Source organism: Narcine bancroftii, chromosome 5, assembly GCF_036971445.1.
Source record: "Narcine bancroftii isolate sNarBan1 chromosome 5, sNarBan1.hap1, whole genome shotgun sequence".
In the NCBI taxonomy this organism is placed as follows: Eukaryota; Metazoa; Chordata; class Chondrichthyes; order Torpediniformes; family Narcinidae; genus Narcine; species Narcine bancroftii.
The window spans coordinates 193,103,102-193,219,467 of record NC_091473.1 but is presented as its reverse complement, the minus strand read 5'-3'; the positions used below and the strand labels follow the sequence as shown (position 1 = coordinate 193,219,467).

At 44.8% G+C, this 116,366-nt stretch overlaps 2 protein-coding genes across 38 annotated transcripts in view; one reads left to right on the top strand and one right to left on the bottom strand.

The window, feature by feature from the left end:
• Window positions 1-722: 722 nt before the first annotated feature.
• On the bottom strand, window positions 723-72,397 carry LOC138764490 (CUGBP Elav-like family member 3). Of its 37 annotated transcripts, none has more exons than XM_069940510.1 (11): window positions 72,253-72,397; window positions 55,872-55,954; window positions 17,254-17,317; window positions 12,016-12,177; window positions 10,030-10,109; window positions 7,537-7,680; window positions 6,819-6,945; window positions 5,980-6,129; window positions 5,123-5,191; window positions 3,777-3,857; window positions 723-850 (listed from the first exon to the last, which is right to left on the bottom strand). In XM_069940510.1, exons 1-11 carry the CDS (start codon window positions 72,395-72,397, stop codon window positions 723-725), a joined length of 1,233 nt encoding a protein of 410 aa, XP_069796611.1. The 37 variants fall into 37 exon arrangements, with proteins under 37 accessions (XP_069796611.1, XP_069796612.1, XP_069796615.1 ...); XM_069940511.1 differs by having other exon boundaries at window positions 3,777-3,854; XM_069940514.1 differs by having other exon boundaries at window positions 5,129-5,191.
• Window positions 72,398-109,384: 36,987 nt separating this feature from the next.
• The window catches only part of LOC138762883 (RIIa domain-containing protein 1-like), a 12,445-nt gene continuing 5,463 nt past the window's right edge, over window positions 109,385-116,366 (top strand). The window contains exons 1-2 of the mRNA XM_069936402.1: window positions 109,385-109,562; window positions 111,059-111,135. Coding sequence (XP_069792503.1) covers window positions 109,458-109,562; window positions 111,059-111,135 — 182 coding nt within the window. The 5' untranslated portion in view covers window positions 109,385-109,457. The remainder of the gene's footprint in view (window positions 109,563-111,058; window positions 111,136-116,366) is intronic.

The following is a 116,366-nucleotide window of genomic DNA, read 5'->3' as shown; positions in this document are numbered from 1 at the left end:
TCAAACCAATCCACTTCTCAATTTGCGAACGTTCCCAGATGTTAGATGATAGAATTTTTTTAAAAACAGAGGAACCAGGCTTGTATGGTAAATAAATTAAGCACAGAGGACAATGAGTTCCATTAGGATCACAACAAGCAATGTTGGACATTGGGTGGTGGGGGGGTGGGATTGGAGTTTGTGCGGTGACAGAGAAAGGGGAGACCTTGTTCCTTGATCGTTTGCCCAAGTTACTTATTTCAACGCAGAACTAAAGATTTCTGATCTATTCATTTCTGGGAAGGAGGGGCCCCTCGGTGCTGTGTGTAAACCAACAAGGATGGATGTGCTTTACCCACCTGTTTGTACACCTCTCACTCCCTTCACCCCACCCTAAACCCACCCCGCCTCCCCACACCCTTTCATCCCCGTCCAAACCCATGCTCCCTGCACACTTTAATCTCCCATTGACCCACGGGTAGTGGCGGGAATGGGTGAGGTTTCAAGACAACAGCCACTGACCCACACCACCCCCCCCCACCCCCGGTTATTGGGAGCTGAGTCTCGCATAACTCGGGGGCTAGGTCTTGCGTACTTGGGGGGGGAACACGCATCTCGCATTTCAGGGGTGACAGCAGGGTCTCACATGTGGAGGGGGTGGGGTGCAGGTTCGTGTCCCTGAAAAGGGGGGCGGGTTTCGCATACCTGGGGTGGGGGGGGCCGGGTCTCGCGTACCTGTATACCTAGTACGGTCGATTGGCATCCTTCGGTCTCTTCAGTTGCACCTTTAACCTCTTCGTGCCGATTTGGAACCCATTCATAGCCTGGATGGAGGTCTGGGCACTGGCCGGGTGGTCAAAGCTGACAAAACCTGGCAGGGGTGCAAGGGTGAAGTGTTTAACCCTCCCACAGCCCCTCCCTTCTCACCACCCTCCTTTCTCACTGCCCTCACTTCTCGGTCCTCCCTCCTCATTTCCTCCTCCCTCCTCACCACCCCTCCTTCCTCAATGACCCTCCCTCGTTATCGCCACTTCTCACCCACCCTCCCTCCCTCAATGCTCAATCCTCATCGCCCCTCTCTCCCCCCTCACTGTCCCTCCTCATCATCCCTCCCTCCTTGCCGCCTCCTCACTGCTCAAACACACCCCACTGCCCCTCCCTCCTCACTGTTCCCCCACTCCCCCGGCGCTCCCTCCTTGCCACCCCTCCTCACCGCCCCTCCCTTCTCACTGCCTGTCTCTCTCCTCACCGACCTTCCCTCCACAGATTCCCCAACCTCTGGGAAAAGCAGTTCCTTCTCATCGCTGTCCTAAATCTACTCCCCTGAATCCTGAGGCTATGTCCCCTCGTTCTGGTCTCCCACACCAATGGGAACAACTTACCTCCCTCCATCTTATCTCTCCCTTTCATAATTTTTTATGTTACTATAAGATCCTGTCAATCTTCTAAATTCCAGTGAGTGTGGTGCCAATCCCCTCATCTCTGGAATTAGCCTGGTGAACCTCCTCCAAAGCCAGTCCATCCTTTCTCCAGTAAAAAGACCAGAACTGCACACAGTTCTCCAGATGTGGCCTCACCAGGACCTTGTACAGTTGCAGCTCCTAAATTCAATCCCTCCAGCAATGAAGGGCAATGTTCCATTTGCCGCCTTGATAGCCTGCTACACCCGCAAACCGACCTTTTGCGATTCATGCACAAACCCTCCCAAGTCGTATGCACGCCAGTGCACTGCAATCACCTGCCATTTTTCCTTCCAAACTGATCACCTTACATTGACCAACATTGTCCTCTGGTCCCTTGCCCACTTGCTTAACCTATCGATATCTCTCTGCACACTCTCCATATCCTCTGCACAATTTGCTTTTCCACTCAATTTAATGTCATCAGCAAACTGAGATACACTACTCTCTGCCCCTCTTCCAGATCGTTAATGTACATCCTGAACACCACTGATCCTGCTCACAACCCCCTGTACCCCAACTCTGCTTTCCATTGGTTAACCAATCCTCTACCCGTGCTGATACTTCACCCCTCCCCGACTGCATGCATCATTCTCTTCTGTAAAGTCTTTTCTGTGGCATCTTATCGCACTCCTTCTGGAAATCAGGTAAACAATGTCCACCTGCTCCCCTCCACCTACCGCACTCACTATATCCTCAAAGAACTCCAGTAAATTGATCGAACAGGACCTGCGAACCCTGGTCCCGGCCTCTGATTAGCTTATTTTTACGCCACTCACCGAAACATTTACTCTGATTGGTTGCCCTATCGACAAACACCTTGGCGGAAATGACGTTGCCGAACGGCAGGAACATTTGCAGCAGCTCAAAGTCGGTGAATTCCTGGGGCAGGTGGTAGATGAAGATGTTGCATCCTTCGGGGCCTTGCAGCAGACCAAACGAGGGAGGGGGCGCAGATCAGGGCAACGGACTGGGCACTCCCCTTGTTCCAGTCCCATCCACCCACCCAACACCCCTGTCCCCACACATTCCACCTCACCCCTCCTCATCTCTGTCCCCACCCCTCCTACCCATTGGCCCTCCTCACTCTAGTCCCACCCATTGCCCCTCCCCTCACCCCAGCTCCTCCCACCACCCCTCCTCATCCCCATCCCCACCTACCCACTCCTCATCCCAGTCCCCACCCACCACCCCTCCTCATCTCTGTCCCCACCCCTCCTACCCATTGGCCCTCCTTACCCGACCCCCTCATTCCTCATCCCAGTCCCTACTCCTCCTCATCCGTCCCACCCACTGCCCCTCCCCTTACCCCAGCTCCTCCCACCACCCCTTCTCACCCATCCTTGCCCACCATTCCTCCTCACCCTGTCCCACTCATTTCCCCTCCCCTCACCCAGCTCCTCCCACCACCCATCCTCACTCCAGTCCCACCCCTCTTCATCCCAGTCCTTGCCCACCACTCCTCCTCACCCTGTCCCACCACTCCTCCTCACCCTGTCCCACCTCTCACCCCAGTACCTCCCACCATCCCTCCTCATCCCGTCCCCACCTATCCACCTCCTCTCCCCAATCCCCACCCACTGCCTCTCCTCATCCCTGTCCTATCGATTACCCCTCCTCCTCACCCCAGTCCCCACCCCTCCACCTCACCCTGTCCCACCCACTGTCCCACCTCTCACCCCAGCTCCTTCCACCACCCCTCCTCATCACCATGTTCTACCTACTGCCCCACCCCTCACCCCAGCTCCTCCCACCACCCCTCCTCCTCACCCCAGTCCCCATCCCTCCTCATCAACCTGTCCCACCTCTCACCCCAGCTCCTCCCACCACCCCTCCTCCTCACCTCAGTCCCCAACCCTCCTCATCCCAGTCCTTGCCCACCACTCCTCCTCACCCTGTCCCACCCACTGCCCCTCCCCTCACCCAGCTTCTTCCATCACCCCTACTCACTCCAGTCCCCACCCCTCCTCACCTCTGTCCCACCCATTGCCCCTCCCCTCATCCACCTTCTCCCACCACCCTTCCTCACTCCAGTCCCCATCCCTTCTCATCCTGTCCCACCCACCACCCCACCTCACCTCTGTCCCACTCACTGCCGCACCCCTCACCCAGCAACTCCCACCACCCCTCCTCATCTCAGTTCCCATCCACTGCCCCTCCCCACATCCCCGTCTCCTCACCTCTCCTCCCCATGCATCCACCCCTCTTATGTCTGCGTGTGTGGAGACGCCATTGTTCATGTTAATGCCACAGGGCCAGCAGTGCATGCTCTGCATCCTCCAAGCTGGTCCAGATGGACTAGGCAGAGCCACACACCATTCAGACGTGGTCACTCACCTTCCCGCTGCTGCTGAGACATAAGAGCCGGCTGTGGTGGAAACGATTGGCTGACGACCCCATAGGTGGCTGGATAGGCTGCTGTTAACAGGGGCAGACATCTAGTTAAACACACACTCCTGGGGTCAGACACAGAGTGAAGCTCCCTCTTCACCGTCCCATCACACACTCCTGGGGTCAGACACAGAGTGAAGCTCCCTCTGCACCGTCCCATCACACACTCCCGGGGTCAGACACAGAGTGAAGCTCCCTCCGCACCCTCCCATCACACACTCCTGGGGTCAGACACAGAGTGAAGCTCCCTCTGCACCGTCCCATCACACACTCCTGGGGTCAGACACAGAGTGAAGCTCCCTCTGCACCATCCCATCACACACTCCAGGGGTCAGATCTAACTTTAACCCTTTACTTTCTATGGGTGCTTCGTTTCTGCACAGAGACAGTCCCACGATCAGTGCCTGTACCAGCTGGTGTTCTCACTGACCCTTTCTTCAATGAAAGACAAAAGCTTACGGATGCTGTGATTTTAGTAAAAACACTAAAGTTAATGGAGAACTCAGCAGGATGCTCAGTTTCCACAGGAGGAAAAGATATGTTACCAACGTGCAGAACGAGAGAAAAGGGAGATGGAGGGGAGGAGCTAATGGTAAGCCAGGAAATCGACATTAATGCCATCTGGTTGGGATGGGAGTTTACCCAATGGGGAGGCGGACCAGTGAGGGGCTCTCGAGGCTGAAGAACACATAGGTGGCGGGAGGTTGGTGACTCGAGGCCAGGCTGCGGGTGACTGGAGTCAAGGGACTTGCACCAGGCTTGCAGACTGCTGGGGAATGGCCAGTGGGGCTACCAGGTATCGGGACCGGGAAGCGAGAGGGTGCCAGTGTCTCCTGATCGTGTCAGAGGTGTGCGTTAGGAATTTGGACGCCCGACGGTCCGGATCAATGTCTGTGTGGCTGCGGAGGCAGCGGGAGCACCGGAGGAGAAGCCATGGATCTTCAGTGACTCTGAGGGAGGGGAGGAATGACTCTCTTTTGCTTTTCTTTCTCTGACCATAAGGCGCACCGGGAAACTTTTCCTGATAGCAAATCGTTGTCGGCCTTACAGTAAGCCAAAGGAGATTTTGTGTAATATCACCTATTCTGCTTTGTTACATGACAATAAAATAATCCTGTAGTTAATGCTGGAGGGTGCCCAGATGGAATATTTCCCCAGTGCAATCTCTCAGAGAAGGCCAGACATGGGTTAGGCTGTGCATACTCTCGCCTGTCACCCCCAACATGGCTCTGGTTAAACAAGAGCTCCCTCCACCCCTTCCCTGGTTGTGTCTGGGCTGCAGTTGGAAGTACCATTACCTGTGTAATGCTGCATGCCTGTGTAAGCTTGCTGTAGCGGGTCCAAGGCACTGGGACCAGTTGCTGGGCTTTGTGCTGTGGAGGGAAGAGCAACAGGTCAATCCTGCAGGGAGCGTCAGCCCCTGTTACAGCCTCCCTGCCCCTGCCAGGGGCTGGAGAGGCGACCCTGGTGATGTGGGTTGGCAGACAGTCTGCGTGGACAGCAAGGACCACGACGGGAGTCATTGATGAACAGCTGCACCTTTCTCTCGGGTAACTGAATCCTGCTGCCTTCCCCGTCATTCCCACAGAGAGGAGATTCCTCATTGCCCCTCCCACAGTGGGGAGATTCCTCACTGCCACCCCCATGGTGGGGAGATTCCTCACTGCCCCTCCCACAGTGGGGAATTTTCTCACCGCCACTATCACAGTGGGAAGATTCCTCACCGCCCCTCCCCGGTGGGGAGATTCCTCACCACCACTCCCACAGTGGGGAGCTCCCTCACCACCACTCTCACGGTGGGGAGATTCCTCACTGCCACTCCCAAGGTGGGGAGATTCCTTACCGCCACTCCCACAGTGGGGAGCTTCCTCACCGCCCCTCCTCCAGTGGGGTGCTCCCTCACCGCCCTTCCCACAGTGTGGAACTCCCTCACTGTTTCTCCCACAGCACGGAGCTCCCTCACCACCCCTTCCACAGCACGGAGCTCCCTCACCCCCTCCCATGGAGTAGGGCTGAAGATAATGTTTCTGCTGCGGTGCAGAGTGGGGATTTGAACACTGCCTTGTGGGACATGAAGCGACCTCCGCAGTGTTCTCCGGTCAAGGACAGTACCCACCCCAGTGCAGTGATGCCCGAACGTGGAGGTTACCTGGGTAGGAGTGAACCCCATTGGTGTAGATTGCCTCTGAGCCTGCCTGTCCGCCTGTCTGAGTGGTGATCTGGCTGTAACCATTGATGGGCAGCGGTGCAGCGATAGCTGAGATCTGGGCGGTGGGTATTCCGGGGGGAGTACTGTTTCCTGGCCGACGGATGGGACAAATGTTAGTGTGGCTCCTTCTCTGCTACAACACAGGCCCATCGAAGCATCTTGGGGACTGCATCCACGGGTGGGGGTGGGGGGTGGTGGGAGAAAGATGGGAGGGGTGAGGGGTTGGGAGATGAAGGAAGGAGGGAGGGAAGGGAGAGAAGGATGAGGGGAGAGGGGAGGGGAGAGGATAGAGGAGGGAGGAATGAGGGGGAAGAGGATAGAGGAGGGAGGGAGGCAGGGCAGAGAGGAGGGTGAGGTGGGAGTGGGAGGGAAGGGTATAGAGGCGGAGAGAGGGAGGTGGTACAGAGGGGAGGGGAAGAGGGAGGTGGGAGGGGAGAGATACGTGAGGAGGAAGGGACAAGGGAGAGAGGGAGACGGGGAGAGGGGAGGAGGGAGGGGAAGAGGGGAGGAGGGAGGGGAAGAGGATGGGGAGGAGGTGGAAGGGACGAGGGAAGGATGGGGAGGGGGAGGAAGGGGGAGAGGGAGAGGATAGGGAGGTGGGAGGGGAGGGGAGAGGATAGTTGAGGAGGGAGGGACGAGGGAGGGAGAGAGAATAGGGGAGGGGAGAGGATGGGGAGGAGGGATAAGGGGAGGGAGGAGGGGAGTGAGTCGGGGAGAGGGGAGGAAAGGGCGGGAGGAGCGTGCGGAGCTGCATCAGTGGGTGACCTTTGCGTCCTTACCCGATGTCGAGGTGAGGGATCCGGCGATCAGACTGCTGGCGTTGATGGCTGCCATTTGCTGTATCTGCATGGGGCTGAGGTAGGTGGTGTGTGCAGCGGCCATCAGCGCTGCCTGTTGTTGCATCAACTGGAGAGGGAGGAGGGAGTTAGACAGGCAGAGCAGGAGGGGGTGCCGACATGGCCCCCCTCCCCATTGACGGACCACCCACTGCTCAGCAAATCACCCCCATCCTCCATTCCCCTTGGAAGGGGATGTCACACACTGACCTTTAACCTCAGTCCAGGATAGCGGGAGGGGGCAGAGCAGAGGGGAGGAGGCGGTGAGCATCGGAGGGACAGGGGCTGTGCTGACCTTTGAAATGACCATGCTGGTGGGTTGGGGGTTACAGTCTGGGGAGAACCGGGGTTGGGGCTGGGGGAGAGAGATCCGGGGCCCAGTGGTCATGGGTCTGGGAGATTCCGGGATTGGTGCTGAGTGGTTCTGGGTTTAGAGGTCTTGGGCAGGGTCTGGGGGAGCCCTGAGGCCACAGTTGAGGATTCTCAGCTGGGATTGGGGGGCCCTAGGACCAGAATTGGGGGAGATTCCTGGGGCTGGAGGTCCCAGGATTGGGTTGGGAGGTTCCCTGTGGTTTACTGAGCCAGGATTGGGGGGGGTCCCAGGGTTAGTGGGCTGTGCTGGGCTTGGTCACCGAGCAGCCTTGTCTTCTCACACACTCACCGCCTGCGTGTATGCACTGTAGGCACCGAACTGGATGGCCATGGGACTGAAGACCCCCAGCTGCCCCGCCACCTGCTGCATCCGCCGCAAGCTCCGCTCCTTGTCCGTGTCCGCAAACTTCACCACCAGGCTCGATGTGGCTCCCTGTCATACCAAGGAAGGGCTCAGGTGGGCGGGCAGCTGGAACCTTGCCCTTCCCACTCCCCATCGTTCACCATCCCCCATCATTCACTATCCCCTTCCCACCCCCATTGTTCACCTCCCCTTCCCACTCTCCATTATTCACCTCCCCTTCCCACTCTCCATCATTCACTACCCCCTTCCCACCCCCCAATGTTCACCTCCCCTTCCCACTCATCGTTCACCACCTCCTTCCCACCCCTCATTGTTCACCTCCCCTCTCAACCCCCCATCGTTCACCTCCCCTTCCCACACCCTATCGTTCACCTCCCCCTCCCAACCCCCCACCGTTCACCTCCCCCTCCCAACCCCCCATCGTTCACCTCCCCCGCACATCCCATCATTCTCCTCCCCCTCCCAACCCCCCATCGTTCACCATCCTCTTCCCACCCACATCGTTCACCTCCCCTTCTCACTCCCCATCGTTTGCCTTCCCCTTCCCAACCTCCATCATTCACCTCCCCTTCCCACTCCTCATCGTTCACCACCTCCTTCCCACCCATCATTGTTCACCTCCCCCTCCCAACCCCCCATCATTCACCATCCTCTTCCCACCCACATCGTTCACCTCCCCTTCTCACTCCCCATCGTTTGCCTTCCCCTTCCCAGCCTCCATCATTCACCTCCCCTTCCCAACCCCCATCGTTCACCTCTCCCTCCCAACCCCCCATCATTCACCATCCCCTTTCCCACTCCCCATTGTTCACCACACCCTTCCCACTCCCCATCGTTCACCATTCTTTCCCACACCCCATTGTTCACCATCCCATGGATCCACCCCTTCCCACCTCCAATTGTTCTCCATTCCCTGGATCCACCCCTTCCCACACCCCCATTGTTCTCCATCCCCTAGATCCACTCCTTCCCACTCCCCATCGTTCACTTCATCCTTTCCTCTCCCCATCGTTTACCTTCCTTTCCCACCCCCCCATCATTTACCATCCCCTGGATCCATCCCCCTTCCCATCCCTCATCGTTCACCTCCCACTTCCCACCCCCCATTGTTCACCGCCCCCAGGAAACAACCATTCCTTTCACTGTATTTTCCCCCAGGGTAGGGGAATCTACAAGTAGTAGGAATAGATTGAAGACAAAGGCGGTAAGGTTTGAAAGGGACCTCCATTCTTCCCATGGAGGGTGCTGGTTCTGTGGAAGGAGCCATCAGAAGTCATGGGAGAGGTGGGGACAATTGTAACATTCAAATGACAGGGACATGGAAAGGATTAGAGGGATATGGGCCAAATGCATGTCAATGGGACCATAGACAATTTGGTTGGCAGGGTGAAGTTTGGCTGAAGTGCCTGTTTCCAAGGTGTAATAATTGAGAAGGCGATCCAAGCACCTCAAAGATAACAGTCAGCGCTGTGCTTTGATTGCACTGGTTAGAAGGTGGGAGGTTTAAGAGCCTTGGCCCCTTGCTGCAGCCAAGGTGGGTGTGCTGTGTCACAGGCATTGACTCTCTGCCCCAATCTGCTCTCAAGAGGTGCTGAAGATGCTGTGTATTGATGTCCTGAGCCCAACATTAACCCTGCACCTATCATCACATTGGTCGCACACTACTTGTGTGGGATCCTGCTGTGCATGCTAGTGAACATAATAGGAGCAGGCCATCCAGCCCGTTGAACCTGCTCCACCATTCAACGTTATCATGGCTGATCTGATGATGGGCTCATCTCCATCTACCTGCCTTCTCCTCATATCCCTTAATTCCCCGACTATGTAAAAATCTACCCGACCTTGTCTAAAATATATTTACTGAGGTCGCCTCAACTGCAGTGAATTCTACAGATTCCCCACCCTCTGGGGAAAGCAGTTCCTCCTCATCTCTGTCCTAAATCTACTCCCCTGAATCTTGAGGCTATGTCCCCTTGTTCTGGTCTCCCCTACCAATGGGAACAACTTATCTCCCTCTATCTTAACGATGACTTTCATAATTTTATATGTTTCCATTAGATCCCCTCTTATTCTTCTAAATCCCAGTGAGTACAGTCCCAGTCGACTCAATCTCTCCTCAGAGGCCAACCCCCTCATCTCTGGAACCAACCTGGTGAACCCCCTCTGCATGCCTCCAAAGCTAGTCCATCCTTCCTCAGGTAAGGAGATACCAGAACTGCACTCAGATCTCCAGATGCGGCCTCACCAGCACCTTGTACAGTTGCAGCATAACCTGCCTGATCCTAAATTCAATTCCACATTTCCTGTGAAATCCTATTGGCTGTGCAGCATGACATTATTTCCATCTCAGTCTTCTATTGTGGTCTCCGTTCACTGTTTGGTCAGTGTCTGGAACAGATACAACAGTGCGGATCTCACCTGCAGCATTCGGCTCCCGTGCAGTGCAATGATTGCGGCCTGCGCTTCTGCATGTGTCTGGAACTTCACAAAGGCGCAACCTGTGCAAGAGAGAAGGTTTAATTATCACTCTGAGATCAGATTGGTGGCAATGGAAACTTCTCAAAGTAAGGCACATCAACACTGTGACCAGACCCAAACTCTTTCCTGTTCAGTGACCCATCACATACTCCCGGGGTCAGACACAGAGTGAAGCTCCCTCTGCACCGTCCCATCACACACTCCCGGGGTCAGACACAGAGTCAAGCTCCCTCTGCACCGTCCCATCACACACTCCCGGGGTCAGACACAGAGTGAAGCTCCATCCTCACTGTCCCATCACACACTCCCAGGGTCAGACACAGAGTGAAGCTCCCTCCGCACCGTCCCATCACACACTCCCGGGGTCAGACTCAGAGTGAAGCTCCCTCCGCACCGTCCCATCACACACTCCCGGGGTCAGACTCAGAGTGAAGCTCCCTCCGCACCGTCCCATCACACACTCCCGGGGTCAGACTCAGAGTGAAGCTCACTCCACATGGTCCCATGAGAAGAATTCAGGGAGATGCGAAGCATTGATCATGTGGACAGCCAGAGGCTTATTCCCAGGGCTGAATTGGCGAACAGAAAGTGATATCGTTTTTAGGTGCTTGGGAGCAAGTACAGGGCAAGATATGAGAGGAACATTTTAGCTCGGAGAATGGTGTGTACGTGGAATACACTGGTGGAAACGATGTGGATGCAGATACAATAGGATCTTTTAAGAAACTCTTAGGTAAGTAGAGTTCCATCTGTTAGCTGGAATTCAAGCAACCAACTGCCTCAAGCAAACAGCAGAAAAATAAATAGGTTAAAAAAAAAATTTAAATTAAAATTGGTATCCTCCACTGGTTAGTTCGCCAATCCACCAAACACGGAGTCTCACGTAACCGGTAAATTTACTTATCCAGCATCTACCAATCCCTATAGGTACTGAATGGGGTGGGGTGGGTAGGAGTGGATCCAGGGGTTGGAGAACAATTGGGGATGGGAAGGGGTGGATCCAGGGGATGGTGAATGATGGGGAGTGGGAAGGGGGTGGTGAACAATGGGGAGTGGGAAGGGGATTGGGATTGGTAGATACCGGATAAGTGTACTTTCCAGTTGCTTGAGACTCACTCTTACGATGCCTAAGGAATACACCTGCATTAAGTTTAAAAGACAAAAATACTACACTGTACCTTGCACTGAACAAACTTCACTCGCATGAATATATAAACATTAAAGTGTTTTACTCTATTTTCAGTCACATTCTTTGAAAACATTTAACCGTCGCTGCATCTGCAGGTTCCTCCCCCCCCACAGAGCCGCCCAAAAGACAAACAATAACATCATAGATAATTAACCCCCCCCCCCCAAAGTTTACAGATAAAGCCTCTGACAGGGGTGATTCTTAATAAACAGGGATAAGGAGACCCTTTAAGAGAGTCACCCCAATGGCGAGCGGCATCGACCAGCTCTTCATCCTGGATGACTTTATTCAAACAGCTGCTATGAGCAAAACCTGACCAGGGCCTTTTACTGGCTGGATATTTGCTCCCAAAAGTTTATGAGTTATTTCAAAGAACATTTAATTTTACAATTTTAAACTTGGATATTTTTTACCTATTATTTTATTCTTTATTCTCAAATTTTTTGCCAGTGGTTTGAATTCCAATACTGTCCAAGGAATTGAGGTAAATGGAGGGTTATGCGGGAGGGAAATTCTAGGCAGTATTTAGAGTAGGCTACAAAGTCAGCACAACATGTGCTGTTGTAGATTTCTACGATTGAAAAACGAAAAAGGAACTCGCATCTCTCACGCACGGAACAGTGTGCGGTGGTGCTCGGTGATAGTTTGGTATTATGGGTTAATCTTGAGGCAGTGTGGTCAGAGAGCTGTCCTAAAGGACAGTGTCCCAGCTGCCCATCTCCCCAGCATCCCTTTACCTTTACTGATACCGTCTGGTCCCCGGAGGATCGTGCATTCCTCAATCGTCCCAAAAGTCTCGAACATTTTCCGGACATCCTCGTCAGTCTGTTGTTTCCCCAGCATTCCCACAAAGAGCTTCCGGTCCTCTGGAAAACGTGGAAGAGAGGCTGACCTCCGTGCTGCCGATCTGGGAGAAGGGGTTTGGGGGGGAGAGTGGGACAACACTACAGTGCAGGAGTGTCAAAGTTCGCAAAACAAAAATCTTGTCTGCTCACTTCGTGCCTTCGGTCTGAAGTTAGAGATGCTTTTCTTCCTTTCCCCTTCGTATTACCATCACACACTCCTGGGGACAGACACAGAGTGATGTTCACTCCGAACTGTCCCATCACACACTATCGGTCAGACACAGAGTGAAGCTCATTGCGCACCGTCCCATCGCACAGACAGAGTGAAGCTCTCTCCGCACCGTCCAATCACACACACCCGGTGTCAGACACAGAGTGAAGCTCCCTCCACACCGTCCCATCACACAATCCTGGGGTCAGACACAGAGTGAAGCTCCCTCTGCACTGTCCCATCACACAGTCCCAGGGTCAGACACAGAGTGAAGCTCATTGCGCACCGTCCCATCGCACAGACAGAGTGAAGTCCTCTCCGCACCGTCCAATCACACACACCCGGTGTCAGACACAGAGTGAAGCTCCCTCCACACCGTCCCATCACACAATCCTGGGGTCAGACACAGAGTGAAGCTCCCTCTGCACTGTCCCATCACACAGTCCCAGGGTCAGACACAGAGTGAAGCTCCCTCCACACCGTTCCATCACACACTCCCGGGGTCAGTCACAGAGTGAAGCTCCCTCCACACTGTCCCAACACACTCTCAGGGGTCAGACACAGAGTGAAGCTTCCTCCACACCGTTCCATCACACACTCCCGGGGTCAGTCACAGAGTGAAGCTCCCTCCACACCGTTCCATCACACACTCCCGGGGTCAGTCACAGAGTGAAGCTCCCTCCACACTGTCCCAACACACTCTCAGGGGTCAGACACAGAGTGAAGCTTCCTCCACACCGTTCCATCACACACTCCTGGGGTCAGACACAGAGTGAAGCTCCCTCCACACCGTTCCATCACACACTCCCGGGGTCAGTCACAGAGTGAAGCTCCCTCCGCACCGTCCCATCACACTCCCAGGGGTCAGACACAGAGTGAAGCTCCCTCAGCACTGTCCCATCACACACTCCCGGTGTCAGACACAGAGTGAAGCTCCCTCTGCAACATCCCATCACACACTCCCGGGGTCAGACACAGAGTGAAGCTCCCTCCACACCGTTCCATCACACACTCCCGGGGTCAGTCACAGAGTGAAGCTCCCTCCACACTGTCCCAACACACTCTCAGGGGTCAGACACAGAGTGAAGCTCCCTCCACACCGTTCCATCACACACTCCCGGGGTCAGTCACAGAGTGAAGCTCCCTCCACACCGTTCCATCACACACTCCCGGGGTCAGTCACAGAGTGAAGCTCCCTCCACACTGTCCCAACACACTCTCAGGGGTCAGACACAGAGTGAAGCTTCCTCCACACCGTTCCATCACACACTCCTGGGGTCAGACACAGAGTGAAGCTCCCTCCACACCGTTCCATCACACACTCCCGGGGTCAGTCACAGAGTGAAGCTCCCTCCGCACTGTCCCATCAAACTCCCAGGGGTCAGACACAGAGTGAAGCTCCCTCAGCACTGTCCCATCACACACTCCCGGTGTCAGACACAGAGTGAAGCTCACTCTGCAACATCCCATCACACACTCCCGGGGTCAGACACAGAGTGAAGCTCCCTCCACATCGTCCCATCACACACTCCCGGGGTCAGACACAGAGTGAAGCACCCTCTGCACCATCCCATCACACATTCCCGGTGTCAGACACAGAGTGAAGCTCCCTCCACACCGTCCCATCACACAATCCTGGGGTCAGACATAGAGTGAAGCTCCCTCCGCACCGTCCCATCACACAATCCTGGAGTCAGACACAGAGTGAAGCTTGCTCCGCACTGCCCCATCACACAGTTCCAGGGTCAGACACAGAGTCAAGCACCCTCCGCACTGTCCAATCACACACTCCCGGGATCAGACGCAGAGTGAAGCTCCCTCCGCACCGTCCCATCATACACTCCCAGGCAGACACAGAGCGAAACTCCTTCTGCACCGTCCCATCACACACTCCCGGGGTCAGACACAGTGAATCTCCCTCCACACCGTCCCAACACACACTCCCGGGGTCAGATACAGAGTAAACTCCCTCCTCACCGTCCCTTCACACACTCCCAGGGTCAGAGACAGAGAGAAGCTTCCTCCACACCGTCCCATCACACACTCCTGGGGTCAGACACAGAGTGAAGCTCCCTCCGCACCATCCCATCAAACACTCCCAGGGTCAGACACAGAGTGAAGCTCCCTCTGCACCGTCCCATCACACACTCCTGGGGTTAATGATCTGTTACACTGCAGATTCTGGAAATGTAAAACAGTAACAGAACATTCTGGAAATCCTCATCTGCCAGGTCACATGCCTCCATTCCCTAGGGTGAGGACAGAACTGAGCTGACTCATGATTGGAGGCAGGACTGATGCAGACTGAAGCTGGAGAGAGTGGTCGCACAGAGACCTGGTGGAGGGGCGTCAGATGGGACGCACAGAGTCCTAGGGGTGGGAGTGGACGCATGGAGCCCTGCTGGAGTGGCAAGAGATGGGACAGAGACCTGCTGGAGCGGCGGGAGTGGACGCACAGAGCCCTGCTGGAGGGGCGGGAGTGGACGCACAGAGCCCTGCTGGAGGGGCGGGAGTGGACGCACAGAGCCCTGCTGGAGGGGCTGGAGTGGACGCACAGAGCCCTGCTGGAGGGGCGGGAGTGGACGCACAGAGCCCTGCTGAAGGGGCGGGAGTGGACGGACAGACCCCTGCTGGAGGGGCGGGAGTGGACGCACAGAGCCCTGCTGGAGGGGCGGGAGTGGACGTACAGAGCCCTGCTGGAGGGGCGAGAGTCAATGCACAGAGCCCTGCTGGAGGGGCGAGAGTGGTCACACAGAGACCTGCTGGAGGGGTGAGAGTGGTCGCACAGAGACCTGCTGGAGGGGTGAGAGTGGTCGCACAGAGCTCTGCTGGAGGGGCGGGATTGGACGTACAGAGCCCTGCTGGAGGGGCGAGAGTGGTCGCACAGAGACCTGCTGGAGGGGTGAGAGTGGATGCACAGAGCCCTGCTGGAGGGGCGGGAGTGGACGCGCAGAGCCCTGCTGGAGGGGTGGGAGTGGACGTACAGAGCCCTGCTGGAGGGGCGGGAGTGGATGCACAGAGCCCTGCTGGAGGGGCGGGAGTGGACGCACAGAGCCCTGCTAGAGGGGCGGGAGTGGACGTACAGAGCCCTGCGGGAGGGGCGAGAGTCAATGCACAGAGCCCTGCTGGAGGGGCGAGAGTGGTCGCACAGAGACCTGCTGGAGAGGTGAGAGTGGTCGCACAGAGACCTGCTGGAGGGGTGAGAGTAGTCGCACAGAGCTCTGCTGGAGGGGTGATAGTGAACGCACATAGACCTGCTGGAGGGCGAGAGTGGACTACACAGAGCCCTGCTGGTGGGACACGAGAGTATATTCTTGGGAAAGAAGCATGTCCCTTGTATTGTGAGAAGGAGCAGAGGCAACCACCTCACAAGGATGGTGTTCCCCCTCTGCAGGAAGGCAAAGACTAGGCCTTCCCATGGGGTAAAGAAACTGTGTTCATCCTTAGCAGTTCACGTCAGTTTGCGTGAAGACCCCTGCCCTTAGCTGGAGATCCAACAGAAAGAATGTACGCATCACTTCACGAGTCCTTCGCCTCTCTCCGACCTGACCTGAATAAAAAGTTTGAAACCCACTTTTTAATCGTCCCTCATTGCACCGTTTCATAACTCCAGAGGAAATGGAGTCAGACACAAAGTGGTCAATTTTTGACCACTTTTGAGTGGTCAATGACAGTTTTTCTCAAGCATAATATTTCAGTGACAATTGGGACCAGAGCAGTGATTCCCAACCTTCCCTTTCCTCCCACATACCACCTTAAGCAATCCCTTACTAATCACAGAGCACTGATGACATCGGGATTACTTAAAGTGGTATGTGAGTGGAAAGAGAAAGGTTGAGAACCACTGGTCTACAAGGTCACTCTTCAGCTTTCCAGGGAGAATAAACCCAGCCGATCCAATCTCTCATACCTACAGCCTTCCATTCTGGGCAACATCCTGGTGAATCTCTTCCGCCCTCCTATTGCTACCACATCTGCCCCTGTTATCGATGGACTCAAATTGTATACATTAGTAAGTGTGGTCTAGCCAATGTTATGAGAGGCATAGAGTTAAGAAGGCTTGTGGTACGCTTGGAGCATTGAGTTCAAGAGTTGCAAAGTAACGTTGGAGCTCCATAATACTCTGGTTGGACCACACTTGGAATATTGTGTTCAGTTTCAGTCACCTCATTACAGGAAGGATATGGAAGCTGTGGAGCAGGTGCAGAGGAGACTTACCATTGGATTGGAAAATATGTCTTATGAAGCCAGGTTAGCAGAGCTGGGACTTTTCTCTTTGGAGCAAAGAAGGATGAGTAGATGAAAGAGGTTTGCAAGATTATGAAAGGCATAGATACGGTGGACAGCCAGTGCCTGTTTCCAAGGGCAGGAATAGCAAACACCAGAGGACGACTAAGGTGAGGGGTGGAAAGTTTAGAGGAGGCCTCAGGGGTAGGAATTTTGAACACAGAGAGCAATGGGTGCCTAGATACATTGCCAGGGGTGGTGGTGATGGAGGCTGGAACAATAGGGAGCAGGTCAGTGGGATTAGGGAGATGATGGTTGGCACAGACTAGAGGGGCCAAGTGGCCTGTTTACAGTGCTGTCGTATTTTACTGTTCTTCAGCACATGGATGAAGGAAAAATAGTGGGTTATGAGTGTGAGGTAGGGAATGGTTAGATTGTTTAGTAGATTTAGATAAGTTGGCATGATGTTGTGGGCCGAAAGGCCTGTACTGTGCTGGACTATTCTATGTTACAACATGGTGACCTCCTCATTCTCCAGTGGTGACCTAGTTTGGTGGCTCTGGCAGTGCGGCGGCTGATCCTTGCTCACACTGGGCGGTTGGGTTGCGGTTGGAAATGGTACTGATCTAAAGAGCCCTCAGCCAGAGGAGGGAGAGTTCCTCGCTGCCCAGTGCTCAGAGGAGAGGGGAAACCACAAGAGCTCTTACCTCCGCGACCTTCGCTGTCCGCTGGCTTCACCTGGATTGGCCGATTCATCTGGAAGAGGCCAGAGAGAGTTTGGAGATCAGCGCCCAACTGTAACAAGGCAGGTGCACACCTGGGGACTACCTTTTGACTGAGAGGGAATCGTCTCCCACACCAGGATGCGGGTCCAGTGGGGGAAAGTTGCTCTGGTGGATGGCATGTATGGACAGGGCTAAGGGAGGCTTCAATCAGAGCCAAGCTCACTGGTGGCTTTCGGAAGCACAGGACAACACTTTTGACCACTTTTGGGTGTTTTTATGGACTTTGGGTTGCTGATCATGAAAATTATCTTAAAAGTTTCCCATCATGTACCGTTTTTTAGATACAACTTATTCTTGTGATTTCCTGCCACATCTGAAGTTGACTTCAAGCAGACAAAACCATGAAGTTCAACATGTCATTGAAAATCCATCAACACTGCCCGACTATTGTTGGGCACTGACAGGAGAGGCATCAGATGCTGAGTACAAACGAAAATCGCGGCAAAACATTTTTAGGTCGGTTGAACTAAACCAATGTGTCAGTATCATGATGTGATTAAACATGCTAAATTCAATAAAATTTACCGTATTTATGTGGGTAAGAGTCGAATTTAGTGGATCAATTTTTAGGGTAAAACTTAAGGGGGGTGGTCGACAATTACACTCATACTACTTTTGACTGCAGTAAGTACCTGCGTTGTTCATAGGAGCACAGAAAACAGGTGATTTGGCCCTTCTAGTCTGTTCCTCAGCTAGTCCCAATAACCTGCTCCCGTTCTATAACCCTCCAGACCTCTCCCATCTACGTATCTATTGTTACGATCCCAAAGGACCCCAAAACCCAGCAGCAATAGATATTCATCGACAAATTGTTACTTTAAAAAAAGTTGATTTTAATGATCTTTAAACATGAAGACAGAATCAAATTTAACTTACTTTACCTAACTTAACCCCCTTATAATTCTAAGCACACATGTGTGTAATGTGTGTGTAAGTTCTTTGGTTCACAGTCCAATCTCACTTCTCATTCCTCCAAGTTCACTGGTTGCAGGTAATTCTTATACTGTGCACAGAATTTAACATGTATAAAGTTCACCAGGCTTTGGTGCTCGAAAGGTAAATGGTGACCGCTCAGTTTTCAGAGAGAGATTTGTTGTTCCAGGACATCCACAACTGATGTACTTCCATCAGCCACTCCACTGCCTTGCTGATTAAACTTGCCCCATCAGGGTTCTCCAGATGATCACCTCTTTCTTTCAGGGTTCCTTTATGTTTCACTTATAGTGAAACATTAGACAGCCAGTCCTCTCCTCTTGCATGAACCACAGGACTGTGACTAGGCCATCTTCCACACTGGAGCTTCTGTTTCAGTTCCAGCTGCTCCCCTGGTCAAAACACACACACACACACACACACACACACACACACACACACACACACACACACACACACACACACACACACACACACTCAAGGAGGCTGGTCCAGCCTGTTTGACCCTCTCTGCTTGCAAAACTACATGACTGTCTCCAGCAAACACTAGGAGCCAAACTTCTCATTCATCTGTTGCTTTTAGGTAAACAGGAACCCATCAATGTCCTCCTGCAAAAAGGTGTGAGAAGCCACGTGTCTCTTCTGTTTAAAAGATAATGCTCCATTTATTCCAACATCAGCCCAATTAACACCTACTTGTGAAATCTCCATAGGCCTTTCTTCAAAGTAAAAGTCACTGTGGACACGAAGTCTCCAGTATTTCAAATAAGATCTGTTTTAAAGTATTTGTATGCAACCTACTCTAAACTTTCCCAGTCTATCTCCCAAAAATATTTCTATTTTTTATTTATTCTTAAAACTCAAGATTGAGTCCACACCCACCACGTATAATGAGAGGTCATTTGGCCACTAGTAGCCCACTCTCCGTTCTCCCTCCCCTTTCTCTTTAGCAGCTTTCAGGTGCTCGGGTGCAGATAATGCGCCAGCAGGCACAGCTGGGGGAGTGCAGCTGGGACGTTCAGGTGGCCGCGGAGAAGACGCCTTTCTGTCGCCTGAACATGTCGGATGAAGGAGAGCTGCTTCCGAGTGAACGCCAGGGTCCTGTAGACCATCTGTGTCCTGTGAGCATATTTAGGAAACTCGCTTCTGTACCTAGAGAGAACCACTTCACTGATCTCAATCCTTGACACGCACCCAACAGGGAGACCACTTTAAGAAAGCATACACTAATACATTTGCAGAAAGCAAAGGACGGTGGAAGAAAATTATTTAAAAAAAAAAGAAAATACAAACTTTGTTTGAAGTGCTGGCTGGCGCCGCGGGTGGGAAAATTGTGACGACTGCTAAGGAATTGCACGCCTCTGTATTGCATATATCAGAGTACTTCTGTTCGTGTGGTAATGAATGGATGGCCATCACTAGCGCAAGTAAATCAAATTACATTGTAGAGTAGAGTTAATAATTTCTTGACTGTTTTCCTAATTGCGTTGAAATGCCTTGTACATATGTGCACCATTCGTAGACCCCAGGTTTCTGTAGTCACTGCTGTGTTCAGGTGTTCAGGGGGATGGTCCGAGCCGGAGATATGTAAGTGCTCCTTGGGGCTGGGTTCTCCACTTTCAGGTGGCCACCCGACAGCCACATTGGGGTAAAATAGGCGGCTTTACAGTTGGGTATTCTGGCCACCTGAAAGTGGCTTTTGTCTCCTTTCCTCTAGCTCTCCACCCCCTTCCCTCTCCATTAACAGAGCCATTCCCAACCCCCCCCCCCCCACCCACTTGCTGCTTTGCCCTCCCTCTCTTATCCACCTATGACCTCCTGCCTGTGGGACCCTGCTCCCCCGTCCTCACCATTTTGTTCAGGCCTGACATTTTTCCAAACCTTCAAGCCCAAAACGTTGGTTATGTATCTTTACCTTTGCTATATAGTTAGCTGTTTGATCTTCAACCACGGCATCTGCAGACTTCTGTGTTCTACTTTTAATTTGACCACGAGGATCCTGGTATTGCTTTTTAATTGATGAGCAAACCCAGAGCTCCCATTCTCCCTGTTATCTCTCCAAACCCTTGCATTTATTCTCCCACCAAGTGTCCCATTGATTTTTATTGACATTTTTAAACCAAAAATAGACTTTATTCATGATAAATTATACTCAAAGGAAACCCCGTTCAGAGTCTGTTCCCATTGTTATTCATTTCTATTTACACCATGACCACCACTGTGGCACCTTCCCCCAGCTCTCTGTTGTTTGAGGGACATCTCCCCCCCCCCCCCCGCCGGTCTCAACCCCTTAGTGCCCACTAAGGGGAGGATTCTAGACTGTGGTCCTTCTCCACCACGCCCTCACGTTGTCTGCACCAAGCCTCAGCGTGCCCCTCATCATGTATTTCTGCAGCCTGGAATGTGGCCGTCAGCAGCGTTTCCTCACTGACATCTCCGCGCGCTGGAAGACCAACTGGTTTCGGGCAGGCCAGAGTGTGGCTTTCATCGAGTTGATGGTCTTCCAGCAGTTCTGGACGTCAGACTCTATGAGCGTCCCTGGGAGCAGTCCGTAGATCAGAGAGTCCTCCGTCATGCTGTCACCTTTTATGTTTGACCCTGCTGGCTCGTGACTCCTCTCCTTTCTCCCCCATAAAGACCGTCATGCCCCCAGTTCGAGTCCGGGTCAATGAGAGCCAACAAGACAAGGCATGTTGTCTATCTCCAGCTAATAAAAGCCTTTGGTTCCAGTAACTTTAGTCTTTGTGTAATTGATCGTGCATCAATTTTATTAGTAAGACCTTGTTTCTTCAGAACATGGACAACTATTTGAAGCTGGAGATCGACCCCAAGAGAACCCAAAGCAGCCAACAAATTTGTGTTCTGGTGCCGCTGTTTTGAAAGGTTCCTCGCAGCCTCCGCAGCTGTGATCCAGGACGACGAAGACGGGCTCCATCTGCTATTTTCGTACATCAGGCACTGAGTCTACTGGATGGTCCGGGACTCCCAGACCATGGACACCCTGACCATTATAAAGTCCAGGTGAATGAAGTCTATGTGTGGCATGTACTCCACTCCCGCAGGCAGCGACCCGGGGAAACATTCAATGACTTTGTCAGGGCCCTGCAGGAGCTTGCGAGGGTCTGCACCTGCCAGGCTGTGAGTGCAGAGCAGCGCACCCCGCTGCTGATCAGAAAGGCCTGTAGTGCAGGTGCCCGCTCTGATTACGTGAGGCAGAGGCTACTTGAGCAGAAAAGAGTGAAACCATCGACTGGCAAACACACTGCAAGTAGCCATCCACAACGCGGGATCGTTCTCCAGTGAACACGCGGCCACCATCTTGGGAGACAGGATCGCAAACATCCTCCCGACTTGAGCTGACCTCCGCAGCTGTTAGCGACCATCCGAACGCTTCACGAAATGCTGTCAGTCTGAGCAAGACCCCAAGCCTTGCGCGAACTGGGGCCACCATCTTTAATACAGTCACTTCCGTTGCCACTTCCAGGGACCTGGAACGCCCGTGCATGCATGCCACGGAGGTCAGTGACCGTGATGACACCACTTCTGTCTACCTCCTCTTCCCTTCTGGCAAATGATGACCGGGCCACGTGCTTGGCATGGGGGCTACCATCTTATTGGATCATCAGCAACCAATGGAATTCCTCAGATGACAAGCTGACATCAGTATCCCTGGATCAACGCACACCGCACTAACTTTCCAGAACCATGATGGACGTCCAGGTAAACAGCCGCCCCACTGCCTGCCTATTCAACAGTGGGAGCTGTGTGCTTCATTCACCCGAACACTGTTCAGCACTACTCCCTCGGGGAGCAGCCCGAGAGGGAAAGTGTCTACCTGGCCTCCTAATCCAAATCGTGGCAGTTGTACTGTGAGACTGACTATCCGAGACAAGGTCTACCGTGACATCAAGCTCCTAGTACTGCCACAGCTCTGCGCTCCTGCCTTACTTGGGTTAGACTTCCAGTACAACTTAAAGAATGACATGGAGTATGACAGGGCCCAACCTGGCCCACCCTCCTCTTGCGGTCTGTTAACGAGCAGTTACACCTCCCTCACCATGTGGCCGACCAACAGGCCCAAACCCAATCACCACAGCTGATACGTGGCCTCTCCACACTTTGGATCACCCCCCCCTCCCCACCTATTCGTTCACCTCACCCCAGACTGTAAGCCCGTCGCTATTAAAAGTCGGCGATATAGTCCTGGAGACGGGGGATTTATTAAGTCCAAGGTGAGATGCCTTCTAGATAGAGCAGAGTACGAGCCCCTGGAGAGCCCAAGACGGGAAAAGAGGGGAGAATCACCGGATGTTCATAGACTATCCCCAGACCATCAACAGGTTCATCCGGCTCGATGCATACCCCCTACCCTGCATTTCCGACATGGTGAATCAGATCACCCAATATTGGGTGTTCTCGACCATAGGCCTTACGACTGCCTATCACCAGCTCCCCATTCGCCCCGAGGACTGACAGTACACTGCTTCTGAGGCAGATGGATGACTGTACCACTTTCTTAGAGTCCGTTTTGGAGTCACGAATGGGTGTCTGTCTTCCATAAGGAGATAGATCGGATAGTGCACTAACACGGGTTGCGAGCCACTTTCCCATACCTCGATAATATCACCATCTGCAACCATGACCTGCAGGACCATGATGAGAATCTCCAAAAGTTCCTCCGCCTCAATCTGACGTACAACACAGGGAAGTGTGTCTTCAGCACACGTTGCCTGGCTATACTAGGCTGCATGGTGGAGACTGGAGTCATCAGCCCTGACCTTGACTGCATGCGCCTTTGTTAGAACTTCCAACCACCCCTCACTGGTTCAAGGCCCTGAAAAGGTGTCTGGGGTTTTTCTCTTATTACACTCAGTGGATTCCCAGCTACACGAAAAAGACCCTTTCCCTTATCAGGGCCACCATTGTCCCCCTGTTGGCAGAAGCCCATGAAACATTCAACTGTCTCAAAGTCGACATTGCAAAGGCCACGATGCATGCAGTGGACGAATCTGCCCCATTCCAGGTGGGGAGTGGTGCATTGGAATTTGCCTTGGCCACCACACTTAACAAGGCATAACATTTTATTCATGCACCCTCCAGGGCCCTGAGATTTGGACTCCTCCATTGAGAAAGAGGCCCAGGCTATTGATGAAGTGGTACGGCACTGGAGGCATTATCTCACTAGAAAGCATTTTACCCTGCTGACTGTCTAAAGGGCAGTCACCTTCATGTTCAACAACCAGCAGAAGTTAAATCAAAAACAATAAAATACTGAGGTGGAAAATCAAGCTCTTCATCTACAATTACGACATAGTGTACCGGCCTGGAAAGCTGAATGAGCCTCCTGACGCCCTGTCTCAAGGGACGTGTGCCTGTGCGCAGATGGATTGGTTGCAGGCACTGCATGATGGCTTCTGCTACCCTGAAACCACCCAATTTTTTTCACTTCATCAAGGCCTGTAATCTCCCCTACTCCATTGAGGACATCAGGATGCTGACCTAAAATTGCCGAATCTATGCAGAGTGCAAACCGCGCTTCTACCAGCCCGATCAGTCACACCTGATCAAGGCCACTCGCCCCTTTGAATGTCTGAGTATGGACTTCAAAGGACCCCTGCCCTCCACGAACCACAATGTGTACTTCATCAACATCATCGATGAGTATTCAAGGTTCCTCTTCGCCATCCACTGCCCGAACATGACCTCAGCTACTATCATAAAGGCTCTCAACAACCTGTTCACCATTTTCAGATACCCCTGCTACATCCACAGCGAAAGGAGTTCGTCTTTCAAGAGCAACAAGCTGCACCAATATTTGCTGTCCAAGGGCATTGCCTCCAGCTGGACCACCAGCTATAACCCTAAAGGGAAATGCTAGGTGGAGCAGGAGAATGGCACGGTCTGGAAGGCAATACTACTGGCCTTAAAGTCCAATGGCCTCCCTGTCCCCCACTGGAAAGAAGTCCTCCCAGAGGCCCTCCACGCTACCTGGTCCTTCCTGTGTACGGTCACCAGTGAGACACCTCACGAGAGACTCTTTACATTCCCCAGGAGGTCGGCGTCAGGAACGACTGTACCCACCTGGCTGATATTCTCCGGGCCCATCCTACTTCACAAGCACGTGATGACCCATGTCCGACCCTCTGGTCAAGAGGGTCCAACTGCTCCATGCTAACCCACAGTATGTGGCATCCCCGGACGGACGCGAGGGCACAGCATCCATCTGGGACCTGGCTCATGCGGGTGCATGTGGACAGCCCCCCCCTCAACCAGCTGACAGGTATGCCACCCCCAGCTCTCCAGGGCCTCAGATCCCTCACCCCCCACCACCTTGGCCAATTTGCCAGCCGACACACATGTGCCCATTTACCACCCCCCCCCCCCACCCCCACTGGCTCAACCAAGCCTCCCGCCAGGCCATCCGAGGTGGAACAGCCACAGCCGACGGAGACCACCACAGACCCCTGGACAGGGGCATGCTGGTCACAACGCCAAAAGAGGCTACCGGATAGAGTGAACTTATGAGGGCACCTGACTGCACCACACACCCCTCCAGGACTTCTTTTAAAAGAGGGGGTGAATATGGTGAGACCACTATTGTGTAGGTAGATGATATGACCTTTTATGTTTGAGACCTTGCTCTCACTGGTCGGCTCGTGACTCCTTCCCTTTATCCCCCATAAACGATATCATGCCACAACCCTGCCCCCAGTTCAAGTCCAGGTCAGTGTGAGCCAGCAACTTGAGGGATGCTGTCCATCTCTTGCTAATAAAAGCCTTCAGTTGCAGTCTTTGCGTAATCGACCGTGACAAGGAACCTTCTCCACACTGTGCGAATCTGCATTCAGCAGAGGTGGGCGACTGCTTCCAATCACCCGCAGTTATCACAGGGACAACCGATACCGAGTGGCCTGTTAACCCTCGGGGACGGAGGAACACACCGGGGAGCAAACCCTGGTGGTCTGAGGGACACAGCGCAAACTCCAAGGCTGGGCAGCGCTGACAGGAATATGCAGGATGAAAGGGCTGACCCTCTCACAGCCGATTAGCATGGATTTAGTGTCGGGCTAACACACCCTCTAAGCTGCTCTGAATTTAAGAAGTTCATGAGGGCTCAATCAAAGCCTTAAGCTGAAGGAAGAGCGGACTAGCTCTTGTATTCTGTAAAGTACATTTTCAACCCAGCCACTGCCACAACACTGGAACGTAGCTGCCTCTTACCACACAGCAAACTCCCACAAACTGTACAATGGTAACGACGGAGAAAAGCATAATCTTGAATCAGACTTTCTGTTGTTGTTAGTAATATCATTAACACCATAAAAAGACATGCGGGGCCCTCTCTGATGTTTTGGACAAGGATTCTTTTTTTCCTTTATTTGCCCATGTACTCCACAGTTTTAAGTGTGTTTAATTGGTTCATTGGTGAGTTAGGCTTTCTCAAAGTGTTTGGAGTCTGTGGTTGCCGTCTTTCTACACGAAGACCAGAGTTGTGCCAATTAAAGTAAAAAAAGGTGTTCTCACAAACACCTGTGAAGCCAAATGTCCCAAACGATATTGTGTTCTCAAATGATGGGACTATGGATAAAAAGGGCTGTAATTTCTCCATGGTTAAACCAAAATGTGTACAAATAACTTAGAATAAATCTGAAATGTGCACTTTAATCACATGTGAATGGACTGATTACAAATTGGAAACTGTGGAACACAGGGGCAAATAAAGGGAAAAAAGTGTCTTTGTACCAGACACTGTAGGAGCAGAAATAGGCCATTCAGCCCATCAGGTCTGCTCTGCCATTCAATCACGAGCTGATCCATCTTCCCCACTCAGCCCCACTGCCCGATCTTCTCCCCGTAACCTTTGATGCCCTGGCTCATCAAGAACCTAACAATCTCTGCCTTAAGTACACCCACTGACCTCCACGCCCATCTGTGGCAACAAATTCCACAGATTCGCCACCCTCTGGCTGAAAAAAATTCCTCCTCGTCTCTGTTCTAAGCGGACATCCTTCAATCCTGAAATTGTCCCCTCTTGCCCTAGACTCCCTCACCGTGGGAAACAACCTTTCTCCATCTACTCTGTCCACGTCTTTCAACATTCGAAATGTTTCAATGAGATTCCCCCTTCATTCTCCTAAATTCCAGTGAGCACAGGCCAAGAGCCGTCAAACCTTCCTCATATGATAACCCTCTAATTCCCAGATTCATCCTTGTGATATTGAATCCAGGGCAACAAGGAAACTGTTTCCCCTCCACCACCCACCTCAACTTGCTATCTGCTCTGCAAGGAAATGGCAGCCATCCAGACTATTATGTTTGATCTTCTGACAATATAGGCCATTCAGCCCATTGAGTGTATACTGCTCACAGAGCACTCTCATCAATCCTGTCCATCTGCATTTCCCTGTAACCCATTCTCTTTCACATGCTGATTGATAACCTGCTGCCCTCAACTCTCCTCCTTCACCATGGGTGATTTATTGCAGCTAATTAAGATGCATGTTCTTTTTTTTTAAATTTTTTATTTTTCACACCATAAACCACATTAACCATGATACACACTTTTTCCTTTTCAAATATATACAGTGCCTTTTTCTCCCCCCCCCCCTCCCATCCCACCCTCCCTACCTCCCACCCCCCGTCCATTTAAAGTACAAAATCTAGGATACATTAAACCAGTCAAACAATGTTGTCATTCAATAAAAATAAACAAGAAATTCCTCTGAGTCAATTCTTTTCATTTCCTTCTCCTTTCGTTAATTTAGGTAGTGAATGTCCCCGGTAGGTTTTCTCTATTGTGATTCATGTAAGGCTCCCATATTTGTTCAAATATTTCAATATTATTTCTTAAACTATATGTTATTTTTTCTAATGAAATACATTTATTCATTTCTATATACCATTGTTGTATTTTCAAATTATCTTCCAATTTCCAGGTTGACATAATACATTTTTTTGCTACGGCTAGAGCTATCTTAACAAATCTTTTTTGTGCACCATCCAAATCAATTCCAAATTCTTTGTTTTTTATGTTACTTAGGAGGAAGATCTCTGGATTCTTTGGTATATTGTTTTCTGTAATTTTATTTAATATTTGGTTTAGATCTTCCCAAAATTTTTCTACTTTCTCACATGTCCAGATTGCATGAATTGTTGTTCCCATTTCTTTTTTACATCGAAAACATCTGTCAGATACTGTTGGGTCCCATTTATTTAACTTTTGAGGTGTAATGTATAGCCTGTGTATCCAGTTATATTGTATCATACGTAACCTCGTATTTATTGTATTTCTCATCGTTCCAGAACATAACTTCTCCGATGTTTCCTTTTTTATCTTTATATTTAAATCTTGTTCCCATTTTTGTTTAGTTTTACCACTTGTTTCCTCATTCTCCTTTTCTTGCAGTTTAATATACATATTTGTTATAAATCTTTTGATTGTCATTGTATCTGTAATCACATATTCAAAGTTACTTCCCTCTGGTAAACTCAGACTGCTTCCTAATTTGTCCTTCAAGTAGGATCTCAATTGGTTATATGCCAGCACTGTATCTTGAGTTATATTGTTTTTATCTTTCATTTGTTCAAAGGATAATAATCTATTTCCTGAAAAACAATTTTCTATTCTTTTGATCCCTTTTTTCTCCCATTCTCTAAAGGAAAGTTTATCTATTGTAAAAGGGAGTAACTTATTTTGCGTCAATATTAGTTTTGGTAATTGATAATTTGTTTTATTCCTTTCTACATGAAACTTTTTCCAAATATTGAGTAGATGATGTAATACTGGAGAACTTCTATGTTGTACCAATTTTTCACCCCATTTATATAATATGTGTTCAGGTATCTTTTCCCCTATTTTATCTAATTCTAATCTAGTCCAATCTGGCTTTTCCCTTCTTTGATAAAAATCTGATAGGTATCTTAATTGTGCAGCTCTATAATAATTTTTAAAGTTTGGCAGTTGTAAGCCTCCTTGTTTATACCATTCTGTTAATTTATCTAGTGCTATCCTTGGTTTCCCCCCTTTCCATAAAAATTTCCTTATTATTTTCTTTAACTCCTTTTTTTAAAATTTTTTTTTATTTTTCACACCTTTTCTTTGGCTTGGCTTCGCGGACGAAGATTTATGGAGGGGGTAAAAAGTCCACGTCAGCTGCAGGCTCGTTTGTGGCTGACAAGTCCGATGCGGGACAGGCAGACACGATTGCAGCGGTTGCAAGGGAAAATTGGTTGGTTGGGGTTGGGTGTTGGGTTTTTCCTCCTTTGCCTTTTGTTCGTGAGGTGGGCTCTGCGGTCTTCTTCAAAGGAGGTTGCTGCCCGCCAAACTGTGAGGCGCCAAGATGCACGGTTTGAGGCGATATCAGCCCACTGGAGGTGGTCAATGTGGCAGGCACCAAGAGATTTCTTTAGGCAGTCCTTGTACCTTTTCTTTGGTGCACCTCTGTCACGGTGGCCAGTGGAGAGCTCGCCATATAACAGGATCTTGGGAAGGCGATGGTCTTCCATTCTGGAGACGTGACCCATCCAGCGCAGCTGGATCTTCAGCAGCGTGGACTCGATGCTGTCGACCTCTGCCATCTCGAGTACTTCGACGTTAGGGGTGTAAGCGCTCCAATGGATGTTGAGGATGGAGCGGAGACAACGCTGGTGGAAGCGTTCTAGGAGCCGTAGGTGGTGCCGGTAGATGACCCATGATTCGGAGCCGAACAGGAGTGTGGGTATGACAACGGCTCTGTATACGCTTATCTTTGTGAGGTTTTTCAGTTGGTTGTTTTTCCAGACTCTTTTGTGTAGTCTTCCAAAGGCGCTATTTGCGATATTTTTCACACCATAAATCGCATTAACCATGATACACACTTTTTCCTTTTCACACATATACAGTGCCATTTTCTCCCCCCCACCTCCCTCCTCCCATCCCACCCTCCCTACCTCCCCCCTCCCGTCCATTTAAGGTATAAAATCTAGGATACATTAAACCAGTCAGACAATGTTGTCATTCAATAAAAATACACCAGAAATTCCACTGAGTCCATTCTTTTCATTTCCTTTTCCTTCCGTTAACTTAGGTAGTGATTGTCCCCGGTAGGTTTTCGCTATTGTGTTTAATGTAAGGCTCCCATATTTGTTCGAATATTTCAATATTATTTCTTAAACTATATGTTATTTTTTCTAATGGAATACATTTATTCATTTCTATATACCATTGTTGTATTTTCAAATTATCTTCCAATTTCCAGGTTGACATAATACATTTTTTTGCTACGGCTAGAGCTGTCTCAACAAATCTTTTTTGTGCATCCTCCAAATCAATTCCAAATTCTTTGTTTTTTATGTTACTTAGGAGGAAGATCTCTGGATTCTTTGGTATATTGTTTTCTGTTATTTTATTTAATATCTGATTGAGATCATCCCAAAATTTTTCTACTCTCTCACATGTCCAGATTGCATGAATTGTTGTTCCCATTTCTTTTTTTACATCGAAAACATCTGTCAGATACTGTTGGGTCTCATTTATTTAACTTTTGAGGTGTAATGTATAGCCTGTGTATCCAGTTATATTGTATCATACGTAACCTTGTATTTATTGTATTTCTCATCGTTCCAGAGCATAACTTCTCCCATGTTTCCTTTTTTATCTTTATATTTAAATCTTGTTCCCATTTTTGTTTAGTTTTACCATTTGTTTCCTCATTCTCCTTTTCTTGCAGTTTAATATACATATTTGTTATAAATCTTTTGATTATCATTGTATCTGTAATCACATATTCAAAGTTACTTCCCTCTGGCAAACTCAAACTGCTTCCTAATTTATCCTTCAAGTTGGATCTCAACTGGTAATATGCCAGCGCTGTATCTTGAGTTATATTGTATTTATCTTTCATTTGTTCAAAGGATAAGAATCTATTTCCTGAAAAACAATTTTCTATTCTTTTGATCCCTTTTTTCTCCCATTCTCTAAAGGAAAGGTTATCTATTGTAAAAGGGAGTAACTTGTTTTGCGTCAATATTAGTTTTGGCAATTGATAATTTGTTTTATTTCTTTCTTCATGAATCTTCTTCCAAATATTGAGTAGATGATGTAATACTGGAGAACTTCTATGTTGTACCAATTTTTCATCCCATTTATATAATATGTGTTCAGGTATCTTTTCCCCTATCTTATCTAATTCTAATCTAGTCCAATCTGGCTTTTCCCTTGTTTGATAAAAATCTGATAGGTATCTTAATTGTGCAGCTCTGTAATAATTTTTAAAGTTTGGCAGGTGTAAACCTCCTTGTTTATACCATTCTGTTAATTTATCTAGTGCTATACTCGGTTTTCCCCCTTTCCATAAAAATTTCCTTATTATTTTCTTTAACTCCTTGAAGAATTTCTCTGTGGCAATGCCTGAAATAGGTATAATATCCTTGGAAAAATGTTCGTTTTAATACAGTTTATCCTTCCTATCAGTGTTAGTGGTAAATCTTTCCAATGCTCTAAATTGTCCTGTAATTTTTTCATTAGTGGATTATAATTGAGTTTATATAATTGGCCTAGATTTTTGTTTATTTGTACACCTAGGTATCTTATTGCTTGCATTTGCCATCTAAATGGTGATTCCTTCTTAAATTTTGAGAAATCCGCATTATTCATAGGCATTGCATCACTTTTATTTACGTTGATCTTGTAACCCGACACTTCTCCATATTCCTTCAATTTCTTATATAATTCTTTTATTCATAGTTCTGGTTCTGTTAAGTATACTATAACATCATTCGCAAATAAACTGATTTTATATTCCTTGTCTTTTATTTTTATCCCTTTTATTTTATTTTCTGTTCTTATCAATTTTGCTAGTGGTTCTATAGCTAACGCGAACAATAAGGGTGATAGTGGGCATCCCTGCCGTGTTGATCTGCTTAAGTTAAATTGCTTTGATATATATCCATTTACTGTCACTTTCGCCAATGGTCCCTTATATAATGCTTTAATCCAATTAATATACTTCTCTGGTAAACTGAATTTTTGCAATACTTTGAATAAATAATTCCATTCTACTCTGTCAAAGGCCTTCTCTGCGTCTAAAGCAACTGCTACTGTTGGCGCTTTACTCCCTTCTACTGCATGAATTAAGTTAATAAATTTACAAATATTGTCTGTTGTGCATCTTTTTTTAATAAATCCAGTTTGGTCTAGATTTACCATTTACGGTACATACTCTGCTAATCTGTTTGCTAATAGTTTAGCTATTATCTTATAATCTGTGTTAAGTAATGATATTGGTCTATATGACGCTGGTGTTAGTGGATCTTTCCCTTACTTTAGTATTATTGTAATTATTGCTGTTTTACATGAATCTGGTAAGCTTTGTGTTTTATCAATCTGGTTGATTACTTCCAGGAGGGGAGGAATTAATAAATCTTTAAATGTTTTATAGAATTCTATTGGGAATCCATCCTCTCCTGGTGTTTTATTATTTGGTAATTTTTTTATTATCTCTTGTATTTCTACTATTTCAAATGGTTCTGTTAATTTATTTTGTTCCTCTATTTGTAATTTCGGTAGTTCAATTTTAGTTAAAAATTCATCCATTTTGTCTTCTTTCCCTTCGTTTTCAGTTTGGTATAATTGTTCATAGAATTCTCTAAAGTTTTCCTTGATCTCCTTTGGATTATATGTGATTTGTTTGTCTTTTTTCCTTGATGCCAATACCATTTTCTTAGCTTGTTCTGTCTTAAGCTGCCATGCTAGAATTTTGTGCGTTTTTCCCCCTAGTTCATAATATTTCTGTTTTGTCTTCATTATGTTCTTCTCCACCTTATATGTTTGTAGTGTTTCATATTTTATTTTTTTATCTGCGAATTCTCTTCTTTTAGTTGTGTCTTCCTTCATTGCTAATTCTTTTTCTATATTTACTATTTCCCTTTCCAACTGCTCTGTTTCCTGATTATAGTCCTTCTTCATCTTGGTTACATAACTTATTATTTGCCCTCTAATGAACGCTTTCATTGCATCCCATAGTATATACTTATCTTTCACTGATTCCGTATTTATTTCAAAATACATTTTAATTTGTCTTTCAATTAATTCTCTAAAATCCTGCCTTTTGAGTAAAATGGAGTTTAATCTCCATCTATACATTCTTGGAGGGATGTCCTCTAACTTTATTGTCAATATCAGGGGTGAATGGTCCGATAATATTCTAGCTTTATATTCTGTTTTTCTTACTCTATCTTGCATACGAGCTGTAACAAAAATAGGTCTATTCTTGAGTATGTTTTATGTCTAGCCGAGTAATATGAATATTCCTTTTCATTTGGGTGTTGTTTCCTCCATATATCCAAAAGTTGCATTTCTTCCATCGATTTAATTATAAATTTGGTTACTTTGTTCTTTCTGTTAATTTTTTCCCCAGTTTTGTCCATATTTGAATCCAAATTCAGGTTGAAATCCCCTCCTATTAATATGTTCCCTTGCGTATCTGCTATCTTCAAAAAAATATCTTGCATAAACTTTTGATCTTCTTCGTTAGGTGAATATACATTGAGTAGATTCCAAAACTCCGAATATATCTGAATTTTATCATTACATATCTCCCTGCTGGATCTATTATTTCCTCTTCTATTTTAATTGGCACATTTTTACTAATTAATATAGCTACTCCTCTTGCTTTTGAATTATATGACGCTGCTGTTACGTGTCCTACCCAATCTCTCTTTAATTTCTTGTGCTCCAATTCAGTTAAATGTGTTTCTTGCACAAATGCTATATCAATTTTTTCTTTTTTTCAGTAAATTTAGCAGTTTCTTCCTTTTAATTTGGTTATGTATTCCATTAATATTTAAAGTCATATAGTTCAGCGTAGCCATTTTATACTTTGTTTATCTTCCCTTTCCGTTTCTCCATCATCACCTTTCCTTCTTATCCATTTCTGCTTTCTTGTTTTGAACACTTTATAAGACAACATTTCTAAAACATCAAATATTTTCCTTATTCTCCGATTTAAAACTTCTTTAACCCCATTCTCCCCTCCCCCTCCTGAGTTGTCCTTTATCCCTTGTCGGACAACCACATCTCCCCTCTCCATTTGGATCTGCGAATTCACTCGCAAACGTCAGCTGATTTTGCAGTGACCGTAACTCCTCCCCTCCCAGCCCCCCCCAGAAAAGATTTCAATTTTCATATGTAACAAAGGTCACTCTTTTAATTCCCTCCTTATTCCCTCTATTCCATTTCCCTCCCTTATTAATTCTTGTCTATACTCTATATATTTTCCTCTAAATACGGATACATTCATGTATGCACACTATATATCTTCTTCTTTGGCTTGGCTTCGCGGACGAAGATTTATGGAGGGGGTAAAAAAGTCCACGTCAGCTGCAGGCTCGTTTGTGGCTGACCAGTCCGATGCGGGACAGGCAGACACGATTGCAGCGGTTGCAAGGGAAAATTGGTTGGTTGGGGTTGGGTGTTGGGTTTTTCCTCCTTTGCCTTTTGTCAGTGAGGTGGGCTCTGCGGTCTTCTTCAAAGGAGGCTGCTGCCCGCCAAACTGTGAGGCGCCAAGATGCACGGTTTGAGGCGTTATCAGCCCACTGGCGGTGGTCAATGTGGCAGGTACCAAGAGATTTCTTTAGGCAGTCCTTGTACCTTTTCTTTGGTGCACCTCTGTCACGGTGGCCATTGGAGAGCTCGCCATATAATACGATCTTGGGAAGGCGATGGTCCTCCATTCTGGAGACGTGACCCATCCAGCGCAGCTGGATCTTCAGCAGCGTGGACTCGATGCTGTCGACCTCTGCCATCTCGAGTACCTCGACGTTAGGGGTGTGAGCGCTCCAATGGATGTTGAGGATGGAGCGGAGACAACGCTGGTGGAAGCGTTCTAGGAGCCGTAGGTGGTGCCGGTAGAGGACCCATGATTCGGAGCCGAACAGGAGTGTGGGTATGACAACGGCTCTGTATACGCTTATCTTTGTGAGGTTTTTCAGTTGGTTGTTTTTCCAGACTCTTTTGTGTAGTCTTCCAAAGGCGCTATTTGCCTTGGCGAGTCTGTTGTCTATCTCATTGTCGATCCTTGCATCTGATGAAATGGTGCAGCCAAGATAGGTAAACTGGTTGACCGTTTTGAGTTTTGTGTGCCCGATGGAGATGTGGGGGGGCTGGTAGTCATGGTGGACACATATACCCCTTTACACACATACATATAGATCGTGGTCATTTTTACTCTTATTACATGTCTTGATCTCTCTGCTTGTTTTTTAGTTGTTCTGCAAATTTCCTTGCTTCCTCTGGATCCGAGAATAGTCTGTTTTGTTGCCCTGGAATAATTATTTTAAGTACCGCTGGGTACCTTAACATAAACTTATATCCTTTTTTCCATAAGATCGTTTTATCCAGACTTATGTCTGGATAGAAAAAAAATTTTTGACCTTTATATTCCAGTGGCTTTTTGTCCTCTCTTACTTTCTTCATTGCTTTCTCCAATATATTTTCTCTTGTTGTATATCTTAAGAATTTTACTAAAATGGATCTTGGTTTTTGCTGCGGTTGTGGTTTCGGGGCTAAAGTTCTATGTGCCCTCTCTATTTCCATTTCTTCCTGTAATTCTGGTCTTCCCAGGACCCTGGGGATCCAATCTTTTATAAATTCTCTCATATTCTTGCCTTCTTCATCTTCCTTAAGGCCCACTATCTTTATATTATTTCTTCTATTATAGTTTTCCATTATATCTATCTTCTGACCTAACAGCTCCTGTGCCTCTTTAGCTTTTTTATTAGATTCTTCTAATTTCTCTTTTAAGTCTTCTACTTCCATATCTACAAATGTTTCTCGTTTTTCCATTATTTCCACTCTTTTTTCCAACTCTGATATGGCCATTTCCATTTTATTCATTTTTTCTTTTGCATTCTTAATTCTTCTTTTTATCTCATCAAATTCTTGTAATTGCCATTCTTTCACTGATTCCATATATTCTTTAAAAAAGATACATCCATTGTCTTGCCTTTCTCTTCTTCCTCCACTTCTTTCTGTTCTTCTTCTTCTTCCTCTGGGTTGACCATCTGTTGTTTCCTTGTTTTCTTTTTACCCTCTTCTTTCTTGTTGTCGTTATTGTCTGTGTTCTGCACCTGCTGCTGTGTTGCAGGTGTCTCTCTCAGCTGTGGAGATCGACTCCGCAGCTGTTCCCCCCTCCCATCAGTGTGTTTTTTTTCATGCGTGGTTGCGCACTTTTACTCGGCTCTGCGAGCCATTTTTGTAGTCCCGAGCCCGGGACTTCCACTGACCTGAGGGAGCGGGCCTCTCTCTCCGCGACGGGCCTCCTCGGACAGGTAAGGCCTTCACCTTCTTCTTCCAACGTCTTTCCTTCTTCTTTTCTTCCCGTTGTTTTTGGTTTTTCTTTCTTCGCTGCCATTTTCTCCACACTTTTACTTTCACTTTGTTTTGGTTTTTAAGTTTGTGCCTTTGCTTTTTCTCTATCTTTTTTTAACTTTTCTGGAGAGGGCTGGAGTTCCCCTACCGGCCACTACTCCATCACGTGACTCCCCAGATGCATGTTCTTTTAAGGCAGGGGCCGGCAAAGTGGTCCATATTGACCCCTGGGGGTCGATGGTCAAGGGGTCGATAAATGTCTCGGCTGTAGAGAAATGTATCACTGGTAAAATTTATTTATTTATTTTACCCTCTTGGGGGTTGATGAGAGATCAAGGATTCCATGAAGAGGTCGATGATTTAAAAAGTTTGCCGACCCCCAATCCAAGGGATGTGGCAGGATACTGCAGCACCGGGGGAACTTCACAGGGAGAACAGTTCTGCAAGGATCGGTTCTGGGAACCCCTGCTCTTTTTGATTTTTATAGATGACCAATATGAAGAAGAGGAAGGATGGGTCAGTAAGTCTGCAGATGATGTGGAGTTTGGAGGAGTTGTGTGGATAGTTCTGAAGGCTGTCGTGCTTTTTAAACACCATATTCCTTCACCTGGTGGACAATTCTTAAAAATATGTTCTGTATTTATCAGATAAATGGAAGATTAATTTTGTTAAAACATTATGCATTGTAGACTATCTAAACCAGTGGTTCTTATCCTTTTTCTTTCCACTCACAGACCACTTTAAGTAATTCCTCTGCCATCGAGGCTCTGATGCCAATCCTAAGGGATTGCTTAAGGTGGGATGTGGGTGGGAAGGGAAGGTTGAGAATCACTGCTCTGGACCCAAGTGTTACTGAAACATTTTGCTGGAGAAAAATTGTCATTGGCCGATTTCCTTTGGAGTTCTGAAACCGTGCACATAACGAGTCAATGAGGGGCGATTAAAACAATGCTTCTCAAATTTTTCTTTCCACCCACATTCCAATTAAGCAATCCCTTACTTATCACAGAGCACCGATGGCCTAGGGATTACTTAAAGTGGGATGTGAGTGGTTTAGGGGAAACATCAGGGACAATTTATTTTTCATTGAGAATTGTGAGTGCCTGGAATGCCTTGCTGGAGATGGTGATGGAGCATGGAATATTAGGGGCATTTAAGAGACTCTTAGACAGGCACCTAGGTAAATGATTGACTTTAACACCGTTATATAATAATCAACTTATTCCTTTTTCAATGCATAATCAATGTTTATTACATTGGAAATCTAAAGGTATAAAAAAACTTGGGGGACTGTTTTAAAGAAGGTAAATTTTTATCCTTGAATCAAATGAGGGAAGATTTTGGTATTAATGAGAATTCTTTATTCGTTTATTATCAACTTCGATCCTTAGTAAAACAAATATTTGGTAGAGATATGACCTTACCTAAATTGACTAAGTTTTAATTTTTTCTTGTGACTGTACCAAAGAAGGGATATATTTTATTGATGTACCAAATACTACAAGAGAGTATGGAAAAAAAGGGATGGGATAGATCTAAGATTAAGTGGGAAAAGGATATTAATTTTATTTTTTCTGAGGATGACTGGTTAGATATTTGTCATGTTAGTGTTACTAGATTGATAAATGTCCGTTATGCAATGGTTAATTACAATTTTTTTTACATCAATTGTATTTAACACCTGAAAAGTTTTAAAAAAATGGTTTTAGTGAATCAGACTCTTGTTTTAGATGGGGTAATTCAGTTGGAACTTTTTTTCATGCTGTTTGGTTATGTGTAAATATACAATCTTTTTGGAAAGCAATTCAATTGTTTTTGGAACATTTGTATAAGATTAAAATACTTTTAGACCCAGCAATATTTTTGTTGGGTGAGTTGAATCCTTTGAAAGATTTGGGATTAGATAAATTTCAGATTGCTTTTGTATATTTAGCTTTATCTGTAGCAAAAAAACGTATAGCAAGAACATGGAAAAATGCTAATGTGATTGATATTAATAGATGCATAATGAGATGAAAACTTGTTTGGTAATGGAAAAAAACACGTATGTTTTACATGATAATTATTCTTTTTTCTTAATGTGGTTTTTTTTTCCAGAATATTTACATTTAAATTTACTTTGATTAGATTTTAGTAAATATATTTTAGTTTTTTTTCTCTTTGGCTCTCCTAAAGAGAGCTGGCTGAGAGGGGGGGGGGGGGGGGGTGGGGGGTGGGTTCTTTTTTTTTCTCTTTTCTTTTTTATATAATTTTTTTTTATTGTTCACTATATGTACTTTTTTTTATTGTATGTAATAACGAATAAATAAAGTTGTGAAAAAAAAGACAGGCACATGGATGAAAGGAAAATAGAGGGTTATGAGGTAGGGAGGGTTTTGTTTTTTTTAAGTTAGGAATATGTTGGTTGGCACAACATTGAGGACCGAAGGTCCCGTAATGTGTTGTACATTCTATTTTCTAATGTGCAACACACACACACACACACACCGACCCTAAGCTACTGGTGCGGAGGCAGAGCAATTGTCTGGTGCTGTGTTGGAGACGTTGCGCTCAGTGCAGTGCTTGGGGTGAATGCCGCCACTCTCCTGCAGGGTGGAACCGGGCCTTGGCAGGGACAGCTTTGCATAGTCACACAGGCACCAAATCTGCGGATCAAGGAGTGACACAGCTCAAGCCAGCTGCTTGCTTTCTGAGTCGCTAATCCTCTTCCAGCTTCACTTCTCATTAAGATACTAAGCTGCTAGAGTACGAAGCCCAATGCACTTTGCTCCAAGTTCATCTGCGCTAAACCCTCCTGCCTTTGTGTGGCAAAACAATTAACGAATTAAAAAGGGAGGCCAAGATCAAGATGCATTTCCCACTGAAGGGAGCGGCCCTCTTGGCAGCACCCAAGCAGTAGAGCATGAAGGGCCAGATCAGAACCAGAATTTATTGTCATGTACGTGTTGTTTTGCGGCAACGTCATATTGGTCTCAATTACATTTCAAAAGAAATAAACATAACCATTTACTGCACATAAACAGGCCTGTTTGGCCCTTCTAGTCTGTGCCAAACATCTTCTCCCACCCAGTCCAAATGGCCCACATTCAGCCCATAACCCTCCACACCTCTTCCCCCCCATATACCTATCCAACCTTTCCTTGAATATTAACATGGATCTTGTTTCTACCACCTCTGCTGGAAGTTCATTCCACTCACCCACCACCCTCTGCGTGAAGAAATTCTCCCCCATGTTTCCCCTAAACTTTTCCCCTTTTACTCTCAATCCATGACCTCTTGTTTGAATCTCCCCCATTCTCAATTGAAAAAGCCTATCCACATTGACTCTATCCGTCCCCCTTATAACTTTGAATACCTCTATCGAATCACCCCTCAGTCTTCTACGCTCCAGAGAATAAAGTCTCGGCCTGCTCAACCTTTCCCTGTAACTCAAACCCAGGCAACATTCTTGTAAATCTGCTCTGCACTCTCTCTCTATTCTGTTTATATCTTTCCTGTAATTCGGCAACCAAAACTGCACACAATATTTCAAATTTGGCCTCACCAATGCCTTATACAACTTCTTATTTTTTAATTTTTTATTTTTCACACCATAAATCACATTAGCCATGATATACACTTTTTCTTTTTCACACATATACAGTGACTTTTTCACCCCCCCCCTCCTCCCAAGCCACCCCCCACCCCCCCCCCTCATCCATTTTAGGTATGCATTCTAGGTTGCATTAAACCAGTCAGTCAATGTTGTCATTCAACAAAAATACACCAGAAATTCTACTGAGTCCATTCTTTTCTTTCCTTCTCCTTCCATCAACTTAGGTAATGTTTGTCCCCGGTAGGTTTTCGCTATTGTATTTAATGTAAGGCTCCCATACTTGTTCGAATATTTCAATATTATTTCTTAAACTATATGTTATTTTTTCTAATGGAATACATTTATTCATTTCTATATACCATTGTTGTATTTTCAAATTATCTTCCAATTTCCAGGTTGACATAATACATTTTTTTGCTACGGCTAGGGCTATCTTAACAAATCTTTTTTGTGCATCTTCCAAGTCAATTCCAAATTCTTTATTTTTTATGTTACTTAGGAGAAAGATCTCTGGATTCTTTGGTATATTGTTTTCTGTTATTTTATTTAATATCTGATTGAGATCATCCCAAAATTTTTCTACTCTCTCTCATGTCCAGATTGCATGAATTGTTGTTCCCCTTTCTTTTTTACATCGAAAACATCTATCAGATACTGTTGGGTCCCATTTATTTAACTTTTGCGGTGTAATGTATAGTCTGTGTAACCAATTATATTGTATCATACGCAGCCTCGTATTTATTGTATTTCTCATTGTTCCAGAACATAATTTCTCCCATGTTTCCTTTTTTATCTTTATATTTAAATCTTGTTCCCATTTTTGTTTAGTTTTACCATTTGTTTCCTCATTCTCCTTTTCTTGCAGTTTAATATACATATTTGTTATAAATCTTTTGATTAACATTGTATCTGTAATCACATATTCAAGGTTACTTCCCTCTGGTAAACTCAAATTGCTTCCTAATTTATCTTTCAAGTAGGATCTCAGTTGGTAATATGCCAGCGCTGTATCTCCAGTTATATTGTACTTATCTCTCATTTGTTCAAAGGATAAGAATCTATTTCCTGAAAAACAATTTTCTATTCTTTTAATCCCTTTTTTTTCCAATTTTCTAAAGGAAAGGTTGTCTATTGTAAAAGGGAGTAGCTTATTTTGCGTCAATATTAGTTTTGGTAATTGATAATTTGTTTTATTTCTTTCTACATGAATCTTCTTCCATATATTGAGGAGATGGTGTAATACTGGAGAAGTTCTATGTTGTACCAATTTTTTGTCCCATTTATATAATATGTGTTCAGGTATCTTTTCCCCTATTTTATCTAATTCTAATCTCGTCCAGTCTGGTTTTTCCCTTGTTTGATAAAAATCTGATAGGTACCTTAATTGTGCGGCTCTATAATAATTTTTGAAGTTTGGCAATTGTAAGCCTCCTTGTTTATACCATTCTGTTAATTTATCTAGTGCTATCCTCGGTTTCCCCCCTCTCCATAAAAATTTCCTTATTATTTTCTTTAACTCTTTGAAGAATTTTTCTGTCAGTTGTATTGGCAATGCCTGAAATAAGTATAGTATCCTTGGAAAAATGTTCATTTTAATACAGTTTATCCTTCCTATCAGTGTTTCCAATGCTCTAAATCGTCCTGTAATTTTTTCATTAGTGGATTGTAATTGAGTTTATATAATTGGCCTAGATTTTTGTTTATTTGTACACCTAGGTATCTTATTGCCTGCATTTGCCATCTGAATGGGGATTCCTTCTTAAATTTTGAGAAATCCGCGTTATTCATAGGCATTGCTTCACTTTTATTTACGTTTATCTCGTATCCCGACACTTCTCCATATTCCTTCAATTTCTTATATAGTTCTTTTATTGATAGTTCTGGTTCTGTTAAGTACACTATAACATCATCCGCAAATAGACTGATTTTATATTCCTTGTCTTTTATTTTTATTTTTATTCCTTTTATATTATTATCTATTCTTATCGATTCTGCTAGTGGTTCTATAGCTAGCGCAAACAATAATGGTGATAGTGGGCATCCCTGCCGCGTTGACCTGCTTAAGTTAAATTGCTTTGATACATGTCCATTTACTGTCACTTTCGCTAACGGTCCCTTATATAATGCTTTAATCCAATTAATATACTTCTCCGGTAAACTGAATTTTTGCAATACTTTGAACAAATAATTCCATTCTACTCTGTCGAAGGCCTTCTCTGCGTCTAAAGCAACTGCTACTGCAGGTGCTTTATTTCCTTCTACTGCATGAATTAAGTTAATAAATTTACAAATATTGTCTGTTGTGCGTCTTTTTTTGATAAATCCAGTTTGGTCTAAATTTACCATTTTCGGTACCTGTTCTGCTAATCTGTTTGCTAATAATTTAGCTATTATCTTATAATCTGTGTTTAGCAGCGATATTGGTCTATATGACGCTGGTGAGAGTGGATCTTTCCCTTGTTTTAGTATTACTGTAATTATTGCTGTTTTACATGAATCTGGTAAGTTTTGTGTCTCATCAATCTGGTTGATTACATCCAGGAGGGGCGGTATTAATAGGTCTTTAAATGTTTTGTAGAATTCTATTGGGAGTCCATCCTCTCCTGGTGTCTTATTATTTGGTAATTTTTTTATTATCTCTTGTATTTCTACTGTTCCAAATGGTTCTGTTAATTTATTTTGTTCCTCTATTTGTAGTTTTGGTAGTTCAATTTTAGTCAAAAATTCATCTATTTTCCCTTCTTTCCCTTCGTTTTCAGTTTGGTATAATTGTTCATAGAATTCTCTAAAGTTTTCCTTAATTTCTTTTGGATTATATGTAATTTGTTTGTCTTTTTTCCTTGATGCCAATACCATTTTCTTAGCTTGTTCTGTCTTAAGCTGCCATGCTAGGATTTTGTGCGTTTTTTCACCTAGTTCATGATATTTCTGTTTTGTCTTCATTATATTCTTCTGTACCTTATATGTTTGTAATGTTTCATATTTTATTTTTTTATCCGCTAATTCTCTTCTTTTAGTTGTATCTTCCTTCATTGCTAATTTTTTTTCTATGTTTACTATTTCCCTTTCCAATTGCTCTGTTTCCTGATTATAGTCCTTCTTCATCTTGGTTACATAACTTATTATTTGCCCTCTAATGAATGCTTTCATTGCGTCCCATAGTATAAACTTATCTTCCACTGATTCCGTATTTACTTCAAAATACATTTTTAATTGTTTTTCAATAAATTCTCTAAAATCCTGTCTTTTAAGTAGCATGGGGTTTAATCTCCATCTATACATTCTTGGAGGGATGTCCTCTAGCTTTACTGTCAATATTAAGGGTTAATGGTCCCATAGTATTCTAGCTTTATATTCTGTTTTTCTTACTCTATCCTGCATACTAGCTGATAACAAAAATAGGTCTATTCTTGAGTATGTTTTATGTCTAGCCGAGTAGTATGAGTATTCCTTTTCTTTTGGGTTTTGTTTCCTCCATATATCCAAAAGTTTCATTTCTTGCATTGATTTAATTATAAATTTGGTTACTTTGTTCTTTCTGTTAATTTTTTTCCCCGTTTTATCCATATTTGGATCCAAATTCAGGTTGAAATCCCCTCCTATTAGTATGTTCCCTTGCGTATTAGCTACCTTCAAAAAGATATCTTGCATAAACTTTTGATCTTCTTCGTTAGGTGAATATACATTAAGTAGATTCCAAAACTCCGAATATATCTGACATTTTATCATAACATATCTCCCTGCTGGATCTATTATTTCCTCTTCTATTTTAAATGGCACATTTTTACTAATTAATATAGCCACTCCTCTTGCTTTTGAATTATACGATGCTGCTGTTACATGTCCTACCCAATCTCTCTTTAATTTCTTGTGCTCCAATTCAGTTAAGTGTGTTTCTTGGACAAATGCTATATCCATTTTTTCCTTTTTCAGTAAATTTAGCAGTTTCTTCCTTTTAATTTGGTTATGTATTCCATTAATATTTAAAGTCATATAGTTCAGCGTAGCCATTTTATACTTTGTTTATCTTCTCCTTCCGTTTTTCCATCATTACCTTTCCTCCTTTTCCATTTTTGTTTTCTTATTTTCAACTCTTTATAAGACAACATTCCTACAACATCCAACATTTTCCTTATTCTCCTGTTTATATCTTCTTTATCCCCAATCTCCCCTTCCCCTCCTGAGTTGTCCTTTATCCCTTGTCGGACAACCACATCTCCACTCTCCATTTGGGTTTGCGAATCCACTCGCAAGCGTCAACTGATTTTGCAGTGACCGCTATTTCCCCCCACCCAGCCCCTCCAGAAAATATTTCACTTTTCATATGTAACAAAGGTCACTCTTTTAATTCCCTCCTTATTCTCTCTATTCCATTACCTTCCCTTATTCATTCTTGTCTATACTATCTATATTTTCCTCTAAGTACAGATACATTCACGTATGCTCATTGTATCTATTCACTCTTCTACCTCTTTACCCACATACATATCAATCGTGATCATTTTTACTCTCATTACCCGTCTTCATCCCTCAGTCTATTTTTGTAATTGTTCTGCAAATTTTCGTGCTTCTTCTGGGTCCGACAATAGTCTGTTTTGTTGTCCTGGAATAAATATTTTCAATACCGCTGGATGCTTTAGTATAAATTTATATCCTTTCTTCCATAAAATCGCCTTTGCTGTATTGAACTCCTTTCTCTTCTTTAGGAGTTCAAAGCTTATATCTGGATAAATGAAGATTTTTTGCCCTTTATACTCCAGTGGTTTGTTGCCCTCTCTTACTTTTTCCATTGTCTTCTCCAGTACCTTTTCTCTTGTAGTATATCTTAGGAATTTTACTACAATAGATCTTGGTTTTTGTTGTGGTTGTGGTTTAGAGGCCAATACTCTATGTGCCCTTTCTATTTCCATTTCTTGCTGTAGTTCTGGACATCCTAGGGTCTTAGGGATCCACTCTTTTATAAACTCCCTCATATTCTTGCCTTCTTCATCTTCCTTAAGGCCCACTATCTTTATGTTATTTCTTCTGTTATAATTTTACATTGTATCTATTTTTTGAGCTAGTAGTTCTTGTGTCTCTTTAGTTTTTTTATTAGATTCCTCCAATTTCTTTTTTAAGTCTTCTACCTCCATTTCTGCTGCTACTGCCCGCTCTTCCATCTTGTCCATTTTCTTTCCCATTTCTGTTAAGGTCATCTCTATTTTATTCATTTTCTCTTCTGTATTGTTTATTCTTCTTCTTTAATCATTAAATACTTGCGCTTGCCATTCTTTAAATGACTCCATGTATTCTTTAATAAGAGAAAGTATAGCCTTTATCTTGCCTTTCTTTTCTTCTTCCATTTCCCTGTACTCTTTCTCTTCCTCTTCTTCTTCCTCTGGGTTGGCCATCTGTTGTTTCTTTGTTGCCCTTTTCTTCTCTTCTTTCTTGTTTCCATTGTCTTCTGTGTTCTCTTCTTGCTGCAGGTGTTCTTTTAAGACACTGCTTTTTTAAGACACCGCCTCTTGTAGATGTCCTTGCTGGAGTGAAGCTTGATGGCCGTGATGTGGCAGGCCGAGTTAACAACCCTCTGGAGTTTTTATTCTTGTCCTGAGCATAGGCGCCTCCGTGCCAGATGGTGACACCACCCGTCAGAATGCTGTCCACTGCAGAAATTTCAGAGGGTCTTTGGTTTCTCCTCAAATTTTCTCATGAAGTAGGTGAGCCTCCTTCATGATTGCATCTTTAAAACGTTTGAGAGAAAGTGGCTAAAGACTGAGAGGTCATGATGAACTGAGAGGAAATGGGTTTGAGAGATGAAGAAAGAATGAAAGAACAAAGGAAAATAGAGAGAGTGAGAAAAGCGCGCAGACAAAAGAGACAGAAAAGTGACCGTGTTGCGAAAAAAAAAGCCTGGTTCGTGACCTGAAAGCTCCTGAAATACTTTAAATTTATACACTGTGGCAATACAGGAAATGAAAGAGGGAATGTGCAAGGACGAGAGCATCAAATAAAGGGCAAGAAGATCATGAGAAAATGTCAAAAGCACCAGGATGCTGACAAAATAAGGACAGGCGTTGGGGGAGCACGAGTAAAATGCAAACACAGCTGGAGGACTTACCAGAATCAAAATTTACCATCATGAACCTGTCACAAAATGTGTTGTTTTGGGGCAGCGTCAAACTGCAAACATCAATTACAAAGAGTGCAAGGAAACAGGAGGAAGTGAGGACAGGTCTGGGGGTCATTGTCCATTCAGGGATCTGATGGCGGAGGGGGAGAAGCTGTCCTTGTACCACTGGGTGCTCGTCTTCAGGTTCCTAGATCTCCTTCCCGATGGTAGCAGAGTGGTGGGGGCCCTTGAGGGTAGAGGCAGCTTTCTTAACACACTCACTTCTTGTAGACGTCCTCGAAGGAGTGAAGACTGGTGCCCGCGATGTCGCAGGCCGAGTTCACAACTCTGGAGTTTGTTTTTCCTGTCCTGTGCATTGGCATCTCCGTTCTAGACAGTGATCCAACCCGTCAGAATGCTCTCCACAGTCCACCTGAAAGTTTTTGAGATATATCAAATCTCCTCAAACTCCTAATGAAGTATAGTTGCTGGCGAGCACAGGAAAAGACTACAGGGATTTGTGAACTCAGTCAATGGATCTTCACCCCAGCGAGGACATCTACAAGGGGCGGTGTCAAGAAAGCAGCCTCTTTCCTCAAGGACCCACCACCACCCAGGCCATGGCCTCTTCATTCTGCTACCATCAGGAAGGAGGTCCAGGAGCCTAAAGATGAACACCCAGCGGCACAAGGACAGCTTCTTTCCCTCTGCCATCAGATTTCTGAACGATTATCGAACCAGAGACATGGCTTCATTTTCTTTTGTCACACTATTTATTTATTTCTGACTGGTTGTATCACCAGCCAATGCACAGGACAGGTAAAAACTACACGGAGTTGTAAACTCAGCCAGTGCCGTCACGGGCATCAGTCTTCACTCCATTGAGGTGTTTTGAGAAAGCAGCGTTTCTCCTCAAGGACCCTCACCACGCCTGGCCAGGCCCTCGTCACTCTGCTACCATTGGGAAGGAGGAGGTCCAGGAGCCTGAAGACCAACACCCAGCAAGGACAGTTTCTTCCCCTCCGCCATCAGATTCCCGAACAGATAATGAACCACAGACACGGCCTCACTCTCTCTTACATTCATTTTTAAAAAAAAATGTAATTTACACCAATGTTTGCACCTGTGATGTGGCTGCTAAAGAATTAATTTTGTGATGTGTTCATGAATATAAAATCTGATTCTGAGGAACAGAGATAGGGAGTGAAACCTGGAGCCTATCTGGTCCATAGGGCACGGTACGAACACTGTACCATCTGAATCTCTGACATGGTACGTAAACAATCCTGTGATTCAACAAAATGGGTCTGATGACTTTGGACTTTGATCCCCTTTAACATTTAAATCAAAGCTGGTCCCTTTTTCTCTCCTGTGATTTGCAACAATTCCTACTTCCAAAGGTGCCTGATAACCTTTTCCGTGGCTCCCACACAATTTGTTTGTTTGCTCTCCAGACTCAGCCATCTGTCTCCAAGCGACAGAGAGAGAGAGAGAGAGAGAGAGAGAGAGAGCGAGAGAGCGAGAGGCCAGTTACCATGCAGACTGGAGTTACTTAGAAACCAGAGCCAACATCATCTGCTATCACCTTCCTAATGGAAACGGGCAAATGATGGTTACCGGGGAGGTGGGTGGAGGAAATCAGGAGGGCAGGAGCAGGGGGGAAGAGGGAGTGGAGTCACAGTCGTATACCGCAGAGCAGGCCCTTTGGGTCAACTAGCCCATGCCAACCATGCTGCATTCCTGAGCTAATCCCATCTATGGGTTCATATCTCTCTGAACTGAGTGCGTTGTTATAGCGCCCGCTTCTACACTGGATTGATTTGGACCATCCTCAGGGTCTCTCTCCACTCTCACCTTAAGTAAAAACACAACGCTGGAGAAACTCAGCTGGTCAAAGCGCATACTTTATATACCATAGGTAAAGATGCATGACCAACATTTTGGGCTTAAGCCCCTTCATGAAGCTGTGGAAAAATGTTGGCAGGAGCCCAAACAAAATGGAGGTGCATAGACCCACAGGCAGGAAGAAATAGGTGGAAAGGGAGGGAGGGCACACCAACAACCGGGGTTGGGGAGGTGGCTCTGTGAATGGAGAAGAAAGGGGGTGGGGAGCTGAAGACAAAGGGAAAGGGAGAGCAGAAAGCAGAGAAGTTGATGTTAATACCATCTGGTTGGAGACGGAAAAATCAAGTGTTGTTCCTCCGACTTACGCGTGGTCTTGGTGGGATAGTATGAGGCTACGGACAGACACGCAAGCATGGGGGTGGGGTGCGGAATTGAAGTGGGTGGCCACTGGGAGATCCCTGCCCCTGGTACGGATGGAACAAAGCTGCTCAGCGAAGCCGTCTCCCAGTCGGCACCCAGTCTCTCCAATGCAGAGAAGGCCACAAAGGGAGCACCAGATGCAGGACTTTATTTGAAAGGACTGCTTGGGGCCCTGAATGGTGGTGTGGGCACTTCCTGCGGCTACAGGGGAAGGTGCAGGGGAGATGGATTGGGAGGGAGGAGTGGACGAGGGAGTCGCGGAGGGAGTGGACCCTGCAGAGAGGGGGAGAAGACGTGTCTAGTTTTAGTGGTAGGTGGGGGGAAATTACGGAGGATAATATGCTGGAAGCAGAGACGAGAGGGCTGGTAGTCAAGGACAAGAGGAATCCTGCGTACAAACCCACCAACTCCCAAAACTACCTTGGCTACACTTCTTCACACCCATTCCCCTGCAAGGATCCTATTCCCTCCTCGCAATTTCTCCGTCTCCACTGTATCTGTTCCCAAGATGAGGTCCAGATCATCTGAAATGTCGGCCTTCTTCCACAAAGGTGATTTCCCCTCCACCACCATCACTGTAATCCCCACCCTCTCATCTAGTTCTAGGATAGACACGGGAGATGCAGTGAATATAGTGTATTTGGACCTTCAAAAGGACTTCGACAAGGTGCCACAGATGAGAGCCCATGGGATGGAAGGAGGAATGGGTAGAGCATTGGCTGATACACAGGAAACTGGGCAGGAATAAAGTAGGATCCTATTCTGGCTGGCTACCACTCCTGCAGGAGTTGGCGTTGGGGCATCAAGGGTTACAGGGAGAAATCTGGGGAGTGGGGCTAAGTGGGAGAATGGGTCAGCTCACGATTAGAATGGTGGAGCAGCTTCGATGGGCTAATGGGCCTCCTTCTGCTCCTAAATCTTGTGTTGAGACAAAGATACATTGCCACCATTTCAGGCTTGATCCCTTAGAAGGGCTCAGGCCCGAAATGTCGACAATATTGGCTCCTATGGACGGTGGAAGACCTTCCTCCAGCATTTTGGGGTGTTTTCACTACAATCACAGTGTCTGCAGACCTTCACGTTTCAGTCGATCTAAGTGATTTACCCTGAGGAAAGACTTAGGCAGGCCCCTCGTGATTTTATAAACCTCGACAAGATCGCTCGAGGGAAATAAAGACCCAACCTATCCAATATATTCCACAGCTCAACCACTTCCAGACAACATTGCAGAGGGAAAAGGAACGGAGTGGGGAAGTTGGAAAAGGAGAGCGAGGACGTGGAAAGGAGAGAGGCAAGATGATTCAGAGAAAGAAGAGAATCGCAGAGCCTGGAATCTTGACCCAACTTGAGGGATTCAGTGGGTAAGGCAGCATCCATGAAGAGAAATGGTTGGCCTTTTATCTTGACCAAGCGAGAGGTGGGATTTGTCGAGCAGAATTGTCCGGGAGATTTGGAGTGTCACCAAAGATTCTTGAAAATTTTTAACAGGTGTACCATGGAGAGCATTCTTGTCTAGAATGAAGGTTCCAAAACACGTGGACAGGAAAAAAAGCTCCTGAAAGTTGTGAACGCGGCCAGTGTCATCACAGTCACCAGTATTCACTGTCAAGGTGGAATTGTAAAAAAGCAGTCTCTATCCTCAAGGACACCCACCACCCAGGCCATACCCCCTTCACTCTGCTACCACTGGGAAAGAGGTCCAGGAACCTGAAGACGAGCAGCACAAGGCCAGCTTCTTCCCCTCCGCCATCAGATTCCTGAATGTACAATGAACCAGAGACATGCCCTCACTTTTTCTTGTTTTCTTGCACTAATTACTTATTTTTGAAATGTAATTCGTAGCCATATTTGGACTGGGATGCTGTCGTAAAACAACAAATTTTGTGATGTAGAACCATAGAACGCTACACCTAGAAAACAGGCCATTTGGTCCTTCTAGTCTGTGCCGACCACTATTTTGCCTGTCCCACCAACCCTGCTCCCACTCCATAACCCTCCAGACCACTCCCATCCACGTATCTATCCAATTTATTCTTAAAACATCCACGTTCACATTCCACACTTCCACCACTCTCTGAGTGAAGAACTTCCCCCAATGTTTCCCCTCAACCAATAGTTCTCAACCTTTTTCTTTCCATTCGCACATGGGTGGAAAGAAAACCTTTGAAAACCACTGCTTTAATCGTCCCTCATTGACTTGTTATGCACATGGTTTCATAACTTCAGAGGAAATGGGGCAATGACAACTTTACTCAAGCAAAATATTTCAGTAACATTCGGGTCTAGAGCTGTGGTTCTCAACCTTCCCTTCCCACTCACATCCCACCTTAAGCAATGCCTTGCTAATCACAGAGCACCAATGGCCCAGGGATGACTTAAAGTGGGAAGTGAGTGGAAAGAAAAAGGTTGAGAATCACTTTCCTAAACCTTTCCCCTTTCAGCTTAAAACTATTACCTTCATATTTACCCCCCCCCCCCACCGTCTAAGTGGAAAAAACCCACTCATATCCACTCTGTCTATACCTCTCATAATCTTGCAAACCTCGATCAAATCTCCCCTCATACTTCTTCACTCCAAGGAATAAAGTCCTAACCTGTTTAATCTGTTCATGATAATAAATTCTGATGCCGATTCCTGATAAAGCTTGCGTTCTGAGATACCTCCGCAGCTCAAAATTTCAATAAATCACCTGAAAGTGATTGAATACATGATTGAACTTGTTTTCTGAAACTCACCATGTTTTTCCTCCCTGTACTTTCTAAACCTCCTCACTTCTCCATCCTATTGTCCTTCAAGTTCACTGTTAGAACCTTAGCAAGTCTCTCCGAGCGAATGAGCCACATGGTCCAAGCAGCTTCGACCCCAGGCGTCTCAAGCAGGAGGGGCACTTACTCCAGCCTTCCCTATCCCCAAAACATGGATCGCCTGCCACCCCTACCCCCATTCCTTTTGCAGCCTCTTAAACCCAGTGCTGGGAAGTAGCATTGTAAGACACAGTCTGTCTGGATTGGCTCATGCTATACTGTACAATAATAATGTAGTAAACGATGGAGGAACTCAGCCAGTCTCGCAGTGTCCATTGGAGGTTTCAGGCCTGAGCCCTTCCTCAAGGAATAAGCAAAGAACAGGAAAGAATAAAGACTGAAGACTGGTAGGGGAGGGCTCCAGGTCAACATAAGTTGTTAATTGGAATTGTAGAAGGAGTGGTGAGAAATAAATTTGCCTCAGTGAAAGGAGACAGAGGGAAAGGTGGGGGGGGGGGGGAGAAAGAGGAAGAGAGAGGTGGTGAAAGGCAACAGGGGGAAGAAGAGGGGAGATGGGTTTAAAGGAAATCAGAGAAGTTGATGTTAATGCCATCTGGTTGGAGGGAAGATAAGGTGTTCTTCCTCCAGTTTGCAGGTGGTCTCAGTCTGGCACTGCATGCAGTGGAGAGACACATCAGTGGCTACTGGGAAATCAATGCTATTGCAGTGGAGGTGCTCGACGAAGCGATCTTCTAGTCTGCGCCCAGTCTCTCCGAGGTAGAGGAGACCACAACGGGAACACCAGATGCAGCAGATCCTTCCTATACCCAGCCTTGTTGCTTTTTTGAGTCCACCAAACATTTCCCTTGCCACACAACAGACTGTGGACAGAGAGAAGAGGGTGGAGAGCTGGAGGAAGGTCAGGGATGGGGAAGAGAGAGAGAACAGGGAGTGGCTAGCAGAAACTGGAGAAGGCAATTGCGATCCGGTTGGAGAGTGCTCAGACAGAACATTAGGTGGTCTTCCTTGGGTGCCCTTGGTTTGGTAAAACAGCAGGAGACTATTTAGCCCATCTGCCTGTGCTAGCTCTTACTGGTCCTAGCCTCCCTAATCTCTCCCAAATACCTTTGCCAAATCTGCTTTTATCCAAACCCCTTTTCAAAGCTGACTCAACCATTTCTGGTTGTGTGACCCAGGTCAGAACATGATAAAGGATCGAGAAGTGAGAAAGCAGACACACTGGGGCACTGAATGGGGCAGGTGGCTTCCACAGATCCAAATCTGCAGCCAACGGTCTGAAACCCTGACGATTCGTTCCCCTCAGATGCTGAAGATTCCCAGCATTTTGTGTTTTTGCTCCAGATTAAGATTCTGCTCATTTCACCTCTTGGCTCTTTGGCCAATTAATTTAAATCACTTCTTCTGATCACTCCTACATGTACATTTACTCTTAAGCCCCTTATTATTTCATAAGAACATCAGAAATAGGAGCAGGAGTTGGCCTTTCGGCCCATCAGGCCTGCTCCGCCATTCAATGTGATCGCGGCTGATCTGACGATGGGCTTATTTCATAAGAACATCAGAAATAGGAGCAGGAGTTGGCCTTTCGGCCCATCAGGCCTGCTCCGCCATTCAATGTGATCGCGGCTGATCTGACGATGGGCTTGTCTCCACCCACCTGCCTTTTCCTCTTATCGCTTAATTCCCCAATGATGTAGAAATCTATCCAATCCTGTCTTAAATCTATTTACCGAGGTCGCCACCACTGCTTCAATGGGCAGCGAATTCCACAGATTCCCCACCCTCTGGGAAAAGCAGTTCCTCCTCATCTCCGGCCTAAATCTACAACCCTGAACCTTGAGGTTGTGTCCCCTCATTCTGGTCTCTATCAATGGAAACAACTTATCTACCTCTATCTTATCTATGCCTTTCATATATTTCTATAAAATCCTCTCTCATTCTTCTAAATTCCAGTTAGTGCAGTCCCAGATGACTCAATCTCATAGGCCAATCCCCTCACCTCTGGAATCAACCTGGTTAACCCCCTCTGCACCACCTCCATAGCCAGTCTACCTTTCTCCAGTCAGGAGACCAGAACTGCACCCAGTTCTCCAGATGCGGCCTCACCAGGACCTTGTACAGTTGCAGCACAACCTCCCTGCTCCTAAATTCAAGCCTTCGAACAATGAAGGCCAACGTTCCATTTACCTTCAGACAACTGCAGGAAACATAAGGATTGGAAAGTAGGAGATTTTGATTTTCCACATATTGACTAGGACTCCAATACTGTAAAAGGGCTGGATGGCTTGGAGTTTGTCAAATGTGTTCAGGAAAATTGTATAAATCAATATAGAGAGGTACCAACTAGAGAGGGTGCAATACTGGATCTCCTATTAGGGAATGAGCCAGGACAGGTGACAGAATGTATAGTGAAATATTTTGGGTTCAGTGATCATAATGTCATTGGTTTTAAGTTAATTACGGAGAAGGATAAGTCTGGGCCTCGGGTTGAGATTCTAAATTGTAGTAAAGCTAATGCTGAGGAAATGAGAAAGGATTTAGACTGCATGGATTGGGATGTTGTTTTTAGGCAAGGATGTGCAAGGCGAGTAAAAGACCTTCAATCGTGAGATTTTGAGAGTACAGAGTTTGTACGTTCCTGTCAAGATTAAAGGCAAGTTTTGCAGCCATAGGGGACCTTGGTTTTTGAGGGATATTGGAGATCTGGTTTGGAGGAAGAGGGAGATGTAGAGCAGCTATAGGCAACAAGGAGCAAATGAGGTACTGGAGGAGTATAACAAATGCAAGAAAAACCTCAAGGAAGAAGTCAGGAAGGCTAAAAGAAGTCATGAGGTTGCTTTGGCAGACAATGTGAAGGAAAATCCTTAGGGTTTCTACAGGGATATTAAAAGCAAAAGGATAGAAAGAGAAAATTGGTCCCCTTGAAGATCAGAGTGGCCAGCTATGTATGGAACCAAAAGAGATGGGGGAGATCTTAAATGGTTTATTTTTCATTAGTATTCACTCAGGAAAAGGGCATAGAGTCATGGAAGGTAAGGAAAACAAGCAGTGAGGTTGTGAAACTGATCCAGATTAAAGAGGAGGAAGTGTTTGCTTTCTTAAAGCAAATAAGGGTGGATAAATCCCCAGGGCCTGACAAGATATTCCTTGGACCTTGAGGGAGGCTAGTGCAGAAACTGTCCTTAGCTACGGGCGTGGTGCCAGAGGATTGGAGGGTATAAGCCATTGAGCCTGACTTCAGTAGTAGGTAAATTATTGAAAGGAGTTCTAAGAGATCAAATATACAATTAATTGGATAGCCAGAAACTGATTAGGGATAGTCAACATGGCTTTGTGTGTGGTAGGTTGTGTTTAACCAATCTTATAGAGTTTTTCAAGGCGGTTCCCAAAAAAGTTGATGAAAGAAAGGCTGTGGATGTTGTCTACATGGACTTTAGTAAGGTCTTTGACAAGGTCCCTCATGGGAGGTTAGTCAGGAAGGTTCAGATGCTCAGTATTCATGGTGAAGTAGTGGACTGGATTCGACAATGGCTGGATGGGCAAAGCCAGAGAGTAGGGGTGGAAGATTACTTCTCATACTGGAGACCTGGGACTAGTGGTGTGCCTCAGGGATCAGTGCTGGGACCATTGCTGTTTGTCATCTGTATAAATGCTCTGGATGAGAATGTGGTAAATTGGATCAGCAAATTTGCAGATGACACTAAGATTGGAGGCGTAGTGGACAGTGAGGAAGGTTTTCAAAGCTTGCAGAGGGATCTGGACTAACTGGAAAAATAGGCTAAAAAATGGCAGATGGAATTTAATGCAGACAAGTGTGAGGTGTTGCATTTTGGAAGGGGAAACCAAGAAAAGACGTACATGGTAAATGGTCGGGCACTGAGGAGCGTGGGAGAACAGAGGGACCTGGGAATGCAGATACATCATTCCCTGAAAGTGGTGTCACAGGTGGATAGGGTCATAAAGAGAGCTTTTGGCATCTTGGCCTTCATAAATCAAAGTATTGAGCACAGGAGTTGGGATGTTATGGTAAAGTTGTACAAGACATTAGTGAGGCCAAATTTGGAGAATTGTGTGCAGTTTTGGTCACCAAAATACAGGAAAGATATCAATAAGATTGAAAGATGGAGAGAAGATTAACTAGGATATTGCCCAGATTCAGGAACTGAGTTACTGGGAAAGGTTAAGCAGGTTTCAACTTAATTCCCTGGAGTGTAGAAGAACAAGGGGAGATTTGATAGAGGTATTTAAAATTTTGAGAGGATAGACAGAGTAAATGTAGGTGGACCTTTTTTCACTGAGGGTAGGTGAGATACAAACCAGGGGACATGGGTTAAGGGTAAGAGGGAAAAGTTTAGGGGGAACAGAGAGCGGTGGGAGTGTGGAATGTGCTGCCAGCTGAGGTGGTGAATGCGGGCTCAATATTTACATTTAATGAAAAATTTGGGCAGGTACATGAATGGAAGGGGTATGGGGGGCTCTGGACTGGATGCAGGTCAGTGGGACTAGGCAAAAAAAAAGTTTGGAACAGACAAGAAGGGCCGAAGGCACCTGTTTCTGTGGTATAGTGTTCTACAGTTCTATGGATTGAATTTCGGTCTGTGTGACGGCAGAGGCTGTGAGGCAAATCCGCAGAAACTCAGTGGCTCTGAAGGGACTCTCTTCAACTTCTTTCTCTCACACTCCAAGGGGCACCAGACGACACTGACAGTGATTCTTCAGCCCCTGGGCAGTCCTCCTGGGACCCGGGTATGATTACTGGGGCAAAAATGCTGGAACCACCTTTTAAATTGCAGGGGGATCTCCAACCTGGCAATTTAAAGGGGATCCCGCCCCCGCAATGATGCGCCACGTACTCACCGGAAGTACTGCCGGATGTTCAGAAACTGGCTCCCTGGTGACGCACACACGCGAGCGCTGATGTCACTGGAATAAGCGGGTCGGCCATTTTCGTTTTCAAATCGCCTGTGGACGCGACCTACGTAAGTTTAACTGGATTCCGACAGGGTTGACTGGGTCGGACCCTTTCTAATTGCCATGTAACTGGGACATTAACTGGGCAAATTGCAAGGATGTTTGAAAGGACCTTTTGTCTGCCTTAAGGCAGGGAAAAAAAAGCAATTTTGTGTAATATTACATTCTGAACTATTGCATGACACAGTTAGTGCAACGCAGTGATTGGGACCTGGTTTAATTCCCACACTCTCTATAAGGAGTTTGTAAGTTCTCCCCGGGGCCTTTGGTTTCTTCCCATGCTCTAAAACGTACCGGGGGTTGTAGGTCAATTGGGTGCGATTGGTGCAGGATGGGCTCATGAGCTGAAAAGGCCTGTTACTGTGCTGTATGTCTAAACTTAAATTTAAAAATGTATTTAAATAAAGGTATCTTGAATCTGGAATTCCCTGCTTTGGGGTGAACTATCCAATTTGCCAGCCTTTCCATACCACTGTGCTTTAATACTGGCCCATTTATTACATTTTGCAGTATGAATTGTTGATAAACATTCCTTTGTAATGGCAACTCTCACTTACCCCAGGCAGTGTCTTCTGCTCATGTAACGCAGTCTGTGCTTTCAATGCAGATTCCCTCGCACAGTAGGTCAGGAAGGCACAACCTTTGTGGGGTAGAAATCACAGAGTCACCCTAGCAATCTAGAAACCATCACTCAACTAACCCGATTGGTGGACGTGGCGGGTAACTACAGAGCTCGGCTGGAATTACTTAACCTCTCCCGTCTGTACTAAGTCACCAGGCTTCCGGGACTTTGCCAGGAATTTAAGATCAACTTTCATGACACTGGTACAATTACAATATTTAAAAGGCATTTTAAGAACATAAGAAACAGGAGCAGGAGTCGGCCATTCGGCCCGTCGAGCCTGCTCTGCCATTCAAAGAGATCATGGCTGATCTGATGATGGGTTCATCTCCACTCACCTGCCTTTTCCCCTTATCCCTTAATTCCCCAACTCTGTAAAAACCTACCCAACCTTGTCTTAAATATATTTACTGAGGTCACCTCCACTGCTTTAATGGGCAGCAAATTCCACAGATTCCCCACCCTCTGGGAAAAGCAGTTTCTCTGTCCTAAATATGCTACCCTGAATCTTATGTTGCCTTGTTCTGGTCTCCCCCACCAATGGAAACAACTTACCTGCCTCTACCTTATCTCTGCCTTTCATAATTTTACACATTTCTTTAGGATCCCTTCTCATTCTAAATTCTAGTGAGTACGGTCCCAGTCGACTCAATTTCTCCTCAAAGGTCAACTGCTTCATCTCTGGAATCCACCTGGTGAACCTCCTCTGCACCACCTTCAAAGCCAGTACATCCTTCTTCAAATAAGGAGACCAGAATTGCCGCAGTTCTCCAGATGGGGCCTCACCAGGATCTCGTACAGTTGCAGCATAAACCTCCCTGCTCCTAAATTCAATCCCTCCAGCACTGAAGGCCAACGTTCCATTTGCCTTTTTGATAGCCTGCTGCACCTGCAAGCCAACCTTTTACAATTTATTTGAAAGGGTACTTGGCTAGGAAAGGAATAGAGGAATATTGGGCCAAATGAGGGCAGATGGGACTGGCATAGGTGGGCCTAATAGCTAGCATGAATGGGCTGAAGGGTTGGCACAGCAGTTAGCATGAAGCTATTACAGGGCCAGTGACCGGTGTTCGAATCCCGAGCTGTCTTTAAGGAGTTTATACATCCATCCGGTGTCTGCGTGGGTTTCCACAGACCCTCCAAAATGTAGGCATCATACTCATCATATTGTTCCATATCTCGATGAGGGGCTCAAACCCGAAATGTTGGTTATGTACCTTTATCTTTGCTCTATAAAGGACACTGTTTGACCAGCTGAGTTTCTCCAGCATCGTGTTTTTACTCCAACCACGGTGTCTGCAGATTTTCGTGTTTTACTCCTGTCTACTGCAAAACTCTATGAAATCTCTTCCGACATGCCTACCCTGAAGAAGTTCCCCTTTGCTCTCCAAAGGGAGTTCTGAAGGATTCTCTCTCACTGCTTCCCATCCGTAGTCAGTGTTGCTCTCAAGCTCAAGCCTGAAACGTTGGTTATGTGTCTTATCTCTGGGCCTCTGCGCCCCTCCCTCAACTGAATCCTCCACTTCCTCATCGGAAGACCACAGTCGGTACAGATTGGAAACAATGTCTCCTCCTCAAGCGACCTCAAGGATACATGCTTAGCCCACTGTTCTACTCATTTATACACCCATGACTTTGTGGCCAGGCACAATTCTAATATCATCTACATTTGCCGATGACACCACAGTTGTCGGCAGAATCGCAAATGGAAATGAGTACAGGAGGGAGGTCGATCAGCTTGTTGAATGGTAGAACGACAACAACCTTGCGCTCAACATCAGCAAAACCAAGGAGATGATTGTGGACTGCAGGAGGAAGTCAGGGGAACACGACCCCATCATCATCGATGGCTCAGTAGTGGAGAGGGTCAAGAACTTCAAATTCCTGGGTACCAACATCTCCGAGAATCTGTCCTGGAGCCTCCATGTTGATGCAATCACAAAGAAGGCTCGCCAGCGGCTATACTTTGTGAGGCGTCTTAGGAGATTCGATACGTCACCGAAGACTGTCATAAACTTCTACAGGTAGAGAGCATTCTGCCGGTTACATTACTGCCTAGTTCGGAGGCGCCAACTCTCAGGACAAGAATAAACTCCAGAGGGTTGTTAACTCAGCCTGCGACACCACAGGCACCAGATTTCACTCCACCGTGGACATTGACATGAGGCAGTGTCTTAAGAAAAGCAGCCTCTATCCTCACCACCCAGACCAGGCCCTCTTCACTCTACTACCATTGGGGAAAAGGTACAGGAGCCTGAAGACGAGCACCCAGCGGCCCAAGGACGGCTTCTTCCCCTCCGCCATCAGATTCCTGAATAATCAACAAACCACAGACTCTTTGTGCACGATTATTTTTATAGTAATGTTGTAAGATGGTTATAATATGAATGTTTACACTGTGATGCTGCCGCAAAACACCGAATTTCATGACTTGTTCATAACAATAAATCCTGATTCTGATTCTTTATGTTTGCGATATAAAGGACACTGTTTGACCTGCTGAGTTTATCCAGTGTTGTAGTTTAGGAGGGGGCTAATCATTGCTATGAATCTCATGAGTGGTTGTGGTATGCAAGGGAGAAGAGTGGAGATAGTCATTTTCAGCGAGGAAAGTGTCTGAAAGGAAAGAATTTGAAGGGAGGTGGGGCAGGGTGGAGAGAAAAAGTTAGTCAGTATTTCAAAAGCAAAAGGCGGCACTCAGCAGGTCCGACAACATCCACGGAGAGAAATGGTCAGTCAAGTAGGAACCCTTCATCAAGACTAAAATTTTTTTTAAAAGATTGTTCATTCAGGTGCCTTGCCGTTCGACATAGGCGATCATGTCTCTCCATCCATCATGGACTCTGACCCTCCGAATTGTAGTTGTTGCCTCCCTGTTTCTAACATGGGTAAAGGGGAAAGCTGTTCCCCCTTTATAAGTACGTACAAGACCAGACAAAGAATTTGCTGAGTTTCTCCAACAGACGGACAGGACAGTTAATGTAGTGGTGAGCACCATACCGTTACAGCATCAGCGACGAGGGTTCGAACCCGCCGGTCTGTACGGAGTTTGTACGTGCTCCCCATGTGGGCGGGTTTCCTCTGGTTTCCACCGTTCAAAACTACCGAGGTTGGAGGTCAATTGGGGGTTATGGGGCGGCACAGGCTCGTGGGCTGGAAGGGCCTGTTATCGTGCATTTGAAATGTACTATTTTTTAAACTCTTCTATGCCAATAGATGCTCTGTGGTTAGTAAGATGGTATGTGAATGGGAGAGAAAATAAAGTCGGGAACCACTGGTCTAAGCCAATATTTCAGGTTGGGGCCAAGTCTCGGTAAAGGATCATGGCCCAAAATGTGGACAAAACACACGGAAATGCTGGACAAACTCAGCCAGTCTTTCAGCGCCCATAGGAAGTAAAGATACATCGCCGACATTTTGGGCCTGAGCCCTCCTTCAAGGATTGGGCAGAATGAGCAAATAACAGGAAATCTCAGATTACACACAGTGTTAACTGGATACGATAAGGGGAGAGGTGAGAAATGATTATTTCTGTGCAAAAGGAGACAGGGAAAATGAGAGAGGCAGAGCTGGGAGAAGGAAAAGTGTATTGCTCAGGACTCCTCAGTGAAATAGTGCTGTGGGATCTTTCTCACCAAAGCCAAGGAGCTGATTGTGGACGAGAGAGGTGTACAGTCCAGTGATCACTGAGGGATCAGAGGTGGAGAGGGTTGAGTAAATTTAAATTCCTGGGAATTTCATCCTGCACACAGCATCTTCCAGCTGGTTCCATCGGGGAAGAGGCCTTTCCTGGACTCAACACACGATATGCCGGCACCTCTACTTCCTCAGGCATTTGTGGAGGTTTGGGATGACATCAAAAACCTTCAGCAGATGAGCGCTGACTGGCTGCATCATGACCTGGTGTGGGTGGGGCGCCAATATCTCTGAGTGGAAAGCCCCGATATAAGGGCCCGGTACATCACAGGCAAAATGCTCCCCGCCACCGTGAACGTCTATGGGGGAACACTACCGCTGGAGAGCAGCAGCAATCAGCAAGGATCCAGACCACCCCAGGATGCAGTTCTCATGGGAAAGACTTGCACCACCAGGTTCAGGAACAGCTGCTACCCCTCCACCATCAGACTCCTCAATGACAAACTCAATTGGAGACTCATTTAAGGATTTTTACTTTACACATTATTTATTATTGATTTTTTTTCTGTATTTGAACAATTTGTTTACATTTCTCCCTTTTTCCTTGATTACAGTTTACAGTACTGTGACAGAGTAAATACATATGTTTTTGGGAGATAAATTGGGAAAGGTCTGTTAGAGCAGGTCACATACAAACACTTTAAAACAGATCTTATTTGAAATACTGGAGCTCTGCTAATGCTAGACATAGCGGGGCCTAACAACTATTGGCAAGAGCTTTGAAGAGTGCTCAAGAGACTTCACTAATGGATTGTTATTTACCAAAGGCAATAGATGAGAGAGCAGGCTGGAGCTGCTGCTGTCTGGAAGAACTTGCTGTTGTAAGCGGGTTATGCGGTTTTGTAAGCAGAGAGAGCCAAACAAGGTTTTTCTCTAAGAGTGAGATCGCTTGTACAGTGTTACAACCAGCAACAGCAGATGGAACTGGAACAGGACAAGCTGGCAAGCTTATGGAAAGCCCCATTTGGAAGACAGTCTGGTCAAAGCCCTTGTGGTTCATGCAAGAGGAAAGGACTGGACATCTAATATTCCACTTGGAATAAGGGAAACCAAAAGGAACTCTGAGATGACCTGAAAGAAAGAGGTTATCATCTGGAGAACCCTGAATGGGGCAAGTTTTGTCAGCAAGACACTGGAGTGGATGATTAAAAAGGGATCAGTTGTGGGTGTCCTGGAACAACACATCTCTCTCTCTGAAAACCGACAAGAACCTTCCTGAGCGGTAACCATTTTCCTTTCGAGCACCAAAGCCTGGTGAACGTTATAAATGTTCAATTCTGTGCACAGTACAAGAATTGCCTGCAACCAGTGAACTTTGAGGAGTGAGAAGTGAGATTGGACTGTGAACCAAAGAACTTTTCTGAACTTACACACACGTGCGCTTAGAATTAGAAGGGGGTTAAGTTAGATTAAGTAAGTTAGTGATAAGTTAAAGTGTGATTCTATTTTCATGTTTAAAGATAATTAAAAGTAACTTTTGTTTAAACAACCATTTGTCTTGGTGAATGTCTATTGCTGCTGTGTTTTGGGGTCCTCTTGGCTCGCAACAGTACCAACAAGTAGAAATTCTGCCTGGCCCGCAGGGAAAAGGAACTCAGTGTTATATGTGATGTCATGTATGTAATCTGACAATATATTTGAACTTGAAACTGTGGCACCCAGAGAAACACCATTTGGTCACAGGGAGAACATACAAACTTCAGACAGAAAGCTGAACTCAGGACTAAACCCAGGCCATTGGAGCTGCTAAGGGGCAGCAGTTGTACCACTGTGGTGAGCTGCTGCTTTGAACCTGCCGCTCGTGGTGTGCACATTGTTCCCAGCAATCGTTCAGGTTTATTATCATGCACGAGTACAACCCGACGAAATAGCTTTCTCTGGTCCTCGGTGCAAAAACATGCAGACACGCAACCAGACACAACACACGATACGTATGCAGGACAAATATACATATGTAAAAATAAATAATGTTTAGTAAATGTTAGTCTCGGAGGGCTAGTGCGAGTAGTTCCTTTAGTCGTTCAGCATTCTCACTGCCTGTGGGAAGAAGCTGTTCCTCAGCCTGGTGGTGCTGGCTCTGATCCCCCTGCATCTCTTCCCCAATGTGAGTAGCTCAAAGATGCTGTGTGGAAGGGGGTCCTCAATAATTGTGCACACTTTCTTCGGGCAACGATCCCGTTAGATCACATCAATGATGGTGGTGGGGAGGGGGGAGGGTAGTGGGAAGAGACCCCGGTGATCCTCTCTGCCTCTCTTATGACCTCCGATCCATTTCTCTGCAGCAACCATACCACACGGTGATGCAGCCGGACAGGATGCTCTCGACAGAGCTCGTGTAGAAGGCTGATATGATGGTGGCTGGTAGCCTTGCCCACTTTCCTGACCTATCTCGCCTTGTGCCCTCTGCACCCGCTAAAAATGAGGAGGTCGAAAACAACAGAACAATTTTATTTAAAGCCCCAAGGATTGCTTTCCTGGCTGCTGCTGCTCGCAGCTGTCCTGGAGATGAGAGTTTAATCTCTGGGAAGATCCCAGGAGAGTTGGCAAATGCATGTCTCTCCACTCAGCCCTGGAGAAGCTGCTACATCTCAGCATGCGTTACAGCCCTGTCACAAGGGATTAGTGAGAGGGGAGAGCCTTTTCAATCCTTGAGATCAACAAGAAGGCCGAGTCAGAGGGGAAGGAAATGGTTTAACTTGGTTTTTATGTACATCAAATAGCAGGATTACAATATTTTCACAAATTTTAATCACAGGATGGATATCAGAATGAGAGTGCAGCTCTGAACTGGAGAGAGTAGAGAACACCAACTTCCCTGGAGTCCACTTAACCAGTGACATATTGTGGACACACAACATCTCCTCATTGTCAGGAATACTGGTGGGCAAGGCTACTGGCCACCATTATGTCAACCTTCTTCAGGAGCTCTATCTAGAGCGTCCTGGCCGGCTGCATCACAGTGTGGTACAGTTGCTGCAGAGAAATAGGTCGGACGTCAATGCACAGGATCATGAGTGGTAGAGAGGATCACTGGGGTCCCCCTCCCCATCCCCCACATCAACATGATCTATTGGGATCATTGTCTGAAAAAGGGGGCGCAGGATCATTGAGGACCCCTTCCATCCTGTACACAGCATCTTCCAGCTGGTTCCATCGGGGATGAGGTACAGGAGGATCAGAGCCGGCACCACCAGGCTGAGGAACAGCTTCTTCCCACGGGCAGTGAGAACGCTGAACGACCAAAGGAACTGCTCACACTGACCATCTGAGACCCTCATATTCATGAAACAATATCTATATGTATAGATGAATTCTTGCTCTGCGTATGCATTTTCTGAATGTGAGTTATGTTTGGTTGAGTGTCTGTGTGTTTTGCACCTAGGACCGGAGAACGCTGCTTCGTCGGGTTGAACTTGTACAATCAGATGACAATAAACTTGACGACTTAACAAGTGGCTTCTAGTTAGACCCCAGAATTTATCAGTCTGCAACGTACATTGAACTTGCACGCATTTGTAAAAAAACCTTAATACAGCACGGACTGAGCTTATGCTGCTCAATTATCCAGGACAAGAGTCTTAGAATTAGAAGGTACCCATTTAAAACAGATTTCTTTGGACAGAGGGTCGTGGATTTGTGACACGTACAGTTGCGGAGGGGGAAGTTTGAGGGGGAGATTGACTAGTATCTAATTAGTCAGGGTATCAAGGAATATAGGGGAAAAGGCCGGAATTAGGAACTAGATGTGGGAACGGTTTAGCTCAGGGTGGAGTTGCTGAGCAGACATGATGAGCCGAATGGCCTGCTCCTGTTCCTTTATCTTGTGAATTACACATCCAAGTGGCCAATTAACAGCCAATCCCCATATGTCTTTTGAATGTGGGAGAACATGCAAACTCCTTACAGACGGAGGTGGATTTGGGCAGGCCATTTGGCCCATTAGATGTAGACGACCCTTCACACCAGCTTCCTCCGGCTAATCCCATCAGCTTCACTTTCATTCTCTACTTTATCAAGCTTGCATCGACATTTCCTTTGCAAGAGAAGATCTTCCAGGCCCATCCACTTTTATAACGTAGCTAATCTCTGATATAGAATTGTGATTCATCATCGTTCCACTTTTCTCAATGCATCATATTCTTTCAGAGACCAGAGCTGCACATAAGCACAGTAGCTGGAGATCTGATGTGTCTCTAGTTGCTCCTTGTATGGGCTACCATAAGCAAGATAAGAGTCGAAGACTTGCATAAGCTCCTATGGGTGGACCATGGAGAGCATTCTAGCTGGTTGCATCACTGTTTGGTACGGAGGTGTCAAGAATAAATTCCAGAGGGTTGTTAACTAGGCCTGTGACATCACGGCACCAGATTTCACTCCATCGAGGGCATCGGCATGAGGCTGTGTCTTAAAATAGCAGCCTCTATCCTCAAGGACCCCCACCACCCAGCCCAGGCCTTCTTCACTCTGCTACCATAGGGAAAAAGGTACAGGAGTCTGAAGGCGAACCCCCAGTGGCACAAGGATAGCTTCTTCCCCTCCTCCATCAGATTCCTGAATGAACCACAGACACTGCCTTACTTAGTCTTTATCTTGAAGTATTTTTATTTATTTTGTACGGTGGTTTATATAAATGTTTGCGCTGCGATGCTGTCGCAAAATATATTTTGCGACACATTAGTGACAATAAATTCTGATTCTGAGCAGGGATGTGATGTTGAGGCTTTATAAGGCACTGGTGAGACATCACTTGGAGTATTGTGGGCAGTTTTGGGCCGCTCATTTAAGAAAGGATGTGCTGACATTGGCGAGGGTTCAAAGGAGGTTCACAAGGATGATTCTGGGAAGAAAGGGTTATCACATGAGGAGCACCTGAACTCAATGGAATTTAGCAGAATGAGGGGGCCATCTCATTGAAACATATTGAATGTTGAAAGATGTGGACAGAGTAGATGTGGAAAGGTTGTTTCCCATGGTGGGAGAGTCTAGGATAAGATTGTCTACTTAGATGGGAAATGCCAAAGAATTTTGTGGAATTTGTTGGTTGTGGAGGGCAGGACATTGGGTGTACTTAAGGCAGAGATTGATAGGTTCTTGATTAGCCAGGGCATCAAAACTTATGGGAAGGAGGCTGGGCACTGGGGTTGAGTGGAGAAATGGATCATCTCATGATTAAACAGTGGTGCTGACTCAATGGGGTGAATGGCCTATTTCTGTTCCAATGTCTTATGGTCTTAAATGGTCCCAGTGTGGTCTAATGAAGTGATACAGATACAATATCCAAGGCATGGATGCCTGAAATGTGGACCACGCTACAAATGCAGTTTAACCAAGGTGTTATACGACTGAAATAAACAGAAAATGCTGGAAACACTTGTTAGATCAGGGAGCTTCTGTGGAAAGAGAAATGTTGTGACAATTTCAGGTTAAAAACCCTTCACTAGAACTGTAAATGATAGAATACAAGCTGATTTTAAGGTGCAGAGAGGGTGAAAGAGGGCTGGATGGGGCAAAGGGAACACCTTTGATAGAACACAACCTGGATCACCATGGTGATGAGATACCATGGAGTTATAGAGCTCAGAAGTAGGCCTTTGGCCACTGCTTTACTTATTGGTAAACATATACTATAGGACAACACTCTCTCCTTCCTGGATCTCTCTCTGTCTCCATCTCAGGAGACAAGCTTTCCAGTGACATATATTACATACCCATCAACTTCCTTAACTACTAGTGACTACACTTCCTCCCACCCTGTCCCCTGCAAGGAATCTATTCCCCCCTCTCAATTTCTCCATCTCCGCTGCATCTGTTCCCAAAATGAGGTCTTCCAAAATATCTGCCTTCTTTCACAAACGTGGCTTCCCCTCCACCACCATCAACTCAGCCCTCACCAACATCTCCTGCTCATCTGCCCTGACCCCCTCTGCCCCCAGATGTAACAAACTCAGAATCCCCCTTGTCCTCATCTACCACCCCACCAGCCTTCACATCCAACACATTATCCTCTGGAACTTCCGGCACTTACTCCAGGATCCTACAATCCCCTCCTCCCCTCTCTGCCTTCCGTAGGCACCATTTCCTTCATGACTCCCTTATGCATTCATCCCTCCCCACCAATCGCCACTCCCCACCCACCGGCAACTTCTCCTGTGGCCACAGGAGGTGTCACTCTTGCGCCCACACTCTCTCCCTCACCACGGATCAGGGCCCCAAAGAGGCCTTTCAAGTGAAGCAACACTATCCGCAGGACTGATTTACTGCATCCGGTGCTCCCTTTGCGCCCTTCTCTACATCAGAGAGACCGGTTGCAGTCTGGGAGATCGCTTTGCTGAGCACCTTCACTCTGTCTGCACCAGTGACAGAGACCTCTCAGTAGCCAGACATTTCAGTTCTGTGTCACACTTCCACTCTCACATGTCTGTCCAAGCCTTATCTACTATCCCTCCAAGACCACTCATAAATTGGAGGAACAACTACTGAATTTTCCGTCTGGACACTCTGCAGCCAGATGGCATTATAACATCAACTTTTCTGGTTTCTGCTAATTTGCTCTCCACCCCTCCCCCTCCCCCTTTCCAGCTCTCCTTCCCCCTTCCCTCTCTATTCATCCAGCCATCCCTCCTCCCCTTGATTGCTACTGTCCGTCCGTCCCTCCCTCCCTCCTCCATCTATTACCTCCTGCCTTTGTGACCAACGCTACTCTTTTGTTCGGACGCCTGCCGACATTTTTCCACACCTCGAATGAAGGGCTCAACCCGAAACGTTAGTTCTGTATTTTTACCGTTGCTCTATAAGGACACTGCTTGACCTGCTAAGTTTCTCCAGCGTGGTGTTTTTACTTCTACCATGGTGCCGTGTTTTACTTCTTGCTTTACCTATAGGTCCCATTTAGCCCCATTCTTAGCGTTCTAGGTCTCACTTTATGTGAAAAGATTCCTCTTCAAATCCCATGTAAACCTCTTGCCTCTCACCTTGTGCCTGTACATTGAAACCCCCTACCCTCGCAACCCCCTCATAATTCTACCCATCCCTGTCAGAAATCCCTCAGACTCCTCTGCTCCAGGGACAACAAACACAGTCTCTCCGATCTTAGACCTGGAATGCCCCCATCCCGGCCCATGGCCGGGTGATTCTCCACTCCATCCTGGTTAAGTTGATAAAGTCACAAGTTCAAAGGTTCTCAGGGTCCAGAGAACCAATTGCATTACCCAGCTGTGGAGGTACAGGTAGGTTTATCTGAATGAAGGCAATCGAGCTGATCGGAAGACCAAGGAAGTTCCGCATGTCCCTGCTAAATTACATTTTAACATTTTATTGACAGCATGGTAGAAGCTGAGCCTGTGCCGCCCAATTTCACCCAAATTAGCCAACAATTCCTGAGCACCTGAATGAACCCCACCACAGTGCTGCCCTTTTAAATTTAAATTCAGACACACAGTAATGGGCCCTTTCGGCCCACGGGCCCGTGCCGCCCAATGACACCTAATGAACCTACCATCCCAGCACATTTTTGAAAGGTGGGAGGAAACTGGAGCACCCAAAGGAAACTATTCACACCTCCACAGCTAGGTAATGCAATTGGTTCTCCCGACCCTGGAACACCATCTTAATTAGGGAAATGCAAAATCCATCAATATGGTCAAGCACTGTATGGACTTAAGTAAAACACAGCAGTCTGCAAACTCCTTACAGACAGTGCTGGATTCTAACCCCCGTCACCTGCATTGTAACAGAGATGAGGGCTATGCTAACCATACCTCCCCTTTATGGCTCCTCATTGCTACCCTATTTGACAGCATACAAGACCCACAGGCACATAAGACACTCCTCCCCCACCCCCCTCAGCACAACAGGTTCCTCCTGCACCTGTTGTGCTGCTGGTGGGGGCCGCTGTGGTCGGCCTTCTCACTGGAGGGAGGTGAGCAGCAGTGGTTCCAGAAAACACAAGACCACCTGCGGGAAGGTGGGCCACGAAGTTGCGGGACCACTTTCTGGACAGCCATGGGCTTCTTGAAGCTGGGCGAGTAGCCGGCGACCTGCACACGGCCAACATGGCAATGCCGAGCGGACAGCAGGAGAATTCCCTCCCTTCCTGATACCGGAGCCAGGCGGCAACACCAGGTGGACAGTGGGAGAGATCCCTCCCTCCCTGATACCAGAGCCAGGTGGTAACACCGGGTGGAATGCGGGGGACTTCTCCCTCCCTGGTACTGGAGCCTGGCAGCAATACCAGGTGGACAGCAGGGGACCCTCCCTCCCTGATTCTGGGGCCTGGTGGCAATACTGGGCAGACAGCAGGGGATCCTTCCCTCCCTGATACCAGAGTTGGGCGGCAACACCGGGTGGACAGTGGGAGAGATCCCTCCCTCCCTGATACCAGAGCCAGGTAGCAACACCAGGGGGAATGCGGGGGACTTCTCCCTCCCTGATACTGGAGCCTGGCAGCAATACCAGGCGGACAGCAGGGGACCCCTCCCTCCCTGATTCTGGGGCCTGGTGGCAATACTGGGCAGACAGCAGGGGATACTTCCCCCCTGATACCAGAGCCAGGTGGCAACACCGGGTGGATTACAGGGGACCTCTCCCTGCCTGATACTGGGGCCTGGTGGCAACACCGGGCTGACAGCGGGGGATCCCACCCTCCCTGATACTGGGGCCTGGTGGCAACACCGGGCTGACAGCAGGGGATCCCACCCTCCCTGATACTAGGACCTGGTGGCAACACCGGGCAGACAGTGGGGGATCCCTCCCTCCCTCCCTCCCTAACACTGGGCCCTGGCAGTAACAGCAGGGGGGGTTCATGCTAAATTTCAACTTTGCAATCAAGACCCGAGGGATATTTTTAGCCAATTATTGGGGGAAAAAAGTAGGTCTTATATGCCATCAAATACGGTACTCTCTAAATTGTGCTCTTTACACAGCTGTACAATTAGTAGAGATAAGGGTTCTTCTGCAAGCAGAATAAAAGGTTCTCGCTGGACTGGGCATAATATGACAAATTAACGAATTGAGAGTGTCAGGCCATCCAAAATCTGAGCTAATTCAGGCATTCAGTCCCCTGATACAACCAAGCCTACCATATTCCTTCAGTAATAGTGGTCCTGAACCTTTTATCTCCCATAGTTCACCGAATGAATTCCCTTATCACAGACTAAAAACCCAGCGCTGGAGAAAATCAGCAAGTCATCCGGCGAACTTTATACAGCAAAGGTAAAGGTATATAATCCACGTTTCGGGCTGGACTCCTTCATCAAGATGTGAGCAAAATGTAGACATTTGCCTGAATAAAATGGTGGGGGTGGGGGAAAACGGGCAGGTGGAGGAAGGGGATCTTTTGCTGACCTGCTGAGTTTCTCCAGCGTGTGCTTTAACTTCAACCACGGCATCTGCAGACTTTCAGGTTTTTCTCCTTTATCATGGACTACAGTCTGTCTGGGTCAGTAGCAGAATCTCACAAGGAGCACTGGCTCACCTCAGGGCCGTGGGCTCAGCCCGCTCCTATTCACATTACCGGCCCACAAATGCATGGGCAGATCCAGCTCCAATAGAGTCAAGTTTGCAGACGACATGATGGCTTGGACTCATCCATCACTCTACATAGGTGGAAAATCTCGCGTATCTGGTGTGAGAGTAATAATCTGAGTCTCAGAGTGGGACAAGACAAAGGAGATGGTCGTGGGCTTCAGAAGGACCATGAAAGATAACCCTCCACTACACATTAACAACTCTGTAGTGGAGAGCACCAGGTTCCTTGGAGTTGACTTCAATAGTGACCTATCATGGACACTCAACATCTCCTCACTTGTCAGGAAGGTGCAACAGTGACTGCACTTCCTGAGAAGACTGAAGCCAGCAAGGCTACCACCCACCATCACGTCAATCACTGGCGTCTCCCTACCCCCCCCCCCCCCCCCCCCCCACACCCCAAGCCAGCCCATCGACGTGATCTACCCGGATCGTTGTCTGAAGCGGGCTCGCAAAATCATTGAGGACCCCCTTCCACTCCACACATAGCATCTTTCAACTGCTCCCGTCGCGGAAGAGATGCAGGGGGATCAGAGCCAGCACCACCAGACTGGGGAACAGCTTCTTCCCACAGGCAGTGAGAATGCTAAAGGAACTGCTCGCCCTCACCCTCCGAGACTCTCATATTCACGAAACAATATTTTTTTGTATCTATGAATACTTGTCCTGCCTATGTATTGTTTGTCGGTGTGTGTGTGTGTGATGTCTGGCTGTGTGTCTGCGTGTTTTGCACCAAAGACCGGAGAACGCTGTCTCGCTGGGTTGCACTTGTACAATCAGATAGTAATAAATGACTTGACTAATGTCTTGGACCCTTGTAAGATAGTAATCATTAGAGCTGCTTTTATCTTATTGAACACATCTTTATGTTAAAACATCGGAGGTGGAGGGACACTGAAACCCTTTTACTGTCGGAGGTGTTCAATGAGATTTTCCAATGTGGTCATCTCCAGTTGGCCATCAGCATGCCACGGGTTGAGGACTTCTGCTTGAGTACATTGTGTCGGGCATTAAGCAATCAGGTAGCCAACTCTGATTGGTCATGTTCCTGGAGATGACCACATTGGAAAATATCATTGAACAGCCCTCGACAGTAAAAGGGTTTTTGGTTTCCCACCATCTCTAATGTTTTAAGATAAAGAAGTGTTCGATAAGATTAAAAAAAACATGAATGATTGATTTTCCACCAGTGTCCAGGAGACTAGGCACTTTGAAGTTGCTGGAGAGTGGAACCTCTGGGACAGCAGTGTCACAGACACACACAGTGCAAAATCAGGCCCTTCAGCCCAGCCACTGTAGACTAACCATCAAGCTCCTATGTACATGAATCCTACTCCAGAGCCCATCAACTCACCGCAGGTTGCGTCACTCACGTATGCACAAAAGGAAGTTTTTTTTTTAAACAGTAACCAACCCAGCCCAGATATTTTCGGAATATGGCAGGAGGAAACACACGCAATCAAAGGGCAACGTGCAAACTCCACAAGGACAGTGCATGAGGTGGGGAAAGTTGAACTCAGCTAACGGGCGCAAATTAAGGGAAGGGAGTGAGGTGCGGATTCGGGGAGGGGATGCAGATTCGGGGAGGGGAGGGATTGCAGATTCGGGGAGGGAGGCGCGGGATTCGGGGAGGGAGGGGCGACCTGCCTGATCCTTGTATTCTTTCAACCATCTTTGCCAAAGACAGAAAGTTGGGAATTAATTTGTTCAGTGTGTCACCTGTCCAGCTAAGTTCAATCAGCGATATGAGACTGAACGCAGCTTTACTGACACAAGATATTTATAAGGACAAGGAGAGAAGGAGGCAGATTGGTCAAGGGAGTGGAAGTGACAATTGGGCTGATATTGCTCCTCAATGTCTCATAAATCCAGTGCACAACCATCCCCTTTGGAAGCTTGTAAACCTCAACAAACGTGCTGTCAAAGAAGCCTCCTTTTCTTTCAATTCTCCGAACAGGTTCACCTATTCCGTGAAAGCCCCCACCCCACCCCTTACTTCCCCAGGCTGGACCAAAGGAGACGCAGGGCTCCCAAATTTAAACGGGGCACTCTGCCACCCCCCTTCCCCTGTTTAATTATTCTTGCCTTTGCGCCATCCCCCCCTCCTCCTCCCAATGGGTACGAAATAGGTGATTCCTCCCCCCCCAAAAAAAAATCGCTCTGAAGCTTTGGGGGTTCGAAAGAAAACGTCTCCACCTTGGAATTTAAAGCAAACAATCAGAAAATCTCTGACTGTGCCCTTTTCTCCTCATGGCTCCTATTGTCTCCAGATTTTTTTTTACCGACGTTGCAATTTTAAACTCAGCAAAGGTGTAACTCTATATTTGACAAAACTCGCTCCCCCCTCCTTGATGTATGCACTCTTGCATTTTCAGTACGAGGGAGAGTTGGAGCGGCCCACTGGACAGATTAGTGGCGAGATTATTGGTGGCTGAAGGTCTATTGTGCTCTTGGTTTTGATTGAATAAAAGATATTTTTATGGTTGTTCACTTCTACCGAGTCAGACGCGTTATCTTGCATTGATTGATCTCGTCCAGCGCTCTTTCTCACAGTTTCGCCCATCTCCCTGTGGTTCGCCTGCTTCCCAGCCAGCTCCATCGCCCACAGATGTCCATCCATCCCTTTGTTTCCCTTCCCTCCATCTCCTGGACCTTATTTTATTTACCCGTTCGCACTGGCAGGCCGCCGAGCTGCATCTCTGCTCTTTCAACCCCAAGCTATTTTTTTTTGTTGTTGCTTCCCCTTTTTTTGTTGTTTTCGTGCCCCCTTTTGTGAAAGGACACCCCCCCCCCCCTTCTCCCTCACCCGGCGCCTCTCCATCTGTTACAGATTTGCCTGGTGCCAGCAGCCTCTGCCCTCCAGGACACCCCCACCCACCCAGGCCATGCCTTCTTCACACGGGAGCCCAAGGACAGCGTCTTCCCCATTGCCATCAGATGCCTTAGTTTTGACTTTGCACTCATTTTATTTAAGGTGGTTCATGGAACTGCGACGCGGCCACAAAACAGCCAATTTCGAGAACATGCCCATGACAATAAATTTAACTATTAAAGAGTCCCACCTGCTTTCTTCCTAGTCGCTATCGCTCCCTTACCTTTGTGCATTCCAGTGTATCTGTCTTTCAGTACCGTGAACTCATAAATTCTCCCAAACTCCTCAAATAAAGGTTTCAGGTCCTTTTCCTCCAGGTTCCTCGGGATTTGTCCGATGAAGAGTTTCACTGCGTCCTGGTCCTTCATCCGGATGAAAGGGGCGCTGGGCAGGGGGAAGGTGGGCTTGGCCCCGGCGCTGGGAGCGTGGCTGTTGATCAGGGCACCGGCCGGGCTGGCGTTGGAGTGACTGACGCCTTTGACGGGCAGGTCTTTGCTGGTCGCGGAAGAGCTCGGAGTGTGGATGAAGTCCCCTCTCTCGTCTGCAGCCATTTCAGCATCAGCCCCAGACACGGGCGAGCCGGAGGGAGGGGAGAGAGAGAAAAAAAATACTGACATCACCCGTAACCCTTTCATCGCCGGGACGGAGACGCGGCTGAAGACATCGTTTCTGAAGGCGAGTTCGGGGCAGACATATTTCAGGGATTCAAATGCTTCAACCTTAAATACATCGGTTTCAAAGTGCATAAACTTCAAACACAATGCTGGAGAAACTCAGAAGGTCAGAGTTCTTTATGTAGCATTGTACTCCAGCCTAAAACATTGGTTCTGTAACTTTCTCTTTGCTACATAAAGGACACTGTTTGACCAGCTGAGTTTCTCCAGGATTGTGTTTGAACTTCAGCAGATTTTTGTGTTTTACGACTTCACACCTCAGAAGAGTGTTTTTGTTTAGTTCGGGCGCCTGCCGACATTTTTCCATACCTTGATGAAGGGCTCAAGCCCGGGACGCTGGTTAGGTATCTTTGCTACATTAAGTACACCTTTTGGCCTGCTGAGTTTCCCCCGCGTTGTGTCCTTTACATCAACAGGGTGGATAAAGTCGATGGTTTTCGACAGTTTGGCAGATAAACAAAAATGCCTTGCCTTTTGCATTAACTTGATAAGCAAGGCTGGGGAGCGAGAGAGATGAGGAGGGGCGACAGATCAATAATGGCGTGGGTTCGGTTCCGACCTCGGATGCTGGCTCTCAGGAGTGGAGCTTGCACATTTTCCCTGTGGCCTTCCTGCACCAGTATGGTTAGGGTAGCCATTCCAAAAGGAGGATATGGTCAAAGGTTACTATATACACATACACACACTGTTTAAATGTTAAATAAAATGTATATCAGTTTTTTGATACACACACACACACCCCCACATATATATATATATCTTTCTTTCTTCTTTGGCTTGGCTTCGCGGACGAAGATTTATGGAGGGGTAATGTCCATGTCAGCTGCAGGCTCGTTTGTGGCTGACAAATCCGATGCGGGACAGGCAGACATGGTTGCAGTGGTTGCAAGGGAAAATTGGTTGGTTGGAGTAGGGTGTTGGGTTTTTCCTCCTTTGTCTTTTGATATATATATATAGTAACCTATGACCATGTCCTCCTAATTGGAAATGGCCACCCTAAGTATGGTTGGAATTGTCCCTGTACAATTGTGAGACAATTGTACAATAAATCATCCCCCCCAAGGGGTGAGGGGGATGGGCTGAGATGTACATTCGAGATGATGAAGGGGTTAAGCAGGGTGAGGCGAGCGGTGGAGTGGAAGATCAGGCTCGAGGGAGCGGGGCAGAGCTTTTATACACAGACACCTGAGACGCTCAGCTCTCTGCACGGATTTCGCTCCACGGCGGCATCTGGCATTTTCAAAAATAATTTTCTAAGTGCGTTATGTCAAAACAGAACGCCACTCCCCTGTAACAAATCACAATTTACACCATGGGGTCCCTCTGTTGCATGTCACATGCCCGAAACACTGTGACAACTCAGTGAAACTCTGCAGACGCTGTGATTGCAGTAAAAAACCACGCCGAAATGCTTGAGGAACTCAGCCAGTCTCACAGGCTATAAAGATATATTACTGACATTTCAGGCCTGAGCCTTTCTTCCGGGAATAAGCAAAGAATAAGCAAAAAACTGGAAAGCTCAGAATAGAGACAGTGCTGGCTGGGGGAGGAGTCCAGATCAACAAAAGGTGTTAATTGGATATGATAAGGGGAGAGGTGAGAATTGATTTTGGCTGTGTAAAAGGAGACAGGGAAAAGAGAGAGAGGGAAAGGTGACAAGGAGAAAGAAGTTGGGGGGGTGGGGTGCAGTTTTAACAAAAGCTAGAGAAGTCGATATTAATGACGGTGCCCGGATGGAAAATTAGGGGTTGTTCCTCCAATTTGCGGGTCTGGTAGTGCATGAGACCATGGACAGATGTCAGCAAGGGGATGAGTCGGGGAAACGAAATGGGCGGCCACTGGAAGATCCAGGCTATTGCAGCGGACAGAGGCGAGGTGCTCAACAAAGCGATCTCCCAGTCTGAGTCAAGCCTCTGTAATGTTGCAGCCCACAGTGGGAGCACCAGATATAGTAGATGATCCCTGCAGGCTCACAGGTGGTTCACTTGGAAGGACTGTTGGGGGCCCGGAAAGGCGGTGAGGGAGGAGGTGCGGGCGCAAGTGGAGCACCTTCTGCGGTCACAGGGGTGGGTGCCAAGGGAATGATTGTTGGGAGGGAGGAATGGATGAGGGAGTCATGGAGGGAGCAGTCCCTAAGGAGAGGGGAGGAGAGGGGAATATGAGTCTAGTGGTGGGATGGTGACAACTCTACTGATAAGTACTGGGTGCATCGAACACACAATTCAGAAGTTTCCATCAATGCACATGAAATTGGTCTACCCTCACCTCTAACAATGACCTCCTTGGCATCTTCCCCTGCAGCTGCAGGAGGTGCCACACTTGCGCCCACACCTCCTCCCTCACCACTATCCATGGCCCCAAACAATCCTTCCGAGTGAAGCAACACTTGCTCCTTTCGTGGCCTTCTCTGCATCGGAGAGACTGGACACAGACTGGGAGATCGCTTCGCTGAGCACCTTCGCTCAGTCCGCACCAGTGACAGGGATCTCCTAGTAGCCAACCACTTCAAGTCCACTCCCGCACTGTGGCATTATGTACTATCCCACCAAGACCACCCGGAAGTCAGAGGAGCAACCCTTAATTTTCTGTCTGGGCCCTCTCCAACCAGACTTCTCTGTTTTCTGCTAGCCCACTCTCCATTCTCCCTCCCTTCCCTTTCCCTTTGTCTTCTTCCCTCCAGCTCTCCACCCCTTCCCTCTCCATTCACCGAGCCATCCCCCTCTCACCTCCTTTTGCTGCTGTGCCCTCCCTCCGCTATTACCTCCTGCCTTTGGGACCATGCTCCTCCCCCCTGACACTCCCACCCACCAATTTGCCTACATTTTTTACTCATACCTTGTTGAAGGGCTCATACCTGAAAAGTTGGCTATGTATCTTTATCCTCCCTATATAAAGTACGTTGTTCAATCTGCTGAATTTCTCCAGTATTGTGTTCTTACTGTCAACTCTATGCATCTCTGTGTCATGCCAAGTCTGTAATATACTAATGGACGGCCACTGGTCCATGCCAGCCAATACACAGATGACGTGGGGTGAACAGCCAGGACACACTCTTAAAATCACAAGATATAGGAGCAGAAGGAGCATTGACCCAACCATTCTATCATGAGCTGATCCATCCTCCCATTCAATCCTTATCCTGAAATCCTTGAATCAAATACCTGTCAATCTCTGCCTTAAATATGCCCAACGAACTCGCCTCCACAGCCACCTGTGGCAACAAATTCCACAGACTCACGACCTTTGACTAAAGAAATTTTTCTGCTTCTCCATTTTAAATTGATGCCCTTTTATCCTGAAGTTGTGCCCTCTTGTCCTAGACTCCCCAAGACGTGAGTGCAGGACACAGATGACTTCTTTGGCATGGGTCAGTGGTGGCGGCTGAAGCATGTTGGGACCAAAGGCGCTTCTCAGGGAGATGTTAAAGATGTCAGGTGACGACATCTGCCAGCTGAGCCACACATCTCCCGAGCACTCTGCCAGGAATGTTATCTGGTCCAGCAGCTTTCCATGGGTTGGTGATGCCTAACACTCTCCTCATGTCAGCCACTGTAAGACACAACACCTGATCCTTTAGAGAAGAGGTGGCCTTCTTCGCCGCCGCCACATCGTTTTTCACCTCAAAACATGTGTGGAAGTTGTTCAGTGCATCTGGGAGGGAGGCATCACCTGCACTGGCAGATGGTGTGGTTGTAGTCTTGTGTAGTCCTCACAAAGTATAGCCGCTGGTGAGCCTTCTTCGTGATTTCATCAACATGGAGGCTCCAGGGCAAATCCAGAGAGATATGGACTCCCTGGAATCTGAAGTTCTTTAACCCTCTCCACTGCTGATTCTTCGATGAGGACTGGTTTGTGATCTCTTGAACTCCACTATCAGCTACTTGGTTTTGCTACAATTGAGCGCAAGGTTGTTGTTGTGCCACCACTCAATGAACAGTGATTTATCTCCCTCCTGCACACTTTGGCGTTGCCATTGTGGCACTGGTAAATTTGAATTGTGCCTGGCCACACAGTCATGGGTCATGGGAATCCCTGGCTCACCACTGCCCAACATGTTGGAGCATCTGGGACAACATCAAGAACTCCAGGCACAGTGGGAGCAGATCAACTCACAGTCCACCTGCCCTCTGGCAATCAATACTGTCTTGATAGTAGTGGTCCCACCATGCCACACCTTCAACAGTATCAAGTATCAGCTAAATGAAATCTAGATAATAAATATTGTTATGAAATACAGCTTACTTCAGGTAAAGTACTACACAAGCTAAATATAATGCAGGTTTTATATATAGGTACTCTTGCGATGCAAGAATGTAATATATTACAGTTATTATAGACGACATTTCAATGAGTAATTCAGGTTGAGCATCCCTTATCCAAAATGCCTGGGACCAAAAGTGTTTCAGATTTTGGATTTAAAAAATGCACTCATTCACTCAGATGTAAAGATGTGTGCATTCATATTATAGTACAAATATTTACATATGTACAACTTAACTGAAGTCGACATATATTGAAAAATCTACACTCTATAATGAACTACTTTTGTCCACTATGTCTGAACTCTATGATGAACGTAAGGATTTTGGATCATTTTGGATTTCGGGTATTTGGATAAGGGGTACAATTTAAAGATTAAATAGCAGGCATTATTAGACATGTTAATATGCGAAAGAACGTGTATTTGACAAAATACTAACCACAGTGGTTCTCAACCTTTTTCTTTCCACTCACATACCACTTAAGTAATCCCTATGCCATTGGTGCTCTGTGATCGGTAAGGGATTGTTTAAGGTGGAAAGAAAAAGTTTGAAACCCAATCATACCTCATTGACTCATTATGTGCACGGTTTCACAACTCCAAAGGAAATGGGCCAATGACAACTTTTCTCCAGCAAAATATTTCAGTCACAATTGGGTCTAGAACTGTGATTCTCAACCCTCCCTTCTCACTCACATCCCACCTTAAGCAATTCCTTACTAATCACAGAGCACTGATGGCCTAGGGGTTATTTAATAAAGAAAAGATATGGGTGGAAAGAAAAAGGTGAGAAGCACTGAGGATTATCGGTGTTGGAAGACAGAGTTGTCAATGTTTCACATTGAGACTGGATGCAGGGACTTGACCCAAGGTGTCTACATATCCTTTCCCGTACCAATTCTCCTCCACCCACTGAGTTCCCCAGCAACTTCTGCAGTCTCTTGGATCTACGCCACAACAAAGCCCTCGGCATTATGTACACAGTATAAACCCCACGAACTGGAATTCAATCAACCGGAAACTCATACAATCAGCAAAAAAAAATTCAAGGAAATAAATAAAGAAAAAAAATTCCTAATAAATAAGACTGGGCAGAAAGCCCCTGCGGGAAGAGCTGAGACTTCTTGGGCCACGTACAGGTTTACCCCGCTAAACTAGCAATGCCCTTCAATGCACAAGCATTCTTTTCACTGTCACCACTTGTGTGAAGGGGAGCCGGGTTGTCAGCATGAGGATGGTGGTAGAGTGCAATTGAGGCCTGTCTGGGACACTGGCGGGGAGGTGAGCCAGGTTGTCAGCGCGAGGAAGGTGGTAGAGTGCAGCTAAGGCCTGACCAGGACACTGGCGTGGAGGTGAGCTGGGTTGTTGGTGCGAGGATGGTGGTAGAGTGCATCTAAGGCCTGACCAGGACACTGACGTGGTGGTGAGCTGGGTTGTTGGTGCGAGGACGGTGGTAGAGTGCGTCTGAGGCCTGACCAGGACACTGATGTGGAGGTGAACTGGATTGTTGGTGTGAGAAGGTGGTTAAGTTTCAATAAAGTTGTGTTGGAATAAAATGGCAGCACCTAGGATGAAGAGCTGGCCTATGCTGCTCACTGCTGGGGCGACACTCCCAAAGTTGTTCCCCATCCTTGACTAGTAAGAGTCTTTATCTTTATTAATATTACGTATATTAGTAAGGCTTTAATTATAAACTTGGGGGAACACAATTATAATAAGGGATGGTTCGCATAGCAGTTAGTGCAACACAGTTATAGCACAAGCAACTCGGGTTCAAATTTAAATTTTGTAAGTTACGGGAATTACCTGATTAAAGTGAACTTTACATAATTCTTCTTTCTTTCTTTCTTTTCTTTGGCTTGGCTTCGTGGACGAAGATTTATGGAGGGGGTAAAAAGTCCACGTCAGCTGCAGGCTCGTTTGTGGCTGACAAGTCCGATGCGGGACAGGCAGACACGGTTGCAGCAGTTGCAGGGGAAAATTGGTTGGTTGGGGTTGGTTGTTGGGTTTTTCCTCCTTTGCCTTTTGTCAGTGAGGTGGGCTCTGCGGTCTAATTAAACACTACAATACTGACTTTTTTTTCCCCAAATTGTCTTTTGTCTTTTAAACCTTGTATTCTTATAGTTTGGCATTGGAAGAGTGATTCTCAGTCAACTGGAAAATTCGCATATCCGACACCCTTGATTCCTGTAGGTGCTGGATAATGGGGATTCTACAGTACTATGATATTTCACAATACAGTCATTCGCTGTAGCACACAGAGTCCAGGTGGTCAGTATCTCTCACTCTGCTCTTATCTGATCCATTATTACTGCTCTCCCTCACTCTCCAGATGCACTCTCTCTGAACTACAATTTGCTATTTGATCTCTCTCTCTCTCTCTCTCATTCAAGCCTTCATTAGACTAAAGAAAACAGCCTCCAGGGCTTAGCTGGTTTCGTGATAACAATTCTTCCTGCTGTTGATGCTCAGAGTATTGATTTATGCCCCCTCTTACTCAGTGCTGCCCTTTCAGTTATGGTTCTGGATCCAGCCTTCCTCAAACTCCACTAAAGGCAACACACAGGCTCTCACCAGCCCCTCCTTGGGTAGGACAGCCCCCTTGGTCCTCACCTTACAAGACATTGTTCCTTGCATCCAACACATCATCCTCAACGGTTTCCACCGGTGGCAGGATCCCACCACCAGCCACATCTTTCTGTAGGAACCACTCACTTTGAGGACCCCCCCCACCCCCCCCGTCCACTCATCTCTCCCCAGCCACCCTTTTCTGTCCCTGGCACTCTCCTACAATTAGAACATAGAACATTACAGCACAGAATAGGGCCCTTCGGCCCTCAATGTGGTGCCAACCCATATATTCCTACCCAAAAAAAGTACTGAACCCTTCCTACCTCATAACCCTCTATTTTTCTTTCATCCATGCACCTGTCTCTTTTAAATGCCCTTAGACTGTCCCTTCACCTCCTCCCTCTCCACCATCCAGAGATCTTTCGAGGAGATGAGAAGGTTCACCTGCAACTTGTTCTGCAGATGCTGGCGACGTGAGGCTTCCTATACATTGGGGAAACTGTGGCGCCCCGCCAACTGGGATGTGATCTGATCCACAAGATGGCCAACGAACGTGGCGACAAGGCAGACCCCGCGGGGGCCAGCGACCTTCATCCCAGGTGACAACCTGCATGGCGGGGAGCAGCGGCGGGAACGCCGACCCATCTGAGGGTGGTGCTGCTGTGACATCACTCCTGTCATCAGGAGAATATGAGCAGAGCTGCCAGTGGCAATAAATCAGTCCTCGACTTCGACTTCTTGTGCGGGTCATGCTTTCCACACTTTGCGGTAGCGCGCAAGCTACAAAACCAAGAGTAGACTGAGTGACCACTTTTGCAGAGCTACAATGGCCATCTTGAGCATGTCACCTTAACCCCCACCCCACTTCTCACTCACACCAACCTGTCTGCTCTGCTCCTTCTCCATCAGTACGGAAAAGACCAAACACAAAGTGTACACCCAGAGGTGTGAACTGAATTTTCTGGTTTTGTCACCCACACATTCAGCCCCCCCCCCTCCCCCACCCCGTTCACCTTGCCCTCCCCTACCTGGCTTCATCAGCCTAACATCTTCTCCCTCTGGTTCCATCCAGGAGGGCTCAAGCCCGAAACGTTGGTTATGTATCTTAATCTTTGCTATATCAAGGACACTGACCTGCTGGGTTTCTCCAGCACCGTGTTTTAATTCTACCCCCCCCCCCCACCCACTTTGTGATCTTTGTTCTTTCCTCTGTAAAATGATGCAGGGATGTGACCCAAAACATCCACTTGTACCTTTTGCCAATGTGGAAGATTGCCTCGCTGATTGGAGGCCTGTGATGAGTGGAGTGCCTCAAGGATTAGTGCTTGGATTGTTTGGCATCTATCTCAATGATCTAGAGCAGCCATTCTCAACCCCTCCCTCCCTACCCCATCCAGGGCTCCGGCCATCCCCTTCCCTGTGAAGCAGTCAAGTTTTCGTTTAATCCATATTTCACTCCTACCAACCCCATAAAAAATATTTATGTTATGCGAGTTGATAAGAAAACAAGGCTTTTACTTAAAAGTGCTGTGGCCTCCCCACCCCCAGGGTTGTGGGGGCGGGGGGTAGTGGTACAGGGGGAGGAGGGGGGTGGTAGGGCCCCTGCTGAGAACAGCTGATGATAATGTGGTAAATTGGATCAGCAAGTTTGCAGATGATTGGAGGCAATGTGGATAGCGAGGAAGGTTTTCAAAGCTTGCAGAGGGAGGGATCTGGACCAGCTGGGAAAATGGGCTGAAAATTGGCAGATGGAAGTTAATGCAGACAAGTGTGAGGTGTTGCAGTTTGGAAGGACAAACCAAGAAAGGACACACACTGAGAAGTGCAATAGAACAGAGGGACCTGGGAATACTAATACATAATTCCTTGAAAGTGGCGTCACAGGTGGATAGGGTTGTAAAGAGAGCTTTTGCCATATTGGCCTTCATAAATCAAAGTATTGAGTATAGGAGTTGGGATAATAGGGTAACATTGTTTAAGACATTGGTGAGGCCAAATTTGAAGTATTATGTGTAGTTTTGGTCACCTAACTACAAGAAAGATATCAATTAGATTGAAGGACAGCAGAGAGGATTTACTTGAGAAACTGAGTTACAGGGAAAGAGTAAACAGATTAGGACTTTATTCCCTGGCGGGTGGAACAATGAGGTGAGATTTGAGAGATGTATTTAAATGATGAGGGGGACAGACAGAGTAAATGTAGGTCGGCTTTTTCCACTGAGGGTGGGTGAGATACAAACCAGAGGACATGGGTTAAGAGTGAAAGGGGAAACGTTTAGGGGGAACATGAGGGGAACTTCTTCACACAGAGAGTGGTGGGAGTGTAAACGAGCTGCCAGCTGAAGTGGTGAATGTGGGCTCAAATTTTAACATTTAAGAAAAATGTGGAGAGGTACATGGAGGGGAGAGGAATGGTGGGCTAGCTGCAGGTCAGTGGGGCTAGGCAGAATAATAGTTCAGCACAGAATAGAAGGGCCGACAGGCCTGTTTTTCAGCTATAATGTTCTATGGATGCTGCGTGACCTGCTGTTATTCCGGCATTCTCTTTTGATCATTAAAGGCTAAATAATTCATGGAAATTATTCACAAATGTAACTTTCAACCTATAATGCATCAGATGTATAATTCTCATAAGTAAAACATGCAAGTTTGTAGACACCCTGATTGAAATAAAAACATAATGCTGGAGAAACTCAGCTGGTCAAACAGTGTGTACCTTTATCTTTGCTATATAAAGCACACTATTTGACCAGCTGAGTTTCTCCAGCATTCTGATTTTACTTATAATTCTCATATTTGGTTTTAGTTTCTCCATGTTTTAATACTGTTCTTCTGAGCTTCCTATTTCTAACTTTCTCCAGCAACCTAACCGTCAGAGGTTTCTGCTCCCTCCAATCCTGGCCTCTCTGATAAACCCCCACTGGCAGCTGTGCCTTCAGCTACCAGTGCTGAGCTGTGGAACTCGTTTTGCTGCAAGTCCTCCACCTTACTCTTCTCCAGTGACTAGAGTTCCATTCCCACCTCCCCATGTTTCCAGTTTCTAACACTCACTTCCAAAGTTGGTAGAATTCACAGTGGGAAGAGACCAGAGCACCCGGAGGAAATCCACAGTCAAGGGAAGAATGTGCAAACTCTACGCAAACTGCACCCGAGGTTAGAACTGAACCTAGTGATTCCTCTCACTGCACTTCAATGTGTCCTAACACGGCAAGTGCACCATAACGCACCTTGTCAGCATCCAGAAGGTGGTGGTGATGGTGATGGGAAGGGGGGGTGGGGGTGGAAATAAACCATATATACTTGTGTAATCATCGAATATTTTGGACCAATTTTCCTGGTCAAATTTTGGGTGGGTTGACTTTTACAGGGGTCGCACTTTTGGCCTTGGTAAGTACCTGTGTTGTTCAAGGCATCGGGAGCTCAGATGGCTGGCCAGCCAGGGTGTCGGGAGCTCGAATGGGCAGGCGGTCAAGGCATAGGTTCTCATTCGGGGCTTGAGAAGCTTTGATGGGCAGGCAGCAGAGGCGAGGTGTCGGGTGTTCAGGTGGGCAGGTGGCCAAAAATAGCGGGGGGGGGGGATCAACTTTTACACAAGTCATACGAAAACACCCGATTTTTGGGACAAAAAGGGGTTGGTCGACTATTACACGGTATTGACAATTACATGAGTATATACTATATTTAAGATGGCAACATGACACCAGACTCATTATCTGAGGGGTATTTTTCCTTTCTCTATTTCCGGTACCGCACGGATGGCAGTCTCTTCAATCTGAGGCGCCTGCAAGCTCACACCAAGACACAAGAGCAACTTGTCTGTGAACTACTCTTTGTAGACGATGCCGCTTTAGTTGCCCATTCAGAGCCAGCTCTTCAGTGCTTGACGTCCTGTTTTGCGGAAACTGCCAAAATGTTTGGCCTGGAAGTCAGCCTGAAGAAAACTGAGGTCCTCCATCAGCCAGCTCCCCACCATGACTACCAGCCCCCCACATCTCCATCGGGCACACAAAACTCAAAACGGTCAACTAGTTTACCTATCTTGGCTGCACCATTTCATCGGATAAAAGGATCGACAATGAGATAGACAACAGACTCGCCAAGGCAAATAGCGCCTTTGAAAGACTACACAAAAGAGTCTGGAAAAACAACCAACTGAAAAACCTCACAAAGATAAGCGTATACAGAGCCGTTGTCATACCCACACTCCTGTTCGGCTCCGAATCATGGGTCCTCTACCGGCATCACCTACGGCACCTAGAACGCTTCCACCAGCGTTGTCTCCGCTCCATCCTCAACATTCATTGGAGCGACTTCATCCCTAACATCGAAGTACTTGAGATGGCAGAGGCCGACAGCATCGAATCCACGCTGCTGAAGATCCAACTGCGCTGGGTAGGTCACGTCTCCAGAATGGAGGACCATCGCCTTCCCAAGATCGTGTTATATGGCGAGCTCTCCACTGGCCACTGTGACAGAGGTGCACCAAAGAAGAGATACAAGGACTGCCTAAAGAAATCTCTTGGTGCCTGCCACATTGACCACCACCAGTGGGTTGATATCGCCTCAAACCGTGCATCTTGGCGCCTCACAGTTTGGCGGGCAGCAACCTCCTTTGAAGAAGACCGCAGAGCCCACCTCACTGACAAAAGGCAAAGGAGGAAAAACCCAACACCCATCCCCAACCAACCAATTTTCCCCTGCAACCGCTGCAACCGTGTCTGCCTGTCCCGCATCGGACTTGACAGCCACAAACGAGCCTGCAGCTGACGTGGACATTTACCCCTCCATAAATCTTCGTCTGCGAAGCCAAGCCAAAGATTTCCCAAAAATGTATATATTTAAAACCAATACACTTATACTCTGGTCAGAAGTAAAAACTACACGATTAATCAAAACTAAAATAGCCAACAAGACTTGGCAAGTGTCTGCTACTCTGATTTTACTCAGTCCCAATCTACAAAGGTCTGACAGTAATTAAATCTCCTTTGGTGCTTAATTCAGTTTGAACTCTCTCTCTCTCTCTCTCTCTCTCTCTCTCTCTCTCTCTCTCTCTCTCCACTTGTCCAGGCCTTACCATCTGTCCCTCAGACACTGCACAGCAGCCTTTGATAAACTCCAGCTTTCCAACAGATCCAATTACAACATCCTGCCAAGGAGGAGCTCCTTTTGCAATTGGGGACATTCTGGGAAGTGTCCCTGCCCCCCACCTATCCAAGTTTTGGGAATTGCGAGTCAGCTATTTAGCCTTGCTATGGCTCCTGTCACAGCAGCAGGGGACCCAGTTAACAGCAACCAGTGAGGAACCCCGGAGGCTGCTTAAAAGTGGTGGGGGTGGGGGGGCCAGACCGTTTGTTTTCTGTGATATCCTCTGTGCTCGGGTCATTCTTCCACTGTCTGCCACATTCCATCTCTCAATACCCCTGCGACCGCAGGAGGTGCTCCACTTACACCCACACCTCCTCCCTCACCACCATTCAGGACCCCCCGCCACCCCAAACAGTCCTTCCAAGTGAAGCAACACCTCACTTGTGAATCTGCAGGGATCGTCTACTGTATCCGGTGCTCCTCGCTGTGGACTCTTCTACATTGGAGAAACTGGAGGCAGTCCGGGAGCTCTCTTTGTTGGAGAACTCGGCTCCGTCCACCACCATAGCGTGGATCTCCCAGTGGCCATCCACTTCAAATCCCGTGCTGACATATCTGTCCATGGTCTCATGCACTGCCAGACTGAGACCACCTGCAAACTGGAGGAACAACACCTCATCTTCCGACTAGGCACCCTCCAAGTGGATGTCATAACGTCGCCTTCTCCTGTTTCCGTTAGCCTTCTCCCTCTGTCTCCTTTGCTCTTGCACGTTCGATCTCTCTCTCTCTCTCTTTTCTCTCTATCTCCTTTCACAGAGCCAAAAACAACCACCCCTCCCTCAATCAATTCTTACCTTCCCTTTTCTTATCATATCCAATTATCATCTTTTGTTGGTTGGTCTGTACTCCTCCCCCCACCTCCCCCCCACCATTCTTCCCTTTTAATACAGGCGCCTGACTACTTTTTACTCGTGCCTTGAAAAAGGCTCAGGCCTGACACATTGGTTATACATCTTTACCTTCTAAAGACACTGCAAGACCTGCTGAGTTCCTCCAGCATTTCTCTCTCAAGCTTTCCTTGCTGTTGACTTTCCTCGACTTCCTTTGTCCTCAAATTTCTCTCTCGTTCTCATGCTTTTTTTTTTTAATTTTTTTATTTTTCACACCATAAATCACATTAGCCATGATATACACTATTTCTTTTTCACACATATACAGTGACTTTTTCTCCCCCCCCCTTTCCTCCCAAACCACCCCCCCACCCCCCCCCTCTCATCCATTTTAGGTATACAATCTAGGTTGCATTAAGCCAGTCAGACAATGTTGTCATTCAACAAAATTACACCAGAAATTCTACTGAGTCCATTCTTTTCTTTCCTTCTCCTTCCATCAACTTAGGTAATGTTTGTCCCCGGTAGGTTTTCGCTATTGTATTTAATGTAAGGCTCCTATACTTGTTTGAATATTTCAATATTATTTCTTAACCAATATGTTATTTTTTCTAATGGAATACATTTATTCATTTAAATTTGGTAGTTTCTTCCTTTTAATTTGGTTATGTATTCCATTAATATTTAAAGACATATAGTTCAGCGTAGCCCTTTTATATTTTGTTTATCTTCTCTTTCCGTTTTTCCATCATTACCTTTCCTCCTTTTCCATTTCTGTTTTCTTATTTTCAACTCTTTATAAGACAACATTCCTACAACATCTAACATTTTCCTTATTCTCCTATTTCTATCTTATTTATCCCCAATCTCCCCTTCACCTCCTGAGTTGTCCTTTATCCCTTGTCGGACAACCACATTTCCCCTCTCCATTTGGATTTGCGAATCCACTCGCAAGCGTCAACTGATTTTGCAGTGACCGCTATTTCCCCCCACCCCGCCTCCCCCAGAAAAGATTTCACTTTTCATATGTCACAAAGGTCACTCTTTTAATTCCCTCCTTATTCTCTCTATTCCATTACCTTCCCTTATTAATTCTTGTCTATACTATCTATATTTTCCTCTAAGTACAGATACATTCATGTATGCTCATTGTCTCTATTCACTCTTATACCACTTTACCCGCATACATATCAATCGTGATCATTTTTACTCTCATTACCCGTCTTCATCCCTCAGTCTATTTTTGTCTTTACCCACATACATATCAATCGTGATCATTTTAACTCTCATTACTCGTCTTCCTCCCTCAGTCTATTTTTGTAATTGTTCTGCAAATTTTCGTGCTTCTTCTGGATCCGAGAATAGTCTGTTTTGTTGTCCTGGAATAAATATTTTCAATACCGCTGGATGCTTTAGTATAAATTTATACCCTTTCTTCCATAAAATCGCCTTTGCTGTATTGAACTCTTTTCTCTTCTTTAGGAGTTCAAAACTTATATCTGGATAAATGAAGATTTTTTGCCCTTTATACTCCAGTGGTTTGTTGCCCTCTCTTACTTTTTCCATTGTCTTCTCCAGTACCTTTTCTCTTGTAGTATATCTTAGGAATTTTACTACAATAGATCTTGGTTTTTGTTGTGGTTGTGGTTTAGAGGCCAATACTCTATGTGCCCTTTCTATTTCCATTTCATGCTGTAGTTCTGGACATCCTAGGGTCTTAGGGATCCACTCTTTTATAAACTCCCTCATATTCTTGCCTTCTTCATCTTCCTTAAGGCCCACTATCTTTATGTTATTTCTTCTGTTATGGTTTTCCATTGTATCTATTTTTTGAGCTAGTAGTTCTTGTGTCTCTTTAGTTTTTTTATTAGATTTCTCCAATTTCTTTTTTAAGTCTTCTACCTCCATTTCTGCTGCTACTGCCCGCTCTTCCATCTTGTCCATTTTTTTTCCCATTTCTGTTAAGGTCATCTCCATTTTATTTATTTTCTCTTCTGTGTTGTTTATTCTTTTTCTTAAATCCTTAAATTCCTGTGTTTGCCATTCTTTAAATGACTCCATGTATCCTTTAATAAGAGCAAGTATATCCTTTACCTTGCCTATCTTTTCTTCTTCTATTTCACCATACTCTTCCTCTTCTTCTTCCTCTGGGTTGACCATCTGTTGTTTCTTTGGTGCCCTTTCCTCCTCTTCTTTCTTGTTTCTATTGTCTTCTGTGGTCTCTTCTTGCTGCAGGTGTTCTGCAGCTGTCGTTGCCGGCTGTGGAGATCGACTCCCCAGCTGGTCCCCCCTCCCGTCGGTGTGTTTTTTTTCATTCGCATCGCGCATGCGCGATACTTCGCGCATGCGCGGTTGCACACTTTTACTCGGCCAGGTAAGGCCTTCACCTTTTTCCTCCTTTGTCTTCTCTTCCTCTCTTCTTGCCGTTGCTTTCGATTTTTCTTTTTTTGTCGCCATCTTCTTTCCACCTTTATACTCATTTTTCTGTAACTTTTATTTCTGTGCCTTTGTGTTTTCTCTTGTTTTTCCCGACTTTTCTGGAGAGGGCTGGAGTTCACCGTCCGGCCACTACTCCATCACGTCCCTCGTTCTCATGCTTCATGGTACTTTCTCTCCTGCCCAATCTCGTTCCCACCTTCCTTATTTTCACCTCCTTTCTCACTGTCCTTCTCGCTCTCTCCTCTTCCCCATCCTTCTCTCAGTCTTCGACTATTTCTCCTCCTGCTCTTTCCATCTGTCTCCATTTCTTTCTCACCGACCTTATTGTGGTCACAAAGCCATGAACTTACCCATCACACCTCCCCCTCCATGGTACCAAGGCTCTCCAGGAAACATAAGGATATGATAGTAGGGGATTTTAATTTTCCACATATTGACTGAGAATAAGGCTGGATGGATTGGAATTTGTAAATGTGTTCAGGAAAGTTTTCTAAATCAATATATAGAGATACCAACTGGAGAGAGTGCAATACTGGATCTCCTATTAGGGAATGAGCCAGGACAGAATGTGTAGTGGAACATTTTGGGTTCAGTGATCATAATGTCATTGGTTTCAAGTTAATTACGGAGAAGGATAGGTCTGGGCCTTGGGTTGAGATTCTAAATTGGAGAAAGACTAATTTTGAGGAAATGAGAAAGGATTTAGACTGCGTGGATTGGGATGTTGTTTTTAGGCAAGGATGTGCGAGGTAAGTGGAAGACCTGCATTTTGAGAGTACAGACTTAGTATGTTCCTATCAGGATTAAAGGCAAAGTTTGCAGGCATCGGGATCCTTGGTTTTCAAGGGATATTAGAGATCTGGTTCACAAGAAGAGGGAGGTGTACAGCAAGTATAGGCAACATGGAGCACTTGAGGAGTATTTAAAAAATGCAAGAAAAACCTCAAGGGGGAAGAAATCAGAAGGCTAAAAGAAGTCATGAAGTTGCTTTGGCAGACAATGTGAAGGAAAATCCTCAGGGTTTCTACCAGTATATCAAGAGCAAAAGAATAGTAAGGAACAAATTTGATCCCCTTGAAGATCAGAGTGGTCAGCATTATATGGAGGCAAAATAGATGGGGGAGATTGCAAATGTATTTTTTTTTCATCAGTATTCACTCAAGAAATAGGCACAGAGACATGGGAAGTAAGGAAAACAAGCAGTGAGGTCATGGAATCTAATCAGATTAAAGAGGAGGAAGTGCTTGCTTTCTTAAAGCAAATAAGGATGGATAAATCCCCAGGGCCTGACAAGATATTCCCTTGGGCCTTGAGGGAAGCTATTGTAGAAATTGCAGGGGCTCTGGCAGAAATATTTAAAATGTCCTTAGCCATGGGCGTGGTGCTGGAGGACTGGAGGATAGGTCACATTGTTCCGTTGTTTAAAAAAAGCTCCAATAGTAACCCTGGAAATTACAGGCCGGCGAGCCTGGCTTCAGTAGTTGGTAAATTATTGGAAGGTGTTCTAAGAGTTCGGATATACAATTATTTGGATAGCCCTGGACTGATTAGGGATAGTCAACTTAGCTTTGTGTGTGGTACGTCGTGTTTAACCAATCTTATAGGGTTTTTCTGAGGAGGTTACCAGGAAAGTTGACATAGGAACAGCTGTGGATGTTGTCTACATGGACTTTAGTAAGGGCTTTGACAAGGTCCCGCATAGAAGGTTCGTCAGGAAGGTTCAGACCTTCATGGTGAAGTAGTGAACTGGATTCGATGATTCTGGATGGGAGAAGCCAGAGAGTAGTGGTGGATGATTGCTTCTCAGACTGGAAGCCTGTGACAAGTTTCTCCAGGCGGCCAAAAGCCTCAGTCTGACCTATAATCAAAAGAAGTGCATCTTTAGCACTTCACAGCTGGTCATCCTGGGCTGCATGGCGGACAATGGAGTCATTGGGCCCGACCCGGACCGCATGCGCCCCCCTGTTGGAACTCCCATAACCCCAAACCCTCAAGGCCCCGAAAAGGTACTTTGGCTTCTTTTCCTATTATGCCCAGTGGGTCCCCAATTACGAGGACAAAGCCCATCCCCCTGGTGAAATCGGCCACTTTCCCCTATCGGCAGAAGCTCAAATAGCGTTCACACGCATCAAGGGTGACCGCCAAGGCGGTGATGCATGCTGTAAATGAATCCATCCCCTTGCAGGTGGAGAGTGATGTGTCCGACTTCACGCTCAACCAGGCGGTCAGCCCCATGCCATTTTTTCCAGAACCCTCCAGGGCCCTGAGCTCTGGCACTCAGCCATAGTGGAAGCCACTACCTGGCTGGAAAACCATTCACCCTGTTGACTAACCAATGTATAGTCACTTTTATGTTCAACAACAAACATCAGGGAAAAATTAAGAATGACAAGATCCTGAATTGGAGAATTGAGCTATCCACTTACAACTATGGGATCTTGTACCGGCCTGGGAAGTTCAATGAGCCACCTGAAGCCCTGTCCTTTGGGAAAATGGGCCAACGCGCAGCTGGATCATCTCCAAGTCCTCCACAACAACCTCTGCCACCCCGGAGTCTCTTGACTCTAACATTTTGTTAGAGCCCGCAACCTCCCCTACTAGGTTTTTTTTTTTATTTTTCACACTATAAAGCACATTGATCAAGATACATACATTTACCTTTTCAAATATATAGTGTCGTTTTCTCCCCACCCTCCCTCTTCCCATCCCACCCTCGCTACCTCCCCTCCCATTCATTTAAAGTTCAGAATCTAAGATACATTAAACCCGTCAAACAATGTTGTCACTCAATAAACACAGACAAGAATTTCCACTGAGTCAATTCTTTTCATTCCCTTCTCCTTCTGTCATTTTAGGTGGTAGATGTCCACGGTAGGTTTTCTCTATTGTGTTTCATGTATGGCTCCCATATTTGTTCAAATATTGTAATATTATTTCTTAAATTATATGTTATTTTTTCTAATGGAATACATTTATTCATTTCTATATACCATTGTTGTATTCTCAAGTTATCTTCCAATTTCCAGGTTGACATAATACATTTTTTTGCTACAGCTATGGCTATCCTAACAAATCTTTTTTGTGCACCATCCAAATCAAGTCCAAATTCTTTGTTTTTTATGTTACTTAGGAGGAAGATCTCTGGGTTTTTTGGTATATTGCTTTTTGTGATTTTATTTAATATCTGATTTAGATCTTCCCAAAATATTTCCACATTCTCACATGTCCAGATTGCATGAATTGTTCCCATTTCCTTTTTACAGTGAAAACATCTGTCAGATCCTGTTGGGTCCCATTTATTTAACTTTTGAGGTGTAATATATAGCCTGTGTATCCAGTTATATGGTATTATACGTAACCTCGTATTTATTGTATTTCTCATAGTTCCTGAGCATAACTTCTCCCATGTTTCATTCTTTATCTTTATGTTTAGATCTTCTTCCCATTCTTGTTTAGTTTTACTATTTGTTTCCTCATTCTCCTTTTCTTGTAGTTTAATATACATATTTGCTATAAATTTTTTGATTATCATTGTGTCTGTAATCACATATTCAAAATTACTTCCCTCTGGTAACCTCAGACTGCTTCCCAATTTGTCCTTCAAGTAGGATTTCAGTTGGTAGTATGCCAACACTGTATCGTGAGTTATATTATATTTATCCTTCATTTGTTCAAAGGATAATAATTTATTTCCTGAAAAGCAATTTTCTATTCTTTTGATCCCTTTTTTCTCCCATTCTCTAAAGGAAAGGTTATCTATTGTAAAAGGGATTAGCTGATTTTGCGTCAGTATTAGTTTTGGTAGTTAGTAATTTGTTTTATTCCTTTCTACATGAATCTTCTTCCAAATATTGAGCAGATGATGTAATACTGGAGAACTCCTATGTTGTACCAAATTTTCATCCCATTTATATAATATATGTTCGGGTATCTTCTCCCCTATTTTATCTAGTTCTAATCTAGTCCAATCTGGCTTTTCCCTTGTTTGATAAAAATCTGATAGGTATCTTAATTGTGCGACTCTATAATAATTTTTAAAGTTTGGCAGTTGTAAGCCTCCTTGTTTATACCATTCTGTTAATTTATCTAGTGCTATCCTCGGTTTCCCCCCTTTCCATAAAAATTTCCTTATTATTTTCTTTAATTCCTTGAAGAATTTCTCCGACAAGTGTATTGGCAATGCCTGAAATAGGTATTGTATCCTTGGGAAAATGTTCATTTTAATACAGTTTATCCTTCCTATTAGTGTTAGTGGTAAGTCTTTCCAATGCTCTAAGTCGTCCTGTAATTTTTTCATTAGTGGATAATAATTGAGTTTATATAGATGGCTGAGGTTTTTATTTATTTGTATACCTAGGTATCGTATTGCTTGCATTTGCCATCTGAATGGTGATTCCTTCTTAAATTTTGAGAAATCCGCATTATTCATTGGCATTGCTTCACTTTTATTTGCGTTAATCTTGTATTCCGACACTTCTCCATATTCCTTCAATTTCTTATGTAATTCTTTTATTGATATTTCTGGTTCTGTTAAGTATACTATAACGTCATCTGCAAATAAACTGATTTTATATTCCTTGTCTTTATTTTTATCCCTTTTATTTTATTTTCTGTTCTTATCAGTTCTGCTAGTGGTTCTATGGCTAACGCAAACAATAAAGGAGATAGTGGACATCCCTGCCTTGTTGATCTGCTTTTTTATTAAATTTTTTATTTTTCACACCATAAACCACATTGACCAAGATACATACATTTTCCTTTTCAAATATATACAGTGCCATTTTCTCCCCCCTCCCTCCTCCCATCCCACCCTCCCTACCTCCCCCCCATTCATATAAGGTAAAAAATCTAAGATACATTAAACCAGTCAAACAATGTTGTCATTCAATGAAAATAAACAAGAAATTCCACTGAGTCAATTCTTTTCATTTTCTTCTCATTTCATTAATTTAGGTGGTAAATGTCCCCGGTAGGTTTTCTCTATTGTGTTTAATATAAGGCTGCCATATTTGTTCAAATATTTCAATATTATTTCTTAAACTATATGTTATTTTTTCTAATGGAATACATTTATTCATTTCTATATACCATTGTTGTATTCTTAAATTATCTTCCAATTTCCAGGTTGACAAAATATATTTTTTTGCTACGGCTAGAGCTATCTTAACAAATCTTTTTTGTGCACCATCCAAATCAAGTCCAAATTCTTTGTTTTTTATGTTACTTAGGAGGAAGATCTCTGGGTTTTTTGGTATATTGTTTTCTGTAATTTTATTTAATATCTGGTTTAGATCTTCCCAAATTTTTTCTACTTTCTCACATGTCCAGATTGCATGAATTGTTGTTCCCATTTCTTTTTTACATCGAAAACATCTGTCAGATACTGTTGGGTCCCATTTATTTAACTTTTGAGGTGTAATGTATAGCCTGTGTATCCAGTTATATTGTATCATAGGTAATCTCATATTTATTGTATTTCTCATCGTTTCAGAGCATAACTTCTCCCATGTTTCCTTTTTTATCTTTATATTTAAAACTTGTTCCCATTTTTGTTTAGTTTTACCATTTGTTTCCTCATTCTCCTTTTCTTGCAGTTTAACATACATATTTGTTATAAATCTTTTGATTATCATTGTATCTGTAATCACATATTCAAAGTTACTTCCCTCTGGTAACCTTAGACTGCTTCCTAATTTGTCCTTCAAGTCGGATCTCAATTGGTAATATGCCAGCACTGTATCTTGAGTGATATTGTATTTATCTTTCATTTGTTCAAAGGATAATAATCTATTTCCTGAAAAACAATTTTCTATTCTTTTGATCCCTTTTTTCTCCCATTCTCTAAAGGAAAGTTTATCTATTGTAAAAGGGAGTAACTTATTTTGCGTCAATATTAGTTTTGGTAATTGATAATTTGTTTTATTCCTTTCTACATGAAACTTTTTCCAAATATTGAGTAGATGATGTAATACTGGAGAACTTCAATGTTGTACCAATTTTTCACCCCATTTATATAATATGTGTTCAGGTATCTTTTCCCCTATTTTATCTAATTCTAATCTAGTCCAATCTGGCTTTTCCCTTGTTTGATAAAAATCTGATAGGTATCTTAATTGTGCGGCTCTATAATAATTTTTAAAGTTTGGTAGTTGTAAGCCTCCTTGTTTGTACCATTCTGTTAATTTATATACTGCTATCCTCGGTTTCCCCCCTTTCCATAAAAATTTCCTTATTATTTTCTTTGACTCCTTGAAGAATTTCTCTGTCAAGTGTATTGGCAATGCCTGAAATAGGTATTGTATCCTTGGGAAAATGTTCATTTTAATACAGTTTATCCTTCCTATCAGTGTTAGTGGTAAGTCATTGCTTGCATTTGCCATCTAAATGGCGATTCTTTCTCAAACTTTGAGAAATCCGCATTATTCATTGGCATTGCTTCACTTTTATTTGCATTGATCTTGTGCCCCGACACTTCTCCATATTCCTTCAATTTCCTATGTAATTCTTTTATTGATATTTCTAGTTCTGTTAAGTATATTATAACGTCATCTGCAAATAGACTGATTTTATATTCCTTGTCTTTTATTTTTATCCCTTTTATATTATTTTCTGTTCTTATCAATTCTGCTAGTGGTTCTATAGCTAACGCGAACAATAAGGGTGATAGTGGGCATCCCTGCCTTGTTGATCTGCTTAAGTTAAATTGCTTTGATATATATCCATTTACTGTCACTTTCGCCAATGGCCCCTTATATAATGCTTTAATCCAATTAATATACTTCTCTGGTAAACTGAATTTTTACAATACTTTGAATAAATAATTCCATTCTACTCTGTCAAAGGCCTTCTCTGTGTCTAAAGCAACTGCTACTGTTGGCGCTTTACTCCCTTCTACTGCATGAATTAAGTTAATAAATTTATAAATATTGTCTGTTGTTTGTCTTTTTTTAATAAATCCAGTTTTGTCTAGATTTACTATTTTTGGTACATAGTCGGCTAATCTGTTTGCTAATAGTTTAGCTATTATCTTATAATCTGTGTTAAGTAAAGATATTGGTCTATATGACACTGGTGCGAGTAGATCTTTCCCTGTCTTTAGTATTACTGTAATTATTGCTGTTTTGCATGAATCTGGTAAGCTTTGTGTTTTATCAATCTGGTTGATTACTTCCAGGAGGGGAGGAATTAATAAATCTTTAAATGTTTTATAGAATTCTATTGGGAATCCATCCTCTCCTGGTGTTTTATTATTTGGTAATTTTTTTATTATCTCTTGTATTTCCACCATTTCAAATGGTTCTGTTAATTTATTTTGTTCCTCTATTTGTAATTTCGGTAGTTCAATTTTAGTTAAAAATTCATCTATTTTGTCTTCTTTCCCTTCGTTTTCAGTTTGGTATAATTGTTCGTAGAATTCTCTGAAGTTTTCAATAATTTCCGTTGGATTATATGTGATTTGTTTGTCTTTTTTCCTTGATGCCAATACCATTCTCTTAGTTTGTTCTGTCTTAAGCTGCCATGCTAGTATTTTGTGCGTTTTTTCTCCTAGTTCATAATATTTCTGTTTTGTCTTCATTATATTCTTCTCCACCTTATATGTTTGTAGTGTTTCATATTTTATTTTTTTATCTGCCAATTCTCTTCTTTTAGTTGTGTCTTCCTTCATTGCTAATTCTTTTTCTATATTTGCTATTTCCCTTTCCAACTGCTCTGTTTCCTGATTGTAGTCCTTCTTCATCTTGGCTACATAACTTATTATTTGCCCTCTTATGAACGCTTTCATTGCATCCCATAGTATAAACTTATCTTTCACTGATTCCGTATTTATTTCAAAGTACATTTTAATTTGTCTTTCAATGAATTCTCTAAAATCCTGCCTTTTAAGTAGCATGGAGTTTAATCTCCATCTATACATTCTTGGAGGGATGTCCTCTAACTCTATTGTCAATATCAGGGGTGAGTGGTCCGATAATATTCTAGCTTCATATTCTGTTTTCCTAACTCTGTCTTTCATGCGAGCTGATAACAGCAATAGGTCTATTCTTGAGTATGTTTTATGTCTACCCAAATAATATGAATATTCCTTTTCCTTTGGGTGTTGTTTCCTCCATATATCCAAAAGTTGCATTTCTTGCATCGATTTAATTATACATTTGGTTACTTTGTTCTTTCTGTTAATTTTTTCCCCAATTTTATCCATGTTTGAATCCAAATTAAGGTTGAAATCCCCTCCTATTAATATGTTCCCTTGCGTGTCTGCTATCTTCAAAAAAATATCTTGCATAAATTTTTGATCTTCTTCATTAGGTGAATATACATTGAGTAAATTCCAAAACTCCGAATATATCTGACATTTTATCATTACATATCTCCCTGCTGGATCTATTATTTCCTCTTCTATTTTAATTGGTACATTTTTACTGATTAATATAGCTACTCCTCTAGCTTTTGAATTATATGAAGCTGCTGTTACATGTCCTATCCAATCTTTCTTTAATTTCTTGTGCTCCATTTCAGTTAAGTGTGTTTCTTGCACGAATGCTATATCAATTTTTTCTTTTTTCAGTAAATTTAGCAGTTTCTTCCTTTTGATTTGGTTATGTATTCCATTAATATTTAAAGTCATATAGTTCAACATAGCCATTTCATACTTTGTTTATCTTTCCTTTCCATTTCCTCATCATCACCTTTCCTTCTTATCCATTTCTGCTTTCTTGTTTTGAACACTTTATAAGACAACATTTCTAAAACATCATCCACTATCCCCTCCCCTTCCTGAGTTGCCCTTTATCCCTTGTCGGGCATCCACATCTCCCCTCTCCATTTGGATTTGCGAATTCACTCGCAAGCGTCAACTGATTTCGCAGTGACCGTAACTCCTCCCCACCCAGACCCCCCAGAAAAGATTGTAATTTTCATATACAACAAAGGTCACTCTCTTAATTCCCTCCTTACTTCCTCTCTTCCCTTTCTTTCCCTTATTAATTCTTATCTATACTCTATATATTTTCCTTTAAATACGCATACACTCATGTACACACATATATACATACACACACACATAAATATATATATATATCTATATATATATACCCATATCTTTGGCTTGGCTTCGCGGACGAAGATTTATGGAGGGGGTAAAAAGTCCACGTCAGCTGCAGGCTCGTTTGTGGCTGACAAGTCCGATGCGGGACAGGCAGACACGATTGCAGCGGTTGCAAGGGAAAATTGGTTGGTTGGGGTTGGGTGTTGGGTTTTTCCTCCTTTGCCTTTTGTCAGTGAGGTGGGCTCTGCGGTCTTCTTCAAAGGAGGTTGCAGCCCGCCAAACTGTGAGGCGCCAAGATGCACGGTTTGAGGCGTTATCATCCCACTGGCGGTGGTCAATGTGGCAGGCACCAAGAGATTTCTTTAGGCAGTCCTTGTACCTTTTCTTTGGTGCACCTCTGTCATGGTGGCCAGTGGAGAGCTCGCCATATAACACGATCTTGGGAAGGCGATGGTCCTCCATTCTGGAGACGTGACCCACCCAGCGCAGCTGGATCTTCAGCAGCGTGGACTCGATGCTGTCGACCTCTGCCATCTCGAGTACTTCGACGTTAGGGATGAAAGCGCTCCAATGGATGTTGAGGATGGAGCGGAGACAACGCTGGTGGAAGCGTTCTAGGAGCCGTAGGTGGTGCCCATATACACACACATACATATAGTTCGTGGTCATTTTTACTCTCGTTACATGTCTTCATCTCTCTGTCTGTTTTGTAGTTGTTCTGAAAATTTTCGTGCTTCCTCCGGATCCGAGAATAGTCTGTTTTGCTGCCCTGGAATAACTATTTTAAGTACTGCTGGATACTTTAGCATAAATTAATATCCTTTTTTCCATAGGATCGCTTTTGCTGTATTAAACTCCTTTCTCTTCTTCAGGAGTTCAAAACTTATGTCTGGATAGAAAAAAAATTTTTGACCTTTGTATTCCAGTGGCTTTTTGTCTTCTCTTATTTTCTTCATTGCTTTCTCTAATATATTTTCTCTTATTGTATATCTTAGGAATTTTACTAAAATGGATCTTGGTTTTTGCTGCGGTTGTGGTTTAGGGGCTAATGTTCTATGTGCCCTTTCTATTTCCATTTCTTCCTGTAATTCTGGTCTTCCTAGGACCCTGGGGATCCAATCTTTTATAAATTCTCTCATATTCTTGCCTTCTTCATCTTCCTTAAGGCCCACTATATTATTTCTTCTATTATAATTTTCCATTATATCTATCTTCTGAGCTAACAGCTCTTGTGTCTCTTTAACTTTTTTATTAGATTCTTCTAATTTCTCTTTTAAGTCCTCTACTTCCATTTCTACGGATGTTTCTCGTTCTTCCACCTTGTCCACTCTTTTTCCTATATCTGACATGACCATCTCTAATCTATTCATTTTTTCTTCTGTACTTTTAATTCTTCTTTTTATTTCACTAAATTCTTGTGATTGCCATTCTTTTACTGATTCCATATATTCTTTTTAAAAAAAAATATCCATTGTCTTGCCTTTCCCTTCTTCTTCCATTTCTCTGTGTTCTTCTTCTTCTTCTTCTTCTTCTTCTTCTTCTTCTTCCTCTGGGTTGGTCATCTGTTGTTTCCTTGATTTCTTTTTACTCTCTTCTTTCTTGTTCTCGTTGTTTTCTATTTTCTCTTCTTGCTGCTGTGCTGTGGCTGTCATTCTCAGCTGTGGAGCTCGAATCCTCAGCTGGTCCCCCCTCCTGTCAGTGTTTTTTTTGTCTTGCGCATCCGCGCATGTGCGTGGAGTCGCGCATGCGCGGTTGTGCACTTTTGCTTGGCTCCGCGAGCCATTTTTGTAGTCCCGAGCTCGGGACTTCGACTGACCTGAGGGAGCGGGCTTCTCTCTCCACAGCGGGCCTCCTCGGACAGGTAAGGCCTTCACCTTCTTCTTCCGATGTCTTTTCTTCTTCTCTTCTTCCCGTTGCTTTCGACTTTTTTTTCTTCACTGCCATTTTCTTCCCACCTTTACTTTCACTTTATTTTAATTTTTGTGTTTGTGCCTTTGTGTTTTCTGTGTTTTTTTTAAACTTTTCTGGAGAGGGCTGGAGTTCCCCGACCGGCCACTACTCCATCACGTGACTCCTCCCACCTCCCCTACTTGGTTGAAGTCATCAGGGCGTTGACACACAACTGCCCGATCTGCGCTGAGTGCAATCCCCAGTTCTACCAGCTGGACAAAACCCACCTTATCAAAACCACCCGCTCCTTTGAGCGGCTGAGTGTGGATTTTAAGGGACTTCCCCCATCCACTAACAGGAATGTGTACTTTCTAAACATTGTGGATGTATATTCCTGCTTCCCCTTCACCATCCCCTGCCCGGATATGACCACGGCGACAGTCATAAAAGTGCTATGCGGCATCTTCTCTCTGTTCGCGTACCCCTGCTATAACCATAGTGACTGGAGATCCTCCTTTATGAGTGAGGAGATGCACCAGTACCCATTGGCCAAGGGCATAGCCACGAGCAGGACCACAGGCTATAACCCCCAGGGGAATGGGCAGGTAGAAAGGGAAAATGCCACTGTTTGGAGAGCGGTCCTCTTAGCCCTTAAATCAAAATGATTATCCACTTCTGGTGGCAAGACGCCCTCCCTGACATGCTCAATGCTATTTGGTCCCTTCTCTGTACAGCCATGAACATCACACAAAAAGCTCTTTTCCTTCCCCAGAAGACCTCTCGACTGACCGGCCAATCCCCTCCCCTGGTAACCCTGACCAACTGGCCCCATTATCGGCGCCTGAATTCATGCCCCAAACTCCAACCGACCCGAACAGTACCAATCCCCCCTCAGCCATCATCTATTGCACAAGACACCGCCCAGGAATCGGCAGCTATGCCACAGCAGTTCCTGTGACGGTCACAGCAACATACAAGCCCACCGGACAGGCTGAATCTGTAAGGGACTTTGAAGTACCACGAAGCTGCAATGAACACTAAACCACACTATCCTGCTGGACTTTGTTTAAAAAGGAGGGGTGAATGTGGTGCTACCACTATGTGTGTGTTATATATATATTATATATATATGTATGTATGCGCTGGATGGGTCACGTCTCCAGAATGGAGGACCATCGCCTTCCCAAGATCGTGTTATATGGCGAGCTCTCCACTGGCCACCGTGACAGAGGTGCACCAAAGAAAAGGTACAAGGATTGCCTAAAGAAATCTCTTGGTGCCTGCCACATTGACCACCGCCAGTGGGCTGATAACGCCTCAAACCGTGCATCTTGGCGCCTCACAGTTTGGCGGGCAGCAACCTCCTTTGAAGAAGACCGCAGAGCCCACCTCACTGACAAAAGGCAAAGGAGGAAAAACCCAACACCCAACCCCAACCAACCAATTTTCCCCTGCAACCGCTGCAATCGTGTCTGCCTGTCCCGCATCGGACTTGTCAGCCACAAACGAGCCTGCAGCTGACGTGGACTTTTTACCCCCTCCATAAATCTTCGTCCGCGAAGCCAAGCCAAAGAAGAATGTATGTATGTACTGTTTGGGCTGGCCCACCCCCTGAACCTGTGACTCCTCCCTCCGATATCCCCATAGCTGTTATGCCCAAACCCCTCCCTTAGTTCCTGCCTTGGTACCGAGCCAGCAACATGCAAGCTGTGCTAACACTTTAAGGTGATTAAAGCCTATTAATCATGATTCTCACAATTTGGTAGTATAGTAACATATTTATAAGTGATATTGTAGTGGTTATAGCTCAAAGTTAAAGAAATAAGACTCTCACCCAAAGGGAATGTAATCGACACTGACTTTATTGGGCTGCAGCTTTGCCTTTTATGGGCATCCGGCCGCCTCACCACTGCTTGAGTGGGGCTGGCTGTTCCGGATGCGCTGGCCCGGATTGGACCCCCTGCCATCTGCTGGCGGTGATTGGTTGATTCTACCACTACTCCTGCGGCCTACGGGTGTGGGTGTTTCATCCGGCCTACTGTCTATCCAATCGTTGGGTTCAACGGCAGCTTCCTATGTTGGCCTGCTACAATTTATAAAAAAGTTTCTGATGTAATTTAGCCATGGAAATAACTAGCTCTATCTTGTTTTCACTGCACACTGCAATGATTATGGTATGAGTGATAAATAAACTTGACTTGGACCTCAGGTGGCTGAGAAAGATGCCATAGCACTATTTCAAGGAGGAGTACTGACCAATACAGAGACATGAGTTTGAATCCCATTAATGGGCATTTGAGAATTTAAATGCAAGTGTATAAACAAATTTGGAAGTTTGAAAAAGCTCGACTCAAGAACCTGGATTATCATAAAAACTCATCTGGTGAATCTGCCCAGCAAAATGGTTGACTCTTACCTGCTCTTCAGTTCAGGAACTTGCTGTGTCTGAATTAGCTGCTATGTTTTCAACATTACAATGACGACTGCCCTCCATTGTCTTGAGGGCACAGCTGTTAATGCTATTGTCTTGCAGCTCTGGGGACATCGGGCATTACCAGTGCAGAGTTGGCACATTTTCCCTGCGACTGCAATGGCTTTTGCCAGGAGCTCTGAATTCCTCTAATGGCCCAGTGACACAGCTCAGATTCTAATTGGCTGTTGTAAATTCACCCTTTATTTAACTTAATGGCAGAAAGGGTCAAGAGGGGAGGCGATGGCCATGTGAGAGAAAATACATTGCAGGGATTCGGGGAAACAAGGAAGGTGAATGGGGCTTTGGGTGGATCAAATGGCTGACTGCTGAGCAGAAATAAATACCGGAAGATAAATAAGAGTCAGGATCTTTGGCTTACTGTGTGATGCCTCTGAACCAAACAGTCATGCAATCTGACAGAATGCTCTCCACAGTACACCTGTAGAAGTTTCTGAGAGTCTTTGGTGACATACCGAGTCTCCTCAAAATATAGCTGCTGATGCCACAAGACTGGAACAGCTACTACCTCTCCACCATCAACAATACTCAATCAGAGACTCTTTTAAGGACGCTTACTTGTGAACTTTATTTTATTTTTGTTCTCTCCATATTGCATAGTCAGTTTGTTTACATTTGTTATCTGTTTACAGTTCTTTGTTTCTTTATATATAGTCGCAGTGTACAGTTTTTTTTTGCAATACCAATAAGTGGTAACTCTGCCTTGCCCACAGGCAAAAGGAATCTCAGGGTTGTATGTGATGTCATGACAATGAAACTGAAATCTAGAAAAGTCAAGGTAAAGTGGTGTCTGTGGTTCATTGATCATTCAGAAATCTGATGGCAGAGGGTAAGAAACTGTCCTTGAGCTGCCTTCAGGCTCCTGAACATTTTTCCTGATAGTGGCAGAGTGAAGCGGGCATGGCCTGGGTGGTGGTGGTTGGGGGGGTGGGGGGGGGTGGGGTCCTTGAGAATAGAGATTGGTTTCTTAAAACACCACCTCTTGTAGATGGAGGTCCTTGATGGAGTGAAGTCTGGTGCCCGTGATGATGAGGCAGAGTTAACGTCTTTTCATGTCCTGAGTGCCTGAATCGTCTCAAACTCCTCACGAAGCATAGCCACGGGAGGAGTCACGTGACAGAGTAGTGGCCGGTAGGGAAAACCAGCCCTCTCCAGAAAAGAAGGAAAAAAGTCAAGAAAAGACAAAGTTCATTGAAATACAAAATAAAAGAAATAAAAGATAAAGTTTGTAACGAAAAGAAAGAACATGGCACCTCAGAAGGAAAAAGTAAAAACAATGGGGAAAAAAGAAGAAAAGACGCCAGAAGAGAAGGAGAAGGCCTTACCTGCATGAAGGAACAGGAAGCTGTGGTGGAGAAAAGCGCCCGATCTCCGAGGTTGGTGACGGCCCCGCGGAGTCACGACACCCCGACCGCTGGACTACAAAAATGGCTCTCTGAGCCAAACAAAAGTGCACAGTGCGGAATCTAAGGAGAAGGAAAACACCGACAGGAGCGGGGCTCAGTCGAGGAGCGGGCAGCCACGGTGTGACCAGCTGAGGGATGCCCAACACCAGGGCTCTCAGCTGGAAGATGAGGAAGGCGGCAGGGGAGGGAGTGGAAGTACCAGGTGAGAAAGAAAGTCGATGGGGTGAAAGGAAAGAAGAGCACCAGCAGGAGGCCCGACAGATGAAGAGGCCCGACAAAGTGAGATAAGCAACTCATCAGGAAAATCAGAAGAGACACAGATACAAAGAAGAGAAGAAGACACAAGCGCAGGTCCAGACATAGAAGAAGAGGATGAAGACCAAGATCTTCACAGGGAGATAGAAGGTAAAACAGATGGACAGAATATAGATAAAGCTTTTTTTCCAAGAACAAATGAGAGCATTAAAAGAATGGTTGTCATTTGAATTTAGTGCAATTAAAAGAAAAATGAAAAGAATAGAAGATAAAATGCAAAGATTAGAACTAATCATAACAGAAATAGGGAAAAGAGTAGAGAATGTGGAAGAGTAGGAAATGGCTGTAGAATTGGAAGTAAACGACTTAAGAGGAAAATTGGAAGAAAGTGATAAAAAAATTAAAGAGACACGAGAGTTGTTATCTCAGAAAATTGATATGTTGGAAAATTATAGTAGGCGAAACAACATAATTCGCTCACTATTTAGTGGGCCTGAAGGAAGATGAAGAAGGCACAGACATGAAGGAATTTATAAAAGAATTGATCCCAAAGGTCCTGGGAACAACAGAAATGCAGGAAGGAATGGAAATAGAAAGGGCACACAGAACACTAGCTCCGAAACCGCAGATACATCAAAAACCAAGAATCATTTTAGTAAAATTTTTGAGATATACAACAAGAGAAAATATACTGGAATGGGCAAGGAATAAAATTAGAGAAGACAATAAACCATTGGAATACAAGGGTCAAAAAATATTTTTTTACCCAGACATAAGTTTTGAACTCTTAAAGAAGAGGAAGGAGTTTAATACAGTAAAATCGATCCTATGGAAAAAAAGTTATAAATTAATGTTAAGACATCCAGCTGTGCTTAAAATATTTATACCTGGGGAGTAAAGCAGACTGTTCTCGGATCCGGAGGAAGCACAAGAATTTGCAGAATGCTTGTAGGACAGAAGGAGAGATGAGGAGATGTAACAAGAATGAAGAACGGTGATAAAATATATATAAAAATGTAAAAACAATGTATATGTAATAAACTAAAGAAGGGAAAGAGAAGAGAAGAAAGGAAGTAAGGGGGAAAAAAGGGAAAACTTTGTTATATGTGTAAAAAAAAGTGTTTTCTGGGGGAGTTGGGGGGGGAGAGAATAACCGTCACTGTGAAATCAGTTGACGCTTGCGAGCAGGTTCGCAATCCAAATGGAAAGGGAAGTTGTGGTTGCCCAGCAAGGGATAAGGGGCAAATCAGAGAGTGGGAGGGGGGGCAATATTTGGGGTTAAGGAAATATTGGATGTGGGAGTTGTTGGAGTATTTTATGTTTTAAATGTGTTGTCATACATTGAGTTTAAAAAGGGAAGACTGAGAGATGAAAATGGGGAAAAGGGGGATGGTGGTGGTGAGGAAGTGGAAATGAGGTGTAATCAGGATATGAGATGGCCATGTTGAACTATATGACTATAAACAATAATCCTATCCAAAGAAGAGGTACAAGGACTGCCTAAAGAAATCTCTTGGTGCCTGCCACATTGACCACTGCCAGTGGGCTGATATCGCCTCAAACCATGCATCTTGGCACCTCACAGTTCGGTGGGCAGCAACCTCCTTTGAAGAAGACCACAGAGCCCATCTCACTGACAAAAGACAAAGGAGGAAAAACCCAACATCCAACCCCAACCAACCAATTTTCCCTTGCAACCGCTGCAACCGTGTCTGCCTGTCCCGCATCGGACTTGTCAGCCACAAACGAGCCTGCAGCTGACGTGGACTTTACCCCTCCATAAATCTTCGTCCGCGAAGCCAAGCCAAAGAAGAAAGAAACAATAATAGAATACATAACCAAATTAAAAGAAAGAGGCTATTAAATTTACTGAAAAAAGAAAAAAATAGATATAGCATTTGCAGGAAACGCATCTAACTGAAGTGGAACATAACAAATTAAAGAGAAACTGGGTAGGGCACGTAGCGGCAGCATCTTATAATTCAAAAGCTAGAGGTGTAGCTATATTAATTAATAAAAATATACCAATCAAAATAGAGGAGGAAATAATAGATCCAGCAGGGAGGTATGTAATGATAAAGTGTCAGATATACTCAGAATTTTGGAATTTACTCAATATATACACACCTAATGAGGAGGATCAAAAGTTAATGCAAGATATTTTTTTGAAGATTGTAGATACACAAGGAAATATATTGATAGGAGGGGATTAATCTGGATCCAATGTTGGATAAAACTGGACAAAAGACTAGCAAAAAGAATAAAGTAGCCAAATTTATGGTGAAATCAATGCAGGAAATGAAACTTATGGATATATGGAGGAGACAGCACCCAAGAGAGAAGGAATACTCATATTATTCAAGTAGGCATAAAACATACTCAAGGATTTATATGTTTTTGTTGTCGGCCCATATTCAAGGGAGAGTTAGAAAAGCTGAACATAAAGCTAGATTACTATAGAATTGGAGGACATCCCACCAAGAACAAATAGATAGAGGTTAAACTCCATGCTACTTAAAAGGCAGGAATTTAGAGAGTTTATTGAATGCCAAATTAAAACATATTTCGAAATAAATACGGAATCAGTGAAAGACAAATTTATATTATGGGACGCAATGAAAGCCTTCATTAGAGGACAGATAATAAGTTATGTAACTAAGACGAAAAAGGACTACAATCGGGAAATAGAGCAGTTGGAAAGGGAGATAGTAAGTACAGAAAAGGAACTAGTAAAAGGGATGATATAACAAAAAGGAGAGAATTGGCAGACAAAAACATAAAATACGAAACATTACAAACGTATAAAAGTGGAGAAGAACATAATGAAAATAAAGCAAAAGTATAATGAACTAGGAGAAAATACACATAAAATATTAGCCTGGCAACTTAAAACAGAACAAGCTAAAAGAACTGTATTGGCATCAAGGAAAAAGGACAAACAAATTACATATAATCCAATGGAGATTAATGAGAACTTTAAGGAATTTTATGAACAATTATACCAAACTGAGAACGAGGGGAAAGATGATAAAGTAGAAGAGTTTTTAGCTAAAATTGAACTGTCGAAATTGCAAGAAGAGGAACAAAACAAACTGATAAAGCCATTTGAAATAGAGGAAGTACAGGATATATTAAAAAAAGCTGCCGAACAATAAAACGCCTGGATAGGATGGATTTCCAATAGAATTCTATAAAAGATTTAAAGAGTTATTAATTCCTCCACTCCTGGAAGTAATGAATCAGATAGAAGAAACACAAAACTTGCCAGATTCATGTAAGACAGCAATAATTACAGTAATACCAAAGACAGGGAAGGATCCATTAACACCAACAACATATAGAGCAATATCTCAACTTAATTCAGATTATAAGATAATAGCGAAATTATTAGCATACAGATTGGCCGATTGTGTACCAAAAATAGTAAAACAAGATCAAACTGGATTTATTAAGAAAAGACGAACAGCGGATAATGTCTGTAAACTTATCAATCTAATTTTTGCATTTCAAGGAAACAAGAAGCCAACAGTGGCTGTTGCTTTAGACAGATAAAAAGCCTTTGAAAGAGTAGAATGGAATTATTTATTAAAGTATTACAGAGGTTCAATCTACCAGAAAAATATATTAATTGGATTAAAGCATTATATAATGGACCATTGGCAAAGGTAACAGTAAATGGATATGTATCAAACCAATTTAAATTAAGTAGGTCAACTAGATAGGGATGTCCATTATCCCCCTCACTGTTCACTTTTGCAGAACTGATAAGAACAGAAAATAAAATAAAAGGGATAAAAATAAAGGAGAAGGAGTATAAAATCAGATTATTTGCAGATGAAATCATAGTATACTTAACAGAACCAGAAATATCAATAAAAGAATTACATAAGAAACTGAAGGAGTATAGAGAAATATCGGGGTATAAGATCAACGCAAATAAAAGTGAATTGATGCCAATGAATAACGCAGATTATACAGAATTTAAAAAAGAATCACCATTTAAATGGCAAACACAAGCAATCCGATACCTAGGTATTAGGTTAGATAATAACTTAAGCCACCTGTACAAACTAAATTATCAGCCACTAATAAAGAAATTGCAGGAAGACTTAGAACATTGGAAAGAATTACTGCTAACGTTGATAGGAAGGGTAAACTTCATTAAAATGAATGTCTTCCCAAGGATACAATACTTATTTCAATCATTGCCAATTCCCTTAACAGAGAAATTCTTTAATGAACTAAAGAGAATAATAAGGAAAGGGGGGAAACCAAGGGTAATGCTAGATTAATTAACAGAGAGGTATAACCAAGGTGGTTTGCAGTTACCCAACTTTAAAAATTATTATAGAGCAGCACAATTAAGGTATTTATCAGATTTTTACCAGACAAGGGAAAAACCAGACTGGACTAAGATAGAACTAGATAAAATAGGGGAGAAGGTATCAGAATATATACTTTATAAGTGGGATGAAAAGCTGGTGCAATATAAAAGCTCACCAGTACTGCATCATTTACTCAATATATGGAAGAAGATCCACATAGAAAGAAAAAAAAACAAATTACCAAATACCAAAATTACTATTGATGCAAAATCCACTAATCCATTTTACAATAGATAACCTTTCCTTTAGAGAATGGGAGAGAAAAGGAATCAAAAGAATAGAAAATTGTATTTTGGGAAATAATTTATTAACATTTGAACAGTTGAAGAACAAATATGGAATAACTCATGGTACAATGTTTGCATATCATCAATTGAAAGCTTATTTAAAGGATAAATTGGGAAACAGACTGAGGTTACCAGAAGGAAGCAGCTTTGAGTATGTGATTACAGACACAATGATAATTAAAAGATTTATAATAAACATGCACATTAAGCTGCAAGATAAGGAAAATGATTAAATAAGATATAAACCCAAACAAAAGTGGGAAAAGGATTTAAAAATAAAGATAAAAAATGAAACATGGGAAAAGTTATGTTCTGGAACTATGAAGAATATAATAAACACAAGGTTACACATGATACAGTGTAATTGGTTACACAGGTTATATATCACGCCTCAAAAGTTAAAAGAATGGGATCCAACACTATCAGATAGATGTTTTTGTTGTAAGAAGGAAATGGGAACAACAGTGCATCCAATTTGGGCATGTGAGAAAGTGAAAATGTTTTGGGAAGATCTAAATCAGATATTAAATAAAATCACAAAAAATAACATACCAAAAAATCCAGAGATCTTTCTTCTCAGTAACATAAGAAGTAAGGAATTAGGCCTCAAATTGGATAAAGCACAAAAAAGATTTATTATGACAGCCTTAGCAGCAGCAAAAAAATGTATAATGTCAACTTGGAAAATGGAAGAATGCCTGAGAATACAGCAATGGTACATGGAAACGAGTAAATGTATTCCATTGGAAAAAGTAACATATAATTTAAAAAATAAAGTCACATTATTTGAACAAATTTGGGAACCGTATATGGAACATAACAGAGAGAGCTTGCCTTGGACCTCCACCCCCTAAATGATAAGAAGACAAAACTACTTGATCCAGTGTGTAAAAGTAGATGAGACATTTTTCTTGTTTATTTTTCATTGTGTGATGACATTGTTTAATGGTTTTATTGTACTGTATATGTTGATTATTTATTGGTTTTGGAGGGGGTCGGGGGGAGGGTAGGGGGGAAGAAAGGGAGAAAATGCCACTGTGCATATTTAATGAGAAACGTCTGTATATATTTTGGTTGCTATGGTTCACAGTGTGAAAAATAAAAAATAAAACAAAACATAGCCACCGGCAAGCTTCCTTTGTGATTGCTTCAAGACAGAGTGCCCAGGACAGATCCTCGGCGGTATTAGCAGCCAGGAGTTTGAAGTCCTTGACCCTCTCCACCACTGAGCCCTCGACAGAGACTGGCTCATGTTTTCCTGACTTCCTTCTGAACTCCACAATCTTCTCCATGGGCGGTTTTTGTTCATGGGCAAGGGCCGCAGGAAGGAGCAAGGGTCGGAGGGGCTGACTTGAAGGAGCTGGTGAGCCCAGGGATCATGCTGGCCTGTCTGGTGGGATCTTGCTCTGAACAAAATGGCGCCCTGCCAACATGCCCCCCCCCCCCCCCCCATCCAACGAGCAGCCTTCCAAACATTCTATGAGATTCTGTGAGGAGGGAAAAAGGGACAATTAAATGTTCATTTGACGTGCCAAAAATCACTGCAACCGCCAGAACCCTGGCTCAAGGAACTGCACCCCCACCCCCCCCGCCATCATCCGGCACCATGGCAACCAAGTTCCACTCGCTCGGAAGCCGGGTACCACGCTCCGATTGGTCCAACGCGCCCCACGTGCTCCCACAACCTCCGCCGCACATGCGCGCTGCCCCAACCAGCGGCCGCGGTGTCGGTCGCCAGGCGGAGCGGAATGGCGGAGGCAAACTTCGACGTCCCTCCTCCGCCGCACGGCATGGAAGGGAACGATCCGGAAGCGCTCAGCTCCCAGCAGCAGGACAAGCTGTGGGACTTCAAGGTGAAGGGGAGCGCCGTCCTAACCCGCTGAAAACCTCGGGCCACGGGGCAGGGAGGAAAGAGCGCGTCAAGCTATCACCATGGTAACGCCAAGATCAGCCAATGAGATCTCGAGGCAGGATGATTGACACGTTACTCGACCAAGCACGCTAGATCCCTCATGCGGGCGGGCGGGGAAGACTCAGCAAGTGAAACAGGTGGCTCTTTTAAGCTGCAGCACCTGGGTCAGCCCTCCTGGGTCCCCTACCAAGGGAAACAACCTGGCCACATCTCCTCTGCCCACGCCTTAAGGGAGGGAGAGGCAGAGCTGCCAAGCAGGGGGAGGAGGGATGGCTTTGTGAATGGAGAGGGAAGGGGAGGTGGAGAGCTGGAGGAAAGGAGGGAAATGGAAGGAAGGGAGAATGGGGAGTGGGCTAGCAGAAATCGGATCAGTTGATGGGTTTGGAGAGTGCTCAGATGGAAAATTAAGTGTTGTTCCTCCAATTTATGGGTGATCTCGGTGGGACAGTACATGAGGCTATGGTATAGACATTTGAAGATGGGAGTGGGGTGAAGCATTGAAGTGTTTCAGCTCTGCATTAAAGTATCATACTCAAGCCACAAACTTTTGTTATGTATTTTCACCTTTGCTACATAAAGTATGCTGCTTGACCTGCTGTGTTTCTCCAGCATTGTGCTTTTACAGTCGCATGCTGGAGGGATACAAAATGACAAGAGGCATTGCTGGAGGGAACAGGTTTGAGGGGATCAGGGAGTTTAAAGGGGGTCTGAGGGGTACATTTTCCACACAGAGCAGTTGATGTCAGATAAGCTTCTTGGGGGACAGTCAGAGCAGGGCCTTGAATCGGGGCATGGAGCGATAGGGGGATAATGCAGACATAGAAGATTGGTATAGAAAGGCACAGGGCAACAACACAATACCATGAGGTGAAAGGCTCATTCGAAGCTGTACAATTCCATGATGTAGGACAGGTCTGAAAGGAGGGTGTGAGGTAGGGAAGGGTGAGATCAGTGGTTCTCAACTTTTATTTTCCACTTAAATACCACTTTAAGTCATCCCTGGGCCATCAGTGCTCTGCGATTAGTAAGGGATTCCTTAAGGTGGGATGTGGGTGGAAAGAAAACCATTGTTTTAATTGCACCTAATTGGCTCATTATGTGCACAATTTCATAACTCCAAAGGAAATGGGCCAATGACAATTTTTCCCAAGCAAAATACTTCATTATCAATGGGGTCTAGAGCAGTGATTCTCAACCTTCCCTTCCCACTCACATCCCACCTTAAGCAATCCCTTACTAATCACAGAGCCCTGATGGCCTAGGGATTACTTAAGGTGGAAAGAAAAAGGTTGAGAACCACTAGGTTAGATTGTTGTGTAGGTTTACATGGGTCAGAAGTACATAGTGGGCTGAAGGGACTGTGCTGTAATGTTGATTCAAGTGGATTTTTTTTTCACAATTATTGATTCCCAAACCTCCCTTGTAACTTGGTTGCAGATAAACACACGAATAGCGAATGAATACTACCTGAGGGAGCATCCAGAGGTGGAGATACTGCTGGGAGAGTTTATGAGGTGAGTTGTTCACACTGTAATCAGTCAATTGCTAAACGCAATGAAACGTGGAACTCTGCAGACACTGCGATTGTAGTAAAAGCGCACAGAAAATGCTGGAGGAGCTCAGCCGGTTTCTCACCATCCATAGGAGGTAAAGATATATTACTGACATTTCGGGTCTGAACCCTTCCTCAGATACCAGGCAGGTGTATCAAAAGAGACAGAGAGAAAGGGGGAAGGATGGGAGGGAGAGGAGTCCAGACCAACAAACAAAGGGTGCTAATTGGATATGATAAGAGGAATTGATTTTGGATCTGTGAAAGGAGACAGGGAAAAGGGGGAAGAGAGAGGGAGACAGAAATAGAGGAAAGGAGATGGGGTGGGGGGGGGGCGCATCAGGGATCTAACACAAACTGGAGATGTCGATGTTTATCCCATCTGGTTGGAGGGTTCCCGAATGGAAGATGAGGTGTTGTTTCTTCAATTTGCGGGTGGTCTCAGTCTGCCTGTGCATGAGGCCATGGGCAGACAGTTGGCGGGGAATTGAAATGGGTGGCCACTGGGAGATCCACGCTATTGCGGCGGACAGAGCCGAGGTGCTCAATGAAGTGATCTTCCAGTCTGGGCCCAGTCTCTCTGATGTAGGGGAGACCATGATGCAGTGGATGACCCCTGTCGATTCACAAATCAAATGTTACTTCACTTGGAAGGATGGTTTGGGGCCCTTAATGGTCGGTGAGCGAGGAGGTGTGGGTGCAAGTGGATCTTCTCCTGCGGGCTCAGAAGTAGTGGCAAGACAATGATTGGTGGAGGACAGAGCCAAGGTGCTCAAGATTGGGGTGTGATTTGGAAAATACTGTGATGCTATGAATGACAGTTTGTGTTTGGAGCATGAGCAATACCTTAATTACAAGCTGATAGTTGTGAATAATAGTTCCTGAGTGTGTGCAAATCGAATTAGCATTTGATGAGTATGATTGCAGAACAAACCACTCTAAAGGGTTTTAAAATGCAATCGTTCTCAAGTAAGAGCTCTCCCACGTCCTCCCTTACCACCATTCAGGCCCCAAACAGTCTTTCCAAGTGAAACAACACTTAACTTGTGTTTTTTTTTCCAAACTTTATTTATTCGCTCAGGATACAAGTAATAAGTAACATATATAACAATAAACTAGACATGAACATTACATTTTATATTTTATATAAAAGAAAAAAGAGAGAAAAAAAGAGAGAAACCTCCCCCCCCCTTCAGCCAACTCTCCTAAGGAGAGCCATGAAAAAAAGAGAAAAAAAAAAGAAATAAAGAAAAATGAAGCATACTTATTAAAATCTAATCAATGTAAATCAAAATGTAAATATTCTGAATATAACAACCACTTATGAAGAAAAAAATTATAATTATCATGCGAAACATATGTAATTTTTTCCATTATTAAACAATATTTCATCTCATTATGCCACCTATTAATATCAATAATATTCATATCTTTCCACATACTAGCAATATATTTTTTCGCTACAGATAATGCTAAATATACAAAAGCAAGTTGAAATTTATCTAATCCCAGACCTTTCAAAGGCTGCAAACTACCCAATAAAAATACCGTCGGGTCTAAAGGTATTTTAATCTTATACAGGTATTCTAAAAACAATTGAATTTTTTTCCAAAAAGGTTGTATATTTATACATGACCAAACCACATGAAAAAAAGTTCCAACCGCATTACCACATCTAAAACACAAATCTGAGTCATAAAATCCATATTTTTTTAGTGTTTCAGGTGTTAAGTATAGTTGATGTAAAAAATTATAATTAATCATTGCATAACGTGCATTTATCAGTCTAGTTACAGTATCATGACAAATATCTGACCAATCATCCTCGGAAAAAATAAAACCAATCTCCACTTCCCATTTACCTTTAGATTTATCCCAACCCTTTTTATCCATACCATCCTGTAATATTTGATACATAACTGAAATATATCCCTTCTCTGGTACCTGCATAAGAAAAGTTTCAAATTTAGTCATTTCAGGTAAAATCATATCTCATGGTAAAACACATGCTTTACCAAAGATCGAATTTGATAATAAAGAAACAAAGAATTCTTATCAATACTATAACTATCTCTCATCTGATCAAAAGATAAAAATTTACCATCTTTAAAACAATCTCCCAAATTTTCCACACCTTTTAATCTCCAGTGTAATAAACTCCGATTATGTATTGAAAAAGGAATAAGTTGATTATTATACAATGGAGTCAAAGCCGACAATTCACCACTAGAACCTATCAATTTATTTTTCTTCGTCCATAATTTCATTAAATGTTTTAATATAGGCACATTATATTGCTGTAACAAATTTACATTCCATCTAAACAAAAATTGATGTATTTCAAATTCATAAATATTTGCCATCTCAATTTTGGCCCAACTAGGGGGCTGTTCCAAATCCAACAATGAGCTAATAAATTTAAATTGGCTGCTTCATAATAATTTTGAAAATGCGGCAACCGTAATCCCCTTAGGTCATATTTCCAAGTTAATTAATTCAATGCTACTCTTGAAAATTTACCTCTCCATAAAAACTCCCTAACTATTTTATTCAAATCTCGAAAAAAAAATTGTCAAGTAAATACGGAACAGATTGAAATAAATATTGTATACACGGAAAGATATTCATCTTAATTGTACTTATTCTACCCAATAAATTAATAGGTAGATCTTTCCATTTAATCAAATCAGTCTTAATTTTTTTCATTAATGGAACATGATTTAATTTATATAAAGATTGATAATAGACATCCATAATTATACCCAAATACTTAATTCGATCTGTCCATTTTAAATTAAGAATATTCTTATAAACTGAATAATCTCCTTCACTCACCGGTAATATTTCACTTTTATCCCAATTAACTTTATATCCAGAAAGACGTCCATATTGCATCAAACACTCCTTCAAATGCAAAAGTGATTGAGATGGTTTTGTCAAGTACACCAATACATCATCAGCAAATAAATTAATTTTATATTCCTCATGAAAAACTTTCATACCCTGTATCTGTGTATTCTGTCTTATCAACTAAGCCAAAGGTTCGATCACTAACACAAATAAAGCTGGTGATAAAGGACAACCTTGACGAGTAGATCGGGTCAGTTTAAACGGTTCCGAAATCAAACCATTCGTCAGTACTCTAGCTACCGGTTTACTATATAAAGCCTTAATCCAACCAATAAAAAAAGGACCAAACTTGAATTTCTCCAGAACTTTAAACAAAAAATTCCACTCAACTCTATCAAATGCTTTTTCGGCATCTAAAGATATCACCATCAGATAGTCTGGAGATTGTCGAAATCTATTAATCAAACTAATCACGCATAAAATATTATCCGAGACATATCTATTCTTTATGAAACCTGTTTGATCCATATGAATGAGCTTAGGTAAAAACTTAGCCAATCTATTCACTAAAATTTTGGCTATAATTTTATAATCCACATTCAACAATGAAATCGGTCTATATGAAGATACTTTCAAAGGATCTCTATCTTTCTTTGGAATTACCGTAATTAAAGCACTAGAGCAAGACTCAGGTAATTCATAATGTTCGCCAACCTGACGTAGTACATCTCCAAACACTTTAGAGAGGTCATCATAAAAATTTTTTATAAAATTCGACCGAAAATCCATCATCACCAGGCGATTTACCATTCGGCATTTCCATCATAGCCATCTTAATTTCCGAGTCAGTAAATGGTGCTTCCAACTCCTGTATATCTACATCTCCCAAGGTCAGTAAGTTCAACTGTGATAAAAAAAGATCAATTGATCCATTTTCTTGTTCTCCATCAGATGTATATAACTTTTTATAAAATGAACAAAATTCATCATTAATCTCACAAGGTTTATACATAATAAGCGAATTCCGTCTAACAGCATTAATAGTCCTCGAAACCTGTTCTTTCTTCAATTGCCATGCTTTCTCTCCCCATTCATAATATTGTTGTTTAGTCCTATTAATCATACACTCAAATTGATAAGATTGCAAAGTATTATATTCCAGTTTCAACCTAGATAATTCTATTTTCTGATCTTCTGTAACGTCTCTTTGAAATTCCTTTTCTAACTCACTAATCCGTTTCTCTAATTCAAAACTCTGATTTAATCGATTATTTTTCATTTTAACAGTGTAGCTAATTATTTGTCCTCTTAGATAAGCTTTCATAGCATCCCATACTACAAATTTACTTTGAACTGAATTAGAATTTTCTTTCAAAAGAAGATTAATATGTTCTTTCAAAAAAATCAATAAATTATTTTTTAACAACATTGTATTAAATCTCCAACGATAAGCCACTTGAACTTTCTCAGAAGTTGTATAAGTAAAGTATAACAAAGAATGATCCGAAATCACCCGACTTTTATATTCCGCTTGTTGTATTTTCCCCTGTAAATGTGCCGATACTAAAAAAAAGTCAATCCTTGAAAACGATTCATGTCTAGCTGAATAAAAAGAGAAATCCTTCTCTGTCGGATTAAGACATCTCCAAATATCCACTAAGTTAAGATCTTTCATCAATGCTTGAACCTGAACCGCCATTTTAGATTTCTTAACTTTCTTCGGGGACTTATCTAATAATGGTTCCAACACTTAACTTGTGTATGAGCAGGAGTTATCTACTACATCTGTACTCCCGGAGAGACTGGACACAGACTGGGAGATCACTTCATTGAACACCTTCCCTCTGTATCAGTGACAGGGATCTCCCAGTGGCCCACCATTTCAATTCTGTGCTGCACTCTAATGCTCACATATCTATCCGTGGTCTCATGCACTGTCAAAACAAAACCACCTGTGAATTGTTCTGTCTGGGCATTCTTCAACCAGATGGCATTAACATTTGCTTCTGCCAGACCCCTCCCCATTCTCCCTCTCTTCTCCATCCCTCTGTCTTCTTTCCTCTAGCTCTCCAGCCCCTTCATTCAGAGCCACCCCCCTTCCCCCTCGTTGACTGATTACCTCCTGTCTGGGTTCCTTTTCCCCCACCCACCCAACATTTTGTTTGGGCGCCTGCCTACATTTTGCTCATTCCTGTTTGACCTGCTAAGTTTCTCTTTTTGTGCTTTGACTTTAATTGCAGTGTCTGCAGACTTTCTTGCTTTACCGATGTTCTTGCTGACTGCTATTACAGTCGTTCATGTGGAGTGCATTGAAAGCCATGGCTTTTTAAATTAAATTGTATT

Excerpts from the sequence above, each read along its gene's own strand:
- LOC138764490 (XM_069940510.1), bottom strand. The coding sequence starts at position 72,397 with ATGAAGGACCAGGACGCAGTGAAACTCTTCATCGGACAAATCCCGAGG. Across the intron at positions 12,178-17,253 it reads CGGAGGTAAGAGCTCTTGTG|CACGGAGGTCAGCCTCTCTT; the intron begins GTTTCCCCTCTC and ends CCAGATCGGCAG. Across the intron at positions 6,946-7,536 it reads ACAGTGCATACACGCAGGCG|TTGATGCAACAACAGGCAGC; the intron begins GTGAGTGTGTGA and ends CTCCCTCTCCAG.